The following is a 121,896-nucleotide window of genomic DNA, read 5'->3' on the forward strand; positions in this document are numbered from 1 at the left end:
CGGCACCAGGGAGGTGGAGACAGGAGTGATATGGATGGGCAGAGAGAGGAACATAAGGTGGGAGGAGACAGGAACTCAGGGCTTTCAATCTGAACATTCAGATTGAGGATTTGTTAGAGACATAATCTTTCCCCCTTCAGTATAAGGATTTGGTAGAGGTAAAAGTCTCTTTTTTAGTGACTGGCTTCTTTATGTTCCTGTTCTTTCTACATTTACCTCAATATCTGACTCTGGGTTTTTATTTTATTTTTTTATTGAAAATTTCCACTTCCCTCCCCTCCCCTCACTCCCCATCCCCCGCCCTCTCCTTTGGGTTTTTATTATTAAGACAATTAGAATTTGTGCCACATGGTGACCTATATTAACTTGCATAAAGAACAGTTCTGTTAAAATAGTTCAAGAACAGGTAATTACAAAAAGAATACTAGACAGTCCTTAACATTTCCATTCTAATTTGGCTTTACAGTTCTCTTAAGCACAGTAATTTATAAACTTTTTGAACGGATTCTGTCCAGTGCAAGTGTGGCAAACACGGCTGTAGCAGGCCTTGTCCTTCTCTGCTTTAGCTAAACAAACCTGTTAGATTACATCCCCAAGGCTAGCAGCAAGGCCTGTTCCCGTAATGGATACTTTCCTATGCCACAATCCTTCCTGAGGATGAGGACAGAAGTCCAGCAGGCTAAAGGCCCGTTTGGTTCACCTGATTGACATGCCCAATCCAAATACTCTACTGCAGCCTAGCCAATTCTAACACAGACTTCCCTTTTCCTCTTCTGAACATGACACGCGCAGACCATTGCTGCTGTTTATCTGCGCTTTAACTCTATTTCCCACTAAATAAAGGATTTCTGAGAAAACAGGTGTTTGGGTGTGGTCTGTGGGAAATCCGTGGGCAGGAGGAAGCCCCTGCTGTGTGCACACACGTGGATGGGGTTTTCAGGGTGGAGTGTGCCCTGCATTTATAACCCTGCAAGGTGGTTTCTCCCCCTCTTTCCTCATTGACTGAGTAATCAGGAGGCTGCAGGCTCACACATCATCTGCAATTGACATGGGATGTTTTCCCAGTGCAAACCATAGGTGGGTTTATCTCCACATTTTATGTCCTGATGCTTTGAAGTGTTCTCTGGTGCATGACCTTCTTACCTGTGCAGGTTGTTACACAGGTGTGACTGTTAATAGTTTTCTGCTCTTTTTCTTTGTTAATGATTGTGAGGATAGAGAATGTGGTTCAGCTGTTGAGAGTGTTACCTGCCTTCAGTTCCAGTCTTGTTTGAGTTCATGTCCTGACTTCCTTCAGTGATGAACAGCAATGTGGAAGTGTGAGCCAGACAAACCCTTTCTCCCCATCCTTCTCAACCCAAAAAATTCTGGACTCCTTGAAGCAGGCACCCAGGTCTCTGGAGTTCAAGGCCATTCTGGTCTACTGAGCAAGTTCCAGGATTGGCTCCAAAAAGACACAGTAACCCTGTTTAACAAAAGAAAACAAAACAATACAAAATCTACCCAAAAAGAGTCTGCATAAAAAGGGGGGTTTGGGGAGTTGAAGGACCACTGAGAAGGCTCGATAGGTAAAATCTCTACCTGATGACCTGAGCGATCCAGTGAACTCCTGAAAGTTGTCCTCTGACCTCCACACGTGAACTGTGGCGTGTGTGCACCCACAATCTCAAACACACACAATAATAAAAGTAAAATTAAATAATGAAGACGAAACAACAAAGCATTTGCTGTGATGGATGCTTCACCAGGAGGGAGAGAGGGCGAACCACAGATGGGACAGACCCAGTTTGGAAGGGAGAGTTAGCTACCCAATAACTGGGTAACCACAGGCTCCAGGGCCTCTTCTGGTTGCTGCAGTACCAGGTATGAAGACACCATGTGTAGGGAAAACCATCCACATCAAATAATAAAATTTAAAACACCAACTTTATTCAACAGAAACAGCGAAAGGAGAAAATAAAATTAAACAGTATAAGTACACTGTACAGTTAAGCCTGAAATCTGGTATCTTGACCCCCTAAGACAGGGTCTAACTACTGCAAACACCAGGTCATTCAGAGCCTAGGAGGCCATGCCTATAGTGGACAAGAGCTCTGACTAGTCACCCAGGACACCCGATACAGAACACCCACCTAACATAAACCTAGTCCTCACCTTCACTGAACAGTCAGCTGGGCCCAGCTAAACTCCTGCTGTAACATGCCAGACATCCCTATGAGGTCACAAAGCCTCTAGACTGTCCCAGATGCGCCCCTAAAATTCTGGACCAACCGTTCCCCTGAGGCTCAGAACAGGCAATCACTGGCTCTTCATATTCCCAGGGATCTGGTGCAATGGGGGCTGCCTAAGGATCAGTGCCTCCGATATTCTGGAGTCAAAAAGAAGGATCAGGAGAGGAAGCTCAAAGGTCCCTCAGCTTCTGAATATCTTTGACAAGCAGCCTCTCCCCTGGCTCCCTGGTCCAGACCTCTGGGGTGTCACTCTGCCAGGGCAGGTAGGAGTGCACCTTGAAGCCTCCCTTCCGCAGGGTGCAGTCAGCAGGCACCAGCTCTATCCCCAGCCATGAGGACTCCAGGATGCTCAGCCTCCAGCGGTTCAGGGTCTGCTTTTGAGGTCCAGTCTCTAGGTGGGCCAGCAAATAGGCATCAGGGTCCAGCAACACCTGCCAGCGATTGACTTGGGTCATCACGACCCATAAAGGAGTCATTGACAGCAAGTAGCAGACGGTACCAGAGCCAGACAACACCAAGTTGAAATCCAGTTTTCTCAACCACGTTTCTACTACCTTTTCCATTGGCCAAAGGGGGCTCAACTCTAACAATACAGCTTGCTCAGGAGATGGGTCCACACTGAAAATATCCCACAAGGACAGAGTGGGGATGGTGCACTGGTGGGGGCAGGGACAGAAGTTACCTAATTTCCAGCGAAGGGCCTGCATCCACTCATCAATCTCAGCGCCGGGGTCCAGGGGTACAGCTTCCTCAGGTTCCAGCTCTGTCCCTACAGAGCCTGGACTCGGAGAGCCAGAACTTGATTGGTCACTGACGGCATCAGACATATGTCCTTGACCTTCTGCACAGATTTGCCCTGACCGCTCCTCTGGCCTAGATTCTTCCTTGGGTTGAGATTCATCTTCAGGCTTAGACTTTTCCTCTGGCTTGAATCCTGACTCTGAGAGCGCCTGGGACTCATCCTGTATCGGTTCCTCTTCCCAGTAAACCATCTCCAGCAATATTCTATTAGTATGGAAAGCTGCCTTGTAGCAAGCAAAGCAGGTCTTCATCTCTTCTCCGTGGACAAGCTGGTATAGCCATTCCGCATAGAGGCGGGACATGCCCTTGGCCCCACGGCGAACGTTGACTAGGGGACACATGGCAAAAAACTACCTGCAGCTGATGGTCCAGAGAGAGGAAGACTTGATTGATGTTCTCAGGATCTGGAGACCGCTTGATGCTAGGGAGAGGCGGGAAAAGCCGAGAATAGGAGAAACGGGAGAAAATGGGGTGCAGTATGGGCTGTAGGGTAGTGTGGGCTCTGGGGTATTATTGGTGGGAGAACTTGGTGCCAATTCAATGGCTCCCTCCTTGGAGAAGTGAACAGTCTTGTGATTCCAGAAACTTCTCCAGATTCACACTTGCTGTAATGTCTGGCGCCCCCTGGAGGCTGACTGCTGAGCTCACTGAAGGGAGGAGAGCTGGGGTCAGGTGCCCTGGTTCTCACTGTTCACTTGAACGGATTGGGGAAGCATTTAACCACAGACCCAGGTACAGCAGCTTCCTCTGGGCTCCTGACCACAACCTCACACATGGGCATGGCCAGCCAATGAAGGAGGCCCACCCAGACCAATATCTACCCTCTCCATGCAGGCCATCCCATCAATCCAGTTCCCACCACCCCTCAGCCCCTTCCCTTCCTGCCTTCCTGGCTGAGCTTCCAGTCAGCCTACCAATGGACACTGACTGAACCAAGGCTCGCCCCACTACAGCACCAGGACCTAATAAAGGGCCAACACCCATGATGCTCGAGTTATTTACTTGTCTTCCTCGAGCCCCAAAATGCAGGAAGCTAAGGCACTGAGTCACCCTGGTCTCCTCTCCCCAGGTGTGCATATGTTGTGGCGCCCGCTCACAGGACGCATGCGCTGCCTCCCAGCTCGCACCCAAGTGTCCCTCTGCCTCCTGTAGGCAGCCTTGAGGTGCCCTATGTCCCTGGGTCACTGTTCCTTTGAGGCACACGAAGGCCTGAGCCTGCGGCTTCCCTTGTTTGGAAAAGAGGATTCCTTCTTCCCCATCTCTTTAAGAAAAGTTCTTGAAAACTTGTGAAACTGCTCACTGGACCCTCAACTGAGTTTTAAATACATTCCCCCTCCCCCCCCCCAGGTCTTTTCTTTCTTAAACAACCTTTGAAGGGATTTTTCTGGAGTTTATTTGTAATTCTTTTGGGACTTCTAGAAAAATCAGACAGAGAATACAGGATTCCCAGTGGCCTTTCTCTTGAGTTTGCCCTTCACTGGCATCTCTTTGTTTAAATCTGGGAGCAGCACTCTGGGTGTCTTCACTGCAAGCAGGTGCTCACTGTCTAGTCTGGACATCCCCAGGTTAGGTACAGGTATCATGACATGCCCCCATCAGCACAGGGCCTGTGGGACCAGGTCACTGTCCCTACATTTGTCCATTGGCACTCTGTCCTCCCCAGGTCCTAGAATCACTGACATGGCCTCTGCAACTGTTTTTCCCTATCCAAAATGTCACATGCTGACCTCAAGCAACAAGAAACTATCTCAGTTTCCTTCCTTGGGAACATACAGTTAGGTTTCCCAGGTGCCCTGAGGCAGTAGGAAGCAAGGTTCACCTCAGGGTTCAGTAATACTCCGTTAACTGGATATACCTCTGTTTATCCACTCACCTCCTGAAGAATACCGTGCTGCTCTCTGGGAGTTTGACAAGGAAAGCTGCTATGTTCAGTTGTGAGCTTGACAGATACCTGGAACTCTTCACAGGCCCTGTGTGGTCTTCTCTCCTCCTCCTTGCCCCTCTCCCTTATCAACCTTGTGTCTGTGAGCTCTTGAACTGCTCAGCTGTCTCCTCTTCAGCTTCAACTGGCCAGCTGTCTCTCCTTGGTCTTGCCTTTGGGCCTTACTGTTCAACTGTCAACATTTTGGGATTTGAATGAGTCAATGTCCCCATATTATTGTGTATTTGAACACTTAATTCCCAGTGGGGCCGCTTTGGGAACGTTTAGGGGGATGCATGCTTACTGTAGGAAGTGTGTCACTGGCAGTAGCCTTTGAAGCTTTATGAGTTCTTAACCCCAACTTATTCCAGTTTGCTCTCTCATCTTTAGGTTTGTAGCTAGAGATGTATCTCTCGCCTTCCTGTTCATCCTGTCCCCTACCCCCAACCCGTTGCCTTCTCCTCTGTCAATTTGGTCTATAAGAGAAAACAATTTTTTTTCTACTGTGAGTACTTTTGGTCATAATAATTCATCTCAGCAACCAAAAAGAAGTTTACATACCACTGCTCCCATGCCCCCACTTCTGGGCTGCTTTCCTCATGTTAACAGCTCAGCCCGCACTACTAAAGTAGATAAGAAACGATCACTCCCCAGGTGCTTGAAAAGCTGGGAGATGACTCAGTTGGTAAAGCATTTGATTTGCACCCATTGGTCCCCAAAACCCATGCAAAAAAAATCCTGAGCATGGTGGCAAGTGCTTGTAATGCCAACACTGTGGCGCGGAGGGCAAAGACAGAAGGATCTCTGGGGTTCATGTCTGCAGGAATCAGCAAGATCCATGTTCAGTAAGAGACCCTATGTCAAACCAGACCATGGAGAATGATGAAGACACCTGATGTTGTCTTCTGGCATCCGATCACATATGTGAACACACACCCTTGAACATGCAAACATACATAAACATACAGATAAAATAAAGAAATTTAAAAGCTGGACGTGGCAGTACATGCTTTTTAGTTCCAGCATTTGGGAGTCAAATCTTGGTCTCTGTTTCTTTGAAACAAGGCTGGTCTACATTGCAAGTTCAAGGTCAACCAGGGCTAGACAGTGAGACCCTATCTCCGAGAGAAGGAGAGGGAGAGAGAGAGAGAGAAAGAGAGAGAGAGAGAGAGAGAGAGCTTTTATTGGCCCCAATCCTACAATACCAAAAGAGGCACACAGCATGTATCCCCCCAACTCCTTAAATAAGCCTGAACAAACCTGTTTATTTAGCCAGAGAAGCAGTGTTTGGTATCTCAGTTGTTGCTTCCCATGCTAATGAAAGTATTTGTTTCAACCAATCATAGTGCGTCTCACACGCAAATGAGGGTTTGTTTTAGCCAATCATGTCTTTGTCTTTTGGCACCAATCACATCACAGCAGTCTCTCTGCTAGACCATCAGAGGAAGTGCTTCTCTTCTGGCTTGAGCAGAAATGGCTACAGGGTCATGGAGAGTTCACCAGGGCTCCTGAGAGCAAAGAGTCCCCTACAGGTTGTTGGAACCACCCTTGCTAGAGCGCCACCTAGAGGAGCCAGGCTGCCCTCTATGATCCACACAGCGTGTTCAAGGCATTTATGCTGTCACAAGTGTAGTTGGCTGGCTACTTGACTGAGAGTCCTTTTGCTCAAAACAGTCAGAATCCAATAGCTACATATTATGGAAGAAATTGCCTACTCCATCCCCAACATGTTCATTTATTTAAGGAAAATAAGCACCCCAGGCAGAGCTTACAGTAAAAGTCTTGATGAGCCTGCCACTAACACTAACTTTTAAAAGGTTTTTAACAATGTTTAACACCTTGCTGAGTCCTTCAGGGAGAGGTAGAGCCTCCATATCTGTCTTGGAACTTTAATTTCCTTTATATTCTATTAATTCTTAGATTTCTTTTGCTTTCTTTCTTTCTTTTGTCTTTGAATAAACTCTATGTGCCCTAGGCTGGCTTCCAATACACTGTGTGCACCTTGAATTCCTGATCCTCTTGCTCCATGTCTTGAGTCTTGGTATCACACACAAACACCATCATGTTCGGGTATTTAGTGCTGGGGATGAACCCAGGGCTCTGTGTACACTAGACAGGCGTTCTACCAGCTATGCTACATTCCCAGCCCCTCGTTCTTAGATGCTTTTGTTGACTTGCCTCTTGTCTTAGTCTGCCTGGCTATAATAATAAAATGTAAAGGCTGAGCAGCTTAAAGACCAGAGATGCATTTTGTTACTGCTCTGCTGGTGGGGGACCAAGGTCAGGGTGCTCTGAGACAGACCCGAGGTCCCTGCCTCCCCTGGGGCACTGGGGAGGATTAAACACTAGTGAACATTGGTCAATACTACTAAGTTTGTTCACCAGTAATAAAATTGTTAGCTATGTTTCGAGCTTTTTCTAAGTGTTTGGCATGACATCTGATTATAAATGCTTTCTATAAGTAGCTTAAGTTGCCAAGAAGAACAGAAATTTGAGAGAAACCTCCCTTGGTCATGCAGGCTTGACTGGGTTCTTGACTAGAAACCTGACTGGAACAAACTCCTGTCAGCCTGGCTGTTGTAGACAAGGTCACTCTGAGGACAGATCAGCTGCTGCAGAGGACCTCCACAATACCAGCTGAAGACATGATCCAGTCACAGCATCGCCAGAACTGGCACTAGTCTGGGAAAGCCATGCCTCAGCTAGACAAGCTTCTGTGTCCATTCTATGCTGCTGAATCTGTTTTAACGTTTTAGGGTGATAGAAACACTACCACTTGATTCGATGTTCCAGAGATGGCATGGGACTGATCAAAACAGAGTTTTTTTATTTAAAACCTTTGCCATACCCCTCCTTCCCATACAATCAGTCCATGCTGCTTACTTTTCAAGTCAGGTAGGAGACAGTTCCTGTGCTGTCCCTGATGGTTTAAGGCAAGTGTTGGTGTACAGTATTGAGGGAAAAATCTCCCCAGTGGAAGTATTGTGACTCTGAGGGGAAAGATTTCCCCAGTGGAAGTGTTGCGGCTCAGAGGGGAAAATCTATCCTGGCTGTGAGGAGCCACAGGGTCGCACTGCACAACAAACCTCACTCAAGAGATTTATTGGGAAAGACACAGATGGTGGCTGCCTGTGCTCCACAGAGAGGCAGCAGGCATCTGAGCAGGAGGCAAGTTTTATATGAAGGGTTTCTCAGGGCAGAGTTTTGCAGGGTGGAGATTTCCACAGTGGGGATTCGTAGGATTTCGAGTTCTGAGATTGGTGGGTTTTGATAGCTTTTGAAACCCTAAAGTGGGATTGTACATTTACCCTACAGGAAGACCCAACAAGTCCAACAGTGCTACTCTTCAGGAATATTTGGGAGTGTTCATGTGTCACCTGGTCTTCATTGCTTTCTTCTAAACTTGATCTGGTCAGACTTCATGGGGGAAATTCGGACTTGCTGATAAGTCCCTTTGCTATGCTCATGTGTGTGGTAGACAGAGATTGATCCTTCTTCATTTCGGTGGGTGTGATAAAATTCACTAACAAGAGGAAACTTTGGGGACAAGAAGTTTAATTTGGCTAACAATTCGAGGTCACACACGATAGTTTTTTCTTTTTTTAGAAATAAAAGCAGAACTTCAATCCTCTAGTCACATTGCACCCATAGTCAAAATTGAAGACAATTAAAGTGGCATTCCTTGCTTACAGCTAGCTTTCAGCACTTTGATACAGCTGGAGGCTCCCTGCCTTGGCAGTGATACATTAATGGGTCTGTGGGTCCTTCAGACATTCACCAGTCTGACCATTAACACATTGTAACAAAGAAGAAGCTTTTCTAATATACTGTCTCCAGCTGCATCCTGAAATGTAGCTCCCAGCCGTATAAATCAGGGGTTTATAAAGTCAAAGAACATCACGTTACATTTATTTACAGGGGAGTAGTAGGTCATCTTGAATAAAACAAGTTTTTTTTTTTTTACGGAAGCATAATCATCAGTTAACCTCATGATGTGATATTTTGTTTAAGATCTAACAAATAATGCATGACTGAGGATCAGAGTGGGGAGCGAGCCACACTAGTGGGCTATAGAGGCCAGGCAGTAGTGGCTCACACCTTTAATTTCAGCACTCTGGAGTCAGAGGCAGATGGATCTCTGTGAGTTCAAGGGTGCTTGCTCTGCTCTACAGAAGATTGAATCTGTCTGAAAGAGAAACAGAGTGACACTTTTGAGCCCAGCACTTGGTTTCACATGACTTTAATCCCAGCACCAGGGAGGTGGAGACAGGAGTGAATATGGATGGGCAGAGAGAGGAATATAAGGTGGGAGGAAACAGGAACTCAGGGCTTTCAGTCTGAACATTCAGTTTGAGGTTCCCTAGAGACAGAATCTTTCCCCCTTCAGTGTGAGGATTTGGTAGAGGTAAAAGTCTCTTTAGTGACTGATTATTATGTTCCTGTTCTTTCTACATTTACCTCAATATCTGACTCTGGGTTTTTATTATTAAGACAATTAGAAATTGTGCTACATAGTGACCTATATTAACTTGCACAAACAACCGTTTTGTTAAAATTATATAAGACCAGGCAATTAAATAAAGGATACTGTCCAGTCCTTTACATCTCAAGTCCAATTTGACTTTATAGTTCCTATAAGCACCAACGTTTTTACATGTTTTGAATGGATTCTGTCCAGTGCAAGCGTGGCAAACATGGCTGTAGCAGGCCTTGTCCTTTTTGCTTTCCCTCTGCCTTGCTAAACAAACCTGTTAGATTATATCCCCGAGGCTAGCAGCAAGGCCTGTTCCCGTACTGGATACTTTCCTATGTCAGAGTTCTTCCTGAGGATGAGGACAGAAGTCCAGCAGGCTAAAGGCCCGTTTGGTTCACCTGATTGACATGCCCAATCCAAATACTCCACTACATCCTAGCCATTCTAACACAGACTTCCCTTTTCCTCTTCTGAACATGACACGCGCGGACCATTGCTGCTGTTTTTCTGCCTGAGTCAGAGAGCAGCGCTTTAACTCTATTTCCCACTAAATAAAGGATTTCTGTGGAACAGGTGTTTGAGTGTAGTCTGTGAGAAATTCGTGGGCAGGAGAAAGCCCCTGCTGTGGACACATTAGGGTGGGGTTTTCAGGGTGGAGTGTGATCTGCATTTATAACCCTGCAAGGTGGTTTCTCCCCCTCTTTCCTCATTGGCTGAGTAATCAGGAGGCTGCAGGCTCACACATCATCTGCAATTGACATGGGATGTTTTCCCAGTGCAAACCATAGATGGGTTTATCTCCACATTTTATGTCCTGAAGCTTTGAAGTGTTCTCTGGTGCATGACCTTTTTACCTGTGCAGGTTGTTACACAGGTGTGACTGTTAATAGTTTCCTGTTCTTTTGTTAATGATTGTGAGGATAGAGAATGTGGTTCAGCTGTTGAGAGTGTTGCCTGACTCCAGTTCCAGTCGTGTTTGAGTTCCTGTCCTGACTTTCTTCAGTGATGAAAAGCAATGTGGAAGTGTGAGACAAACAAACCCTTTCTCCCAATAACAATTCCCTCCCTCCCCCAAATATTGCTGACTGCTTGAGGTGGGCACCCGGGTCTCTGTGAGTTCAAGGCCATTCTGGTCTACAGAGTAAGTTTCAGGATTGGCTCCAAAGAGACACAGATAATCCCTGTTTAACAAAAGAAAACAAAACAAAATAAATCTCCCCAAAAGCGTCTGCACCCAAAAACGGGTTAAGGACCAATGAGATGGCTTGATAGGTAAAATCTCTTCCTGATGACCTGAGTGATCATTCCTGGAAGAAGCCGGTGTACTCCTGAAAGTTGTCATTTGTCCTCCACACATGTACAGTGTTGTATGTGAACCTACGTTCTCAAACACACACAACGATAAAAGTAAAATTACATAATGAAGACAAAACAACAACAAAGTGTTTGCTGTGATTGATTGCTTTACAGAGAGAGAGAGAGAGAGAGAGAGAGAGAGAGAGAGAGAGAGAGGATGAATCACCACAGATGGAACAGACCGAGTTTGGGAGGGAGAGTTAGCTACCCACAGACCACAGGCTCCAGACCACTGAAGCCAACACCAAGGCTGCCGCCTCCTTACTGTGCTGTGTTTTTTATTCCGCAGTGTGATGCTCTCTCTACAAGAATGAGCATCAGACCCTGTGTGTCAAGAATTAAGACCCCTGAAGACAAGGAAGAAAAGAGACACTCAAAGTTAGGTAAAGAGCAATGCTTGAGGTGGGTAATAGCAAACACCTATAATCCCCGAAATCAGGACCCCAATGCAGGATGATCTTAAGTTTGAGCCTACCTGCCTAGACTACAGAGTAACCGTGTTTCAAAGAGAGAAAAAAAATAAAGCAAAGAAAACTCATAGTCAGATCCTATCATGAGGTTAACTGATCAACAAGATTCCTCCAGGATTAGGACCTTTCTATCTTTAATAACTAAAACACTTAAATCAGCAGGTTATGCCAGAGACACCCAGAGATCTGCAGAATTTTCTAGATGGGCCACGCACAGGCAGAAGACAATGGGCACTCAGTGTCCATGGATGAGGTCCATGGGCACCTTGTCCCCTTGTGTGTCCTTCCCTCTATGCATAGCATGCCCACGCTGAGGTCTCACTAGCACTGTCTCACGGTCTCACACGAGCAGATCAGACATGGGGAACGCTACACAGATCCCTGCCAACCTCTAGGGCAGATACTTGTGTCAATCAGTGACACACAGCTCTTCCACACGGGCTCCCGCTGGTTATGAAGGCTGTGACTGGGGATACATTCTCCTCACGTGACTCAGAGGGATCAGAACCCACTGTGCCCCATCCCCAGCTTCGTAGGACTGAAAGCCCTCAAACCCTGAAGCCAGAAGTGGGGAAGGACGTTTCTCCATCAAACCCACTGTGGAAATCTGCACGGGGCATCCATTAAACACTGAGAACTGGGGCTAGAAAGATGGCTTAGCAGGTAAGAGCACTCCTTACTCTTCTAGAGGTCCCACCTCTGATTCCCAGCACCCACAGTGTTCAAAACCCTCAGTAAGCCAGGCGGTGGTGGCACACGCCTTTAATACCAGCACTAGGGAGGCAGAGGCAGGTGGATCTCTGTGAGTTCGTGGCCAGCCTGGTCTACAAGAGCTAGTTCCAGGACAGAAACCAAAAGCTGCAGAGAAACCCTGTCTCGAAAAAAAAAAAAAAAAAAAAAAAAAAAAAAAAAAAAAAAAAACCCTCAGTAACTCCAGCCTCAGGAGATCTGACGCCCCCTTCTGGCTGCTGCAGTTCCAAGTATAAGGACACCATGTCAAGAGAAAACCATCCACATCAAATAATAAAATTTAAAACACCAACTTTATTCAACAGAAACAGTGAAAAGGTCATGAATAAAATCAAAGAGCATAAATACTCTGTATGGTAAACCCTGAAACCCAATATCATGACCCCCTAAGACAGGATCTAACTACTGCAAAGCCAGGTCACCCAGGACCTCAGAGAGCATGCACATAGTGGACAAGACTGTGACTGCTCACTCAGGACACCCAATACAGAACACCCCACCTACACCTAGTCCTCACCTTCCAAACACTGAACAGTCAGCTGAGCCCAGCTAAACTCCTGGTGTAAACATGCCAGACTTCCCACTGAGGTCCCGAAGGTCCTAGACTGTCCAAGATGCTCCCCTAAAATTCTGGACCAACCGTTCCCCTGCCGCTCAGAACTGGCAATCACTAAATCTTCATATTCCCTGTGGTACTGGGCCAATAAGGGCTTCCTATGTATCATTGCCTCAGATATTTGGGATTCAAAAAGAAGGCTTAGAAAAGCAAGTGCAAATTTTCTTCAGAAATCGAATATGTTTGACAAACAGCCTCTCCCCTGGCTCCCTGCCCCAGTCCTTTAGGGTGTCACTCTGCCAGGGCAGGTAGGAGTGCACCTTGAAACCTTTCTTCCGCAGGGTGCAGTCGGCAGGCACCAGCTCCAACCCCAGTTCTGAGGACTCCAACATGCCGAGCTTCCAGCGGTTCATGTCCTGCTTTTGTGGTCCAGTCTCTAGGTAGAACACCACCAAGGCATCAGCGTTCAGCATCATCTGCCAGCGGTTTACCTGGGTCCTCACTACCCATAAAGGATTCATTGACACCAAGTACCAGCCGGTATCGGAGCCACACAACACCAAGAAGAAATTCTGTTTTTTCAAACAGGATTCTACCAGCTTGTTCGTGGGCCAGATGTGGCTCAACTCCAACAATAGAGGTTCGCTACGATGTGGGTCCACATTGAAAATATCCCAGAAGGACAGAGGGGGGATGATGCACTGGTGGGGGCAGGGAGAGAACCTACCTAATTTCCAGGGATAGGCCCAATACCTGTCATAATCCTCAGGGCATGGGTCCAGTAGTACAGCTTCCTCAGGCTGCAGCTCGGTCCCTATAGAGCCTGGGGTCAGGATGCCAGAATTAGTGACGTGCACTGTAATATGAAACTTATTTTGTTGGCCCTGTGCACAGCTTTGTCCTAACCAGTCCTCCACCTGAGATTCTTCCCCTGAATCAGATTTTTCCTCCGGCTGAGATTCTTCCTTTGGATCAGATTCATTTGCTGACTGAGATTTTTCCTGCAACTCAGATTCTTCCTCCGGCTGGGATTCTTCCTCCGGCTGGGATTCTTCCTCTGGCTCAGAGTCTTCCTCTGGCTGAGACTTTTCTTCCAGCTCAGAGTCTTCCTCTAGTGAGGCTCCCGACCCCGATAGTTCCATGTTCTCATCTTCCCACGGTTCTTCTTCCCAGTATTCCATCTCCAGCAATCTTCTATTTTCCAGGAAAGCTGCCTTGAAGCAGGCAAAGCAGATCTTCATCTGGTCTCCATGGACAAGCTGGTATAGCCATTCCGCATAGAGGCAGGGCATGCCCTTGGACCCATAGTGAACATTGACTGGGGGACACATGACCAAAAATCCTGCCTGTAGCTGATTGTACAGAGAGAGGAAGACTTGATTGATGGTCTCAGGATCTGGAGACCGTGTGATGCTGGGGTCAGTAGGAAACGGCCGAGAATAGAAGAACCAAGAAAAATGGGGTTCGCTTGGGATCTAGGGTATTTTGGGCTCAAAGCTATGGGAAAGTAGTGCGAAACCTTGGTGCCATTTCAATGAATACCCCCTTGAGGAAGTGGACAGACTTGAGATTCTATTAACTTCTCCAGCTTCATCCTTGCTCTAATGTCTGGTGAGCTAGAAAGGAAAAGAAAAAAATGAGTCTTTGGGTCCCCTGGGGGCTGACTGCTGAGCTCACTTAAGTGGGGGAGGGAGAGCTGGGGCCAGGTGCCCTAGTTCTCACCTTGAACAGATTGGGGAACCCCTTAACCACAGACCTAGGTACAGCAGCTTCCTCAGGTTTCATGACCCCAACCTCACACATGGGTGCGGCCACCCAATGAAGGTGGCCCACCCAGACCAATATCCACCCTCTGAGTGCAGGTGATCCCACCCACCAGTGCCAGCCACTGAGTCACCCTGCTCCCCTCACCCCAGGTGTGCATGTGGTCTGGCACCCCCTGACAGTATGCATGCACTGATTCCTTGCTTGCATCCAAGTGTCCCTCTGCCTCCTGTAGGCACCACTGAGGTCACTGTTCCTTCAAGGCACACGAATACCTGCGCTCGCGGCTTATCTTGTTTGGATAAGAGGATTCCTTCTTCCCTGTCTCTTTAGCAAATGTTCTTTAATACTCGTGAAACTGCTGACTTGGCCCTTGACTGAGTTTTAAACATATTTACCCCCTCTCTTGTGTCTTTTCATATTAAACAACTTTTGAAGGAATTCTTTCTGGATATTTGTAAGGGTTTTGGGACTCCTAGAATAATGAGGCAAAGGATACGGGGATCCCTTTGTCCTTTCTTCTGAGTTCGCCCTTCCCTGAGATCTGTTTGTTTAAATCTGGGAGCAGCACTCTGGGTGTCTTCACTGCAAGCAGGTGCCCACTGTCTACTCTGGACATCCCCAAGGTTAGGACATGGGGATGATGACATTCCCCTGCCACCGCAGGTCCATGGCACCATTTCACTGTCTCTACATGTGGCCCTTGGCACTCTCTTATTACCATGAACTAGAATCACTGACATGCATTCTGCAATGTTTTGTCCTATCCAGAATGTCACATGCTGGCCTCAAGCAACAAGAAACTATCTCAGTTTCCTTCCTTGGGAACAAACAGCGAGGATTCCCAGGTGACCTGTTGCAGTAGGAAGCAAGGTTCACCTCAGAGTTCAGTAATACTCCCTTAACTAGATATACCTCTGTTTATCCACTCACCTCCTGAAGAATACCGTGCTGCTCTCTGGGAGTTTGACAAGGAAAGCTGCTATGTTCATTTGTGAGCTTGACAGATACCTGGAACTCTTCACAGGCCCGGTGTGGTCTTCTCTCCTTCTCCTTGCCCCTCTCCCTTATCAACCTTGTGTCTGTGAGCTCTTGAACTGCTCAGCTGTCTCCTCTTCAGCTTCAACTAGCCAGCTGTCTCTCCTTGGTCTTGTCTTTGGGCCTTACTGTTCAACTGTCAACACCTGTGGGGTTGGGTTGATCCATGCCCCCGTATTATTGTGTATTTAAACACTTAATTCCCAGTGGGGCTGCTTTGGGGATGCATGCTTACTGTAGGAAGTGTGTCACTGGCGGTGGCCTTTGAGAATTTAAGAGTTCTTCACCCCACCTGCTTCCAGTTTGCTCTCTCATCTTCATGTTTGTAGCTGGAGATGTTTTCTCTCACCTTTCTGTTCTGCCTTCCCCTCAGATGTCTTCTCCTCTGTCAATGTGGTTTGTGTACACTCACTGCCGCTGAGATGGTTTTCAGTTTTTAGGATGAGAGAAACACTTCCACCTCATTCATTGTTCCAGAGAAGACATAGGACAGATAAAAACAGAGTTCTTTATTTAAAACCTTTACCATTCCCTCCTTCCCGCATAACCAGCCTGTGTTGCTTACCTTGTCCTTCCCATTGCCTTCTGCCTGTTCTCTCTGACTGTGCGTGGCCCATCTAGAAATTTCTGCAGTTCCCTGGGTGTCCCTGGCATACCTGGTGATTTAAGTGGTCAGTTATCAATGATAGAAAGGTCCTAATCCTAGAGGAATCTTGTTGACCAGTTAACCTCATGATAGGATCCGACTATGAGTTTCCTTTGTTTTATTGTTTTGTTTTTTTCTCTTTGAAACAAGGTTACTCTGTAGTCTAGGCAGGTAGGCTCAAACTTAAGATCCTCCTGCATTGGGGTCCTGATTTCGGGGATTACAGGTGTTTGCTATTACCCACCTCAAGCATTGCTCTTTAACTAACTTTGAGTGTCTCTTTTCTTCCTTGTCTTCATTGGTCTTAATTCTTGACACACAGGGTCTGATGCTCATTCTTGGAGAAAGGACATCACACTGCTGAATAAAGAACACAGCACAGCTACAAGAGCTAGTGCCAGGATAGGCTCCAAGGCTACAGAGAAACCCTGTCTCAAAAAAACCAAAAACCATTAAAAAAAAAAAAAAAGAACACAGCACAGTAAGGAGGCGGCAGCTTAGTTTTGGCTTCATTGGCCTGGATCTTGTGGTCCGTGTGTAGCTAAGTGTCCCTTCCCAACTCGGTCTGTTCTGTGTGTGGTTCGTCCTCTCTCCCTCCTGGTGAAGCATCCAGAACAACACGCAGGTTGCTGTTGTTTTGTTTTCATTATTTAATTTGACTTTTATTGTGTGTGTTTGAGATTGTGGGTGCACACACGCCATGGTACACATGTAGAGGTCAGAGGACAACTTTCAGGAGACCAGTCTTCTTCCAGGTATGATCACTTAGGTCATCAGTAAGAAATTTTACCTATCAAGCCTTCTCATTTGTCCTTAAACCTTGTTTTTGTGTAAAACCTTTTTGGGGGAGGTTTTGTTTTGTTTCGTTTCTTTTGTTAGACGGGGTTCTCTGTGTCTCTTTGGAACTTGCTCTGCAGACCAGGATAGCCTTAAACTCACAGAGACCCTGGAGCCCGCCTCTAGCAGTCAACAATTGTTTAGGGGAGAAGGTTGGGGAGAAAGGGTTTGTCTGGCTCACACTTCCACATCACTGAAGGAAGTCAGGACAGGAACTCAAACACGGCTGGAACTGGAGGCAGGCAACACTCTCAAAAGCTGAACCACCTCTCTAGCCTCACAATCATTAACAAAGAAAAAGAACAGAAAACTATTAACAGTCACACATGTGTAACAACCTGCACAGGTAAGAAGGTCATGCACCAGAGAACACTTCAAAGCATCAGGACATAAAATGTGGAGATAAACCCACCTATGGTTTGCACTGGGAAAACATCCCATGTCAATTGCAGATGATGTGTGAGCCTGCAGCCTCCTGATTACTCAGCCAATGAGGAAAGAGGGGAAGAAACCACCTTGCAGGGTTATAAATGCAGGGCACACTCCACTCCCAACACCCCACCCACGTATGTGCACAAGCAGGGGCTTCCTCCTGCCCATGGATTTCTCACAGACCACGCTCAAACACCTTTTTTCTCAGAAATCCTTTATTTAGCGGGAAATAGAGTTAAAGCGCAGAAAAACAGCAGCAATGGTCTGCGCGTGTCATGTTCAGAAGAGGAAAAGGGAAGTCTGTGTTAGAATTGGCTAGGCTGCAGTAGAGTATTTGGATTGGGCATGTCAATCAGGTGAACCAAACGGGCCTTTAGCCTGCTGGACTTCTGTCCTCATCCTCAGGAAGAACTCTGTCATAGGAAAGTATCCAGTACGGGAACAAGCCTTGCTGCTAGCCTTGGGGATGTAATCTAACAGGTTTGTTTAGCTAGCAGAGGGAAAGCAGAGAAGGACAAGGCCTGCTACAGCCGTGTTTGCCATGCTTGCACTGGACAGAATCCGTTCAAAAAGTTTATAATATCCTGTGCTTAAGAGAACTGTAAAGCCAAATTAGAATGGAAATGTTAAGGACTATCCAGTATTCTTTTTGTAATTACCTGTTCTTGAACTATTCTAACAGAACTGTTGTTTATGCAAGTTAATATAGGTCACCATGTGGCACAAATTCTAATTGTCTTAATAATAAAAACCCAGAGTCAGATATTGTGGTAAATGCAGAAAGAACAGGAACATAAAGAAGCCAGTCACTAAAGAGACTTTTACCTCTACCAAATCCTTATACTGAAGGGGGAAAGATTATGTCTCTAACAAATCCTCAAACTGAATGTTCAGACTGAAAGCCCTGAGTTCCTGTCTCCTCCCACCTTATGTTCCTCTCTCTGCCCATCCATAACACTCCTGTCTCCACCTCCCTGGTGCTGGGATTAAAGTCATGTGAAATCAAGTGCTGGGCTCAAAAGTGTCACTCTGTTTCTCTTTCAGACAGATTCCATCTCGTGTAGAGCAGAGCAAGCACCCTTGAACTCACAGAGATCCATCTGCCTCTGACTCCAGAGTGCTGAAATTAAAGGTGTGAGCCACTACTGCCTGGCCTCTATAGCGCACTAGTGTGGCTAGCTCCCCACTCTGATCCTCAGTCATGCATTATTTGTTAGATCTTAAACAAAATATCACATCATGAGGTTAACTGCCGACTTTGCTTCCATAAACAAAAGCTTGTATTACTCAAGATGACATTCGGCTTATCTGTAAATAAATGTAACGTGATGTTCTTTGACTTTATAAACCCCTGATTTATACGGCTGGGAGCTACATTTCAGGATGCAGCTGGAGACAGTATATGAAGAAAAGCTTCTTCTTTGTTACAATGTGTTAATGGTCAGACTGGTGAATGTCTGAAGGACCCACAGACCCATTAATGTATCACATCCAAGGCATGGAGCCTCCAGCTGTATCAAAGTGCAGAAAGTTAGCCATAAGCAAGGAATACCACTTTAATTATCTTTACTTTAGAATATGGGTGTAATATGACAAGCTCCTTGAGTTACGGCCTTTATTTCTTAAAATAGAAAACAAAAAACTATAGTGAGTGACCTGGAATTGTAAGCCAAATAAACCTCTTATTCCCAAAGTTTCCTTTTGTTAGTATATTTTATCACAACCACAGAAATGAAGATGGACCATCCTCTGTCTACCCACACATGAGCACAGCAAAGGAATTTATCAGCAAGTCAGGAGTTCCCCCATGAAAGTCTGACCAGAACAACCTTAGAAGAAAGCAAAGAAGACCAGGTGACACATGAACACCCACTAATAGTCCTGAAGAGAAACGCTATTGGACTTGTTGGGTCTTATTGGAAGGTAAAAGGTTCAACCCAAATTCTGGATTTGAAAAGCTACCAAACCCACCGATCCCAGAACTCAAAATACTTCCAATCCCCACCATGGAAATCCTATCCTGGAAAACCCTGCCCTGAGAAACCCTTTATATAACCTGCCTCCTGCTCAGATGCCTGCTGCTTCTCTGTGGAGCACAGGCAGCCACCATCTGTGTCTTTCCCAATAAATCTCTTGAGTGAGGTTTGTTGTGCAGTGCGACCCTGTGGCTCCTCACAGCCAGGATAGATTTCCCCTCAGAGCCGCAACACTTCCACTGGGGAGATTTTCCCCTCAATACTGTACACCAACACTTGCCTTAAACCATGAGGGACAGCACAGGAACTGTCTCCTACCTGACTTGAAGAGTCAGCAACACAACCTGGTTATATGAGAAGGAGGGGTATGACAGAGGTTTGAAATAAAGAACTCTGATTTTCTCAGTCCCATGCCTTCTGCGGGACATGGATGAAGTGGTAGTTCCTTCTCACCCTAAAGAGATGAAAACAATTTCAGCGGCATTGAGTGGACACAGAAGCTTGTCTAGCTGAGGCATGGCTTTCCCAGACTAGTGCCAGTTCTGGCGATGCTGTGACTGGATCATGTCTTCAGCTGGTATTGTGGAGGTCCTCTGCAGCAGCTGATCTGTCCTCAGAGTGACCTTGTCTACAACAGCCAGGCTGACAGGAGGGTGGGACAGTCAGGTTTCCTGTCAAGAACCCAATCAAGCCTGCATGACCAGGAGAGGTTTCTCTCAAATTTCTGCTCTTCTTGTCAACTTAATCTACTTGTATAAAGCATTTAGTATCCAATATCATAACAAACATTAGTTAAGCTCCACGCATAGCTAACAATTTTATTACTAGTGAACAATCTTAGTAGTATTGGCCAATATTTGCTAGTGTTTAATCCTCCCCAGTGCCCCAGGGGAGGCATCTCTCTTCTTTAAGCTTGCTAGCCTTGAAATTTAATTCTTACAGCTAGACAAACTAAGACAATAGGCAAATCAACAAAAGCATCTAAGAACGAGGGGCTGGGAATGTAGCTTAGCTGGTAGAATGCTTGTCTAGTGTGCACAGAGCCCTGGGTTCATCCCCAGCACTAAATACCCGAACATGATGGTGTTTGTGTGTGATACCAAGACTCAAGACAAAGAGGCAAAGCATCAGGAATTCAAGGTGCACACAGTGAATCGGAAGCCAGCCTAGGGCACATAGAGTTCATCTCAAAGCCAAAAGAAAGAAAGCAAAAGAAATCTAAGAATTAATAGAATATAAAGGAAATTAAAGTTCCAAGACAGATATGGAGGCTCCACCTCTCCCTGAAGGACTCAGTGAGGTGTTAAACATTGTTAAAACCTTTTCAAAGTTAGTGTTAATGCCAGGCTCATCAAGACCTTACTGTGGGGCTGGAGAGATGGCTCAGCGGTTAAGAGCATTGCCTGCTCTTCCAAAGGTCCTGAGTTCAATTCCTGGCAACCACATGGTGGCTCACAACCATCTGTAATGAGGTCTGGTGCCCTCTTCTGGCCTGTAGGCATACCCACAGACAGAATATTGTGTACATAATAAATAAATAAATATCAAGACCTTACTGTAAGCTCTGCCTGGGGTGCTTATTTTCCTGTAAATAAATAAACATGTTGGGGCTAGAGCAGACAATTGTATTTAGTAATATTCAGCTGGTGGATTCTGACTGCTTTGAGCATAATGACTGTCAGTCAAGTAGCCAGCCAACTACACTTATAACTGCAGAATTCCCTTGAAAACGTTGCCATGGATCATAGAGGGCAGCCTGGCTCCTCTAGGTGGCGCTGTAGCAAGGGTTGTTCTTAGAATTTGTAGGCCACTCTTGGGTCTCAGGAGCTCTGGTGAAATCTCCATGACCCTGTAACTATTTTTTCTCAGGCCAGAGGAGAAGCACTTCCTCTGATGGTCTAGCAGAGAGACTGCTGGGATATGATTAGTGCCAAAGACAAAGACATGATTGGCTAAAACAAACCCTCATTTGTATGTGAGGTGCACTATGATTGGTTGAAATACAACCTTTCATTAGCATTTGAGGCAAGCTGTGATTAATTGAAACACCCCTTCTGGCTAAATAAATAGGTTGTTCAGGCTTATTTAAAGCATAGGGGGATACCTACTGTATGCCTCTTTTGATATTGCAGAATTGGGGGCAGTAAAAGGCGCTCCTCTCTCTCTCTCCCTCTCTGTGGTAGAATCTCACTATCTAGCCATGGTTGACCTGGAACTTGCAACTTGCAATTTAGACCAGCCTTGTCTCAAAGAAACATAGACCCAGATATGACTCCCTAATTCTGGTACTAAAGTTATGTACTTCCAAGTCTAGCTTTTAAATTTCATTATTTTATGTGTTTGTTTATGTATGTCTGTTCACATTTATGAAGGGATGCCAGAAGCCAACATCAGGTGTCTTCACCATTCTCCACGGTCTAGTTTGACATAGGGTCTCTTTCTGAACATGGAACTTTGCCCTCTGCCCCACAGTGTTGGAATTACAAGCACTTGGAAGAACACTCAAGACTTTCTTTTCTGTATGGGTTCTGGGGATCAATGGTTGCAAAGCAATTGCTTTATCAACTGAGTCACTCTCCAGCTTTTTGAAAGACCTTGCAAATGACCCTTTCTTATCTACTTTGGTAGTGCAGGCTGAGTTGGTAATAAGGGAAATGCAACCTAAAAGTAGAGCATGCAGCAGTGGTATGTTAACTTCTTATTTGTTGCTGAGATGAAATATCATGACCAATGTAATCCACAAAAGAAAAAAATTATTTTCTCTTATAGAACAAATTGATAGACGAGAAGGCAATGGGGGAGGGGAGGAGGTGGGCAGAACAAAAGGCAAGAGAACACATCACCAGCTACAAACATGGAGATGAGAGAGCAAACTGGAAGCAGGTGGGGTGAAGAACTCTCAAAGTCTCAAAGGCCACCACCAGTGACACACTTCCTACAGTAAGCATGCATCCCCAAAGCAGCCCCACTGGGAATTAAGAGTTTAAATACACAATAATACGGGGGCATGGATCAACCCAACCCCACAGGTGTTGGCAGTTGAACAGTAAGACCCAAAGACAAGACCAAGGAGAGACAGCTGGCTAGTTGAAGCTGAAGAGGAGACAGCTGAGCAGTTCAAGAGCTCACAGACACAAGGTTGATAAGGGAGAGGGGCGAGGAGGAGGAGAGAAGACCACACAGGGCCTGTGAAGAGTTCCAGGTATCTGTCAAGCTCACAACTGAACATAGCCGCTTTCCTTGTCAAACTCGCAGAAAGCAGCACGGTATTCTTCAGGAAGTGAGTAGATACACAGAAGTATATCCAGTTAATGGAGTATTATGGAACCCTGGAGTGAAACTTGCTTCCTGCTACCCCGGGGAAAGCTAGCTGTATGTTCCCAAGGGACGAAACTGAGATAGTTTCTTGTTGCTTGTGACCAGCATGTGACATTCTGGATAGGGCAAACATTGCAGAATGCATGTCAGTGATTCTAGTTCATGGTAATAACAGAGTGCCAAGGGCCACATGTAGAGACAGTGAAATGGTGCCATGGACCTGTGGTGGCAGGTGCATGTCATCATCCCCATGTCCTAACCTGGGCAATGTCCAGAGTAGACAGTGGGCACCTGCTTGCAGTGAAGACACCCACAGTGCTGCTCCCAGATTTAAACAAACAGATCTCAGGGAAGAGCAAACTCAAGAGAGAGGACAATGGGATCCCCGTATTCTCTCCCTGATTTTTCATGGAATCCCAAAACCCTTACTAATAAACTCCAAAAAGAATTTCTTCAAGAGTTGTTTAAGAAAGAAAAGACCCGGAGAGGGGGAAATATGTTTAAAACTCAGTCAAGTGCCAAGTTAACAGTTTCACCTGTATTGAAGAATTTTTTCTAAAGAGACAGGGAAGAAGGATCCTCTTATCCAAACAAGAGAAGCCACAGGTCCAGGTCTTCATGTCCCTCGAAGGGACAGTGACCCAGGGACATAGGGCACCCAAAGGCTGCCTAGAGGAGGCAGAGGGACTCTTGGGTGTGAGCAGGGAAGCAGCACATGCGGCCTGTGAGTGGGCACCAGGCCACATTGGTGCCTTGGGAGAGGAGACCTGGGTGACTCAGTGCCTTAGCTTCCTGCATTTTGGGGCTCAAGGAAGACATGTAAATGAGCTGGAGCATTATGGGTATTGGCCCTTTATGAGGTCCTGGTGTTGTGGTGGGGCAAGCCTTCAGTCAGTCAGTGTCAATTAGTAGGCTGACTGGGAGCTGAGCCAGGAAGCCAAGGAAGGGAAGGGCTGAAGGCATGGTGAGTGGGGACTGGTTGTGTGGGATCGCCTGCACCGAGAGGGTGGATATTGTTCTGGGTTGGCCTCCTTCACTGGGTGGCCGCACCCACGTGTGAAGTTGGGGGTCATGAGCCCTGAGGAAGCTGCTGTACCTGGGTCTGTGGTTAAGCAGTTCTCCAATCTGTTCAAGGTGAACAGTGAGATCCAGGGGACCGGACCCCAGCTCTCCTCCCTTCTGGGATCTCAGCATCCTGCTCAGCAGGGGGCACCAAGCCTCATTCTTTCTTTGCCTTTCTAGCCTTTCAGACATTGGAGCAAGTGTGAAGCTGGAGAAGTTTCTGGAATCTCAAGACTGTCCACTTCTCCAAGGAGGGAGCCATTGAATTGGCACCCAGGTCTCGCACTACTTCCCCATAGCTTGGAGCCCAAACTCCCGAGACCCCCTACTGCACCCCATTTTCTCCTGTTTCTCCTGTTCTCAGCTTTTCCCACCTGACCCTAGCATCACATGGTCTCCAGAGACTGAAGCCATCAATCAAGTCTTCCTCTTTCTGTCCATCAGCTACAGGCAGGCTGTTTGATCATGTGTCCCCCATTCAACGTAGGCCGTAGGGTCAAGGGCATGTCCTGCCTCTATGTGGAATGGCTATACCAGCTTGTCCACAGAGACCAGATGAAGATCTGCTTTGCTTGCTTCAAGGCAGCTTTCCATACTAATAGAATATTGCTGCAGATGGAATACTTGGAAGGGCTACCATGGCAGGATAAGCCCCAGGAACTCTCAGAGTCAGGATTAAAGCCAGAGGAGGAATCTCAGCCTGAAGAAGAATCTCAGCCCAAGGAAGAATCTGGGCCAGAGGAGTGGTCAGGGCAAATCTGTGCAGAAGATCAAGAACATATGTCTGATTCCATCAGTGACTATTCAAGTCATGGCTTTCTGACTCCAGGCTCTGTAGGGTCAGATCTGGAGCCTGAGGAAGCTGTACCCCTGGACCCAGGCCCCGAGGATACTGACTGGAATCAACCCCTTCCCTGGAGATTAGGTAGCTTCTATCCCTGCCCCCACCAGTGCATTATCCCCCCTCTGTCCTTGTGGGATGTTTTCAATGTGGACCCATATCCTGAGCAACCTGTGTTGTTGGAGTTGAGCCCCCTCTGGCCCATGCGCAACGTAGTAGGAACATGGTTGGAAAACCTGGATTACAACTTGGTGTTGTGTGGCTGTGGTACTGTCTGCTACTTGCTGTCAATGATTCCTTTATGGGCTGTGAGAACCCAGGTCAATCGCTGGCAGGTGTTGCTGGACACGAAAGCCATGATGCAGGCCCACCTGGAGACTGGACCTCAAAAGATGGACCTGAGCCGCTGGAGACTGAGCATCCTAAAGTACTCAAGGATGGGGTTAGAGCTGGAGCCTGCTGACTGCACCCTGCGGAAGGGCGGCTTCAAGGTGCACTCCTATCTGCCCTGGCACAGGGACATCCCAGAGGAATGGAGCAGGAAGCCAGAAGAGATATTGTTTGTCAATAATATTGAGATTATGTGTTACCTGAGAGCTTCCTCTCCTGAGCCTTCTTTTTGAACCCCCAATATCTGAGGCACTGATACTTAGGCACCCCCATTGCCCCAGATCCCTGGGAATATGAAGATTCAGTGATTGCCATTTCTGAGTGGCAGGGGAACGGTTGGTCCAGAATTTTAGGGGAGCATCTGAAATAGTCTAGGGGCTTTGGGACTTCAGAGGGAAGTCTGGCATGTTACAGCAGGAGTTTAGCTGGGCCCAGCTGACTGTTCAGTGTTTGGAAGGTGAGGACTAGCTATATGTGTAGGTGGGGTGTTCCGTATTGGGTGTCCTGAGTGACTAGTTAGAGTCTTGTTCACTATATGCATGTCCTCTGAGGCCCTGGATGACCTGGTGTGTGCAATAGTCAGATCTAAGGATGTCATGAGACAGGGTTTCAGGGTACACTGTACAGAGTATTTATACTGTTTGCTTTTATTTGCCCCTTTTGCTGCTTCTCTTAATAAAGTTGGTGTTTTAAATTTTATTATTTCATGTGGATGGTTTTTCCTTCACATGGTGTCCTTATACCTGGTACTCCAGCATCCAGAGAGGGCGTCAGATCTCTTGAGGCTGGAGTCACTGAGGGTTTTGAACACTGTAGGTGCTGGGAATCAGAGGTGGGACCTGTAGAAGAGTAAGGAGTGCTCTTACCTGCTAAGCCATCTTTCTAGCCCCAGTTCTCAGTGTTTAATGGATGCCCCGTGCAGATTTCCACAGTGGGTTTGATGGAGAAACGTCCTTCCCCACTTCTGGCTTCAGGGTTTGAGGGCTTTCAGTCCTACGAAGCTGGGGATGGGGCACAGTGGGTTCTGATCCCTCTGAGTCACGTGAGGAGAATGTATCCCCAGTCACAGCCTTCATAACCAGCGGGAGCCCGTGTGGAAGAGCTGTGTGTCACTGATTGACACAAGTATCTGCCCTAGAGGTTGGCAGGGATCTGTGTAGCGTTCCCCATGTCTGATCTGCTCGTGTGAGACCGTGAGACAGTGCTAGTGAGACCTCAGGGTGGGCATGCTATGCATAGAGGGAAGGACACACAAGGGGACAAGGTGCCCATGGACCTCATCCATGGACTCTGAGTGCCCATTGTCTTCTGCCTGTGCGTGGCCCATCTAGAAATTTCTGCAGATCTCTGGGTGGCCCTGGCATAACCTGCTGATTTAAGTGGTTTAGTTATTAATGATAGGAAGATTCTAATCTGGAGGAAACTTGCTGATTAGTTAACAACATGATAGGATCTGACTATGAGTTTTCTTTGCTTTATTTTTTTCTCTCTCTTTGAAACACGGTTACTCTGTAGTCTAGGCAGGTAGGCTCAAACTTAAGATCCTCCTGCATTGGGGTCCTGATTTCGGGGATTACAGGTGTTTGCTATTACCCACCTCAAGCATTGCTCTTTACCTAACTTTGAGTGTCTCTTTTCTTCCTTGTCTTCTGGAGTCTTAATTCTTGACACACAGGGTCTGATGCTCATTCTTGTAGAGAGGGCATCACACTGCAGTATAAAAAACACAGCACAGTAAGGAGGCGGCAGCCTTGGTGTTGGCTTCAGAGGTCTGGAGCCTGTGGTCTGTGGGTAGCTAACTCTCCCTCCCAAACCAAACTCGGTCTGTTCCATCTGTGGTGATTCATTCTCTCTCTCTCTCTCTCTCTCTCTCTCTCTCTCTCTCTTTCTCTCTCTCTCTCTCTCTCTCTCTCTCTCTCTCTCTAGGAAGAAATCAATCACAGCAAACACTCTGTTGTTGTTTTGTCTTCATTATGTAATTTTACTTTTATCGTTGTGTGTGTTTGAGAACGTGGGTTCACATACAACACAGTACACGTGTGCAGGCCAAATGACAAATTTCAGGAGTACACCGGCTTCTTTCAGGAATGATCGCTCAGGTCATCAGAAAGAGATTTTACCTATCAAGCCATCTCATGGGTCCTTAACCCGTTTGTGGGTGCAGACCCTTTTGGGGGGAGGTTTAATTTTGTTTTGTTTTCTTTTGTTACACAGGGTTTCTCTGTGTCTCTTTGGAGCCCATCCTAATACTTGCTCTGTAGACCAGGATGACCTTGAACTCAGAGAGACCCGGTGCCTGCCTCAAGCAGTCAACAATATTTGGGGGCAGGGGTGGGTATTGAGAGAAATGGTTTGTTTGTCTCACACTTCTACATTGCTGCTCATAACTGAAGGAAGTCAGGACAGGAACTCAAACAAGACTGGAACTGAAGGCAGGTAACACTCTCAATAGCTGAACCACCTCTCTAGCCTCACAATCATTAACAAAGGAACAGAACAGAAAACTATTAATAGTCACACCTGTGTAACAACCTGCACAGGTAAGAAGGTCATGCACCAGAGAACACTTCAAAGCATCAGGACATAAAATGTGGAGATAAACCCACCTATGGTTTGCACTGGGAAAACATCCCATGTCAATTGCAGATGATGTGTGAGCCTGCAGCCTCCTGATTACTCAGCCAATGAGGAAAGAGGGGGAGAAACCACCTTGCAGGGTTATAAATGCAGATCACACTCCACCCTGAAAACCCCATCCACGTGTGTGCACACAGCAGGGGCTTCTTCCTGCCACGGATTTTCCACAGACCACACCCAAACACCTGTTCTCTCAGAAATCCTTTATTTAGTGGGAAAGAAAAGTTAAAGCGGCTGCTCTCTGACTCAGGCAGAAAATCAGCAGCAATGGCCTGCCCATGTCTCTTAAGAAGAGGAAAAAGGCAGTTTGTGTTAGAATGGCTAGGATGCAGTAGGATATTTGGTTTGGGCATTTAATTAGGCGAACCAAAGGGGCCTTTAGCTTGCTGGACTTCTGTCCTCATCCTCAGGAAGAACTCTGACATAGGAAAGTATCCATGTACGGGAACAGGCCTTGCTGCTAGCCTTGGGGATGTAATCTAACAGGTTTGTTTAGCAAGGCAGAGGGAAAGCAAGAAGGACAAGGCCTGCTACAGCTGTGCTTGCCATGCTGGCACTGAACAGAATCTGTTCAAAAAGTTTAAAATTACTGTGCCTAAGAGAACTATAAAACCAAATGGGAGCCAGGCGGTGGTGGCAGCGCACGCCTTTAATCCCAGCACTCGGGAGGCAGAGGCAGGCGGATCTCTGTGAGTTCGAGGCCAGCCTGGTCTAGAAGAGCTAGTTCCAGGACAGGAACCAAAAAAGCTACAGAGAAACCCTGTCTCAAAAATAAAAAAAAAAATAATATAAAAACAAATGGGACTCTCATATTTTAAGGACTGTTCAGTATCCGTTTTGTAATACCTGGTCTTGAACAATTTTAACAAAACTATTACTTATGCAAGTTAATATAGGTCACCATATATCACAAATTCTAATTGTCTTAATAGTAAAAACCCAGAGTCAGATATTGAGGTAAATGCAGAAAGAACAGGAACATAAAAATCAGTCAATAAAGAGTCTTTTATCTCTACCAAATCCTCACTAAAAAAGGGGGAAAGATTATATCTCTAACAAATACTCAAACTGAATGTTCAGACTGAAAGCCCTGAGTTTCTGTCTCCTCCCAACTTATATTCCTGTCTTTGCCCATCCACATCACTCCTGTATCCACCTCCCTGGTGCTGGGATTAAAGTCATGTGAAACCAAGTGCTGGGCTCAAAAGTGTCACTCTGTTTCTCTTTCAGACAGATTCAGTCTTGTGTAGAGCAGAGCAAGCACCCTTGAACTCACAGAGATCCATCTGCCTCTGATTCCAGAGTGCTGAAATTAAAGGTATGAGCCACTACTGCCTGGCCTCTATAGCCCACTAGTGTGGCTAGCTCCCCACTCTGATCATCAGGCATGCATTATTTGTTAGATCTTAAACAAAATATCACATCATCAGTTTAACTGCTGATTTTGTTGCTGTAACCAAAAGCTTGTTTTGCTCAAGATGACCTTCTGCTCACCTGTAAATAAATAAACTTTATTCTCTTTTCCTTTATGAACCCCTGGCTTATGGGGCTGGGAGCTACATTTGAGTATAGACCTGGAGCCAGTATATGAAGCAAAAGCTTCTTCTTTGTTACAGTGTGTTAATGGTCAAACTGGTGAATGTCTGAAGGACCCACAGACCCATTCATGTATCACTTCCAAGGCAGAGAGCTTCCCGCTGTGTCAAAGTGGAGTAAGCTAGCTGTAAGCAAGGAATGCCACATTAATTTTCCTCCCTTTTGACTATGGGTGCAATGTGACGAGAGGATCGAGGTTCTGCCTTTATTTAGTAAAAAAGAAAGAAAGAAAGAAAGAAAGAAACTATAGTGTGTGACCTCAAATTGTAAGCCAAATAAACGTCTCATCCCCAAAGTTTCCTTTTGTTAGTGAATTTTATCACAACCACAGAAATGAAGATGGACCATCCTCTCTCTACCCATACATGAGCTTAGCAAAGGGACTTATCAGCAAGTCAGGACTTCCCTCATGAAAGTCTGACCAGAACAAGTTGAGAAGAAAGCAATGAAGACCAGGTGACACATGAACACTCACAAATATTCCTGAAGAGAAGCACTGATGGACTTGTTGGGTCTTCCTGTAGGGTAAAGGTCCAATCGCACTTCAGGGTTTCAAATGCTATCAAACCCACCAATCTCAGAATTCAAAATCCTACGAATCCCCACTGTGGAAATCTCCACCCTCCAAAACCCTGCCCTGATAAACCCTTCATATAAAACTTGCCTCCTGCTCAGATGCCTGCTGCTTCTCTGTGGAGCACAGGCAGCCACCATCTGTGTCTTTCCCAATAAATCTCTTGAGTGAGGTTTGTTGTGCAGTGCGACCCTGTGGCTCCTCACAGCCAGGATAGATTTCCCCTCAGAGCCGCAGCACTTCCACTGGGGAAATCTTTCTCCTCAATACTGTACACCAACACTCGCCTGAACCATGAGGGACAGCACAGGAACTGTCTCCTACCTGACTTGAAGAGTCAGCAACACAACCTGGTTATATGGGAAGGAGGGGTATGGCAGAGGTTTAAAATAAAGAACTCTGATTTTCTCAGTCCCATGCCTTCTGCGGGGCATGGATGAAGTGGTAGTTCTTTCTCAGCCTAAAGAGATGAAAACAATTTCAGCGGCATTGAGTGGACACAGAAGCTTGTCTAGCTGAGGTGTGGCTTTCCCAAACAAGTGCAGGCTCTGGCAGTGCTGTGACTGGATCATGTCTTCAGCTGGTATTGTGGAGGTCCTCTGCAGCAGCTGATCTGTCCTCAGAGTGAACTTGTCTACAAATGCTGAAAATGTAGCTTAGCTGGTAGAATGCTTGTCTAGTGTGCACAGAGCCCTGGGTTCGTCCCCAGCACTAAATAATTGGGAAAGATGTTGTGTGTGTGTGTGTGTGTGTGTGTGTGTGTGTGTGTTTGTGTGATGCCAAGACTTAAGACATGGAGGCAAAGCATCAGGAATTCCAGGTACACAGAGTGTATTGGAAGCCTGACTAGGGCACATAGAGTTCATCTAAAAATAAAAAAAAAGAAAGCAAAATTAATCTAAGAATTAATAGAGTATAGAGCAAATTGAAGGTTCCAAGACAGATACGGGGAATCCACCTCTCCCTGAAAGCTCAGCAAGGTGTTAAACATTGTTAAAACCCTTTAAAAGTTACTGTTAATGGCAGGCTCACCAAGACCTTTACTGTAAGCCTGCCTGGGGTGCTTATTTTCCTGTAAATAAATGAACATGTGGGGATGGAGCAGGCAATTTCATTCCATAATGTGCAACTATTGGATTCTGACTGTTTTGAGCAAAAGGACTCTAAGTCATGTAGCCAGCCAACTACACTTGTGACAGCATAAATGCCTTCAACACGCTGTGTGGATCATAGAGGGCAGCCTGGCTCCTCTAGGTGGCGCTCTAGCAAGGGTGGTTCCAACAACTTGTAGGGGACTCTTTGCTCTCAGGAGCCCTGGTGAACTCTTATAAGCATTGGAGACAAGCTGTGGTTAATCTAAACCCCCTACTCTGGCTAAATAAACAGGATGTTCAGACATATATAAAGAGTTGGTGGGATAACCTGCTGTGTGCCTCTTTTGATATTGCAGTATTGGGGCCAGAAAAAGAAAAGGCTGCTCTCTCTCTCTCTCTCTCTCTCTCTCTCTCTCTCTCTCTCTCTCTAAGATAGGGTCTCACTATCTAGACCTGGAATTTGCAATGTAGACCTGCCTTGACTCAAAGAAATAGAGACCCAGATATGACAGCCAAATGCTGGAACTAAAGGCATGTACTGCCATGTCCAGCTTTTATATTTTTTGATATGTATGTTTGTATGTTCAAGTGTGTGTTCACATATATGAAGGGATACCAGAAACCAACATCAGGTATCTTTATCATTCTCCATGGTCTGGTTTGACACAGGGTCTCTTTCTGAACATGCATCTTGCTGATTCCAACAGACATGAACCGTAGAGATCCTTCTGTCTTTGCCCTCTGCCCCACAGTGTTGAGATTAAAAGCACTTTCCACCACACTCAGGATATTTTTTTTGCATGGTTGCTGGGGACCAATGGGTGCAAATCAAATGCTTTACCAACTGAGCCATCTCCCAGCTTTTCAAAGCATCTTGCGAGTGATTCTTTCATATCTACTTTAGTAGTGCGGGCTGAGTTGGTAACATGAGGAAAGCAGCCCAGAAGTGGGGACATGGGAGCAGTGGTATGTAAACTTCTTTTTGGTTGCTGAGATGAAATATCATGACCAATGTAACTCACAGTAAGAAAAAAAAGATTTTCTCTTATAGACAAAAATGACAGAAGAGAAACACACAGGGGCAAGGCAGGATGAACAGAAAGGGAGAGAAACATCTCCAGCTACAAACATGAAGATGAGAGAGCAAACTGGAAGCAGGTGGCGTTAAGAACTCTCAAAATCTCAAGGGCCACTGCCAGTAACATACATCCTCTAGTAAACCTGCAACCCCATAAACATCCCCAAAGCAGCCCCACCAACTGGGAATCAAGTGTTCAAATACACAATAATACGGGAGACATGATCATTCAAATCCCACAGGTGTTGGCAGTTGAACAGTAAGACCCAAAGACAAGACCAAGGAGAGACAGCTGGCCAGTTGAAGCTGAAGAGGAGACAGCTGAGCAGTTCAAGAGCTCACAGACACAAGGTTGATAAGGGAGAGGGGCGAGGAGGAGGAGAGAAGACCACACAGGGCCGGTGAAGAGTTCCAGGTATCTGTCAAGCTCACAACTGAACATAGCCGCTTTCCTTGTCAAACTCCCAGAGAGCAGCACGGTATTCTTCAGGAGGTGAGTGGATAAACAGAGGTCTATCCAGTTAATGGAGTATTATGGAACCCTGGAGTGAAACTTGCTTCCTGCTGCCCAGGGGAAAGCTAGCTGTATGTTCCCAAGGGACGAAACTGAGATAGTTTCTTGTTGCTTGAGGCCAGCATGTGACATTCTGGATAGGACAAAACATTGCAGAATGCATGTCAGTGATTCTAGTTCATGGTAATAACAGAGTGCCAAGGGCCACATGTAGAGACAGTGAAATGGTGCCATGGACCTGTCGTGGCAGGGGAATGTCATCATACACATGTCCTAACCTTGGGGATGTCCAGAGTAGACAGTGGGCACCTGCTTGCAGTGAAGACACCCGGAGTGCTGCTCCCAGATTTAAACAAACAGATCTCAGGGAAGGGCGAACTCAGAAGAAAGGACAAAGGGACCCCTGTATCCTTTGCCTCGTTATTCTAGGAGTCCCAAAACCCTTACAAATATCCAGAAAGAATTCCTCAAAAGTTGTTTAATATGAAAAGACACAGAGAGGGGGTAAATATGGTTAAAACTCAGTCAAGGGCCAAGTCAGCAGTTTCACGAGTATTAAAGAACATTTGCTAAAGAGACAGGGAAGAAGGAATCTTCTTATCCAAACAAGGTGAGCTGCGAGCCCAGGTATTCGTGTGCCTTGAAAGAACAGTGACCCAGGGACACAGGCACCTCAATGGTGCCTACAGGAGGCAGAGGGACACTTGGATGCAAGCAAGGAATCAGTGCATGCATACTGTCAGGGGGTGCCAGACCACATGCACACCTGGGGTGAGGGGAGCAGGGTGACTCAGTGGCTGGCACTGGTGGGTGGGATCACCTGCACTCAGAGGGTGGATATTGGTCTGGGTGGGCCACCTTCATTGGGTGGCCGCACCCATGTGTGAGGTTGGGGTCATGAAACCTGAGGAAGCTGCTGTACCTAGGTCTGTGGTTAAGGGGTTCCCCAATCTGTTCAAGGTGAGAACTAGGGCACCTGGCCCCAGCTCTCTCTCCCCCCCCTTCAGTGAGCTCAGCAGTCAGCCCCCAGGGGACCCAAAGACTCATTTTTTTCTTTTCCTTTCTAGCTCACCAGACATTAGAGCAAGGATGAAGCTGGAGAAGTTAATAGAATCTCAAGTCTGTCCACTTCCTCAAGGGGGTATTCATTGAAATGGCACCCAGGTTTCGCACTACTTTCCCATAGCTTTGAGCCCAAAATACCCTAGACCCCAACTGCACCCCATTTTTTTGGTTCTTCTATTCTCGGCCGTTTCCTACTGACCCCAGCATCACACGGTCTCCAGATCCTGAGACCATCAATCAAGTCTTCCTCTCTCTGTACAATCAGCTACAGGCAGGATTTTTGGTCATGTGTCCCCCAGTCAATGTTCGCTATGGGTCCAAGGGCATGCCCTGCCTCTATGCGGAATGGCTATACCAGCTTGTCCACGGAGACCAGATGAAGATCTGCTTTGCTTGCTTCAAGGCAGCTTTCCTGGAAAATAGAAGATTGCTGGAGATGGAACACTGGGTAGAAGAACCGTGGGAAGATGAGAACATGGAACTATCGGGGTCGGGAGCCTCACCAGAGGAAGACTCTGAGCTGGAAGAAAAGTCTCAGCCAGAGGAAGACTCTGAGCCGGAGGAAGAATCCCAGCCGGAGGAAGAATCCCAGCCGGAGGAAGAATCCCAGCTGGAGGAAGAATCTCAGCTGGAGGAAGAATCTGAGTTGCAGGAAAAATCTCAGCCAGCAAATGAATCTGATCCAAAGGAAGAATCTCAGCCGGAGGAAAAATCTGATTCAGGGGAAGAATCTCAGGTGGAGGACTGGTTAGGGGAAAGCTGGGCAGAGGGCCAAGAAAATAAGTTTCATATTACAGTGGACGTCACTAATCCTGACATCCTGACCCCAGGCTCTATAGGGACCGAGCTGCAGCCTGAGGAAGCTGTACTACTGGACCCACGCCCTGAGGATTATGACATGTATTGGGCCTATCCCTGGAAATTAGGTAGGTTCTCTCCCTGCCCCCACCAGTGCATCATCCCCCCTCTGTCCTTCTGGGATATTTTCAATACGGACCTACATTCTGACGAACCTCTATTGTTGGAGTTGAGCCACATCTGGCCCACGAACAAGCTGGTAGAATCCTGTTTGAAAAAACAGAATTTCTTCTTGGTGTTGTGTGGCTCCGATACCGGCTGGTACTTGGTGTCAATGAATCCTTTATGGGTAGTGAGGACCCAGGTAAACCGCTGGCAGATGATGCTGAACGCTGATGCCTTGGTGGTGTTCTACCTAGAGGCTGGACCACAAAAGCAGGACATGAACCGCTGGAAGCTCGGCATGTTGGAATCCTCAGAACTGGGGTTGGAGCTGGTGCCTGCCGACTGCACCCTGCGGAAGAAAGGTTTCAAGGTGCACTCCTACCTGCCCTGGCAGAGTGACACCCTAAAGGACTGGGGCAGGGAGCCAGGGGAGAGGCTGTTTGTCAAACATATTCGTTTTCTGAAAAACTATTGAACTTCCTCTTCTGAGCCTTCTTTTTGAATCCCGAATATTGAGGCACTGATACTTAAGCAGCTCCTATTGCCCCACATCCACAGGGAATACAAAGAGCAAAAGGGTGCCAGTTCTGAGCGGCAGGGGAACGGTTGGTCCAGAATTTTAGGGGAGCATCTTGGACAGTCTAGGACCTTCGGGACCTCAGAGGGAAGTCTGGCATGTTTACACCAGGAGTTTAGCTGGGCTCAGCTGACTGTTCAGTGTTTGGAAGGTGAGCATTAGCTATATGTGCAGGTGGGGTGTTCTGTATTGGGTGTCCTGAGTGAGTAGTCAGAGTCTTGTCCACTATATGCATGTCCTCTGAGGTCCTGGGTCACCTGCTATGTGCTGTAGTTATTTCCTGTCTTAGGGGGTCATGATATTGGGTTTCAGGGTTTACCATACAGAGTATTTATGCTCTTTGATTTTATTCATGACCTTTTCACTGTTTCTGTTGAATAAAGTTGGTGTTTTAAATTTTATTATTTGATGTGGATGGTTTTCTCTTGACATGGTGTCCTTATACTTGGAACTGCAGCAGCCAGAAGGGGGCGTCAGATCTCCTGAGGCTGGAGTTACTGAGGGTTTTGAACACTGTGGGTGCTGGGAATCAGAGGTGGGACCTCTAGAAGAGTAAGGAGTGCTCTTACCTGCTAAGCCATCTTTCTAGCCCCAGTTCTCAGTGTTTAATGGATGCCCCGTGCAGATTTCCACAGTGGGTTTGATGGAGAAACGTCCTTCCCCACTTCTGGCTTCAGGGTTTGAGGGCTTTCAGTCCTACGAAGCTGGGGATGGGGCACAGTGGGTTCTGATCCCTCTGAGTCACGTGAGGAGAATGTATCCCCAGTCACAGCCTTCATAACCAGCGGGAGCCCGTGTGGAAGAGCTGTGTGTCACTGATTGACACAAGTATCTGCCCTAGAGGTTGGCAGGGATCTGTGTAGCGTTCCCCATGTCTGATCTGCTCGTGTGAGACCGTGAGACAGTGCTAGTGAGACCTCAGGGTGGGCATGCTATGCATAGAGGGAAGGACACACAAGGGGACAAGGTGCCCATGGACCTCATCCATGGACTCTGAGTGCCCATTGTCTTCTGCCTGTGCGTGGCCCATCTAGAAATTTCTGCATATCTGCGTGGCCCTGGCATACCTGGTGATTTAAGTGGTTTAGTTATTAATGAAAGTAAGATTCTAATCCTGGAGGAATCTTGCTGATTAGTTAACAACATGATAGGATCCAACTATGAGTTTTCTTTGCTTTATTTTTTTTCTCTCTTTGAAACAAGGTTACTCTGTAGTCTAGGCAGGTAGGCTCAAACTCAAGATCCTCCTGCATTGGGGTCCTGATTTCGGGGATTACAGGTGTTTGCTATTACCCACGTCAAGCATTGCTCTTTAACTAACTTTGAGTGTCTCTTTTCTTCCTTGTCTTCAGGGGTCTTAATTCTTGACAACAGGGTCTGATGCTCATTCTTGGAGAGAGAGCATCACACTGCGGTATAAAAAACACAGCACAGTATGGAAGCGGCAACCTTGGTGTTGGCTTCAGTGGTCTGGAGCCTGTGGTCTGTGGGTAGCTAACTCTTCCTCCCAAACTTGGTCTGTTCCATCTGTGGTGATTCATCCTATCTCTCTCTTTCTCTCTCTCTCTCTCTCTCTCTCTCTCTCTCTCTCTTCTCTCTCTCTCTCTCTCTCTTCTTCTCTCTCTCTCGGGAAAGCAATCAATCACAGCAAACACTTTGTTGTTGTTTTGTCTTCATTATGTAATTTTACTTTTATCGTTGTGTGTGTTTGAGAACGTGGGTTCACATACAACACAGTACACGTGTGCAGGCCAAATGACAAATTTCAGGAGTCCACCGGCTTCTTCCAGGAATGATCGCTCAGGTCATCAGAAAGAGATTTTACCTATCAAGCCATCTCATTGGTCCTTAACCGGTTTTGGGGTGCAGACCCTTTTGGGGGGAGGTTTAATTTTGTTTTGTTTTCTTTTGTTACACAGGGTTTCTCTGTGTCTCTTTGGAGCCCATCCTAATACTTGCTCTGTAGACCAGGATGACCTTGAACTCAGAGAGACCCGGGTGCCTGCCTCAAGCAGTCAACAATATTTGGGGGCAGGGGTGGGTATTGAGAGAAATGATTTGTTTGTCTCACACTTCCACATTGCTGCTCATAACTGAAGGAAGTCAGGACTGGAATTCAAACAAGACTGGAACTGAAGGCAGGTAACACTCTCAATAGCTGAACCACCTCTCTAGCCTCACAATCATTAACAAAGAAAAAGAACAGAAAACTATTAACAGTCACACCTGTGTAACAACCTGCACAGGTAAGAAGGTCATGCACCAGAGAACACTTCAAAGCATCAGGACATAAAATGTGGAGATAAACCCACCTATGGTTTGCACTGGGAAAACACCCTTGTCAATTGCAGATGATGTGTGAGCCTGCAGCCTCCTGATTACTCAGCCAATGAGGAAAGAGGGGAAGAAACCACCTTGCAGGGTTATAAATGCAGGGCACACTCCACCCTGAAAACCCCATCCACGTGTGTGCACACAACAGGGGCTTCCTCCTGCCACGGATTTCCCACAGACCACACCCAAACACCTGTTTTCTCAGAAATCCTTTATTTAGTGGGAAAGAAAAGTTAAAGCGGCTGCTCTCTGACTCAGGCAGAAAATCAGCAGCAATGGCCTGCCCATGTCTCTTAAGAAGAGGAAAAAGGCAGTTTGTGTTAGAATGGCTAGGATGCAGTAGGATATTTGGTTTGGGCATTTAATTAGGCGAACCAAAGGAGCCTTTAGCTTGCTGGACTTCTGTCCTCATCCTCAGGAAGGATTGTGGCATAGGAAAGTATCCATGTACGGGAACAGGCCTTGCTGCTAGCCTTGGGGATGTAATCTAACAGGTTTGTTTAGCAAGGCAGAGGGAAAGCAAGAAGGACAAGGCCTGCTACAGCTGTGCTTGCCATGCTGGCACTGAACAGAATCTGTTCAAAAAGTTTAAAATTACTGTGCCTAAGAGAACTACAAAACCAAATGGGAGCCAGGCGGTGGTGGCAGCGCACGCCTTTAATCCCAGCACTCGGGAGGCAGAGGCAGGCGGATCTCTGTGAGTTCGAGGCCAGCCTGGTCTAGAAGAGCTAGTTCCAGGACAGGAACCAAAAAAGCTACAGAGAAACCCTGTCTCAAAAATAAAAAAAAAATAAAATAACAAATGGGACTCTCATATTTTAAGGACTGTTCAGTATCCGTTTTGTAATACCTGGTCTTGAACAATTTTAACAAAACTATTACTTATGCAAGTTAATATAGGTCACCATATATCACAATTTCTAATTGTCTTAATAATAAAAATCCAGAGTCAGATATTGAGGTAAATGCAGAAAGAACAGGAACATAAAAATCAGTCAATAAAGAGTCTTTTATCTCTACCAAATCCTCACTATAAAAGGGGGAAAGATTATATCTCTAACAAATACTCAAATTGAATGTTCAGACTGAAAGCCCTGAGTTTCTGTCTCCTCCCAACTTATATTCCTGTCTTTGCCCATCCACATCACTCCTGTATCCACCTCCCTGGTGCTGGGATTAAAGTCATGTGAAACCAAATGCTGGGCTCAAAAGTGTCACTCTGTTTCTCTTTCAGACAGATTCAATCTTGTGTAGAGCAGAGCAAGCACCCTTGAACTCACAGAGATCCATCTGCCTCTGATTCCAGAGTGCTGAAATTAAAGGTATGAGCCACTACTGCCTGGCCTCTATAGCCCACTAGTGTGGCTAGCTCCCCACTCTGATCATCAGGCATGCATTATTTGTTAGATCTTAAACAAAATATCACATCATCAGTTTAACTGCTGATTTTGTTGCTGTAACCAAAAGCTTGTTTTGCTCAAGATGACCTTCTGCTCACCTGTAAATAAATAAACTTTATTCTCTTTTCCTTTATGAACCCCTGGCTTATGGGGCTGGGAGCTACATTTGAGTATAGACCTGGAGCCAGTATATGAAGCAAAAGCTTCTTCTTTGTTACAGTGTGTTAATGGTCAAACTGGTGAATGTCTGAAGGACCCACAGACCCATTCATGTATCACTTCCAAGGCAGAGAGCTTCCCGCTGTGTCAAAGTGGAGTAAGCTAGCTGTAAGCAAGGAATGCCACATTAATTCTCCTCCCTTTTGACTATGGGTGCAATGTGACGAGAGGATCGAGGTTCTGCCTTTATTGAGTAAAAAAGAAAGAAAGAAAGAAAGAAACTATAGTGTGTGACCTCAAATTGTAAGCCAAATAAACCTCTCGTCCCCAAAGTTTCCTTTTGTTAGTGAATTTTATCACAACCACAGAAATGAAGATGGACCATCCTCTGTCTACCCATACATGAGCTTAGCAAAGGGACTTATCAGCAAGTCAGGAGTTCCCTCATGAAAGTCTGACCAGAACAAGTTGAGAAGAAAGCAATGAAGACCAGGTGACACGTGAACACTCACAAATATTCCTGAAGAGAAGCACTGTTGGACTTGTTGGGTCTTCCTGTAGGGTAAAGGTCCAATCGCACTTCAGGGTTTCAAATGCTATCAAACCCACCAATCTCAGAATTCAAAATCCTACGAATCCCCACTGTGGAAATCTCCACCCTGCAAAACCCTGCCCTGAGAAACCCTTCATATAAAACTTGCCTCCTGCTCAGATGCCTGCTGCTTCTCTGTGGAGCACAGGCAGCCACCATCTGTGTCTTTCCCAATAAATCTCTTGAGTGAGGTTTGTTGTGCAGTGCGACCCTGTGGCTCCTCACAGCCAGGATAGATTTCCCCTCAGAGCCGCAGCACTTCCACTGGGGAAATCTTTCCCCTCAATACTGTACACCAACACTCGCCTGAACCATGAGGGACAGCACAGGAACTGTCTCCTACCTGACTTGAAGAGTCAGCAACACAACCTGGTTATATGGGAAGGAGGGGTATGGCAGAGGTTTGAAATAAAGAACTCTGATTTTCTCAGTCCCATGCCTTCTGCGGGACAGGGATCAAGTGGTAGTTCCTTCTCACCCTAAAGAGATGAAAACAATTTCAGCGGCATTGAGTGGACACAGAAGCTTGTCTAGCTGAGGTGTTGCTTTCCCAGACTAGTGCAGGCTCTGGCAGTGCTGTGACTGCATCATGTCTTCAGCTGGTGTTGTGGAGGTCCTCTGCAGCAGCTGATCTGTCCTCAGAGTGACCTTGTCTACAACAGAGTGACAGGAGGTGGGACAGTCAGGTTGCTGAGATAATATATCATGACCAATGTAATGCAGAAAAGAAAAAAATTATTTTCTCTTATATACCAAATTGTTAGACGAGAAGGCAATGTGGGAGGGGAGGAGGTGGGCAGAACAAAAAGCAAGAGAACACATCACCAGCTACAAACATGAAGATGAGAGAGCCAACTGGAAGCAGGTGGGGTGAAGAACTCTTAAAGTCTCAAAGGCCACCACCAGTGACACACTTCCTACAGTAAGCATGCATCCCCAAAGCAGCCCCACTGGGAATTAAGAGTTTAAATACACAATAATACGGGGGCATGGATCAACCCAACCCCACAGGTGTTGACAGTTGAACAGTAAGGCCCAAAGACAAGACCAAGGAGAGACAGCTGGCTAGTTGAAGCTGAAGAGGAGACAGCTGAGCAGTTCAAGAGCTCACAGACACAAGGTTGATAAGGGAGAGGGGCGAGGAGGAGGAGAGAAGACCACACAGGGCCGGTGAAGAGTTCCAGGTATCTGTCAAGCTCACAACTGAACATAGCCGCTTTCCTTGTCAAACTCCCAGAGAGCAGCACGGTATTCTTCAGGAGGTGAGTGGATAAACAGAGGTATATCCAGTTAATGGAGTATTATGGAACCCTGGAGTGAAACTTGCTTTCTGCTGCCCCACGGCAACTGGAAAACCTAGCTGTGTGTTCCGAAGGAAGGAAACTGAGATAGTTTCTTGTTGCTTGAGGCCAGCATGTGATATTTTGGATAGGGCAAAACAGTTGCAGAGGGCATGTCAGTGATTCTAGGGCCTGGGGAAGACAGAGTGCCAGAGACTGAACTGGTCCCGCTGGCCCTGTGGTGTCGGGGGCTTGTCATCACCCCCGTGTCCTAACCTGGAGGATGTCCAGAGTAGACTGTGGGCACATTTTTGAGATTTTAACACCCACAGTGCTGCTCCCAGATTTAAACAAATATTCAGTGATTGTTCCGCTCAGGATGGAGGCCACTGGAAAACTTCTCTCTTCTGGTTGGCTTTTCCCTGTGTCCCGGACTCCTCTACAAATAAACTTCAGACAGAATTCTTTCAAGAGTTGTTTAAGAAAGAAAAGACCCAAGCCGGGCAGTGGTGGCCCATGCCTTTAATCCCAGCACTTGGGAGGCAGAGTCAGGCGGATCTCTGTGAGTTCGAGACCAAGCCTGGTCTACAAGAGCTAGTTCCAGGACAGGCTCCAAAACCACAGAGAAACCCTGTCTTGAAAAACCAAAAAAAAAAAAAAAAAAAAAAAAAAAGAAAGAAAGAAAGAAAGAAAAGACCCAGAGAGGGGAAAATGTGTTTAAAACGCAGTTGAGGGCCGAGTGGGCAGCTTCACAAGTTTTAAAGAACTTTTACTAAAAATACGGAGAAGTGGGAACCCTCTTTTTCAAACAAGATAAGCCGCAGGCTCAATCTCAGGCCTTCGTGTCTCCTAAAGTGAGAGTGATTCAGGGACATAGGGCACCTTGGGTGCAAACAGGCCAGCAGTGCATGCATCCCATGAGGGCTGCCAGGCCGCAAGTACATCTCGGGGCCAGGGTGATTGAGCCCCTTAGCTTTCTACATTTTGGGGTTCATGGGAGATATGTAAATAAGTTAGAGCATCATGGATATTGGCCCTTTATAAGGCCCTGGTGCTGTGACGGAGGAGCCTTGCTGGGATAGGCATCCATTAGCAGGTTTACTGGGAGTTCAGGCAGGCAGGCGAGGATGGGAAGGGGCTGAGAGGGTGGCTGGGACAGATTGGGTGGGTGAAGAGGGTCTGGGTCTGCGTGGGAGCGCATTGGGCAGGGGATCCAGGTTTAGTCTTCCCCTTCCCGGCCTCCTCCAGTTGGGAGCCTGGCCATGAGTCCCAAGGAAGCTGCTGAGCCTGGGACTATGGTGAGGGAGCCTCAGTCTGCTCAAGGCGAGCAGTGCACCTTGGGGAACCTCAGCCCCAGCCCTCCTCCCCTCGGTGGTCTCAGCAGCCTGCACAGCAGGGGGCGCCAAGCCTCATTTTCTTTCCCTTTCAAGCTCCCCAGACATTGGAGCAAGTGTGAAGGTGGAGAAGTTTCTGGAATCTCACGTCTGTCCACTTCTCCAAGAGGGTATCCATTGCATTGGCACCCAGTTTTCTCACCACCACCCCATAGCCTGGAGCCCAAAGTACCTGAGACCCCCTACTGCACCCCATTTTCTCCCATTTCTCCCATTCTCGGCTCTTCCCGTCTGTCCCTAGCATCACGTGGTCTCCAGATCCTGAGACCATCGATCAAGTCTTCCTCTTTCTATCCAATCAGCTACAGGCAGGCTTCTTGGCCATGTGTCCCCCAGTCAACGTTCGCCATGGGACCAGGGACATGCCCAGCCTCTTTGTGTCCTGGCTATACCACCTTGTCCACGGAGACCAAATGAAGATCTGCTTTGCTTGCTTCAAGGAAGCTTTCCTGGTATTTAGAAGAATGTTGGAGACAGGAGATTGGGACGAGGAAGAGTTGGGCAATGCGTTTGTAGAACTCTCAGAGGAAGGATCTGATCCGGATGCATGGCTGGGGTTGGAGCTCACTGGGTTCCAGAGCTACGGGTATTTGCCACAGACCGTCACTGAGCATGTGGGGCCTGGATTCCCAGTATCAGCCCCTGTATGGCCGGCACCCCAGCCTGTGCCTACTGATCTGCGGCCTGAGGAAGCTGTACCCCTGGATCTGGGCCCCGAGATTGATGACTGGACCCAGGCGCTTCCCTTGAGATTAGGCGTCTTTTCTTCCTGCCTCCACCGGCTGCGCATCATCCCTCCTCTGTCCTGGTGTGATATTGTCGATTTCAACCCATATCCTGGGCAACCTGTATTGTTGGAGTTGAGCCCCATCTGGCCCATGCAGTTGCTAGTAGACAGCTTGCTGGAACACCTGAAGTTTGTCACTGTGTTGGGTAACTTCGATGGCATCTGCTACTTGCTGACAATGCGTCCTTGCTGGGCTGTGAGGACCCAGGTTCATCGCTGGCAGATGTTGCTGGACCCTGGTGAGCTGAGGAAGGCCTATCTACAGAATGAACCTAAACAGCCGGATCTGTACCGCTGGAGGCTGAGCGTTTTGGAGTCCTCAGAGCTGGGGGTAGAGCTGGTGCCTGCTGCCTGCAGCCTGCGAAAGGGGGGCTTCAAGGTGCACTCTTACCTGCCCTGGGAGAGTGACACCCCAGACGACTGGAGCACGGATCCAGGGGAGAGGCTTTTTATCAAATATATGGAGCCTCAAAGGGACCTGAGTTACAGCTTGCACCGTCACTTCATTGATAACTTCATCTCCTGATCCTTCCTTCCTGACTCCCAAATAACTCAGGCACTGATCCTTAGGCAGCCCCCATTGCCCCAGGTCCCCAGGGAATATGAAGAGCCAGAGGTTGCCTGTTATGAGCCGCAGGGAACGGTTGGTCCAGAATTTTAGGGGCGCATCTGGAAGAGCCTAGGGGCTTCGGGACCTCAGAGGGAAGTCTGGCATGTTTCAGCAGGAGTTTAGCTGGGCCCAGCTGACTGTTCAGTGTTTGGAAGGTGAGGACTAGCTATATGTGTAGGTGGGGTGTTTTGTATCTGGTGTCCTGAGTGACTAGTCACAGTCTTGTCCACTCTGTGCATGTCCTCTGAGGTGACCTTGCGTGTGCTGTAGTTAGATCCTGTCTTAGGGGTCATGAGACCGGGTTCCAGGGCTAACTGTATGGAGTATTTATGCTGTTTGCTTTTATTTGCCTCTTTCGCTGTCTCTGTTAATAAAGTTGGTGTTTTAAATTTTATTATTTGACGTGGATGGTTTTCCCTACACATGGTGTCCTCATACCTGGTACTGCAGCAGCCAGAAGAGGCCCTGGATCCTGTGGTTACCCAGTTATTGGGTAGCTAACTCTCCCTTCCAAACTGGGTCTGTCCCATCTGTGGTTCGCCCTCTCTCCCTCCTGGTGAAGCATCCATCACAGCAAACACTTTGTTGTTTCGTCTTCATTATTTAATTTTACTTTTATTATTGTGTGGGTTTGAGATGTGGGTGCACACACGCCACGGTTCACGTGTGGAGGTCAGAGGACAACTTTCAGGAGTTGACTGTCTTCTTCCAGGAATGGCCACTCAGTCTGAACGCTGGTGGCGCACGCCTTTAATCCCAGCACTCGGGAGGCAGAGGCAGGCGGATCTCTGTGAGTTCGAGGCCAGCCTGGTCTACAAGAGCTAGTTCTGGGGCAGGCTCCAAAGCTACAGAGAAACCCTGTCTTGAGAAACCAAACAAAAAAAAAAAATGGCCACTCAGGTCATCTGCAAGAGATTTTACCTATCAAACCATCTCTGTAGTATTTAAACCCTTTGGTATGTGGGTCTTTTTTTTTTTTTTGCTTTGTTTTGTTTTGTTTTGTTTTTGTTTTCTGATAAGGGTTTCTCTGTGTCACTTTGGAGCCTGTCCTGGAACTCGCTCTGCAGACCAGGCTGGCCTCGAACTCACAGATCTGCCTGCCTCTGCCTCCCGAGTACTGGGTTTAGATGTGTGCACCACCACCAGGTTGTGCAGGCCTTTTTAAATCAAAAGAAATGTATTCACTGATTGATTTGTATGTGACTGTGTGCACACCAAGTCCAGAAGAAGATGTCAGATGTTCTCTGTCTCTGTGCCTATATCTGAGGCAGGGTCTCTAGTACACCTGGATCTTGTGTTTTTCTCTTCCCAGCTGGAGCCTGCAAGTGGCAGGTATCCTCTTATATCTCTCTACCTCCCTCAGAACTTAAGATGCTCCCATGCTTTAAACACCTGGATTGCTGCATGGGTTCTAGGATTCAAATCCCAGCCCTTATAATTGCACAGACAGCTGAACCGTCTCTCCAGCCTCCCAGGCTTTAAAAAAATTTGATTACAGTTATTTATTGTGGGGGTGTGTAGGGGTATGGATGTGAGTGTGTCACACCACAGCATGCATTTAAATTGAGGTGACATTACACACCAAAATTATTTGAAATGAAAAAATCAACGGCACTTGACATGTAGGATTATTTTCTCCTTCCTTTCACTACATGGGTCTATGGGATTGGCCTCAGGCCATCAGTCTTGGCGGAAGTGCCTTTCCCCACTGAGCCATTTCACTGGCCCTTCCCAGGCTTCTTTTTGAGATAATTCCACCACAGCGTGATATTCTAGGGAGTGGGGTGCATCATAAGGAGAGGCAGTCCAAGGAGCTCACCATCTCTGTTTAGTGAACCTGTGCTACATTCTCAGTTCCTCTCATCTAAAAATGAGGAAAAAGCATCTGATCTAGCATAGACTAAGAAAGAATTACACACAGGTGTATTGGTGCTCTTAGCAACATTGTTCACAGTAGTAAAAATTAAAAGCTAAATTTCCAGCAAGCCATGAGCAGATACATTGTGGCAATCCGTACATGGTAACAAAATGGCATCGCGGGTGCCTCCTGGCAGCATAAATGGACCTCGAAAGCATCATGCTGAGGGAAAGGGCTGTGAGCAGAGCACAGACTGTGTGGCTATGTTCATGAAAGATGTTCAGAGTAGACCAGTCCCTTCAGGACAGCAGGCGGCCACTAGAGTCTGGGAGGGATGGCTGAGTGGGTATAGGGCAGCTCCTAGAGCTCTGGAAATGTTCTGGAATCAGGTGGGGGAGGGGCTGTGCACACTGTGAACTCATTAAGTGCCATTTAATTTTTCATATCCAATCACTTTGTCGTGTGAATGTCACCTCAAGTTCATCAAATGTTGCAGTTCACAGGTGCTGGCCCAGAGAAGGGATCACCACCCTTTTCTCAGAGCACCTGGGTAGAAAATCATGTCTATTGCCTGTGGAAATGCTTCCACAATCCTATGGCTCCTGCGTTTGAAGCTGTACCAACATCACTCTGCATTTACAGCTTGCCAGGCTCCTGAAGACGGTTGTTCCAAACAATGAAAAACTTTCTGTCGTTGACTTGACTCCAACAATTCCCTGAAACGTTGGCTCTCCTGCTAGTGTCATTTCATAGATGATCTAACCCACAGCCTGACTCTGGTGGGCATGTTTTCCTGGAAATGGAATGGAGGAGCCGTGGGAAACAGCTAAGGTGTGCAGCGGAGGGTGTAGAGCCTGTCAGAGTGACACATGAACTCTTGTCAGTGGAGGGAGAAGAAAATGTATAAATTGACAAGTGCATTATGGTGTCATTTATGATAATGTTTCAATGTAGCATCATTAACTATACACTGAAAAGCCACACATGGTCAAAGACCAAAACATCTTGGGAGTTGCTCCAGTCTTAGAGAAACAGTGCCTGGGGGGGGGGGGGCGGCGGGGAAGGAAGATGGGAACACGGAGGAGAGAGGGGTGTTCCTAATTACATATCAATATGAAATAGCTATCAAGAAGGACCGTCATTTTGTGATTTAGGTGGAGACGGTGTCTTTTAATCACTTATGCATGAAAAACAATGGTGGTGATCACATTGACAATGGCAGTGCTGGTGGCAAAGTTGGTGACGGTGACGATCATGGTGGTGGCAGTGGTGGAGATGCTGATGATGGTGGTCGTGGTGGTGAGAATAGGAAGATGGGGGAGATCTCCCAGGAGGGAAGCTAGAGGAACAAGGGTCCCACCTCTTAGACCAGGCTCCTCGGTTGGTTTCAGGGTCAGTGGGAGGTCGGGGCAGTCCCACTGCAGCTAGACATGGAAGAGTGGATGCTCCTGTCCTACTTATCACTCGGGAAGGAGAGAATGGCCATGCTGAGAGGAGAGAGGTTTCTGAAGTTGTATGGATCACAGATCGGGGTTGTTCCTACGTATTGTGAGGAGATGCAGCTTTGGTGTTCTTCTTGCAAGAAAATTTGGCCTTCTGCTCTCCCTCCGCCTTTGCCACGCCCAGAAAGTCTCCCCATGTTCACCATCTCCTCACCCAGGACACTAGGTATTTGTGGATCCTGAACTGGGACCTTTTTTCCAAAAGTCACTCAGCCTTTTGGGACCAGAAGACAGCAGTGTTCAGACCCCATGGTCTCTCTCTGCAGCAGGAGGCCCCTGAGGCTGATTCTCAGGGAAACTAGGGTATTAGATATTTCTCTTTGCCGCTGTTTTCAGCTTTCAATAGCGTGGGGATTCCCGGTCAGGAACAGGTCTGCATTCAGCCCACCTGCCAGTTTTAGAGCTTCCGTCTCTTGGGATCACTGGGACGTCTGAGGCTGTTCACTAATCAGTGGCCCCTCTCCTCAGCTGCAGACTGGTACAAATTTTAATTGATTTCATTGTGGTCATCGTCTCTCCAGCTGGGTCTCAGAGCTGAGGGGAATGAGGCCCAGAGGCAGGAAACTGCAGTGCCAGAGACTGGAAGTAGGGGAAATTATTCTCTGTACCAAAAGACGCACCTCCTGGAGATGTGGAGTGGTGGCAGGCTATGGGGTGCTCGAGCAGTGGGGGCAGGGAGGTGAATGAATCCCCCGCTGTGGCTGTATCAAGGTGTAGCCACAGCACCCTGGGAGGCATCCCAGCCTCTGATGTGGGTGGGCCTCAAAAGCCATCTCTGCACTGAATACTTTGGTTCCCTGGGTCTGCCCAGGATGTCAGGGGCACATCAAAACCTAGCTTGTCTCACTCTCAGCCTGCTCGTACCTTTCCCAATGTTTCCCATGAGAAATTGCTGCTCTTGTAGACCAGAAGGGTAGAGAGAAGGACCGCTGGCCTTTCAGCACCTAGTGGTATACTTATAAAGCATTGGGCTTCTTTAATAAGTTGAAAAGCCCCTGTATGCGGGCTGGATGTGCACCCAAGAAAGAGATCCCCCCCAAACTGGTTCCTACCCATAAAGCCTCATTTTTTTTTTTTGCAGAGTGTGGTAATGCAATTAGAAATGAGTTCTTTCAGAGAAATTATCGTTCTCAGACATAATGAAGCCATTATGTGCAGAGCACAGCTTTAGAAGTCACATTTAGAGAAAGTGCAGGCGGCGCGATCGCAGCGTATGATTTAATGGCCCATGAAGTGACTTGCAGATAGGTAGGATGCTTCTTCTCAGAGCACAATAGATGTGGGTACTGTGGGAAGCATTTGCCTTTGGACAGCCCAGGTCTGTGTGAGCACTTGAGCCCCTGTGGACTCTCAAGTTCCCCCTGTGCCCCTGAGAAGGGTTCTCAGATGACCTCCCATTTCTAGCTCTGAGCTTTCCCTTCGAACCCCTTGCTTGTGCCCTCACCTCTGCTAACCATTCTTGGGATGACCCAGCAACTCTATTGTCCACGGAGTTTGTCCAGCATCCACATTAGATAGGCATTGGTCCTTCAGAAAATGGTGTTGCCGTGTGGCTTGGGGCTCTGTAGGATCAAGGACTGCTGGGATTCAGCTCGGTGGAGGGCTTTCCTAGCTGTACTAGAAGGGGAAATGATGTCAAACAACAAGGGCTCATAGCTGCTGCTAGAAGTGCAGAGAACCAAGAAACAACTGTGACCATCCTTGGTCATTCATGTGTCTGGCCTGTAGACATCCATATATCTGGGCTTACTGACCTGGACAGCTTCCCCTAGGTAAACCATTGGCTTCTAGAGGCCTTTCTCCATAGCCTGAGCTCACATTGGTTGAATAGATCGAGGCTCTGGTTCCGCTGTAAGGAGAGTGAAGATATGACTTCTCACCACTCCCTGTTATTTGAGGCCTTCCCAGCTTCCAGGGGTCCCTCTCTACCTATGGCACAGACACAGTTGAAAGTGGGGCCCAGTGGCCCTATACCCCAGAGAGATGCCTACTGCAGTCTGGGGTCCAGTCTCCAGCAGCACAGGAGTTTGTGACTGCCTTTTTCCCTAAACCCCCTCAAATAGAAAAGTCTAACTTGGCTGACTCCGTGGATTCCCATCAAACACTCTTGATGGTTTCCTTCTTTGTTCGTTATCTTCTTTATTCTCTCTCCTATATCATGTTGTTTTACAGCTTTTCTACCCCAATAGAATCTCCTAGACAGTACAAGAGTCAAAACAGCTGCCTTCCATTTTTCAAGTGAATGATTATAGGTAAAAATGTGTTTTTCATCTCACTCACATGATTAAACATTTTATTTATAACTGGTGAAAAACAAGTTATTCCGAAAACCAACATATATTTATAATCAAGCAACTTCTTATACATTAACCTTGTGTCAAGTAAGGTGTTCTTGTCAGGTCTTTTACTAGCAGGCTGCCTTTTGCAGTTTCAAAGGAAGGGCCAATTACTTTATTACTTATTTTGAAAGGTAATCTTATATGGAATAATAAAGGAATCACAAACCTAAACTTTTATATATGAAAAAGAATCAGTCAGCTGTACTTTAAATCTTTAGGGTGCTCGATGGCACTGTGTTCGAGATCTTGCAGGGGCTTCTGGAGATCCAGCATCTCACCGAGAAGAGCCTGCGACTGCGTCTGCAGAACGACCACCGAGTGCTCAGGCAGACCCTAAGGCAGAAGCATCTGGAAACTCAGCAGACCTGCCGGCCCCACAACTTGCCCATGCTCCAGGCAACCCAGCAGCAGAGCATCGAATCCGGGAGGAGCCGCAGACAATGGACCGTAAGATTGTCCTGGAACTGGACCGGAAGATCGCCGACCAGCAGAGCACTCTGGAGAAGGCAGCAGTAGTTGGTTTCTACGTGACCACGAATCCTTAGGAGCTGTTGCTGCAGATGAACCTATTGGAACTCATCAGGAAGCTGCAGCAGAGGGGCTGCCAAGTGGGGAAGGCAGCCCAGTGACCAAGTGAGGGGCAAGGGTCCCTACTGTCCTTCATTGCCTAGGATGACTGGCGGATGCCTAGTGACCGCCTTGTTACTGGTGCCAGAACGCTTCATGGAGCAACTGACTGCTCAGCAGCCAACAGGTGTGATCTTTGGTGAGGAGACGCTGATGAGGCAGAGACTGCATCTGCTACCATCCTCCTTCCAGGTGTGGGGAGGGGTCCAAGCAGCAGGAATGGCATCGTGTGAAGTCTCCATGACTGACTGTTGAGTGGGACTGTCGGTTCTAGCGCCTTCCCTTTGGGTATACCCACATTCCCTCCAGGCTTGGTTTTGCCTTGTTCCGGTGTGGCCTAGAAAAATAAAGACCCCACCACATGGTTTGTGTCCATGCTAGCTAGGATCCTTTCCTAGTGGCTCTGGCCATGGTGGAACCAGCAAAGTAGTAGCCACTATGTGGCAGTGGCTTTCTGGGAACCTTCATCCAACAACAGATGGAAACAGAGGCAGAGACCCACATCGGAGTAACTTTGTTATTTTCAAAGCTTTGTTTCAGCTGTGATGCACTCCGAGACCTGTGAACACATCTCCCAACATTAAGGATTAAAAGAATTTAAACCAGCTGGGCTATTGGGACTCAATTGTTAGTCATCAACTTGAGTCACAATCCATTGCAGCTCTGTAGGTGAGACTCACAGACCCTGGCTGTAAACAACCCTTGTATTTATTTTCATTCATCAAAACTCTCTATAAGCTATTGTTGTTGTTGTTGTTGTTATGATTAAATTAGACAGTATAGCTTGCAGGGGTCATCTTGACAATACAAAGATAAAAAATGTCCAGTAGAATGGGGTATTTCCAAGAGATAAACACACTATAACACAGGCAGTGGAGATCACACATCCACTCACAGCATGCTAGATACCAGAGAAAGAGCCGCAGCAAACATGTAAAGGCACAGCAGAAGCAAAAGACATTCCAGGGTCTGTAGACTCTTGACCTTGCCTAAACGAGACTGACCCATGAGAGGATTCGCTTCTGGTGGACTGACTCCTGGAACTTCAATTACAGCTCGCTGTTCCTCTGGCATGGCCAGCGGCAGTTGCCCACCAGAAGGCTTTCTCGCTCTCCTGGCTGGAAGTACAGATCCTGAGGTGGGAACCAGGATTTAAAGTGATGTGGGAATCAGACTGCTTGGTGTACAGGGTGGGACAGAAGAGGAGAGACTTGAACCAGAGGAGTGTGAGCAAAGGGAATGAGGCCGGGGGACCACCCTGAGGCCTCATTCAAGCCTCCTCAGTCAAGGTCTTCTTTCAGACCCCAATTGTGTGGGAGGTTCTTCTGCTTTTATTGGTTAATGAATAAAGAACTGGCTTGGCCTATAGCATGGGAGGAGGAAGGTGGAGTCAAAGAGACACCATGGAGCCGCCAGAGACAGATGCTGGAAATTTTACACAGTAAGCCACAGCCATGTGGCAATACACAAATAATACAAATGGGTTAAATTAATATGTAAGAGTTAGCCAATAAGAAGCTAGAGTTAATGGGCCAAGCAGTGATTTAATTAATACAATTTCTGTGATTATTTCGGGACTGGGCAGCTGGATCAAACAAGCGACTCCCCCCTCCTACACCCCACATCTGAGCTCCGCATAGGAAGCGGAACCCCACAGAGTAATGTCTGTGCATTGTGTTCTATGATGGTCTGGTTCCCATCTTTATCAGCTGGGGTTAGCCACTCCACAGGATGCCTTTAACAGGACCTCCACCACAGATAAGGGTAGACTGGAGAGTGGCTCCCTACAGCCCAAGTTTGTTGATATGGTCTCTCCCAGAAGACTGAGCCCCAGAGAATGTGGAAGCAACCACATCATTCAATGTCAGCAACGGGAAGACTACAGGGTTGCTACCCAAACCTAGGCACCTGTCTACTTTGAGAATGACTGATTAATCATGGTCCCACGGTTGTCCCCCTATTCATACTCACGGCTCTTTACAGTAACTCATAAATCTTCGAGCCTCGCTCTGACACTGGTGGTTAAATGAGGTGTGGAGAGAATGAGCCCCCCAGCATACACAGAGATCCTTCCGTGTAGCAGAAAGGCAAAGTCAGGAAGCCGAATGGCAGTGCGCTGCTTTTCTGGGATCAGCGCCCGGCCAACCCCTCTGTGGCAGCGACCTCGGCCCAGGTCCGGCGCCCATCTCCGCGGAGGAACCCTCCCGAGGGCCTGCGCGGCCGGTTATTAATACCCGGACCGGCACATTCCCAGCTGGCAGGGGGACAGGTGGCTGCTGCAGCTCAGGAGCCGGCGTGGTGTGGAACTCTCGGGAGGCGGGAGACCCACACCGCACCGTGTGCCCCGCGCCGCCCCGCCTGGAGAGCGCTCGGGGACAGACATTCCTTCCGCGCGAGTGACATTAGCCAACCTGCGCTCGCGGTGATGGCCACTGGGTCTCGAGTGTCTGAGTGACTGGACGCGGGCGCCTCTCTTAAGCCCCGGGCTGGGAGGCAACCGATGGCTTCGTGACAGACAGAGGTGAGCACACGGTTGCGGGCTGCACAACCCCAGGTGCATGAACCTGGGCGCGCGGGGCGTCCGCCAACCCCGAACCCAGCTTGCACTTCTCTATCCCGGAGGGCGCGGCCCGCCGGAGTCCCCGGAGTGCCAGGGAGCGCCTGTGTGCTACTCGGGGTTTGGTGGGTCTCACGGCAACGCACGCATTGGAAAGTTTCGCCCTCCCTGGACCGGTGACTGGAGGGGCAGTCGTGGCTTCTGCTTCTTTCGGCCTTCCTAGCTGGGCAGGAGGACCTCCGCGTCTCTGGGGCTGACCTGTGAGGTGAGACAGCAATGGGGAAAGGGCTTCGGAGCAGACGAAACTAGTAGCTGCAGGTGTGGAGACCATGTCTCCTCATCCTAGACCTGCCTGATTCTTCCGCTTTGGCTGAGGGGAAAGAGCACTTCTAGAAGCCATTTCTAGGCCTGGATGTTGGGGAGGCCTGTGCAACTCTGGGTCTTCTCTATCTGCTTCCTCTCAGAAAGTTCACCCTTTAGGTCCACCCTCTAGGCCTTTCTTTTTCTTGTGAGGTCAACCTAACCGAGCAAGAGCCCCAAGATACTTATACAATAAATATAAGAAGCTTAGAGGGGTTTTTGTTTTGGTTGGTTTGGTTTTCTGAGTCAGGGTTTCTCTGTAAAACCTCTTTTGAGCCCTGGTTGTCCTGGAACTTGAAACTCGCACTGTAGACCAGGCTGACCTCAAACTCAGGGATCTGCCTGCCTCTGCCTCCAGAATGCTGGGAATAAAGGTGTACGCAGCCACCCCTGGTTGGAGCTTAGAGTTTTTTGGGTTGGGGGGGGGTTGTTTGTTTGTTTTACATGTTTACCTGTGTGAGGTCCACTGATGGCAGGGAATGTGCATACCTAGCTCCAGGGACTTCCAGTGTCTCTCTCTCTCTCTCTCTCTCTCTCTCTCTCTCTCTCTCTCTAACACACACACACACAGACTGCTTTGACCTCCTGTAACCGTGACCTTCTCCGTTAATGAACTTATCTCAGAGGGAGCCACATTTAAGCTCCTGCTTGCTACTGTCCTTCAGAACCCTGTCTCACCCAGACTGCAGTGCTAGGCTTTTCCGTTTCTGTGGGTCATTTATAAGGAAGTTTGGCTTTATTCTATTGCTGCTGCTATTTATGGTCATTTGGGTTGTTTCAAACTCATTAGACATGAAGTTGCTGTTCTTTGGAGTGTCAGTGGGATCACTGGTGACATGGAACGCACCTGTTTCGCTTCGTTGGAGAGCCAAACTTTTCCGAGGCTGCTGTAGCATTTCACGGTCTCAACTGGAGTCCCTGAGGATTCTAGTTATAACCCCCATAACTCAACAACAGGTGCGCTGATCTTTCTGGACATAGGCATGTAACGAGTGTTTTTCTGCCCGGCCAGTCAGCTCCCAAATAATGACACAGAGACTTATTATTAACTATGAAAGCTCGGCCTTAGCTTAGGTTTGCTCCTAAGTTCTAATAACTTAAATTAACCCATTTATATTAATCTATGTTCTATCACGTGGTGTTACCTCTCTTCCAGCTTGTGCCTCCTGTTTCCTCTCCGTGTCTCCTGGCTACTCCCATGTACCTAAATTCCTCCTCCTCTCCCTTTCTCTCCCTATAGATCCTGCCTGTACCTCCTGCCTCTGTTGGCCGTTCAGCTTTTCTTTACACCAATCACAGCAACCCACCTTCACACACTGTGCAAACATCCCACAACACAGGCACGCTGTGTGTGTGTGTACATGCGTGTGTATTTCTTAGAGTTTCTTTGTGGTTTTGATTTGCATTTCTCTGACGGTAACAAGCTATGCAGAACATCTTTTCCTTAGCTTGTGGCCTTTGGGGTATTTTCTTTAGACATTCCTGCTCAGTTTGCCTCCCCACAGCCCATCCCACAAATAGCTAATCACTCTTTTCTCTATGGTTTACAGTTCTCACGTGTATACCGTTCACTGGTCCATTGATCTGATGTATATTTTATCATCTCACCTTTACTTACTTCATGAAGCTCTTCATTTTGATGAAATTTGGGGTTTTGTGTTTGTTAAAGACATTTCTATTGATGTGTACGAATGTTTTTGCTTGAATATATGTATGTACTACACATGTGTACCTGGTGCCTGAGGAGTTCAGAGGAAAGTGTCAGATCCCCTGGAGCTGGAATGACAGATGGCTATTAGTGGCTGTGGCAGTGTGAATGAAAATGGCCCCATTTATGAGGTCTCAGGGAGTGACACTATTGGAAGTGTACCACTGGGGTGGGTTATGAGGTCTCGGAAGCTCAAGCCAGGCCTAGTTTACCATTCTCTTCCTGCTGCCTGCAGATCCAGATGTAGACCTCTCAGCTATCTCCCCATCCCTGCACCACGTCTGCCTGCATGCTACCATGCTTCCCGCCATGACGATAATGGACTAAGCCTCTGGACTGTAATCTAGCCCCAGTTAAATGTTAGCGACTTTTCGCAGCAATAGAACCCTAACTAAGACAGTGGCCATGTGGGTGCTGGGAGAGAGGGGAGGCTGTACTACAAAAAAATAAAATAAAATAAGTGGGCATGGTGGCACACGTAGGAGGCAGAAGCAGGTAGATCTTTGTGAGTTCAAGGCCATTTTGATATTCTGACCTGCATAGTTCCGGGCCAGCCACAGCTGCATAGTGAGTCTTTGTTTTAAAATAAAACCATTTTCTGGGGGGTGATAAGATGGTTCCGTGGGTGAGGGTGCTTGCCTCCAAGACCAAGTTAGAGCCTAAAGACCAACCTGTATGGAAAAGAAGAAAAGAATCAATCCCAAAGGTTGTTCTAACCTCCACATGAACACTGTGGCATTCATACACAGACACATACACTCACACGTGCACACACGCACTCACACATGCACACACACACTCACACTCGCACATATGCACACACACTCACACATGCACACACACTCACACATGCACACACACACTCACACATGCACACACACACTCACACATGCACACACACGCACACACACTCACACACGCACACACACTCACACATGCACACACACACTCACACACACTCACACATGCACACACGCACCCACACATGCACACACACATGCACACACCCACTCACACATGCATACACACATGCACACACGCACTCACACATGCACACACGCACTCACACATGCACACACACTCACACATGCACACACACTCACACATGCACACACACACATGCACACGCACTCACACATGCACACGCACTCACACACGCACACGCACTCACACATGCACACACACTCACACATGCACACGCACTCACACATGCACACACACTCACACATGTACTCACACATGCACACGCACTCACACATGCACACACGTACTCACATGCACACACGTACTCACACATGCACACACACATACACACACTCACACACACATGCACACACACACGCACTCACACATGCACACACGTACTCACACATGCACACCAAATAAGACTGCAATTTAAACAATTTTTTAGAAAAAAGAAATATTTTCCTGCCGTGGATCCTAATATTTTCTTCCACAGGTTGTTTTGATTGACTGCCCTCCATCACGGCGTGTGTAATGTGAGCCAGGGATCCAGGCACATTTTCTTCATATGATAAATGAAAATCCAAAAGCCTTTACCCACTTTTCTATTGGAATGTTTAAGCTCAGTAGACATTACTTCTGTGGCGGGAAGAAACCCCTTTAAAGCATACAAGTGACATAAAATGGAAAACGGGACTCTTGGGTTTCAGAGCAAGAACTTAGGACGCTTGTCTCTGCCAACTGCTGACCTCTGCTTTGCTGTGACCAGCTTTTCAGAAACAGAAAGGCCTTACATTTGCATTGGGGTAGACTGGCACACTACTGGGGAGTATCCTGGGGGTAGACAGTGGGTCCCAATGGCTATAGGGTCGCCTGTGTAGCTGGGGAGACGACACAAAGGGGGTTCTTCTGAGGGTTCCAACAGGAGACAGGACTTGGTGAGCCCTCGTCTCTTTTCAGAGGGGCAGTGACTGTGTCCCTTGTAGAGGCTGCTAGGGCATGGAAGTGATGATCTTGCACATTTGACAATAATCTTCTCCCACAGGACGCGTTTTCCACAGGCCCTCCTCTCTGAGCAGTGGGACTCCCACCAGAAGCCCAGTGTGAGGACAGAGATGGCGCTGAGCCTGGAGTCTACAACCAATTTCCCCACACTGACCATGTCAGAAACTGTGTCTGAGTTGCCTGGCGGCCCCAATGTGTCCCTCAACAGTTCCTGGACTAGCCCAACAGATCGCAGCTCCCTGCAAGACCTGGTGGCCACGGGTGCCATTGGGGCAGTGCTCTCAGCCATGGGTGTGGTGGGCATCGTGGGAAACGTGTACACCCTGGTGGTCATGTGCCGTTTCCTGCACGCCTCAGCCTCCATGTATGTCTATGTGGTCAACCTGGCACTGGCCGACTTGCTGTACCTGATGAGCATCCCCTTCATCGTAGCCACCTACATAACAAAGGACTGGCACTTTGGAGATGCGGGCTGCCGTGTTCTCTTTAGCCTGGACTTTCTCACCATGCACGCCAGCATCTTCACTCTGACCATAATGAGCAGCGAGCGCTACGCAGCGGTGCTGAGACCTCTGGACACGGTGCAGCGCTCCAAGGGTTACCGTAAGCTGCTGGCACTGGGCACCTGGTTGCTGGCACTGCTGCTGACCTTACCCGTGATGCTTGCCATCCGGCTGGTTCACAGAGGCCCCAAGAGCCTTTGCCTGCCGTCCTGGGGCCCTCGTGCCCACCGTATTTACCTGACGCTTCTCTTCGGGACCAGCATTGTGGGGCCCGGCCTGGTCATTGGGCTGCTCTATGTCCGCCTGGCCAGGGCTTACTGGCTATCTCAGCAAGCCTCTTTCAAGCAGACGCGGCGGCTGCCAAACCCCAGGGTGCTCTACCTCATCTTTGGCATCGTCCTCCTCTTCTGGGCCTGCTTCCTACCCTTCTGGCTGTGGCAGCTGCTGGCCCAGTACCACGAGGCCATGCCACTGGCACCCCAGACTGCACGCATTGTCAACTACCTGACCACTTGCCTCACTTACGGCAACAGCTGCGTCAATCCCTTCCTTTATACACTGCTCACCAAGAACTATCGTGAGTACCTGCGTGGCCGCCAGCGAGCACTGGGTAGTAGCAGTTGCCGTGGCCCAGGGAGTGCTGGCAGTTTCCTGCCCAGCCGAGTCCACCTCCAGCAGAATTCCGGCCGCTCGGTGTCCTCCAGCAGCCAGCAGACCACAGAGACCCTCATGCTGTCCCCAGTTCCCCCTAGTGGGGCCTTCGTCTAAACGTGCAAGGACCCAAAGCCAGGCCACCGAGAAGCCCGTCCCAGAATCCCCTACTCAAACCTAACCATCTTGTTCGTCCTTCTCAGCTGTCTTCCGGAAAGTTCCCTGTTTTTTCTTCATTGTTGCTCACTCCCGCTCCGTCAGCACCTTTCCCGCAGTGGCAGCGCCAACCCGTGCCTCCTTCAAACCTGTCTCTCAGAGTCTTCAGACCCTGCGGCCCAGACCCGCTTTCTGTAGACCCTGGTGAACTGAGTCATCTAAAGCCTACTTACCCAGAGCAGCTACTGCCAGACCGTGAACCAGATCTGTAGAAAACCCTTCCGGCCTTAAGGACCCCCCTCTACTGGTTGGTGAGGGCCCTGCAGCCAAGATCTACTCTCTCCCTCCCCTAGCACGTCCCAAGGTAGCTTCTTGTCTCCATAAGCACAAGGAACAATAAACCCTGTACTCTGCAGTCTGCCCTGCCTCTGTGCTGGGGTTGGAAGTTGGGATGGGGGTGGTCCTGGCCTCAGGGGATCCCCAGTGTGAAGCACCTGAGCGTTTAGTGAGGGCACGCCTGCTTTCCAAGCCTTTGCCTGTGAATGGGAGGCCTCCCCTTTATTTAAAGTGGAAAGGAGGGCGGATAATGGAGAGGTTTACAAGAGGCTGGGGGTGGGGCATGGGTAGACCCGGAGGAGAAACTGCCCAGCTAGCAGTGAAGCTCAAGTACACAAAGGAAGCCCTGCAGGCTACAGTTCTTGGATGAGATAGTCAAAACCCAAAAGTGACTCACAGTGACACCAATAAGGCCCTGGCTTCACTGCTCCTGGACAAACTGTTTCCTTGCCCCAAGTACCATCTTCAGGACATCCTTTGTTGGCTGGCCATTTCTCTTGCCATGACCAGACCACACCTGTCCACCCACTTCAGGGTGATCATCAGAGGCTGTTGTACCTTTCTCTTGCTGAAGGTCGGGTGCACTTTTGTGGCAGGATTTGGAGTGCGGGTCTCTGGAGTGATACAATGTTCCAGATGTAGAGTCTCTGGAGCGATACAATGTTCCAGATGTAGATTCTCTGGAGTGATACAGTGTTCCAGATGTAGATTCTCTGGAGTGATACAGTGTTCCAGATGTAGATTCTGGTGGCTGGCCACAGGGAATATAGCTCAGTATCAGAAAACTTGCTTAGCCTGTGAGAGGCCTCAGCTCTGCAAAACCAGAAACTGACTAGAGAATCACTTGAGGATGTGGGCAGTGGGACCAAGCATCCTAACCCAGCTGAGACCCCTGTCCTGTGCTGCCCCTCTCCTTTACCCCAAACCTTACTGCATCTCTGATGCCGGGCTTCAGCTTTAGAAAGCCCCTTTTCTTGATAAAGTCCAATTCCAGTTCTTGTCTCAAAGAACTCAGAGCTGGGTCCAAGTTTGTTCCACCCTTACTTGACACTCATTTCTATTGTGGCCTCATCCTCTTTCCAGGCCCCCCATTTCTCTGAGAGGCTTCCTCCTTCTCCAGAGTTCAGATGATCCAGTGCCCACTTAGGGCACTGTGACCAGAGTCAGCACACAACTGAAGGGGTGGATACCATCCCCAGAAAGGACCACACCTCTCCTCCCCTCAGAGACTGCTCTACAGTACAGGATGGGGTGGCCATGAACTGCAAAAGCTTGAGCAATGGGGAGTATAGCTTCATCCCCAGAGCTGATATCAGAGGGGAAACCTAGTGAGGTCTTTAAGAGTGTGTGTCCTCACCCAGAGGGACCTGATATATCCTAAATGTCCCTACCGTCCTGACAGGAACAAAGTCCTAAAGCTGGAGCTTCTAAAAGACCACTTGTAATAAGAACCACTGTCCTGGGAAAACTTGGATGAATAACCAGTATCTCTGTGACAATCACTATCCTAGAGTCTTGGTATCTGCTAGATCTGGCCTCGGGGCCTCTCTGGGCCAGCACTGACAGAGGTTGGTACCAGAATAATGATAATGAGTACTTACATGTGAACATGCACATATGTGCGCACACACACAAGTACACACACATGCGCACACGCACACACAAACCCATGCACGTGAACACACATATGTACACGCACGCATGCACATACACATGCATGCACACGCGCCTACAAAAACACGCACACACACGCACGTACACTACCCACATAGAACAAATGCAGCAGGTTCACACCACAAACATGTATCCCACCACACATTCCACATCACACACAACAAACACGTAAGACATTTACCTCACACATTCACCCCAATACGCATACCATATCAAACACAACACATACATATATGCACATGCTACAGACACAACATACAATGTACACAAAACACAGCATATACAAACACACACTAGACACATTCAGCACACTCTGCCATCTGACAGAGATGCTGCCTCTGACAAGCTGACAATGGGGGTAACATGTCAGCTTCCAACATGAGTGATTCCAAACCTAGCTTCCAAGTCTCTCTGTGTCTCTGGGACTCAAGAGAGGTGAGGCTGGTGGGGTTGGGCATGACCACCATCACAGAGTCACACCTTGGCTGTCTTCCTTTGGCCCACAGCTGCAGAGGTAGGCCTATAGATGGCCTGCCTGCCCTCTAGTCTAGCTGGAAGTTGGAGCTGCCCTCCACTGAGACCTTCCTGTCACACCCAGCACAAACAGAAAGCTCTGCTGGAGAATTCCTATTCAGGGAAAGTTACAGTTATAATGGAGAAAGCCTATGCTGCTCTGATGATCCAGGAGAGGACTGGATGAAAGGAGGGAGGGGAAGGGGTCAGGAGAAGTGGAAGGGAGGAGGAGGTGGAGTGGCCACACTCCCAGGCTTGATCTGGCTGTTAATGAGCTGACAGGGTCTCCACCTGAGTCCAGGCGCAGTGGTAGCCAGTGGCTGGGGAGGGGGAACTGTGGGCCTGTGTGATCAATGAACCCACAGAGGCTGGGGGACACAGGGTGATAGATCAAGTTCTCTAGCTTTTAGACTTCATCCACCTAACACTCAAACTCTAGCAAAGAAGAAAAAAGCTGCAATGTCCATGTGATGTAACTGGTGCTTTTTGTCAAGAGTGTTAGAGGAAGGCGGAGCTGGCCTCTGACCGTCCCAGGATGAGTTAGTTGGCTTCTGGGGACACCATGTTCCAGGACAGTGTTCCAGATCATGTGCCCTTGGGATATCAGGTCCACCTACCCTGCCTGGGGCTCTTGCTCTATCCTGCATTAGACCCGGGTGGGAGCCACTGGTGGGTGTTGCCTGGGCAGGAGGTCAAGGCCACTCTTCACCGGTCAGCCTCGCTGTGGATGCCTGTGTCTGGGGCCATGGGACTCAGGTGCAGAGTCAGAAGCACCTGCCTCTGATCTAGACACAATGTGGACGATGACCAGGGGAGCAGAGGCTCCAAAGCCTTTGTGCCGCTTTCCTCCAAGATGCTAAACACCCCGTCACTATAACCTTCCAGTGAGGTAGCCTGGCTCCTATCTGAACCAGGATGGCCCTGGAGACAAGAAGTTTGCCACCAGGCAGGTTACTGTGCCTCTCAGTCAAAGTAAAACTCAGATGGCATTTTAAACATGTGTGTGGTGGTTTGAAAGAAAATAGCCCCCTAGGTTCATAGGAAGTGGCACTATTAAGAGGTGTGGCTTTGTTGGAGTAGGTGTGGCCTTGCTGGAGAAAGAGTGTCACTGTGGGGAGGGGGAGCAGGCTTTAAAGTCTCCTATGCTCAAGCTACACCCAGTGCGGGACACAGTCTCCCCTTCTGCTGCTTGTGGATCAAGATGTAAAACTCTCAGCTCCTTCTCCAGCGCCATGTCTGCCTGCTCACTGCCATGTCCCGCCATGATGACAATGGACTGAACCTCTGAAACTGTAAGCTGCCCCCAATTAAATGTTTTCCTTTATAAGAGTTGCAGTGGCCATGGTGTCTCTTCACGGCAATAGAAACTCTAACTAAGACAGTGTGAAATATAAAATTATAAAAGAATGAAGGAGAAAGTGAGTGCCCATTATCCCTAAAATGGGGAAAAGAAAGATGACTACAGTCTGCACTCTGGAGGCAGAGGCGGTTCAAGGCCAGTGCAGTCTACACAGCAAGTTCCAGGCAGCCAGGGCTACACAGTGAAACCCTAATTTAAAAAAAAAAAAAAAGGAAGGAAGGAAGGAAAGGGAAAGAAAGGAAAGGAAGTAAGTCTGACCCAGAACCAGAGCTCTCCAGCAGAGTGAAAACTCTGGTTATATATAAGTCATTTAGAATTTGAAGCAGGAAAAAAAAATACTAACAGTCAAAATAGAGAGTCTGTGGTTTAAAAAGAAATAACAAAACCAAAATTAAAAAAATTGACCTTTCTCATCAAGAGCCCAGTAGAACTAATTGATAGAAAATTTGCCTAAGAGGCATGAGGGTTCCAAGCCTAACACCACAGAATAATAGGGAGTAGACAGGTGGGTAGATAAAATATACAATGAATATAATCAAGATACAGTGTTTACATGTATGCAACTGTCAAAGAATAAATAAGGGGTAGTCTGTTTTAAAATTCAAATAAATACTTAGAGTCACACAAATGTTTATGACTCTTGCCTGAGCAATCGGAATTTTATCCCTGAAATCCAAATGTCAGACGTGGCTAAGGATTTATGTAGCAAGGACCTAATTTCAGCAGTCGTGGAGTGTTCCACAGCTATGAACTAGGTTGTGGCATGGTATCGTCAAAGAAGAGCAACGTCCTGTGGGGTCAGACAGGGATGAAGCTGTGGTCATGGAGGGAGACCAGAACACAAGATTGTGTAGCACAATCTCAAGCCTCATTTAAAACAAACGGAAGTGCATTTGTGATTGTGTGCACGGGAATCTGGTGTGTGGTTGTATGTGTGTGTGTACCAGTATGCCTGTGTGCACGATTGCATGGTATGTAAATACACATGTGATTGTGCGCATGGGAGTCTGGTGTGTGGTTGTGTGTGGACATGCATGTGTGTGTACAACTATGCCTGTGTGCACGGTTGCATGGTATGTAAATACACATGTGACTGTGCGCATGGGAGTCTGGTGTGTGGTTGTGTGTGGACATGCATGTGTGTGTACAACTATGCCTGTGTGCACGACTGCATGGTATGTAAATACACATGTGATTGTGTGCATGGGAGTCTGGTGTGTGGTTGTATGTGGACATGCATGTGTGTGTACCAGTATGCCTGTGTGCACGACTGCATGGTATGTAAATACACATGCATATATGCAAAACAGAAAGCTTCACAGAAATGCCTTAAATATCAACAGTGTTAGCTGATGATGGAAAACTTTAATTTTGTTTTGTTTTTTATTCTTATGCTTTTTGAAATTTCTCCCAGAGGATACATGCAGCTTTAGATTTGGGATGTTATTTAAGCATTCCTGTGTCAGGCATTTCCACTATCACCCCAAGCCTAGCTGGGCCAGAGCATTTCCAGAATAAAAGAATCCCGTGCCTCCCCAAGTCCTCTAGACTAATACCCCTGTACATTGAGCCATCATCAGCTATGCAATAGGGAGAAGGAAACAGAGTAGGCACAGAGCCTGGGAACTGAAGAGGTCAGAACTGGGGTCCAGGACCCAGGTTCCCCAATCACCAGCAGCCCCCTGCCTTTCGAGGCCCCACTTGGCCTAAGATTTTCCTTTCTCCAGTGTCCACCCCATTATTTAGGTCTGGTCCAGCCCCCTTCTGGCACTGTGCACTGGGTACCGGATTCCCTTTGCTTCGTGAATCTCCAAAGTCACTCACTTTACTGTGTGAGGTGTACAGAGTGAGGGGACATGGGTGAGGAAAATGGAGGTCCCTACGCATTGAAACCAGTCTACCCCAATCAGAGGATGTCAGCAACAGGCTTTTCTGCCTACAATAAACTCCTGGTTCTAACCTGATCATGGTAATATTGTCCTATGAGCATCCCCAGCTCCCTTGTCCCAAAGGCTCAGCTTTCCCCAGTCTCCCAGAGACCGTTCTGCTGTTCACAGTTAGGTTTTGCTAGATCGGTGGTTCTCAACCTTCCTAACACCGTGACCCTTCAACACATACAGTTCCTCAGGTTAGGGTGACCCCCAACTGTAAAGTTATTTCATTGCTACTTTATAACTGTAACTTTGATACTGTTATGAATCATAATGTAAATATTTAATATATGACCCCAAAGGGGCTGTGACCCACAGGTTGAGAACCACTCTTCTAGGCCTTTATAATGAGACCTCAAATGTGCGGCCTTGTGTGTCTGTATCCTATTGGTTCTCAGACGAGTGCATGCTGTACAGTGGCCATTGCTCGCCCTCTGTGGCTTTAAGGAATCTGCCGGTGGATGGACCACAATCTACAGGTAGACACGTGGACTTATACGGTACAGATAACAGATTGTCAGGGGCACCATGATGCTTGGAACCAACAGTGGAGTCGCCACAGGGCCAATGTTCTCGAGAGTAAAAGCCAAGTTACTGTTCTAGTGTTTGGGCCGTGAGCACTCATGGAGAGGCTGGAGCCTTCCTGCTCTCAGCCTTCACCACGGATACAAAGTATTTCCAGTGTGTTTGAGATTTCTGCTTATTGAATGCTGATGGGCGTTCTACTGAACAGACACTGACTAAATGGGTTGTTTTGTAAAAAGCAAAGTTAAATATTGAGAGTTCTAGGAGCAGAAGACTTTGACAAATATGGGACAAGGAGCTCATGGGAGGACCTCAGGAAATCCTGCAGCCAGATGGCCTGGCTGAACTGAGTGCCCATGTGTCCCATGAGAGGGCCACGGGGAAAAGACATATCTGTCCATACCTGATCGTCTGCTCGGCTGTTTCATCCCAGAGCAAAACCAGGGAGCCATGATGGTACCCTGACCAGCTGTGAACCAGGGAGCCATGATGGTACCCTGACAAGCTGTGAACCGGGGAGCCATGATGGTACCCTGACAAGCTGTGAACCGGGGAGCCATGATGGTACCCTGACGGGCTGTGAACCAGGGAGCTGTGATAGTACCCTGACCGGCTGTGAACCAGGGAGCTGTGATAGTACCCTGACCGGCTGTGAACCAGGGAGCCGTGATGCTACCCTGACGGGCTGTGAACCAGGGAGCCGTGATGCTACCCTGACGGGCTGTGAACCAGGGAGCAGTGATGGTACCCTGATGGGCAGAGAACCAGGGAGCCGTGATGGTACCCTGACCGGCTGTGAACCAGGGAGTCGTGATGGTACCCTGATCGGCTGTGAACCAGGAGCCGTGATGGTACCCTGATGGGCTGAGAACCAGGGAGCCGTGATGGTACCCTGATGGGCTGAGAACCAGGGAGTCGTGATGGTACCCTGACCGGCTGTGAACCAGGGAGTCGTGATGGTACCCTGATCGGCTGTGAACCCCACCGTGGAACCATGGGGGTCTGGCATCTCAGAGATGAATGGATGGATTGAGTGAATGCAGGAAGAAAGTTCCTCAGCTAGCAAACTGGGCAGATCAATAGCTTTCCAGGCACGATCCCATTCTCCAGTCACAAGGCTGATCAGTCTTCAAGTAGCTCCATTATTGCTTGAATTTGGCTTCAGAGCCCCTTGCCTCAGGGGTTAATATCACGTCTCCCAGGCTTGATGTCCTTAGAACAGCTCCAAACTGGAGAGAGTGCGAGGTGCCCAGTTGACTGCATTAGTAGGGGTATACCAGTGGAGGGGGTACGTGATGATGTCGTGGGTCAGACCACTCCCACACCTGTGTAAGTCATTCATCCGTGGAAAAGCCACACAGCAAGTTTTCCTGCACTCGTAATCTTTCCAGGAATGAGGTTCTTCGGTAAGTATCATCTACAAGCAGAGTGGATATCAGCTAAAGGGAACCAGAGGGGCTTATGATGATGATGATCCTGCCAGAGCTGTGACATGAGGAAGCCCTGACGTGCAAGGACAGCAGGAGAAACAACTGTCACTGGTCTGTGGAGGCCTTCACTCTTCCTGCCTGGAACCTGCGCCCAGCCAGAGCCAGTGATGGCGTTGCTCTTGCTAGGCCACTGAAAGGGCCAGCAAGGGAGAGGCAGCTAGGAGTTAGGTTCTCAAATCCCTCCTGGAAGGTCCTCAGGAACTAGTTGAGCCTGTCCTGGCACCTCTCCCTGGTATATGCAGGTTTTTCCATTCAAATTCCAGACAGATGACAGATGAACGGAAGCCAGGCTGCTGGAGCCAATGTCAGGCACCTCCAGACTCAGGTCATTCCTAGGCCAGTGAGAATTCCATCCCGTGTGGAGTCAGGGGACCAAGTCCCTCCTGACGAGGATCCCGATTGTCCCTGTCCCCTAAGCTGCCAGGGGTGGGTACACAGGCTGGCAGTGGCCGGAGCCGCAGTATACTGCAGCTTTGTCCTCCTGGAACCACAGATGCTGAAGCTGGGTGGGGTCGATGGTAAGGAAGTACAGGACTTCACAGCTCTCTGCCCACCCTTCCCTACCACAGCCCAGGGGTCACCTTCTGGGGATGTCCCTTCCTCCCCTACCCAGCTCGTTTTGCCTGCAGTTTTCTCAGACTGAACAGATTGGTTGGCTGTCTGCGTCTTTCAGGTTTTACAGTGACCTCAGCTGACCTGATGCTTGGCCATTTTTTCTATTAATTCCTCTTAGCTAAGGAACTAGGGGTTTAAGGGGCACCCAAGCTCTGCAGACAGGGAACAAAGGAGAGGATCTGCAATCAGATGCTAAGTACCAATGGATTCTTGCAGATTCTAGCAAAGACACAGCCCAGAGGCTGTGCTGGTGGGGCTTCCATCTGCCCAGGTGGCCACAAGCCTGGAACATAGCTACGTTAGCTGGCCAGCAGGGACACAGTGAGCCTTTCACAGTTTCTGGCAACTCACAGCGTGATCCAAAGTCCAGATCCTGTGTCTCACTCCCTAAGTATGCATTAGGGTGAGATCAGAGGCACCACAGGTGCCCGGCCGGGGTGGTGCCCTGTGAGCTGGTGGTCAGTGTTGGCTAGTCTATGCCAACAATCCTTGTAGGGCTGTGACCCTGAACAGGGTTGGGCGTGGGGGCCGGTGCGTGAACCAACCTGCATGTAAAGCCTGAAATGTAGACACAGAACAGGACTGTCTGAGCTGAAAGCCTTGAAGAGGGGCCCTGAGGCATGGGGAAAAGGAGACATTCCCAAGCCCACTCTGTGCTTGGCCTCACTGGAAGACAGAGATGAGGATGACTCACTGGTCTGGACCAATACATTGCTAAGACCCCCCCCAACACACACACACACACACTTTGGGTACTTCTAGCCTCCCCTGAGGGTAAAAGGGTTCTATGCCAGTGGGGGTGAAAGGTTAGGCAGGCCTGAGCTGAGGGGCTGGGCACACTGGGGAAAGACAGAATTGGGGCAAGATGCAAGAGGGTCAAGAAGATACAAAGGTAGGCCGGGTGGTGGTGGCGCACGCCATTAATCCCAGCACTCGGGAGGCAGAGGCAGACGGATCTCTGTGAGCTTGAGGCCAGCCTGGTCTATAAAGTGAGTTCCGGGACAGGCTGCAAAGCTACACAGAGAAACCCTGTCTCGGAAAACGAAAAAAAAAAAAAAAAACAAAAACAACAAACAAACAAAAAGGAAAGAAAACAAGCAGCAGCAGCAGCTACAAAGGTGTGTGGACACCTCAGGTACCCATCCCCTTATCCTTCTCAGGCCTTTTAAAGAGTCCATCAGGAGCTGGGCAGTGGTGGCGCACGCCTTTAATCCCAGCACTGGGGAGGCAGAGACGGGCAGATCTCTGTGAGTTCGAGGTTGGCCTGGTCTACAGAGTGAGTTCCAGGACAGCCAGACTTTGTGATCACAGAGAAACCCTGCCTCAAAAACAAACAAAACAAAGAGTCCATCAGCCAGCACTATCTGTTCTTTTTGTTTGTTTTTTGAGGTAGGGTTTCTCTGTGTAGCTTTGGAGCCTGTCCTGGAACTTGCTCTGAGGACCAGACTGGCCTCAAACTCACAGATATTCACCTGGCTCTGGCTCCCAAGGACTGGGATTAAAGGTGTGCTCTGTTCTTATAAAAGGTCAGAGAAGGGAGCATTGAAGGCGCCATTATCTCCCAACATGGCACAGCCAGAGAGATTTCTGTGAGCCCCTGACTGCCTTCTCAAGATTAGGGATTCGGCCCTGAGCACGCCTGTTCTGCCTAATCTAGGCCTCAAGAAGGGTTAATAAACTAGATGGGGCTGAGTGGGAGCCAATGTCCTCTGTGGGGGTGTGCACAGGCCACGGACCCTTCCCGGAACCCATGTCCTCTGCGGGGGTGGTGCACAGGCCACGGACCCTTCCTGGAACCCATGTCCTCTGCGGGGGTGGTGCACAGGCCACGGACCCTTCCCGGAACCCATGTCCTCTGCGGGGGTGGTGCACAGGCCACGGACCCTTCCTGGAACCCATGTCCTCTGCGGGGGTGGTGCACAGGCCACGGACCCTTCCCGGAACCCATGTTCTCTATGGGGGTGGTGCACAGGCCACGGACCCTTTCCGGAACCCATGTCCTCTATGGGGGTGGTGCACAGGCCACGGACCCTTCCCGGAACCCATGTCCTCTGCGGGGGTGGTGCACAGGCCACGGACCCTTCCCGGAACCCATGTTCTCTATGGGGGTGGTGCACAGGCCACGGACCCTTCCCGGAACCCATGTTCTCTATGGGGGTGGTGCACAGGCCACGGACCCTTCCCGGAACCCATGTTCTCTATGGGGGTGGTGCACAGGCCACGGACCCTTCCCGGAACCCATGTTCTCTATGGGGGTGGTGCACAGGCCACGGACCCTTCCCGGAACCCATGTTCTCTATGGGGGTGGTGCACAGGCCATGGACCCTTCCCGGAACCCATGTTCTCTATGGGGGTGGTGCACAGGCCACAGACCCTTCCCGGAACCCATGTCCTCTATGGTGGTGGTGCACAGGCCACGGACCCTTTCCGGAACCCATGTTCTCTATGGGGGTGGTGCACAGGCCACGGACCCTTCCCGGAACCCATGTTCTCTATGGGGGTGGTGCACAGGCCACGGACCCTTCCCTGCATGCGTGGGCCACGGTGCACACATACGGGTGCAGATACCAAACAAGATTGATCACAGTACAGAAGGGCAGCTGGAAGCCCCGAGGGAACAAGCACTGCTTTCTCCCAGTTGGTGCAGACAGGAAGGAAGTAAAAGCACAGAGAAGATGCTCAGGTTAAGACCCACGGAAAGCCAGGCATGGTGGTGCATGCCTTTATTTCCAGCACCGGGGAGGCAGAGACAGGCAGACCTTTCTAAGTTAGAGGTCAGGCTAGTTTACTTGCAAAGTTGCACACACCAGTCAGAGCTACACGAGGAGACACTATCTGGGGTGTGGGGGAGACAGACAGAGACAGAGATCCATGGGGAGACCTGAAGGTCTGGCACACGGCAACTCACAGGGATGAAAACAGACATTCAAGAAATGGACGAAACCCTGATATTTACAGTGTCGGGTGTCCCGAGAGAGACTGCTAAGATGGGACTGGATTGCAATTTATCAGAGCGCCTCTGGGAAAGTGTATCCGGGTCTCTCTTCTGTTTGATGTCAACCCACTGTTTCTAACGTGTTTGTCTTGCTGCTTTGAACTTGGGCTGATGTTTTCCCAGGTTATCTGGAAAGCAATGTGTCAACTGAGCACATGAACCATGAATAAGCTCTGGCTGTCTCTTTGCTTACCGCCTGCCTCAGGGCTAGGAGCACTGAAGAGGTGGGACATTGAAGAGGCTCCACAGAGGTTGGTGGGACCTAGATTGAGGCTGCATGGAGGCTGGATGGAAGCTGTGTGGGACTCACAGACTGTGTGTGAGGGTCTGGGGTTAGAGTCAGTGTGAACAGAGCTTTCCCGGGTACCCTGCCCACACCTCAGCTTTCAGGGCAGCCCCAAGTGCCTGCCTCCCAGACCCGGCTTCCTTTTCAGAAGTCCAGTGCTATCCCTGGAGATTTGCCAGGTGGGACCCACGCAGTCTCTGATCTCCATTGCAGTGACAGGCAAAAATGTCTACCATTCTGTCCACATGAGCTAGACCCCCAGGACAGACAATGAGTGGAGCCTCGTGACTGTGAGTGCAGCCTCAGCTGAGGCTGATACTACCACACAGGTATCATATAAGATGGCCAGCTCTTGCCATATCCATAGAACTCTCAACTCCTACTCCCTGGGTCTGTCCAGGCTTGACACAAGAGGAGGATACCAGCCTAGTGAATGAAGGTCCTTTATAAGCTCCACGCCCTGGCTTCCGTGTGACATGTCTTTGGCAATGTTTCAATGACAAGAGCTAAAAGGAAAGGATTATGGAATCTCCTTAGCATTGTCTAGAAGGGGCTCACACAGACTTGCCTGTGGAGTCTGAACTGGGTTTGTACTTGCTCTGAAGAAACCTGTCAGGTGGTAGTTTAACACAGGCTGGACCCATGTCTAGGTTGTCACCTCATACTGGAAGTCCAGATGACACTTTCTCAAATGCCCATGGCTGTCCTCAACTACTAGAACCTGCAGGATCACCCTTGTTCCAATCCCAAACCCCTGCCTATTGCTCACACCTGACCCCAGCTTTAGTCCCAGCTGAGGAGGAATGTTAATTGGCCATGTGATCTTTCTGGAAACTTCTGGAACTTCATTAAGGCCCCTGGTCTATTCCCACTCAAGTACTGCTTTTCGTGCTGTGTCTGGCTGGTTTGGGATAAGACGGCCAGACCTCTTCACCAAGTAAGTACTGCCTAAGACTCCAAAGGCCGCAGAGACTCTCAGTTATGACTATGGAGGAAGCCCTGCAGCCCATGGAATGCCTGTCTTAACCACAGCCAGAAATTCAAGGGCCAGAGCCACGAGATGAGAACTTCAGGGAGGCTGGGTACCACATCTCTGACTGGACGGGCCCACGAAGCAACAGCCTGGCAAGGTTAGCCTCATCCACCAGCTAGAGTTTGACTGCTCCCCTGTGACCGTCTCAAGGGGACCAACAGGGGGCAGCAGAGGCCTCAGCACTCAGAGCACTGCCTTATCCAAGGTACAACCTGCTAGAACAAAGGCTCCCTCTGCATGTGGGGATGAGCAGGGGCATCCTGCTCTCTAACAGGTGGGACAATGCAGACCCAGGCTCCTCTACTGGAGCTCCTCAGACCTTCATTGGCATGACATCTGCTCATTCCCAGGGTCTAGAAGCCCCGGCCCCCACACCTTTTTTTTTTTTTTTTTTTTTTTATCATGTTGCAGGGCAATATAAAGGCCTGGATTCCTGAGCTGTCTTGGGCCACCACTGAAGGCAATATGGGCTGTGGGAGTGATCTCAACATCAGGGTGACCTGCCTCTGGGGTGCACGGCCATGCTGCCTGGACAGAAGAGGGTTGCCCCACTGCTTTTCCCAGGATGCTATGTCAAGATGGCCGGATGAGTCTGATTCTTGGGGACATTCTTGGGACTCTGTTTATGTGAGTGCAGGGGGAGGGGTCAGCCCTTCTCTTGGGGATGTGGCTTCAGGGAGCAACTGTGGCCCATGCTTGACCTGGCAGAAACTGGGCTCCCCCATGGCATTTCTGTTCCCAGTTCCTCTGACTGTTGTGGATGGGGAAACAGATGGCACCAGAATGAAGAGACAAGCACACTGTGCCTCACTGGGCAGGGAGTCCTGAGAGCCAAGCACAAGGATGCTGAAACCCTCCTTGGCAGGGACACACTTGGACTTGTACTGCTGGTGACAGACAGGGCCCAGCACAGCAAGGCTGGATGTAGGCTGGTTCTCAGGTGTAGACTTAGTCACTGGGGCATTCAATGTCCATCTCCTCCTCAAATGCACAGAATTATCCTTCAGCCAAGAAACTTCTCCAGTTCCCAGAGACACCAACTGCTGGAGCCTTCTCCCAAGTGTCACCATTTCTGTTCCTATGTCTCCTCCTTTTTGTCTAGTCTTTCCCAGAACTGACTACCTTCCGTGGGCTATGTGGGCTAGGGCAAGATGTCCAGCTCCACACACAGGTAGGTGTTTCTTCCCTACGTGGGAACCCCTCCTGAGGAGTGAGGCCTGCAAGCCATGGTGAGCGACCCACACACTCAGAGCTATCAGGTGAGAGGCTCCTTCCTTGATTTACTCACAGATGAGAAGATTAACACATCAACAAATCAAAACTCAGGCTAACTCATAAGGCACTCTGTGCAGCAGCAATGGGCTGAAATGGGAGGTGAGCAGGCAGGCACTCAACCTGGCTGAGGAGTGCCTTCATTGACGGGGCTGTGTCCCAGCACCAGGGTTGCACAGACAGGCTTCTAGACACGGTCCTCGGGACCCAACGCAGCTCGTCACGTGAGCACTGGATCCTCGATGCCGTGGTCAGGGTTGCAGGTGAAAGCAATGGTGATGGCATAGCGGGTGCCCCAGAGGACCTTCTCCACCCGGTGCAGGTTCTCAGAGCCTGAGGTAAAGAAGGAGACTCGGCCTGGAGGGAGAGGAAAGAGGGGTGACCACTTGCAGGATGAACACAACAGCACCGGACAAGGTGGTGACGCCCCGACCCTCAACTGCTGTTACAAAAGCCGAAGGACATAGAGAACTAAAGCAGCAGCCATATCAGCTCAGAATTTAACATCCAGGGAAAATAAAGTTTAAAAAATAATGAGAGGCGCCAGGTACAGTGTCTGTTCTGCATCCATGAGGACCTGGGCTCATCCTCAGCACCACTGAGGGGGATAAAGAAAATTAGAACACTCTCAGGAACATTACTACAGCCTCCACGACACAGGTTGAAGGGAGATGCTCCCAGCCAGAAAACAGGATCCAGAAAAGGGTGGAAAATACTGGAAGGAGTGAGCAGGTGGTGTGGTGTGGAAGGAAACCCTACTGCTAATTCCCAAGAAAGGGAATAAATCATTTAAGGGGGAGGGGGAGGATAACTTAATAAGACACTATGGTGTTGGTTTATCATATAGCTGAGTAAAATATATGGAAATGAAAACACAGAAGTTACAGGAAAACTTATAGGTGGAAGTGGGTCAGCAAAGCATCTTGGTATTGGCTTTAATTACTCCACAGATTCAATGTAACTCAGAACAAAATTTCTGCAGAAATTAGCAAGTAGACTCTAAAATTCATTTAGAAATGAAGCCAAAAAAAATTGACAGCAAAAAAAACTTTTAAAATGAAGACTAAGGGCTAATGCCACCTGTTTTCCAGATTAGAAAGCTACAGTGGTTGAGACTCTGTGTCAGTCACAGAGGGTCGTTTTGCTCGGTGGACAGAACACAGCACCCACAGCCAGCAGCATATGGATGTGGTCTTTGGATCTGTGACAAAAGCTTCAAGGGTCACTTGATGGGTAAGATGTCTCTTCAACAAATGATGTTGAAACCGCTGGAAACCCATATACAACAAGTGAACACTGGCCCCTACCTCACACCATACACCAATATTATTTCAGCATGGATCAGAGCTTTAATATAAAAGCCATGAAGTCTCTACAAATAAACACAGAAAAAAATCCTATAATCTTAGGGTGGCAAATATTTCTTAGGCATTAAACTATGAACACTAGAAAAAAAAACAGTAAGTTGGACTGCTTGAGAACTTTGGCTTTGATTTCCTTCAAGAGATGAGGAAACAAAGCCAGGTGTGCGGCACACAGCTGTAATCCCAGCCACTGGTAATAATGGCAGAGGGTCAAGAGTTCAAGACCTACCTCATGAGACCATCTCAAAACAAAACAAAAAACAGACGGGGTGGGAAGAAGAGAGAGACAGCGAGACAGAGAAAGGTGTGAGCCAGGGAGACGGTGCATGGGGAGTGCATGGCTGCAGGCACACGGCCACAGCATCGCCCTTCCACAGGCTTGACTCCTGTCCCCTAACTGACAGGTGACTTGGGGACAGCCAGCGGATATAAAGAGGCTCAGCTTGCAGGATCCAACCCCGCACAGCGAACAGATTATCTCCACAGCTGCAGACTGCAGCTCACTGCTTTGTGAGGGCACACTACTCAGTGTCACCTGACCTTCCTCACTGCTGGCAGACTCTCAAGACACCCCAGATGAAGGTGGTAATGCTGATACAGGCAGTGCAGGCTTCAGGCTTCATTTAATTTTAATGAACTCTGACAGCTCAACAGTCCATGTCTCTGAAATGACAGCTAAGTCTGAGGGGCCTCGGAGTCACAAAGGGTAGGACCCTTACAGTGGAATCAAAACGTCAGCCCCAGAGCAGAGACAAGGACAGACTGACAAGAACAACCAGCACGATGATGAATAGGGATACCCCAGTTCTCAGAATGGGATTGCATGACACCCACTATCCCTAGGAAGACTGCCTGATGGCCACCTACTTCCTTAAAGCAGGACTGAACATGGCGACTGAAAAACCAAATCATAAAGTATCCCGAATGTCTCCTCATGTCCTCATAGTCCCTGAGTGACAGGTGACCAATCCCGAATGTCTCCTCATGTCCTCATAGTCCCTGAGTGACAGGTGACCAATCCCGAATGTCTCTTCATGTCCTCATAGTCCCTGAGTGACAGGTGACCAATCCCAAATGTCTCCTCATGTCCTCATAGTCCCTGAGTGACAGGTGACCAATCCCCAATGTCTCCTCATGTCCTCATAGTCCCTGAGTGACAGGTGACCAATCCCGAATGTCTCCCCATGTCCTCATAGTCCCTGAGCGACAGGTGACCAGAGCTTTGCTGGCTTTCAGTTCAGAGTGCTTGGGACCCCTAAAGGGTGACCTGGGGTTGCAGCACAGGGTGGGGACAAATTAATGCTTGACTGACCACACCTTACCTATTTCAGAGAAAGGACTGATGGCAGTCTTTGCTGACCTGGGCTGGGGGCCCCACCACAGTCTAGGCAGCTGCATGATTTACAGTAGGGCCCGGGGCAGGCTAGAGAGTTCCATGGGTTGGGGACATCAGCTATGCTCTTCTTACTAACATGCAATAAAACCCTGGTCACTAAGGCTCAGTGAGTCCCTGGTCAGAAGGCCCCAAGTGTGTGTCTCATGGGCGGCCAGAGCTGGGATTTGAGGTGACTGGCAGGAACCTTGCCTGGCTCCCCAGGACTCTTCCCTTGAAGAGTTATAACTCATAATGAGTCTCATAATGAGCTTCGGGCGTGTGTGAATGGCTTTAATAGTTCTGAGTGCCAGGCTGAGCCGAGGCCAAAGCAGATACAAGGAAAGGAACAATGCACCCAGGGATGGCCATTGTCATGACTCTAGGAAGCTCATTATGAAACTAGATATTTGTTCTTTCTATAGTTTATGTTTTGACAAGGCTTCTAAGAGGCAGTGCTGGGTGTACACTCACAGGAGTGATGCTGGCAGTGTGCCTAATGCCGTACTTACCCTAGTCAGTGAAACCAGAGGTTGGCACAGTCCGTCAGCCTTTACACCCATCTAGGGAACAGGCTGGGTCCTGACCACCAGACAGCCCTAGACAGGACCCGGGGGGTCTCAAAACAGGTCCCTCCCTGTTCCCCTTCAGGAGACCTAAATGGTAAAGTGATGTCTTGTGGTGGTTTCAATGAGTATGGGCTCATAGATTCGAATGCCTGGTCACCAGGAAGAGGCACTGTTTGAAAGGATTAGGAGATGTGGCCTTTTGGGAGTGGGTGTGGCCTTTTGGGAGTAGGTGTGGACTTGTTGGAGGAAGTGTGTCACTGGGGGTGGGCTCTGAGATTTCAAGAGCCCAAGCCAGGCCCAGTGCTCTCTCTTCCTGCTGCCTGAGGATCCAGATGTAGAACTCTCAGCAACTTCTCCAGCACCGTGTCTGCCTGTATGCCACCACGTTCCCTGCCGTGATGACAATGGACTACTTGTTGAAACTGTAAGTGAGCCCCAGTTAAATAATTTCCTTTATAAGAGCTGCTGTGGTCATGGTGTCTCTTTATAGCAACATACAGTGACTAGGACACGGTGTCTCTTCATAGCAACATACAGTACCTGTCCTCACAGCTATCAAGCTCCATGAGGCTCTCATGCCAGTCTCTTCAGCTCCAATCTGCAGGGTGACCATGGCAATGCCATACCCATCCTGTTCAGTCTCCGTGGTGCAGACTCCTGTACCATCTGAAGAGCAGCACTGTCTCCTGAACACACCCTTCACTCAGTCTGGGGCCTGGCCTGGTGTAGCCATTCTGTCCTCAGGCCATCAATAGAGGCTCACACCACACTGCGTGAATCCCTGAGCCCCAGCTGCCTCTAGGATGTAGACATGGCCTGCCCCATGCTCAGTGCCAACCAAAAGGGAAAACAGTGACCTTTAATTTCCCATTCTGCTTTTTGGTTTAAAAGCCAGTTTCAAAGGCTGGAGAGATGGCACATCCGTTAAGAGCATAAATTATTCTTGCAGAGAGCAGAGAACCCAAGTTCAGTACCCAGCACGAAGGTCAGGCAGCTTACAACTGCCTGTTACTCTATTCAGAGAATCTGATGCCCTCTTCTGGCCTCTACAGGCACTGCATTCATGTGCACAAACCCACACTCACACACACATAAACACAACTTTTTTTTGGTTTTTCGAGACAAGGTTTCTCTGTAGCTTTGGAGCCTGTCCTGGAACTAGCTCTGTAGACCAGGCTGGCCTCGAACTCAGAGATCTGCCTGCCTCCCAAGTGCTGGGATTAAAGGCATGCACTTCCACCACCCAGCCCTGGACTCCGTTTCTACATCCTACTCAGACCTAGGTTCAGTTCCTACCTCCCCACTAGCACCTGGACTCAGGCTCTCCAGGGACATTGTCTGCTCCCTGGGGAGAACCATGTAGCATGCATGGTGCTGGGGACTCTGGGTCTTCAGGCCACCAGGGAGATGAGCTCTGAGGCAGGCCCCACAATGGTATGTAGGACACCATGTCTAACACTGCATTTACTCTTTCTTGTTTTCCTATCTTTATTTTGAAGAGCTAGGGATTACAGGGCCTCATGCATAACCACTCACCACTGTGATGCTCCTCAGCCAGCATCGCCTAATCTTAAATTGTTAGGTCCCTTCAAAAGAGGTATTGAGCAGTCAGGAGGCAGAGGCAGGCAGATCTCTGTGAGTTCAAAGCCAGCTTGGTCTACAAAGTGAGTTCTGAAACAGCCAGGACTGTTACATAGAGAAACCCTGTCTTAAAAAATAGTAAGAAAAAAAAAAGGTATCGAGAATGCAACAGAGTCTGAGGAGATCCTACCCACCAGTGTGATCCCCTAGGAGCCCAGCCCTGCCAGTCACATCAGCGTGATCCCCTAGGAGCCCAGCCCTGCCAATCACACCAGTGTGATCCCCTAGGAGCCCAGCCCTGCCAATCACACCAGTGTGATCCCCTAGGAGCCCAGCCCTGCCAGTCACACACAGTGACGCTGGACAGCTGAGTAATAAAGCTGGCCTCTCGGTGTTATGACTGGCATGTAGACTTGGACAAACCCAGGGCCAAACCCAAAAGATGTAGAGTAGGTGTTCTACAAATGTAGTATTGCCTGGAATGAAGCCCAGCTCACCCATAATGTGTGTGGTGTGTGTGTGTGTGTGTGTGTATGCGTGTATGTGTATGTGTGTGTGTGTATGTGTATGCGTGTATGTGTATGTGTGTGTGTATATGTGTGTGTGTATGTGTGTGTGCGTGTGTGTGTATGCGTGTGTATATGTGTGTGTGCGTGTGTGTATATATGTGTGTGTATGTGTGTGCGCGTGTATGTATATGCATGTGTATATATATATGTGTATGTGTACATGTATATGTGTGTGTAAATGTGTGTGCATGTGTATGCGCGTGTGTATGTGTGTGTATGTGTATGCGTGTGTATGTGTATATGTGTGTATGTGTATGCGTGTGTGTATGTGTGTGTGCTTATGAACATCTACAAATGTTCTAAAGCTGAGCTACAGACCTGTATCCCATACCCTAGGACAACCCACCAGCCTGTGTCCTACCAGCTCTGGGCTCCACCGTCTTGTTGGACCCTTCCTCCATGAACACAAAGCGCCCTCCGCCGAAGTCCTCTGAATAATCCGATAGGTAGAGCAGTGAGGTGTAGTCAAAAGAGCCATAGGTCACCTGCAGGGTGAAGCAGAATAGGTCAGACTTCTCGATTCTTATGGGGGAATGGGGCTCTTCTTAAAAAATTGTATTATTATTTATGTGTATGTGTCTGTGTATGCCATGTGTGTTAAGGTGTCCAAGGAAGCCAAGAGAGAGTATCAGATTCCCTTGGAGATCAAGTTATGAGCCGTTGTGAGTCATGCAATATGGACCCCCTCTACAGGATCAGCAAGCGCTCTTCACCTTTGGGCTGTCTCTCCAGCCCCAGAAATGAGGCTCCAGCCCAGTTATGTTCCCGCAAAGCTGCATGAAGGGGTGGGGAGCACAAAACAGAAGTTGGTGCAAACTGACTCCTACCCTGAGCATAGCAATGTGAAGTGTACTGTCTAGAAAAAAACATGTCAATTGTGATCAACTGTGGAGCCGTCCCAAATTTTATGTAAATTAAGATAACATGCTCACCCTGCTGTGTGGCCATCCCTACCTTCTCTCCTGGCCTATCTTCCCATACTGGACATCTGTCACACTGACCCTTAATTCCCAACCTGGTCCCTGGCACCCACCGGTCTACCTTCTCTTTGAAAATGTGGCATCTTGGGAAACCTTCCGAGAGACTCAGACAATTGTTAATGCGTGAGTAGCATGCTCCACTGGGTGCAGGAGCAAGTTTGCCCATGCTCTTCTATGATCCAGACATTCCTGGAACACGCAGAGTACATAACATCACCCTGGGGACTTGGTGAGTGATGCGAGTCTTGAGGAGGAGATGGTAATGCTGACTGAGCAGGATCGTGGGCAGAGAGGAGCCTTTCCCATCACTCATTAGTGCTAGGTTCCAATTCAAATATGGTGAGTTGATGAATTTCCTGAGGCCTGCAGCTTTCTCCATAGAAGAAGGTGACACCACCCCCAGAATACGGAGGCTTGTACCCAAGACCCTCGCAGGACCAGTGCTGTGGGCAGGAAGAACTTCCCTTCTGTTCCATACAGTTCTACTGCACCACTGGACAGAGACCCATCTGGAGCCAGTTGTGTACCCCCGGAATTCCTGTGATGGTTTAGTACAACTGGTCACTTCCTCCTGCCCTACTGCTCCTGCATACACCCCTACAAGAGTCCCACCCCAGTTCTTACCCGGGTTTTGCTCTGGAGATACCCTAGAACAGAGCAACTGGATATAGAAAACCTTCAGCAGAACCAATACTTAATAATGTATCAGAAAATTTGTTTTACATCAAAGTGACATGAGCATGGAAAACCCTGCTACAGCAAAAACATAAAATGGAAATTTATTTAATGGGAAGCACGGAGTAAGCTGAGCACGGTGATCCATGCCTGTAATCACGGCTCTTGGGAGGTAGAGGAGGAAGGATCAAGAGTTCAAAGTCATCCTCAATTGCATTTGAGTCTGAAGCCAGCCTGTATTACATGAGACGCTGCCTCAAACAAAACAAAATAAAACACACAGAAAGGAGGGTTTGGGGAGAAGGGGAATGATAACATTTGCTATGCCACTGAATAAAACGTGACAACAGTTATAAGGAGAATATTTCTTACTTTTAAATATAACAGATGAAAATGCGAATATTAACCCACAAGTGGCTGCTGCTAGTAAGAAGGGGGCCGGAAAGCACAGTGGTTAATAGACACTTCTGGGCCAGTGAGATGGCTCAATGGGTAGCAGAGCTTCAGGGCAAGCCTGGGGCTTGGGCTCCACCCCCTGAGCCCATGAAAACGTGGAAGAAAATTAACCTCACAAAGTTGTCCTCTGACCTCCACGCATATGTCCACACACATATGTCATGTACATGTACACACACATGGACACACAATAATGATAATAAATATTTCAAAACATTATTTAAAGGATGTTTCAGAATCTGAATATCTAGTTTCATTAGAAACAACAAAAAGGATAGGATGACCCAGTGGGTGAAGTCTGAATTCAATCCCTGGAACTGTATAAGGGTAAAAGGAAAGAGCCAATGATATAGGATTCCCCTCTGCATGCTTTGAATATGTTTTATTATCATTGGTTAATAAAGAAGCTGCTTCTGCCTATAGTAGGGCAGGATATAGCCAGACTGGAAGAGCTACAGAGAGAGAGTAGGCGGAGTCAGAGAGACACAATGTAGCTGCTGAAGGAGACAGACACCAGAACCTTATCTGGTAAGCCACAGCCTCATGGCAATTCACAGATTAATATAAATGGGTTAATTCAAGATGTAAGAGCTAGCTAGAAATATGTCTGAGTCATTGGCCCAACAGTATTGTAATTGTGTACAGTGTCTGTGTGACTCTTTTGGGTCTGAGAGGCCGAGAAACAAAAGAGCAGTCTCCAGTTACAAACCAACTCTACAAAGTTTTCTTCTGAATTCTGCACGTTCACCATGGTAAGCCAAGCCCAGTAATAATAAATTAAATTACATTTTAAGGAAAGACAGCACTACAGGTGTAGAACTGTGGCTGGCAGGGTTCTGTGGATGGGACCAGTAACTTCGAGATCAAGTTTGCCATCAATTGCTTAACAGAAAAGAAAAAGCCTTTAAAAAAATATGATTCCTAGAAATGACAAAACAGGGTATTTCATGCATTTTTTTTTATATAAAAGTATTTGGAGATGTCAGGTGGTGGTAGCCCACTCCTTTCATCTCAGCCCTCAGGAAGTAAAGGTAGGTGAACCTCTGAGTTCAAGGTCAGAGAATTGGTCCACAAAGCAAGTTCCAGACTACACAGAGAAACCGTCTTGAAAAACAAACAGCAACATAAAACAACAACAACAATAAAAGAAGATAATTGGCCATGGCTGTTGTGTTGATTTGTCCAATATTCTTGTCTTCTTATATTCTTTACACTTTTGATACATTGGCTACATTATATTCTTTACACTTTTGAACCTTGTAGGCTACATTGCTATTCAAACAGCCAAACTTAAAACGAGGCACACCGACTAGAAGTCATGTGACCATGGTGCACAGCAGAACGCTGTGGCAGTCACTCAAATTTCCAACCCGTTCTGTTCCACTGAAGCATTTTCCCCCAGTACAGTGTCTCGCTATGTGGCTCTGACTGTCCTGGAACCCACTGTGTACCAAGCTGACCAAAGCAAACATCTAATTAGAAACACAAGCCTCAGATGCTGCTCTGGTTCCCAGACAGACAGAACTTAGTCATGGGCCACGGGGATCTTGGAAGACTTTAAGACAGTGCAGTAACCACAATCCACCAGGCAGAGACAGAAACTTCACAGCCCAGCAGAAACTGAGGGGAGCCAGGCATGCTGGTGCTAGCCTGCGATTTCACTCCAGAGGTGGAGGAAGCACCATTGAGAAGCAAGTTTAAGGCTAGCCTGAACTACACAAAGACACAATCTCAAAACAAGCAGAATTCTTCAGTCTGAAAGCCACAGTGCATTGGATCTCATCTGATGGGAACAGGTGGTTTGTGTAGGCCTAGGGCAGAGGATTAGAGTACACCTGGAGGGCAGAGAACTAGGGAAGTGGAGCCTTGGGGACATGCCTAAAGTTCTGGGATTCTCTCACCACGTCCCATGAAAAGAAAAGAAAGGTTAGTGCAGAAAAACCTACCTAAAGAAATAATGGCCACAAACTCTCCAAATGCAATAACTAAGCTCACACTCTACCACGAGCAGTAACCAAGCACCAGGAAAACCATTTTAAAGCTTTCCAAACTTTGAAAACTGCACATAGAGGGTCCGAGAGGCGCTCAGGGGTAAGTGAGTGTGCCTGCTGCTCTTGCTAGGACCTGAGTCTGGCTTCTAGCGGCACTCACACTGGGCAACCTACAGCTTCGAGTAATAATACCCCCAGGGGATCTGAAGCCATAACCATCTGTAACTCCCATTCCAGGGGATCTAATGCCCTTTCCTGACCTTCATGGGCATCAGGCATGTATGTGATACACATACACACATGGAAGCAAAACACTCATACACATAAACAACAATAACAACAACAAAACCCCACAAAAACAAAAAAAATGCACATAGAGAAACATCATTGAGAGACAGGGATATAGCTCGTTGGGACAGAGCTTTCCTAGAATGCTTTAGGTCCTGGACTCCATCCAAGCACCAAAAAATAAAATAAGAAAAATAAGAAAAAGTTGGCCAGGTGTGGCGATGCAGGTCTTTAATTCCAGCACTTGGGGGGCAGAGGCAGGAAAATCTCTGTGGGTTCAAGGCCAGCATGGTCTATAGAGTGAGTTCTAAGCTAACCAATGGGCCATGAAGAGAGAGAGAGAGAGAGAGAGAGAGAGAGAGAGAAGCTGAGCGGTGGTGGCACATGTCTTTAATCCCAGCACTCAGGAGGCAGAGACAGGCTGATCTCTGTGAGTTTGAAGCCAGTCTGGTAAGTTTCAGGACAGTTAGAACTGTTACACAAAGAAACCCTGTCTCAAAACAAAAACAAAACAAAAAGAGGAGAAAAAGATTGTATACAGGTTTTCTTAGGCTGGTTATGGTTGGTTCAGGAACTGGATGAACAAACTGCAGATGGGAAAGTTGCAACTGTATCAGAGAGGGTCACAGGTAGAGAAGGTCGTGTTGGACAGAGAGGGTCACAGGTAGAGAAGGTCGTGTTGGACAGAGAGGGTCACAGGTAGAGACGGCGTGTTGGACAGAGAGGGTCACAGGTAGAGACGGCGTGTTGGACAGAGAGGGTCACAGGTAGAGACGGCGTGTTGGACAGAGAGGGTCACAGGTAGAGATGGCGTGTTGGACAGACATAAACAGGAGCACAGTAGTCACAGCTATGCCCAGGCTGGAAGAACACACCAGAAGAGGTATTACTCTAGCAGCTAAGCTCTAAAGGACAGACTTCACTGCAGGATCAGAAGTCTCCTCACTTTGTCAGCTCTATACTGGTGCCTGGAAGCTATACTCACTCAAGGGCCCCCCAGTCCATATTTCATGAAATAGTAAGTATGTCCAAGCTCCTGCAAGAGGCACACCAGTGGGCCCCTCATGTAGATGTGATTTGGGGAGAAAGGATGGGGTCTTAGAAAGCTCTGGGCTCTGACCATTGCTGCTGGGCCTACACAAGGCACTGAGACAGAGCTCCAGAGTTTCCTCAGAGACCTAAGCCAGGTATGACAGCCATTTCTGAGTAGCTACTTGGAGGAGCCTCAGAACACACTGCAGACGGCAGATGCTACAAGAAGTGTTCAGTGTCCTGTATTGCAGGCAAGCGTCTGCCACATTCAAAGCTGTTTTCAAGTGATGTCAGAGAGAACACTCACAAATCAACATCTAGTTAATAAAGTTATGGGCCACAAAGATGTGATGTGTGATGTGCACAGAATTTCAATCACATTAGAACACTTTCCAGCCTGCTGAATGATTCAATTAGCAAATCTGGAGTAGGAGAGAAGAAGAATGAGATCCCAAGGGCCAGCCGCAAGCACTGAGTCACCACCACCCTCCCACGCCATCCTCAATTCCCCACTGCCTGCGTCCTGAGTTTAAGGACAGAATCAAGTGATTGATCAGCCCTGTTGGCACTGTGAGAACAGGAGCCTAGGGAAGAACAAAAGGCCAATACCTCCTGAGCAAGTCTAAAGCCTGCTCTCTGTGCGGCTTCTGTGCCCATCAGTCACCATAACAATGGTCATCTCCTAACAGGGATGGGAATGTTCAGGAGTGAGCAGCAGGCCCTCAATGATGGGCAGGCCAGTGAGGGACAAAGGGAGGAAAAAAAGGAAAAAAAAAAACTGGGATGGAAGGAAGACGTCCTGTGGGGGTATAGAGACCTGGGCCAGAGCAGTAACAAAAGGGGGCCTCTGCTCACACGATCCAATCAGAAAGGTTGTACATGAATTTGCCGACACGTATAGAACAAGGACACAGCAAGGCCCATGTTGCTCCCCGGCAGCCACACCAGCTGTCCCAGCCCTCGACACCCACCTAACTTAGACTGCACCCTAGAAGCCCGGAAGGAGAGGTCTGAAATAGTGCACATCAATATTGCAGAGCAGTGCCTAGAATTCTAGTCACAGATAAGAGAAGGAATCCGCTTCCCAAATGCTTACCTTGTCCACGTGGGCATGCCAATACTCATCGTGAGCTGTCTGGGCCTCTGTGCTATTTATCCGGGAGAAGAATGTGGGCTTCGTCAGAAACAAGGAGGACGCACGGATGCCGAAAGCTTTGGCAATGGTGAGCTGGACCTTCTGCCGCACGTCCCTGCACAGGACACAACGGATCAGTCTGATACTTCCGGAAGTCTTACCGTTTTAAATGTTTTATAGAGTGGAACCGATTGGGATATTCTTTTCACTTTTCCTCCCAATTGCAAATCTTCGCTTAACTCCTCAACCAAACAAGAATATAGCAGACCTTCGGATAAAATCAATATTTAGTGTTTTCCACTTTTAATTCTCTTGTATATTATCTACAGGTAGCAACGTCTGGATGGGGCATTCATGTGCCTGGCAAAGACCTTCATGCTTGCTGTGGCGGTAGTCACCGTGATTGTCACCCAGAAACACAGTTTCCTGTCCCACTGTGCTGGCTGTCTAGGAGTTCACAGTTGTCCAGGTTCTATGTATGGCATAGAAAGTGCTCTCCCTGCTCTCTGTGGTAAGAAGGTCTGTGTCCACGATGATCAAGGAGAACATATTACTCAACTTTGTTTTCCTGTCACATTAGGTATTTTTGTAGTTGTTGTTGTTTTGAAGGGGTTGGTTTTGTGGTGGTTGTTTCTGTTTTGTTTTTGGATTTTTGAGACAGAGTTTCACTGTGCAGACCTGGCCATCCTGGAACTCACTCTGTAGACCAGGCTGGCCTCAAACCCAGAGATCTGCCTGCTGCTGCCCCGAGTGCTGGGGTAAAGGCGTGCCCCATATTTTGTGTGTCTTCTAAACTGTGGAACTTACAATGTCAACGAATCACAGACACTTCCCATTTAAGTCAGTGTGTGCACACTTGGAATAAACAAAGAACAAAATAAACCAGTGAGGGCTAGGAGCACACCTGGCCAGCTGGACACAGTCATGGGCTGTGGCCCAAGTCTTGAGAGTATCACAGAGTGGAGCTATGCGCAGGGCGCAACCCTTGAAAGTCGCTGCAAAGCTCCTGATGGCTCCATTCCACCTGCAACAGTAGACTTAAAGAATTATACACGGCCGGTGGTGGTGGCGTACACCTTTAATCCCAGCACTCGGGAGGCAGAGGCAGGCGGATCTCTGTGAGTTCGACACCAGCCTGGTCTACAAGAGCTAGTTCCAGAACAGGCTCCAAAGCCACAGAGAAACCCTGTCTCCAAAGACAAAAACAAACAAACAAAAGAAGGATACATGTATTGTGAATTAAGTGACAACTTGCTGTTGCCACTGCCAGGTGTGCAGAGTTAGTCCAGGCCCTCACCTGCTCTCTGGACCAGAACCTAAGCTTTGTTCAGGAACTGTTTCCCTGGGGTAATGCTTCCAGGCAACATGGCTGGTGATGAGATGATATTGATCATCAGAGATGGGTGAGCAGAGGGCTACAAAGGGCAGCAGAAGCTTGGTGCTCTGACGGCATGTGCAGTGTTCAACACATGTGCTGATTCAACACAACCGAGTAGGCGATAAAATTCAACACACACACACTCATACATGGTTATGGGTAAAACCTGGAATTCTGAACAAGGTCAGAGTGCGGTACCAGTGCCCTTTTTGGTGAATGATGTCATGCTGCAGTTAGGAAACATTAGTAACAGGACTAACTAAATAGAACGTGTATATAATCTCCCTGAACTATTTCCTATGCTGTAAGACATTCTTTTAAAAATAATTTTATTTATTTTTATCTCATGTGTACCAGTGTTTTTGCCTGCATGTATATCTGTGTGAGGGTGTCGAATCCTCTGGAACTAGAGTTACAGACAGTTGTGAGTTGTCATATGGATTCTGAGAATTGAAACTGGATCCTGCTGTGAAACAATCTTTGTACACTGTAAATGTGTATTATTCTTATTGAGTAATAAAGATCTGACTGGCCTGCAGCTGGGGAGGAGAGATTGGGCAGGAGAGCCAGACTAGAAGAATTCTAGGAAGAAGCAGGGCAGAGTCAGAGGAGTCTCATCAGGGGACACAGAGGGAGCAAGATATGCTGAAGGACAGGTAAAGCCTCAAGCTACGTGGCAATACATAGATTAATAGAAATGAGTTGATTTAAGTTGTAAGAGCAAGTGAGTAATAAGCCTGAGCTACCAGCCAAGCATTTATAATTAATATTGAGTCTCCATGTCAGTTATTTGGGAACTGGCAGACAGGAAAGAAAAGTCCACCTACAGGGACCTCTGGAAGAGCAACCAGTTCTCTTAATCGCTAAGTCAACTCTCCAGTCCCCTGTAATACACACTTTAATAACCTTCCAAAGATTTAATTTAAAAAAATTCCCTAGATAGGTGTAAGGCCCACAGGTCTACCCCTCCTCCCAGGGTTCATACTGAGGACAGCTTGCAGTTTCTGGAAAAACATCTTGTTTGCTCCTGTGCTCGCTCTGCCCACCCTGGTGGTTAGCTACAGGGGAGTTGTTTACTCTGCTTGAGCTGGTAATTTCCCACCTGCCTAGGGGATTTCCACTGTGCAGCAGTTAGGTATATAAGGCTTTCTCTAAGCTTGAATAAGTGGCATTCTGCATTCTGTCTTCACGAATGACCCATGTCTCTTGTGTTCTTTAATCTCCAGCCCCTTGCCCGACTCGTGAACTGTCCCATAGTGCAGGCGCTACAGGCGGAGGCCCACAGCGAGATGGGGAAGTAGGAACCCCAGAGAGATGGCCCTCGGAAGGCTGGCCAGCAGGTGAGATATTGATGGTGAGGGTTAATTGAAGATGGGTGCTGGTAATTTTGTTCAAGTATTGACTGACCAATTGAAGTTCTTTTAACGAAGCAAGGAACTGCTATTAAAACTAAGTCACCACAAGAGTTCGTTAAGACAGTTTTATAGTTTAGTCCCTGGTTTCCACAAGCTAGGGACTTTAATATTCCTGATTGGGAGCAGGTAAAGGCTGATCTTCAAAAAGCTAAAGAGCGAGGGCCAGAAGAATCCCCTACAGCAACATTTCACTATGGTGCCTAGTCAGAGATGCTCTTCTCAGTGATGATGTCAAAGTGAAAGAGCAATTAGAGAATTTGGCCAAAACCTTTGAGGAGATTCAGGGTGAAGAATCTGTGAACTCAATTAAGAGCTTTGAGGAGGGGGAAGTTAAAAGTACTAAAAGGGATACAGAAGAGGAAGAAGAGACTTTAGAAAGGGAGATTGTACTGTTAAAAAAGAGGTTGGAAGAAGAAGGAAGGAAGCAGACAGAGATGTCTCCATGAGACCCCCACAGCAGAATCCATTCCTTGACACTTCAAATCCTTCTGCTGCTACCTCCATTGCTGCTACCCCTACTGACTTAGAGGTGGAAATCCGAGAAATCCAAGATACACTAAATAATCTAAGTAGAGAGGGGCAAATTTATCCTGTCATGGGGATTATTGATCGGCAAGGACAGCGGATCAGGCAGCATAACCCTCTGGCCTTTAAGGACATTAAGCAACTACAGGAAGCAGTTATGGCCCATGGGACTCATGCCCCCTTCACTGCGGCTTTAATGGAACCCTTTGTGGAACTCAACCTTACGCCCAGGGAATCAGATGGGCACTGGCAAAGAATCCCCCGTTTCTGATGCCAGTGGAACTGGGTAGCCCTGTGTGGCCCTGTCTTATCTATCAGTTTCAGCCCAGGTAAACCTGCTGTGCCTTTGGATACCACCCAAAACAACATCACGGGGATTTGGATTCTAACTGGAGTCCTGTGTTTCAGAAAATTAAAAACCTCAGGAGCCTGCCTAACGATTTCAGTTCCATTGCTGTAAGCGGTTGCCTCGCACTCAGCAATGCTCCCATTGCTGATTTTGGTCCTGATGCCACCAGTGCCTCCGTGGTAGGTCTCAGGAAACCCTACTTAGCAAAACATTGTCCTTTCCGCGCGGGGGTTTGTGTCAGGCCCCTTTCTTTTTTGTTGTTTGATCATCCTGCTAATATTTCTGGAAGTTTAAGCTGTCCTGAGGTTTGTCAACTGAGGAGTTGCTGGGGTGGTCTGAGCGCCGGGGATCCACGATGATCGGCTCATCCTGCATCGAGCAAGAAGAGGTTTCAGCGTTACAGCAGCCTTAGTGGCGGCCATTGCTGTGGCTGTCACAGCGGCTACGGCTAGCACGGTGGACACCTTATCGGGGCAGGTCGCAAGGGCCTTGGACGCTCAAAACGATATTAATAGCCATATTCACAAAGGAACACTCTGGGAAGCTCACATGCTATCCTGTTCCCCTTCATTTCATTACAAACTTAACAGACACAGGGAAAATGCTTAATGCTGCTATTCACGGACCCTGGAGTGCACAATTTCTTAACCTTATGCACAAATTGGCTCATGAGATTATTCTAGTTAATAATACCAGGGTTCCCCCCACCAGCGCTGAGACCTTACTTAAGGGGCTCCAACTTGTGGGCAGACTCAGTAAGGATTGAGCAGGCACAGCCTCCTGGGCGTGCTTATGTGGCTGGGAGCCTTCATCATCTTCATGTTTTTACGGCACCAGAGCCAGAGGCAAGCTCAGGTCAATTTCTCCACTCGGCAAATACTCTTGCTATTGCCCCGGAGGATCCTTCAGTGTAAATCTGGCTGAACATGATGGAGGGTGACTAGTGAGCCAATGACGGGAAAGGTCTTTGGGGGGCTGCCCCAACCTAAGACAGGAAATGTGTTTTGACCTGGATGCTTTCCCAAGACGGGTAAGGGGTGTTGCCTGACATCCAATGCCACCCATGACAGGCCTAGTCATGTGATTTATAAAAAGAGGGACCTGTAGGGCCGACAGGTCTACCCCTCCTCCCAGGGTTCATACTGAGGACAGCTTGCAGTTTCTGGAAAAACCATCGTGTTTGTTCCTGTGCTCGCTCTGCCCACCCTGGTGGTTAGCTACAGGGGAGTTGTTTGCTCTGTCTTGAGCTGGTAATTTCCCACCTGCCTGGGGCATTTTCACTGTACAGCAGTTAGGTATAGAAGGCTTTCTCTAAGCTTGGATAAATGGCATTCTGCATTCTGTCTTCACGAATGACCCACGTCTCTTGTGTTCTTTAATCTCCAGCCTTGCCCGAATCACGAACTGTCGCCTCTGGTTGAGGACAGAGCAAGAATCATGTGGCAGGTGCTGGGCTGAGACCAACAGCAAGACGTGTCTGCTATAGGACCAAGAAGGCTTAGAAAGTATTAGTGAGCTGCCCATCTACCCAGAGACAAGCTGAGCTTGGTCTACATCCACAGGTCTCGATCCCTCACACAGGAGCCATTGCCCTGGCCTGATGTGACGGGACATCAGAGAGCCAATCTCAGCCCACTGGAGTGATATTTCATTTGTATTTTAATAAATAAAGCTTGCCTGAAGATCAGAGAGTAAAACAGCCCCACTGGTCTGTCTTACAGACCAGGCAGTGGTGACACACACCTTTAATACCAGTAGCCACACTAGTTTGCCACAGAAACATGGCGGTAGTAGTACATGCCTTTAATCCCTCCCTAGAGAGGAATATAAAACAGGAGGAGACAGCTCTCACACAGTCTCATTCTGAGATTCCTGGAGGCAGGATCGCCATTTCAGACTGAGGCAGAGGTAAGAGCCAGTGGCTGGCTGTTTTGTTTTTCTGTCCTTCAGGTTGAACCCCAATTTCTGCCTCTGGGTTTTTATTGATCGTGTTACAGCTCACTTTGCATCTCTGGGCCCACTCATCCCTTCTCACACTTCATCTTCCTTACCTATATAACTGGAAGTCCTCCTCAGAGAAGATATTTTGTACTTTATCCCCAAAGTATCTGTGAAATAATAAATAACATTAGCAGATATAGCATGTTACTAAAGCATGCCTTAAAAACAAACAAACAAACAAAAACCCAGGGTCTCACTCTGTAGCTCAGGCTGATCTTCAACTTGGGGTAACCCTCCTGCTTCAGATGTCAGGAATAAACTACCACACCCAGTTTTCTTGTTTCCTTCAATCAGACTTTCATAGCTAATCAGCAAGTCTCCAAAAGCAGGGCTGTCACAGCACAAGAGTTACTCCCTTTCTACAGTAACCACCGTGTTATGGAGAAGGATGGAGAGGAAGGATGGAAAGGAAGGATGGAGAGGAAGGACGGAGAGGAAGGAAGGAGAGGAAGGACGGAGAGGAAGGAAGGAGAGGAAGGATGGAGAGGAAGGAAGGAGAGGAAGGACGGAGAGGAAGGAAGGAGAGGAAGGACGGAGAGGAAGGACGGAGAGGAAGGAAGGAGATGAAGGACGGAGAGGAAGGAAGGAGATGAAGGACGGAGAGGAAGGAAGGAGATGAAGGACGGAGAGGAAGGACGGAGAGGAAGGAAGGAGAAGAAGGAAGGAGAGGAAGGAAGGAGAGCAAGGACGGAGAGGAAGGATGGAGAGCAAGGATGGAGAGCAAGGACGGAGAGGAAAGAAGGAGAGGAAGGACGGAGAGGAAGGATGGAGAGGAAAGATGGAGAGGAAGGATCGGGCTATCACAGCATGAGAGTTACTCTCTTTCTACAGTAACTACCGTGTTATGGAGAAGGAGAGGAAGGATGGAGAGAGAGCAAGGATGGAGAGGAAGGATCGGGCTATCACAGCATGGGAGTTATTCTCTTTCTACAGTAACCACGGTGTTACGGAGAAGGAAGGGGACAGAAAGTGAGAAGGATGGAGAGGAAGAAAGGAAAATTGAGGGAGGAAGGGAAGTCGGCAGAAAGGAAGAAAGGAAGGGAATGGTGACAATGAGGCCAAGAACTCTCCTAGCCCTTGAAGAACTCGTGGCTTCCTGAGACCCATGCAGCCACCAAGCGCCCACCTGCTCCCTACTTCTGGCACTTCCTCCAGCCTCTCACCTGTACAGGTTCACAAAATGTTTCCCAACAGACAGGGCCCCAGAGTGCAAGTCCAGGATAGATGCCTGAAAAAGACGTGTGTGTGTGTGTGTGTAAAACAAGTGATGGTCACTTTAACAGCCAAAGTGGAGCCCCGTTACCACCCTACCTCTGGCTTCTTAAAAACCTTGCCTTGTGCACTGTCTGCCTGGACAAAGGTGTCTCTCTCTGCTGTCCAAAAGGGAAACCACATTGTCCCCTAACACTTTCAGAAACAGTCCCCGGACACACTTCCTAGACACATCTGGGAATGCTCACGGTGAGTCCCAGCATTGACTACTGCTTTCCTTCCCTCCACTAGGTCTGTCCACGTGTGAAGTGGGCAGTGTGACTAGTTTCTGCACACATGTGCACTTCTGCATGGACACCAACTACGCCCATCTGTGATTCCTCTCTGCTCTCTGCCAGCCCATCCCGGACACCTGAGGCTCCACTTTCTGTAGGAGTCTAGCCGTGTCCTGTTGAGATGGAGGAATGGCAAACAGACCCTGTGATAGGCTTCTTTCCTTTAGCGTAACTCATGCTGTTTAGCCCAGCTCAGCACTGAGGCTGTCGCTCCGCAAGGATGTGTCAAACCTGCTGGTCTATCCGTGATGCCTTGGATTTTTCTGTACACGCTGGCTACATGCATGTGGACATGTTCTGGGGGCTCCCAGTAAAACATGTTATATGGAACTACACATCGCTAACTTTTAAGGACCTGCTAAAATGTTTTCTGACCCTGACCGCCCACCTTTGAGTCTTTTCCTACATCCCAGGAGGAAAGCATGGACTATTTTACCCCATGCATGCAGTAGTAACAGACACCAGGCCCCTTCCCTTACTCTCACAATTACTTAGCTAAGGTGTGGACACAATGTGGGCTTACTCAGTATTTACTGAACTTAACGGTATCAGGGAATGCTGAAGGAGTAGGAGAAAGGTAACTCTGACAGTCTTTTAGCAAATATCTCCCTGAACCAAACTGAACAACATAAAAGGGATTCTACTTCCAGAACTCTAAAGAAAGAGCCATGGGTGAAGTCCAGCAATCACAGAAATACTTTGAAATTGGAGCAAAGTCTGACAGCCAACCTTCCCAAAGGCAGGGTCTCTGCAGACTTGCTTTGGGCCGATTACAGACTGCAGCACAAAGCAGTTGTCAAGATTCACAGGGAAAGGAACTCACCCTCAGCTATTTCCTCACACCAAGTAGAGACCAAGTGAGAATCCACACCACCACCAAGGTCCCAGTGGCCACCACCCAGCTGACCATTTACAGACGTGCGGCTAGCCCAGTTCATTCCTATGGCTGTACCAACATTTACAGACGTGCGGCTAGCCCAGTTCATTCCTATGGCTGTACCAACATTTACAGACGTGCAGCTAGCCCAGTTCATTCCTATGGCTGTACCAACATTTACAGACGTGCGGCTAGCCCAGTTCATTCTCCCACCTCTGAGGCCAGAAGTCTAGAATCAAGATGGGTCGGAGGCACTCCTTGGTTTGTGGCCTAAGCTCTAGGGCATGGTCCTTCCTTGTCCTAAAGCATCTGTGGCCCCTGGCCTTCTTTGGTTTATGGCCACATCAGCCCGCTTCCCACCTCCACGCACCCACATGTAGGCTTCCTCCTTTCTTTGGCTGTCTCTTATATAGACACCTTGTCCTTGGTCTTGAGGCCCCTGAGAGGGACTTTCCCTCAATTACAGCTCCAAAACCCCCATTTCCAAATTACATCCCAGGTTCCCCGTGGGCACACCAACCTGTTCACTGTGTGATCTCCTGTTGTGAAAAGGACGGCAGGCCTCCGCTGGTCTGCTGCAGGAGACCCGTCTAAGCATCATGGAGGCTTGGCCTTTCCCAGCAGCCACCTGGCCACCAGGCTTCTGACCTCCCCTTTTCCCACCCCTCCCCCATCCTCCCTGTCCCTACCCAGAGTGTCTAAAGTGCCAGTGCTGAAGCCAGGCAGCCTATGACAGCCTGAAGAGATGGCCATGTGTGACTTAACACATACTCTTCCCAGAGGGATATATTTTATGCCCACCAGGCAGAAGGAACCCCAACCACTATCTGAGAAACACCATGGACAGATCAGCTCATGTCTGAGGTGGGGAACAGAGGGGACCCTGTGCAGCCAATACTTTTTCCTTCCCTTCCAAGGAGAGAAAACTTAAAATGTATCAAAAAAAAAAAATGGGAACAGGAATCATGGCAACTCACCCCTCCATCTGATCCACCTAGGGAGAGTCCCTTCTCTGCTATTCTGTGGGGGATAAAACTTTAAATCAGAATTTAGTTGACAGCATTGTCCATAAAGTATCTAGGCAAAACATCAATCAGTATAATAGTGCCTTGTTTATAGGCTCTGCATGTTTAACATTTATGACACAAACAAACTCGAAACTGTAACTTTCTAAGCTGAGGATACATCATCCTCTCGCTACTGACACACAGCCTGCTTAAAAACCACTGGCCTAATTCCTCACCATAGAAGGTGCTGCTTAGTTTATCTGTGACCTGACAGCTCCCAGGTCAATGGAGATTTGGTAGTCACAGCTCAGACTGTAAAAGAACCACGCCAGCCCAGAGAGGCCAACCCTCCTGAAGAGCATCTTTGACAAGGCCACCCAGGAGCACTCGGCTCTCAGTAAAACACTGTAATCCTCAAGTATGACAGAGATACAGGATGAGGGTGGGGAGAAGGAAAGAGAGGACAGGCTCCTTGCTGGGCATCGTAGCAGGACCAGCATGAGGAATGAGGATGGAGGAGAAAGGGACTCAAGGTCCAAATGAAGGGTCGCATGTTGAATCTGACAGCTGGTCAGAAAACCTAATCTTTCTTCTTTTTTTTTTTTAATTTTTATTTATTTATTATGTATACAACATTCTGCCTCCTTGTATGCCCACACGCCAGAGGAGGGCACCAGATCTCATTACAGATGGTTGTGAGCTACCATGTGGTTTCTGGGAATTGAACTCAGGACCTCTGGAAGAGCAGCCAGTGCTCTTACCCTCTGAGCCATCTCTCCAGCCCCCCATAAGATCTTGTTTTTAAAACCCCCACAAGGAAAACTCCAGCACCAGCTGCTTCTGAGATAGCATTCATGAACCACAGAGGGATGAAATGCTATCCAGTGGTTGTCAGCTGAGGCTGGAGGAGGCCGTGTTTTCACAGAAGAGTAAGCTCCGTGGAGGGGAGGCTCAATCAGCAGAAACATTGCAAATGCCACAGCATTTCCTCCAAGGAAGGAGGAAATAGGAAACCTGCCCTTTGACCCCCAAAACCCTCGAGGATGATCCACAGAACCATGAGACTCTCGACTCTGTTGCTGCCCGGGCTCACTCCCCACTTTCTGCTATACCCATGTATGCCCTGGACAAAGTGCAGAGATGCGTGAGTACCTGCGAATCTGCTCCGCCTCCTCCCTGGTGATTACCATGTCAGTGACACCTCTGCCACACTTCCTGGGGGTGCAGCCTGGAGGATGAGAATTAAGAAGAAATGCTGACTACCAAAGCCGCTGCCCCAAGATGACGGCTGAGCTGGCAAGACCCTCCACTGTGACTAGGGGGCAAGTTTGGCTAATACACCTAGTTAAAAGTCAACTTCAGAAAAACAGTGGTAACTTTTCACCAGAACTGTGCCCTGTGCACAGTCTTAGAGCTCACATCTCCCTCCTGGTAGGTGTCCTGGGTTTCTCACAGACCCACACTGATAGGCTGATCCTAAACACCAGTCGCTGCCCCCAAACCTGGGAAAACAAGGAAACCTCCAAACATTGCACTGACATCTCTGTTTTCTTTGTCTTGTTAGAAACATGGTCTCACTATGTAGTTCATGCTGCCTCAGCCCCCTGAGTTCTGAGATTACAGGCCTATACTAGCCCACTAACAGTTTGGCAACATTCCTTATCTTGCTTGCTGGTTTGAGCACTCTTAAATACCCCCTGGAAAGTTCTGGCACAGCCCAAGCTGAACCTGTCATTCTGGTCACTATGCTTCTCCAGGACCACAGCACCCGCCTACCACGCTCATCTCTGTATCTCCTTCCACCTCGGGGTCATGCAGACACTGAGAGGAAGGAAGTCAGAAGCAGCTGAGACGGGGAGAGTGTGATGGGGCTCGCGGCCGTGGGGAGATGGACAGGATGGAGTGAACTGTGTAATGTTCTTACTGATGAGATGGGACTGTAAACTCATGGGGTCCTACTGCAAGATATGCTAACTCTGGATGGGAAGCTGCCATTTATTGTGTGTGTGTGTGCCCGCATGCATGCGTGTGTGTGTTATAAATTAAGATGTTTGAATGAAAAAGTCCTAGGACAGAGCATCCAACACAACAGAAGCATGCTTATTTTACTGACTGCTGAAGGAGAAAGTCATGCACCCTTTCTCCTTGACCACCCAGTCCACAGAGCACTCCCGGGCCGTCTCCCATGCCACTGTGTGCTGAATTCTTGTGCATCACAACAGTGCCCCCTAGTGGAAGAACATAGGTTCTTTTCTTCATTCAAGTCCAAAACATTACTTTGAGTAAAAAATAAACCATTCTATTGTGGAATATCAGTTTAAAATGTGCTACATTTGTTTATGCTGTGGAATATTTATTTTTTTATTTTTTTATTTTTTTTTTTGGTTTTTCGAGACAGGGTTTCTCTGTAGCTTTGGAGCCTGTCCTGGAACTCCCTTGGTAGACCAGGCTGGCCTCGAACTCACAGAGATCTGCCTGTCTCTGCCTCCCAAGTGCTGGGATTACAGGAGTGCGCCACCACCGCCCGGTTGGAATATTTATTTAAGGATGCAAAGATGTGTTCCATTCTTTTATGTTGCATTTGCTTAACTCTGTAAAGCTGTGCTACTTTGCCTGTCTAAAACACCTGATTGTTCTAATAAAGAGCTGAATGGTCAATAGCTAGGCAGAAGGATAGGCGGGGCTGGCAGGCAGAGAAAATAAGTAAGAGAAGAAAGGAAGAGCAGAGAGCAGGAAAAGGAGAAGGAGAGGACGCCGCCAGGGGTCAGTCATCTAGCACACAGCCAGCCACAGAGTAAGAAGAAAGCAAGGTATATAAAATAGAGAAAGGTAAAAGCCCAGGGGCATAATGTAGAAGAGAATTGTTTAAGTTAAGAAAAGCTAACTAGAAATAAGCCAAGTTAAGGCCAGGCATTCATAAGTAAGAACAAGTCTCCATGTATTTATTTGGGAGATGGGTGGTGGGCCCCCAAAGAGCAAAGAGAAAAAAACAGACAACTATACCATTCTTATGGCTTGTTTAGAGCCAGGTCCTGCTGCAGAACAATCCTTCCATACACTGTAAATTGCACTGTTATTTGTTCAATAAAGAAGCCGACTAGCCAATACCTAAAAAGGATAAGGTCAGACAGGAAAACCATACCAAGGACACTGGGAAGAAAAGGGGCGGAGCCAGAGGAGTTGCCAGGAGATGCTCCAAAACAAGTTGGAGGATAGGTAAAGCCACAAGTCACATGGCAATATGCAGAATAATAGAAATGGGTTGATTTAAGCTGTAAGAGTTAGCTAGTAACAAGCCTAAACTATTGGCCAAGTATTTAAAATTAATATTGAGTCTTCATGTGGGTTATTTGGGAACTGGGGGGGGGGGTAGGGGGAGTCTGCCTACAAGACCCAAAAGCTACAATGTATCTGGAGGGTACAAAGCATTCAGGAAAGCAGCAGTCCAAGAAGGCCTGCACCCCATGGGATCCATCAGGCCCAGAGGTGTGTGTTCCCCAGGGTGCTGACTGTCCTCACCGGGCTCTGTGGCCCTGACTCTGTGGTTCCTTCTCTATTGCCCCAGGGCTCCATTCTGTAACCAGCTGGCTGCTCCTTCCTGCCTCAACCAGGGCCATAGGTGGAGCTTCAGACCTGTGACCTGGGATGACATTCTTCCCATCACACTTTCTGGGCATTCCTTACCAGCACCTTGGTCTCTCACGTGTCATCCTCATCTTTCTGGAACTCTTTTTTACATTTATTTATTATTATAAGTTATTAGTTATTATTATTACATTTATTATATAGAGGTCAGAGTTGGTTCTCCTTACTCTTGATTCTCTTCCACCATGTGGGTTCAGGATATTGAACTGCGGCCATACGACTTGGTATTATGTACTTTTAACTGCCAAGCCATCTTGCTGACCCTTTCTCACCCTGGTAATCCTGTTACTTCTCTGCACACCGCCCCTGGGCACAGAAGCTTGCTGAGATGCTGTCTACACCAGAGTGCACCGGAGGCTGACCCTGAACCCTCTTTACTCTCCAACCCAGTGTTGGGAAGGGAAAATTCGTCTCTGCCCAAATATACCATTTTTCAACCGATTCCAGTTGTAGCAAAAAGCGATGTTGAATTTCATTTCTGTCCCTTTGACCTTGTGTATATCTGTGTGTATGTGACTGCAGGTACCTGCAGAAGAAGGAAGGGCTGAATCTCCTGAAGGTGGAGTTACAGGTAGTTGAGCTGTCTGTCAAAGGTGCTAGGAACTGAACTCAGGTCCTCAAGTTTTCTTAAACATGAGCCATCTCCACCATACACTCTTTTTTCTTTTCTTTCTTTCTTTTCTTTTCTTTTTTTTTTCTTTTTTTTTGGTTTGATTTTTTGAGGTTTCTCCTGGCTGTCCTGGACAAGGCTGGCTTTGAACTCACAGAGATCCACCTGTCTCTGCCCATCAAGTGCTGGGATTAAAGGTGTGCAACACCACCACCCAGCTTGTTTTTCCCGACCTGTCACTCTTTATTAAGAAACCTGTGGCACATACCTTCAAATCTTCGGTGACCATCATAGTCCTCCGAGCAGGGAACCTCAATGAACCTGCCCTCTAGGACCTCACCACAACGGGCCAAGACTTCAGCCACATCATCATTGGTCCCCAGACTACTCCAGAGCAGGAATGTGATGAGAGCAAGGCCAACTCCGAGGGCCACAGTCCTCAGCCATGTCCTCTGTGACTCCTGAGGCAACCGCTCCTTCTTGGTGCTGAGAACAGAAAACACAACCATTGGATGCAGCTATCTCAGTAAGCGTGCCGATCAAAACCACAGGATGTTCACACCGGATACCACCAGCCGTGGGCTGGGCCTACACTGACCTCTGATCAAAGTGGATGGACCCCTATCAATCTTGAGATATTGCAGGGACCCATGGGCTGATTATGAAGTAGGTAGTGGGAAACAGGACTATCCACCTCGGTCTACAATCCACCCAGCTGATCAGGGTGCTCATCAGACCTCACCACGCCCCTCACCCGAGGTTCCGCCCCTCAGAGGAGCTTCCCAGGTAGTATGCGGCCTTGTCTCCTCTGATCAGACAGGGCTGAGCACGTGCTTCAATGGACAAAAAACGTGGGTTGACCACGGACACTTCCTGCCCAGCCCACAGAGTTCCCATCTGGAGGATTGCCACGATCTCTACTCTCCTGCATCTCTGCTTGATTGCCCCACCCCAAGCACGTGTCTCTACAAGAATACATGTACACTTGAACCAACTTGCACGAATCGAATCCACTTAACTCGAATCATAAATCTGGGGCCAGAAAAACAGCACAAAAGAATATCAGAAATGATGTATAAGTTGATGCCCCTATGACCCAGTTCTGCGTGGTCTGTGTCTCTACAGATCTCTGTGTATAACTGGGATATATGCGTAGTGCTGTTCAGGAAAGGTCTGACGGGCCATAGGTCTTGAAATACACGCCGAGTTGTCGAGAGCTAGGTCCCTGTCCTCAAAGGCTCCATCCTTTGGATTCAGGTATAGGTTTGTCAGAAGCCCACAAGGTCAGTTTCGGGCAGGTGAAGTGTGAAAGGCCGGGATGAGGTAACCGGCAAACATGTGGGGAGATGGGACACACAGCAGAAGGGAGTCATAAAGGCCCAGAAATACCCACTCGTGAGAGAAACCTGCTCACTCAAACCCACTTCAAGGATGAAGCTCCCTGTTGGCAGGGTCTGCAGAACTCCTTGGTGGGCAGCCACGCGGACATCCCACCGTGGGATATTTGCAGCAGAATACTCCAGACCACACGCTCTAAGTCACGCCCGCCTGATCACACTGCAATAGGGCTGGACCCATCCCACACCACGCCGGCTTGCCATGACCACGCCCACTCCTGTCACGCCCACCTCCCGCCAGGCTCCGCCCCCGGAATAACCACGCCCACACGCCGCCAGTCAGGCCCGCTCGCTATCGCACGCGGCCTCCCGACGTCCTCTCTACCTGTTCGCGCGCCGGCGCTCGGCTGCACTACTTCCCTCGGGAACTTTGGGTGGTCCCCTCCGCTGAGGCGCCATTGGGCCGGGCCGCCGCGGAGCCAGGAGGGACACGAGAGCCGCTAAACCCGGGGCAACAGCCGCGACAGCGAGCGCGAGGCGGACGCGGTGCGGGGACGCGGGAGCGACGCGCTCGGCCCTCGGCCGGCTCGCGGCCAGACGTGAGCAATCGGAGGCCGAGTGGGGGAGGGCGTGGCCTTCTCGGCCCTGGGCGCCACTGCTTGGGGCGCCTTTGGAGGTCCGCGACCCCTCGGAGCGGTGCCGCGCAGTGCTGAGGCTCCGGAGTGGGTGAGTCAAGCCCGCAGCCGGACGGTGGGCTGTACCAGGATGGCCTGTCTCCCACGGCCGCCAACCTCTTCCCTCAAAGCGGCACTGAGAATCCGGTCAGGGACTTTGAACTGCCAGTCCTGCCTCTTGGACAAGTATTTCCTGGCTGCGAGTGGGCGGGGCGGGTCCCCTAAGGCTTTGAGTCCTTGCACAGGACCAGCAGGTGAAATCGTGGAACTGAATGCATCATCTCCTTTATAATCCTTTGTGGTTTTGTAAAAGATATACAACTGTTTCTTTAAGTTCCTGGCAGCTTCAGTATCATCCAGAAATTAATTTTAATGCAAACCACACTTAGCTCCGGCATGTGTAAAGCTTATTCCCTTTTCAAATTATTATTATCCCCAGGGCTTCTGGCATAGGGAGAAAGTGCTGTACCATGGAGCTAGCCACACTTCCTATCCTGCCCCCAAATTATCATTGCCTTATGTTTTCAGTACTAGGAATTGAACCTAAGGCCTTATGCATGCTGGACAAGTGTTGTGTCACTAAACTATATCCCCGGGCTTTGTTTTACTTATTAATATGGAGACAGGGTCTCATTAAGTTGCCAAGGCCAACTTTGACTTTCCTTTATAGCCCAGGCAAGCCTTAAACTTCCATTGTTCCCTCCTCGGGTGGGGGTGAAGTGGGAAAGGTGTTACAGGTGTTTGCCACTGCTGGGCTTGCAGAGTTTTTTGGTTGCTATAAATCATAATTATCTCACAAGGAAATCAATGGTTTTCTATTTGGGGGCAATACACAAATACTGTATTTGAATACGGGGATAAACTTTTCGGTTTATTTTCATATTAGTAAAATGAGTTTCCTCTGGTGTAGTAGAGCAAACTTGGCTGTTATCAGAACTGAAAAAGAAAGGGGGAGGGGCTGCCTCTGCTCCTGAGTTGTAACTTGAGCTCTGTCCACCAGGAAGAAGTCCCACATGAAGATTCTGCTATAGTAGTTAACAAAAAAAAAAAAAAAAATACCAACATGTCGTGTGCCACGCCGTTTAAGATGAGATTCGTTCATTTGGACCTTAAAGGAGCACCTCCGAAGGTTTCGTACCTCTCTGAGGTAAGGACTCCATTTGCCTCCAGATAAGCACCTTTTCCTCTGTGGCAGTGGGCACTGTGACATAACCGTGGGGACCCTGGATCAGGCAGGGCGGCGACATAGCATAGATTTTTCTTTTCCTCCCATTGCCCCTCAAAACCAGACAGAACAACCAGGATGGCACAAAGAACAGAAGAAACCACGATGTCTTTGTTGGGACTGAACTGTATCCACCAGAAAGAGAAATTCAAGTCTTAACACTTAGTGCCTGTTTAGTGATCTGACCCGAAAACAGTCCATAGAGAGTTGGCCAGTTAAGATGAGGTCCTACTTGATTTCTATGAGTCTGAATAAAAAAGGTGGATTAAGGGGCTGGAGAGATGACTCTGTGTTTGAGAGCACTGGCTGCTCATGCAGAGGACCCAGGTTCAATTCCCAGCACCCACATGGAAGCTCATTCCTGCCTGTAATTCCAGTTTCAGAGTATCCCACACCCTCACACAGATAGACATGCAGGCAAGACTCTAATACACATGAAATAACAAAATAAAAAAAGACACATGCAGGCCAAATACCAACACACATAAAAATTAAATGAATAAATAAATAAGAGTTACTTTTTAAAAAGGTGAATTGTGTGTGAGGTATATGTTTTGGAGAAGCACACTGTACACTTACCCATGTGTGTGCATGGGGAGATCATAGGTCAACAACAGCTGGTTTCCTCTATCACTGTATTTTTGGGGGGCGGGGACAGGATCTCTCACTGAACCTGGAACTCACCATTTCAGATAAACCCCATAATCTTCCTGTCTCTACCCTGCCAGTGCTGGGGTTACAGGCATACACCCCCATACCTGGCTTTTACATAAGTGTTAGGGATCTAAACTCAGGTAGAAGCGGAGGTTTTAGATGCGGGGAAGAGGAAAAGACATGTAAGAAGGACACCTGTGACAACAGAAGAAGAGATGGTAACGATAGTCACAGATCAGTGAACATGAAGGGTAGTTTTAACTACAGTAAGAGACAAGAAGGATGTCCTGCTATTTCCTGGCCTCCAGAACTATGAGAGAAAATTCCTGTTATTTGAAGCTATTTCATGTGTGATCAGTTCTTACAACCGTCCTCTAATACAAATATATTCTTCAGCATGAACATAGTAGCACTTATCTGTAATCCCAGTACTGGAGAAGTAGAGGCAGGAGCTTCCGGAGATCAAGGCCAGCATTGATCCTGAACTACATGAGACATTGTCTCAAAAAAGGTGGTGCTTGGCAGTGGTAGTAAAGACCTTTAATCTCAGCACTCGGGAGGCAGAGGCAGGAGGATCTCTGTGAGTTCGAGGCCAGCCTGGTCTACAAGAGCTAGTTCCAGGACAGGCTGCAAAGCTACAGAGAAACCCTGTCTTGAAAAAAAAAAAAGGAAAGGAAAGGAAAGGAAGGAAGGGAAAGAAAGGGAGGAAGAAAGCAAGCAAGCAAGGTGGCTCAGGACAGAGCAGATCCTAGCACTTAGGAGGTGGAGACAGGAAGGTCAGTTCAAGGTCATCCTCAGCTACTAGTGATTTTGAGGCCAGGTTTTACGACACGAGAGCCCCTGTTTCAACTCATATCAAACCCCTCCTACTGAAAAGGGGAGAGGAAGGAACAAGGAGATCTCTGACTTAGTGATCCTCCTGGCAAGCCAGCTGCAGTGACTCGGGCAGTGCCCCCCGGGAAGAAGGTCCATGGAGGTCTGGCCATGGCATCTGGCCGGTGCCATTTTGGAAATAGTCTTGCCCAGAAAATGAAGCCTGGCTTTTAAAGACATGGTCAGCGACATGACTCAGTGGATAAAGTCCCTTGCTACTAAACCTGACAACCTGAATGTGATCCCTAGGCCCCACAGCTGGAAGGAGAGAACTGACTCCTGCAAGGTGTCCTCTGACTGTACCTAGGGTCTGGTGTGTGTCCCCATACATACATACATATATATCCACACACACATAAACAAATGCAAGATTTTTAACTTGACTGTAGCTAACGACCAGCTTCAGGAAAATGGAATGTAGATATGCTAAGGGACATTTGAAAATGCAGTCAGACACAGAACAAATGTTGGTGATTTTTAGCAAATAAATTTGAAATTAAAACACAGTATTTGTTATCAGTGAGAGGCTGATACAGGAAGAGGCAAGTGTGGGCTTCATAGTTCTAGGCCAGCCTGGAGTGCAGTATGATACCCTGTCTCAAAATAACGTCATATAAGTAGGAAGCAAAGACAGTCAGATCTCTGTGAGTTCCAGGACAGCCAGCACTGTTTCACAGACAGACGCTGTCTTGAAAAACCAAAAATCTGCTCAAGGGGCTAGTGAGTCCTGCCAACCTGATGACCCTTTATAAAGGAAGAAGAAAACCATATCCCCAATTCTCTGATCTTCACATAGGCACTGTGCCCCCCCCCCTTAAATGAATATCAGTTCCCATCCCTCTCCAGAACTTAGAAAGGAAAAAGGTGCACATTCAGCTAAGTCCTTCGTTGTTCAGATTGCCACTTTTAACCCGTTTCTCTCCAGGTGTTTCCCCTATTCCACGCACTCGGTGCAAATGGTCTTCTCATTGAGTATGAAGACATGTTTCCCTATGAGGGCCGCCTGATGCTGCTGCGGGCCAAGCATGCCTACAGGTATCAGCTAGCAGAGGGTGCCCAGGGGGCGTGAGGGCCTCCAAAAAGGGTGGCTTGTTCAGAACTGTGGGTGGGTTATTGGAGTCTAATAGCTTACATTCCTTTTCTGACTTTCTAAGCATATGTCTTTATTTATATGTTGATTACAAAATTAAAACATGTAGCCTGGTGTGGTGGCTGACACCTGTGTTCCCAGCACTTGGGAGGCTGAGATAGGATGATTGTTGAAAGTCAAAGGTCAGCTTTGGCTGCAGAGTGAAATCCTGTCTCAAAAACAAAGCTGGCAAGGCAGTGGTGGTGTAGCATGTAATCGCAATGCTTGGAAGGCAGAGGCAGGTGGATCTCTGTGAGTTTGAGGCCAGCTGGAACTACAAATTGAGTTCCCAGATAGCCAGGGTTTTTACACAGAGAAAAAACAAACAAACAAAATGGTGGTATACAGGCAAAACACTCATATCAAAAAAAATGTATTTAAGTAAAGCATTGAGCGCCTGGAGGGATGTCTTTGTGTTTAGGGGCAGTTCTGCTTTTACAGACGACCTGGGTTTGGTTCCCAGGGCTCATGTCCTGGCTCACAACCACTTGTAACTCCAGGGAATCCAGTGTTCTCTTCTAACTTCCTCAGGTTCCCACAGGCACATGGCACACACAGAACGGGAGCACACACACACATGCAGGGAGTAGTTTTTAAGTAAAACATACACATTAAAGATGGTCAAGAAGCATTTAAAAGAACACCTGCTCTGACTCTATGGGGAGAGTAAGAAGTCATGGGGCAGCTGGAACTGGGCTGCTTTTAAGGCCACAATTGGATTTTTTTCTCATGTGTTTATGTGTCTGTCTCGTGTGTGTGTGTGTTGTGTTTGCATTCACGTGTGTACGGGTGGATGTGTGCAAGTACATGTGGAGGCCTGACATCCCAAGACTTTATCACTCTCCACCTTATTTGTTGAAGCAGCATCTTTGGTTGAATCCAGAACACACCATTTTGGCTAATCTGGCAAGCCAGCTTGCTCTGGGATTGCCTGTCTGTGCCTTCTGAGCACTGGGATTACAGATGGACCACCATGCTCACCCAGCACTTACCTGGGTCCAGGGATCTGAACTCTAGTTCTCTTGCTTATGCAACAGGCATTTCAACCACTGGGTGATCTCCCCAGCTTCTCACAGTTTGATTTGAACCTTGGAATGAATAGGCAGGTGGGAAAATACTAAGCCTCTTATAGAAATCAAGATTAAGGGGGCTGGAGAGATGGCTCAGCAGTTAAGAGCATTGCCTGCTCTTCCAAAGGTCCTGAGTTCAATTCCCAGCAACCACATAGTGGCTCACAACCATCTGTAATGAGATCTGATGCCCTCTTCTGGCCTGCAGGCAGACACACAAACAGAATATTGTATATATAATAAATAAATATATAAAAAAAAGATTAAAACAACTTTGCAATGTCATTTTAGTTACTGAATTGGTGAAGCCGGGGATGTAACTCAGTGGTTACTGAGTGCTGGCCTAGCATACACAAGGTATTGGGTTTGATCCCAAGCAGAGGGTCGGGGGGTGTAGATGTGGTCATTGCTGATTCTTTAGTTAGGCATGGAATAACTGCCTATGCTAGTCTCGAATGGCCCAGGCAGGAACATGGACTGCCATCCTGTTTCAAAAAGTCCCAAACAAACCAAAGGCCATGTTCTGTGGCTGCGGAAAGTGACCACCACGCTCAAGGGCAGTATGGCTCTGGGTGTCCAGTTCCCCAGTGCACCTGCACATGGTGTAGGTTTGCCTGCTCGCTGTGCTTTGCTGTGTTCCAAACAGTGAATATTTGTTTGTCTTTCAGAGTAAAATAAAATTGGGGTGAGGGGGCTGAAGGGACCCTTTCTTAGGTTAAGGCTATATAAAAGCAGGTAAGTAGTTAATTTTACTCCTGGGCCAGTCTGTCAACCCCTGTTGTGCAGGATGACCCTGTGACCAGTCCATAGAAGATGCAAAGGGGCGGGGAAGGACTGACTGGACTGACACAGGCCTCTGTGCTCTTATCACTCCAGCCCCTCTGAAGTTGCGGAGATCCTGCGCCTGGCCAAGCTCAATGAGCTGGAAGTGGTTCCCTTGGTGCAGACATTTGGACACATGGAGGTGAGCAGGAGGAGTGAAATTACTGGTGTGGGTGTGGGTTTCAGAGATTGGGCTTGGGCTCCAGTGTGAGGCAGCAGGACCTAACAGGATAGGCATAGGCATGCTGCCTGAGCCCCTCTTCTCAGCAGCACCAGCCTGTCAGCAGCCAGAGAGCACACTCTTGGTCAGGGCAGCTCTGGAAGGAAGGAAGGAGGGAGGGAGGGAGGGAGGGAGGGAGGGAAGGAGGGAGGAGGGAGGGAGGGAGGAAGGAGGGAGGAAGGAGGGAGGGAGGAAGGAGGGAGGGAGGGAGGAAGGAAGCCTTGCGTTTTCTGCTTGTGTCTTTTTACCAGTGTTCAAAATTATTTCTCACATGTAAGACAACTGAGAAGCAAACCTGGTGTTGATTTAATGACTTAGAGGATGCAGTTGCAGTCATTCCTCTACAATAAAATTTAAAAAGACAAAAGGACTGGAGGGGTTGGAGCTGTTAAGACCATTGGCTGCTCCTCCAGAGAACCCAGGTTTGATCCCAGCACGCACAGGTTGCTCAAAACTGCCTGTGACTCCAGTTCTAAGGGATCTAATGCCCTATTTCTGGCCTCATAGGCACTAGACATACATGGTGCACAGACCCCTAACCCTAACAAGCAAAACACCCATGTAAGTAAAAAGAAGCTAGAGATACTAGTAAGTCATCTAGTAAAGTAACTTATTTAGCACATGCAAAGCCTTGCGTTAAATAAAGACCCAACACCATGGAGACTTAGAAGGAGGAGGGAGGAAGGAGGGGGGAAAAGGGAGAGGGAGGCAAACAGGGAAGGGAGAAGGGAAGAGGCTGCTGAGGAACCAGCTAGAGGGTTTAGAACCCAGCTCAAGCACAGTTAGAGGCCACTGCCCCGCAGGCTCTCAAGCTGTCTCAGCTGCAGCCATCTGGAAGAGACAGGAGTCACCTTTGCAGGCCACCCAGCTGGCCCTCAGGCACACTGTCAGTTAAGCAACATAAGCTTGTAACTCTTGCCAGGGACATCATGGGGACCAGGGTCCTTAAGCACCAGCTCCCCCCCCCCTTGTCTCTCCATAGTTTGTGCTAAAGCATGCAGCATTTGCACACCTCCGTGAAGTGGCTCTCTTCCCCAACACCCTGAACCCTCATGAGGCTGAGTCGCTAGCACTGGTAAAAGATATGGTTGACCAGATCATGGGGCTGCACAGGGGTGCCCGGTGGCTCCACATTGGCTGTGATGAGGTGAGTACCTTCGCTTTCAAGGTCTGCAGCCTCTTTTCTTCAGACACCTTGTCCCCTGTCATGGCTTCTTTCTTTTCTGTCTTTTTTTTTTTGTATTTATTTATTTACTTATTTATTTTATGTGTATGGATATTTTGCCTGCATATATGTCTGTGTACCATGTCTGTGTGTGCCTGGTGCCCTCAGGGGCCAGAAGAGGGTGTCAGGATTGCCTGGGACTGCAGATGGCTATGAGCCACCCTGTGGGTGTTGGGAATCAAAGCTGGGTCCTCTGGAAGAGCTTCCAGTACTCTGAGCAATCTCTCCAGCCCCCTCTTTGTTTTCTTTTGGTTTAATTTAATTTAAAAATTTTTGAGATACAGTTTCATTACATTATCTAGGCTGGTTTGAACTTTTGATGCTTCTGCCTCAACCTGCCAAACACTAGAATTACAGGCATGTGCCACTGTGCCAGGAACTATGGATTCTTTTAAATAGAGAAATAGTCCAAACACTAAAGAATAAAGGCCGGGATTGCCAAGGAGATAACCCTAATTAGGGACCTGTCCTAGATGACCTCTCTGGAGAGGAGTGTCACCTGGCATAGGCAGTCCTACACAGAGCCCAAGTAAGGACCGCACATACAGATGTCACTACTGTCCAGAGGGACAGACTTCTTTACTTCCTCCTCCTCCTCCTGCCGTGAACAAATCCATGCCCTTTCAGACTGTTCTAGCAAAAGAAATGCAGTTTGAGGTGTTGAGAGGAGAAAGTGTTGTTATGTTTGGATCTTGTTCCCCTGGTGTCTCTGTGGTGTGTCCTCCTACCTAGCCTGCCCAGTGGCTAGTCTCTACCCCTTCTCATCTGGCCAGATTCCAGATGTGGGCAGTGCTGGAGGAGCTCTGAGACAAAGACCACAGCCTGGGTTTGTAGGCGGTGAACTCTGAGATTTCCTCCCCACGTCCCATCCCCGCCACGAGACAGGGTTTCTCTGTAGCTTTGGAGCCTGTCCTGGAACTTGCTGTAGACCATGCTGGCCTCAAATTTACAGAGATCCTCCTGTCTCTGGCCTCCCCAGTGCTGGGATTAAAGGCATGCGCCACCATAACCCGGCTGAGATTTCCTCTTTTAAAAGAAAATTAGAGCTGGACATGGTGGCTGACACCTATAATCCTAGCACTTGGAGGCTAGGGCAAGAGAATTGCCACAAATTTGAGACCAGCCTGGGCTACACAGCTTGGGCTGTGGTATCTCAAAATAAATCTGAAAGTAAGATTTGAGGATACACACTTGAAACCCAGCGCCTTACAGCATTGAATTACAAGCCAGCCTGGGATACAGGAAATCCTGCCTCCAAAAAGAAGAGGAGGGGGACTCGAGCACTACTGCTCTTCCAGAGGACCTGGGTTCGATTCCCAGCACCCACATGGCAGCTCACAACTTGTGTAAGTTTAGTTTCAGGGGATCTGACATCCTTGCACAGACATACATGCAGGCGAAACACCAATGCACACCAAATAAAAAACAAAAAGAGGAAAAGGAGCAAAATACAGTCCATAATCTGTGTGTGAAGCCCTGTCTCAGAAAAAAAAAATATGTCTGTACATTTCACAGATGGAATCACACCACATGTTGCCTTCTGTGTCTGGCTTTTTCATTCCCATTGTTAGTGCAGGACAAGTCCCATCAGCATCATCACATGTGCCAGGAATAGCCATGGCGCAGTGGGACACATCCATCCACTCTTCACTGAAGTAATAGGGTGACCTGAGCAGAGCTGCTGTGAACCCAAGAGTGAATCTTCCTTTAGAGACCAGGGAAGCTGAGCTCCTTCTTAGTCTCCTCTGTCCAAAGGATGGCAGCAGACACAATCCCATCCTGTTTCTTCCTCCTAGGTCTACTACTTGGGCGAGGGGGAGACCTCAAAACAGTGGCTACAGCAGGAACAGAACAGCCCTGCAAAATTGTGTCTGTCCCACATGCAGGCAGTAGCCAGCCATGTGCTGGCACAGCACCCTGGCACAACACCCTTGGTGTGGGATGACATGCTACGGGACATCCCCCAGGAACAGCTGAAAGGTTGGCAGGGCATGGTGGATGGGGGCTTACATGTGGCTGCCCAAGACCTCAAGTCCCAGAGGCCTTGGAAATGAGCTCTTAATGTGTGTGCTCCAGCAAAAATGTGGGGTTTAATCCTCCCTTCAAGTTACTGTGCAGCCTTGCAGGATTGCGGGCCAGAAATTGGTGTGGCTGCCGGCAGGCCCAGAGGGGCCGTGGGACTGTCCAGTGCTTCCAGGGCTTTTGAGAGCCCATGTGTACCCTGTGACCAGCCTTGTAGATGCCAGGGTTAAAAGTTCACACTGTCCCAAAGCTTGGAGATGAGAACTGAAGAGTACCTTCTCCAGCCTGGGAGACAGCGCCTAGATACACCACCTAGTTCCAGCCTGGGAGACAGCACCTAGACACATAACCACCTAGCTCCAGCCTGGGAGACAGCACTTAGACACACCACCTAGCTCCAGCCTGGGAGACAGCGCCTAGACACACCACCTAGCTCCACTGAACCCTGAGACTAGTGTATGTTTTTTTTTAAAAAAAAACATTTTTTATGGTTTATTTAATGTGCATTGGTGTGAAGGTGTCAGATCCCCTGGAACTGGATCTTCAGACAGTTGTGAGCTGCCATGTGGGTGCTGGGAATTGAACCCAGGTCCTTTGGAAGAGCACTCAGTGCTCTTAACTACTGAGCCATTTCTCCAGCCCCGGCTAGTGTATGTTTTACATTAATGGGTTAGAATCAGCTCCTATTAGAGATGTGTTCCAGTTCCCTGAGGCCGCAAAGCCAGCAGCTCGGAGGAGAGTGTAGGAGTCCCTCCTCACAAAAGCAGGCAGCTACGAACACCATTTATAGCTCTGTAAGCTGTACTGAGAACCCACTAGACCTGAGAAGATGTTTGTTTTCCCACTTTAGCATTAAAAGAATATGCCAGAGGTGAGCATGGTGGCACATGACTGTAATCTCAGTACTTAGGAAGGTGAGGCAAGAGGATTGGATTTCAGGGCCAGCCTGGGCAGCAAAGTGAGACCCCTGTATAAAACAGATACGTGTAAGGAGTAGGGGTGTGACCTGAGTGGTCTTTCCCACACTCATGGCCTTGCTCTGTTGACAGCATCTGGGGTGCCTCAACTGGTGGAGCCTGTGCTCTGGGACTATGGAGCTGACCTGGATGTCCACAGCAAAAGTCAGTACAGGTTGCTCCTGGTGCATGTGCCCGCATGATTGTTTCCTAGTCCTCCATGACCCTGTAACATGAACCCTTCAGCCTGGGAATACAGGCTCCTCATTTGGCTGACCAGCATGGAACAGAAGGGCCATGCAAAGCCCCCTGTGCTGGCATGAGATCCCCTGCTGGCTCCAGATCATCCCAGGTTCTTTCCTGAAAAGTTTATTCCCAATGAGTGATAAACCACGGGCCATATGGGAATGGAGTCTCTTCTCTGCTAGGGTAGCAGCTCTGGGCTGCTCTGGTTAGGCTGTGTATCCAGGGCCTCTCTCTGTAAGAGCTGCTCATCGGCTTGTTTTCTTATCTAGTCTTCCTCATGGGAAAGTACCAGGAGTGTGGCTTCCAGAGGCTGTGGGCTGCCAGTGCCTTCAAGGGGGCCACCGGGGCAAGTCAGGCCCTGCCGCCTATTGAGCACCACGTTAGAAACCATGAGCAGTGGCTCCAGGTGGCGGTCAGTGGGCCAGTGGATACTCTGCAAGGAATCATTCTGACTGGCTGGCAGAGGTAAGGTCAGGCTGAGTGTGGAGAACAGTTCCCCTCACCCATGATGGCAGCCTGTCAATGTTGGCCTTGCCCTTCATGCTCTTCATTCCCTCGTGGCTGAGGAAACACTGAAGTGCTCAGAACCACAAGCACGCGGCCCTCTAGTCTCTGTGGTTTCCATGTTCCATGAATGATACCGCATGTCTCACGTAGCACAGCATGAAGATTAGTTCTGGTTCTTTTAGGATGTCACACCCTTTGAAAAATAGAATGAACCCTGTCTTTGGTTCTGGCCAAATCCTAGCATCAGGTTCCAACCTTTGAGCTGGACCAGTCGAAGCTGGCAATTTTGCTAGAAGAGCTGGAAAGGTGTCCCATGGAGCCTTCACAGGTTCCAAAATGTGACTACAGAGCAGAGTTCTCAGCCAGGTGAGGCTGTCTAGTGTGCTTGTAAGAGCTGCTCATGGGGCTGGAGAGATGGCTCAGAGGTTAAGAGCATTGCCTGCTCTTCCAAAGGTCCTGAGTTCAATTCCCAGCAACCACATGGGGACTCACAGTCATCTGTGATGGGGGTCTGGTGCCCTCTGCTGGCCTGCGGGCATACAGGCAGACAGGATATTGTATACATAATAAATAAATAAAAATATTAAAAAAAAAAAAAGAGCTGCTCATGGCTTCAGTCCATGTCTACTGCTTGGCTTCAGAAACAGTTCTAGATGGCTCATGAAGACTTATCAAGCATTTGCCATTCCAGTAGAGTGCACTAGGGTGTGAGTTAAACCAAGACTCACACAGAGTGAAGCCTTTCTATGCCTTGCATAGTGGCTAGTGACTCACAGAGGTAAAGGAAAACAGGGGGCTGATGTGATCTCTGGTCCCTGGCTCTTTGATCAGCCTTCACCTGTCACACTCGAGGAACATCTCTCTACCCCTTACAGCTAAAGAAATTGAGACCGGAAGGTTCTCTGCCTAGCACCAGAGGGGTCAGATGACCTGCTGGGCCTTAGGGGAAAGCATGAGGTCGATAGATAGGATGCAGACCACAGAAAAGGGGTAATAAAGACTACAAATGCTCCACCTCAAGTGGACACTGTGGAGTGGACCCAAGTGCTCACGGCCTCTTTCCCCACACAGGCTCCTCCCTAGGGCATCATAAGAAACCTAATGTAAAACCCTAAGCCAGGTAATGGGATACACCAGGCTGCCCACAGTGGGTCTCAGCCTTGGAACCCCTCAAACAGGAGAAAGAGTACCCAGATCATGGCATCTTCATCATGATAAGATGAATTGAGGGCTGTGGTGCTGAATACTCTTCTTCTGGACGTAGGTACGACCACTTCTCTGTGCTGTGTGAGCTGCTTCCTGTGGGAATCCCTTCTCTGGCTGCCTGTCTACAGTCACTTGTGCATGGTATGTCCCGGCCAACAGTTTTAGGTCTCTCGCCTACCCTTAGCTTACAGGAAGTGGGGGGCCAGGTGCTGGTTTCCCTTGACCATTCATTGGCCAGCTCCATCTGGACTGCAGTCCTTTTCAGGGGAAAAAGACTCGTGTTTACAGTCCGTCCACTTGCTTGTCTGCCACTAGTCTGGGATTGCCTACACCCAGATCCTTAGCCTGAGCTGCGGGTAGATAGGAAGTTAGAACGGACATGCCCCACAGACTTAGAAAACCTACGTAAGAAATTCATGCTTCAGGTGCAGATGCAGAAGGTGTCTTTGCTGTATACGTGTCCTGCGATGCAGACTGCTCCCAGTGCTCCCACACCCAGGTGGCCTAAGGAAACAACTGACTGCAGGAGACAGGCACGGGCACTGCTCAGAGCAAGTGTAGGCAGTGGGCCTTGGTGAAGTAAACCATGCCCATTTAAATTATAAGACTGTGTAGGAATTTACAATGCTCAAAGGATGGCCACGTGGACAAGAGAGCTCCCCAAAACATTTAACAACTATGGGGTAGAGGAAAGCTGTAGAAGTGGTCTTATTTTCGCTTTTTTTCTGTCAGTTGTTCATTGTAAATGTCTAGAATGTGCAGAAAGACAAGCAGACAGCCCTCACCAGTACTGAAAAGGCATTGGTGTTAGTGGTGTTGACTTTAGCTCTTCCTGTTTCTGAGGAATGATTGTACTGGGGCCTAGGCCTCCCAACACGAAGAAGGAACTATCTGTCAATGGCTTCCTGACAGCCTCTCGCACTAATCTGGAGGTGTGTCTGCCTTGGTCTCACACCCAGCAGTTTGTTTGAAGTGCTCTAGAGCACTCTGCCCATGACTGACCTGGACACTTGCCGCGTGGACTGTGTGGTGAGGCCACGGGCTCGTGCACACAGTACCTACCGCTACCACCACGCCATTCTTAGTGTGTGGTGAGGCCACGGGCTCATGCACACAGTACTTACCGCTACCACCACACCATTCTTAGTGTGTAGTGAGGCCAAGGGCTTGTGCACACAGTACCACTACCACACCATTCTTGGTGTGTAGTGAGGCCTCGGGCTCGTGCACACAATGCTGCTACCATACCATTCTGGGTTCCACCCCGATCTTAAACAAATATCTCTCACATGCTCAATGAAAAAGCAGCCAGCGAGCCTGGCTGGGGTCCCCTGAGTTGCTGTGCCTTTTCACCCATAGCACCCAAAGGTCAGGAGGCCTCTCTGACCTCTTCTGCCTGTGGATGGTTTCAGGAGGCTTTGCTGAGGATGTTAAGCTGAAAGTGGAGCACTTCCTTGGGGTTTCAAGCCTGGAAATAATGGATACTGTGAGGTAATCCCATCCCCTACCTGACATGCCCCACCCCTCCCTCCTCTGGGGAACACCCATCTCAGTGTGACTCTCTGGCAGTGAGGGAGCTGGCTCCTTCCCTGGCAGTGACATCCATGCCCTCGTCACACAAGTCAGCCTCCACCTGCGTAGCTCTGTGGACACACTTCTGGAAAGGAACAGGTAAGCGACTCCATCTTCTCCCGGCATTGTTCTTTACAAAGGTTTTCCTAAAGTTTCCCCACAGTTAACTCTTACCCACTGCTGGCTCACTAACTGTCAGGATTTGCTCTAGGTATGTCACTGGCTGGTTCAGCCCCTACCACCGCAGGCGGAAGCTTATTCACCCGGTTATGATCCAGCACATACAGCCAGAGGCACTCAGGTAGCCAGCGTCATCACATCCTCCCAAGTGCTCAGGGAATATCCTGTCCCTTTATGAATACCCACAGTAGCCATGGTTGTGGTTATCAGTGTTAAGGCAAGAGAGTTCCCCAGATACTGCTGCTGTGGATCCTGGATGAACTGATAGGTCACCGCTGCCTATCAATTCATTAACACTGCCTGCTCATTAACACTGCCCCTAACATTGCAAGAAGCTAAGTGGTTCCTGGCCTGAGACACATCATCAGCCACTCAGATGGACCCAAGACTCATTTTTGGAATCAGGCCACATATGGTCCCTGGTGGCCCTGTAACTCTCTGGTGCAACCTAGCTGAGCACCCTGTGGCTGGAACCTCTCCTAGTTCAGGACTCTAAGCTAGGGTAATACACTTGTGCTGAGTCCAGTGTGCTGCCAGCAGCAGGAGCCATTCATGCCAGGCATGGTACTGCTAAAATACAACCAGTCATTTATTTCGTCCCAGTGGTAAACTGAGGCATGGAACAGTACTGGCTCTGGGGGCTGAGGACATTGTTTAGTTATGTAAACTTGAGCTTTAGCAGGAATTCTCATCAAGTCGAGCTCACAGTTGTTGTTGCCTGCAGCCTTCTGAGCAGATGGAGCAACCTTGTGCAGCAGCTGGAGGCAGCCCTGCAGCTGGCCTTCTACCCAGACACCATAGAGGAGTGGCTGGAGGAGAACGTGCTTCCAAGTATGCAGCGACTGCAGGGTCTGCTGCAGGACCTGGGTGAGGCGGCTGCCCCACTGCCACTGCTACCACCCCCCAGCTCATGCTGGGACACGGGTCAGAACCCCTGAGGGGCTGGGGTCCTCTTTATCAGCCTGGACAACACCAAGATTCCTGCCTCGGTGCCCAGCCACGTGGGGCCTGTGATCTTCCTGCTGAACCCTGGACACCTGTGTAGACAGGCTCCCAAACTGTAAATAGTACCTTAGGCAAAGCAGAACCCAGAAAAAGGCACATGGAGCCTCATTTGCAATTTGCATGTAGAGCTTTATTATGAAATAAAAAAAGACAGTAGAAGCAGAAGTCCCACTTACAGAAACTTGAATCAGCTTTTTGCCACCACCCTGGCTCATAGAGGGCTTCGTTCCTTCACCCAAGAATGAGTCCCAGCACTGGGAAATAGAGGAAAGGGATAGGACAGCACCCGAGAGACAGACTCCTCCCTTGTCTAAAGTACCTTAAGAGCCTGTAGGTGACAAGTCAGAACCCACTGGCTATGTTTCGCACTTCATTTGCGAAGAAAAAAAATTGTCCAATTTGACCATTGAAAAAACTCATTCTGCCAGGCAATGTTGGCACACACCTTTAATCCCAGTACTTGGGAGGCAGAGGCAGGCAGATCTTTGCGAGTTCAAAGCCAGTCTGGTCTACAGAGCAAGTACCAGGACAGCCAGGGCAACACAGAAACCCTGTCTCGTAAAACAAAACAAAAGCTTACTTTGACATGTTCAACCATATTCCCCAAGTCAGAACTGATAGCAGTCACTTCAAAAAGACCTGTTGAAGGTTCTGGCGTAACTATTCCTGTCCAGCCCAGTACAGTGGCCTCAAGGCTGCCTTGACTTCTTTGTTTATAACTCCTCGTTTTCCCAGTTCTACCTGGCCAGGCATAGGCACGCAGCTTTGGGGGTTGTGTGTAGACCAGAGGTCCACAGCTTTCAGGCCTGGAAGCCAAGCTTCCCGGCAACTTAGTGAACACTGTACTTGTGGGGGACTTGAGTCCCTCAGAGAGAACTAGAAGAGCATAGAAGGCCATCAGGGGCTGGAACAGCTTCTGTTAGAAGAGGCCGTGCCCAGGCTGGCCTTCAACTTTCTTCCTGCCTCACTTTGTAGGGATATGTATCACGTGCCTGTCTTCCCCAGGTCTTTCCAAGGCTTGGGAGGCTAAGACTCAGTTTTTGTAAAGGAGCTCCTAGTTCTCAAAGGCTGCAGAAAACCAGAAGAGGTGGCCTTTCCTCCACTGGCAGCTTCTTCCCAGTTTGGGTTGGGAGAGCCTTCTGTTCCTAACAGTGGTGCTCCAACACTGCTGGGCTCTCAGCAGTCCAGGCAGGAACGGGGCAGTCTGCAGCACTCCGACTTCTCTGAGAGTTCTGCAGCCAGGCTGCCTTCAGGGAAACCCCTGACCACCAAGAATGTCCATCTTGAGGGGGGCTGGTCCAGGAGAGGAGACATCAGGATTTATAGCACAAGTCGGCACCACTGTGCACAGGAGTGGGTCCTCCTTACATGCATGTGGGTCCTCCTTACATGCATGTGGGTGTCTCAACCTCACTATGAAGTGTGGGGCCTTGACTACATAGCCTGGGGTGGCAGGCCTCTTCAAGGCAGACACTAGGCCTGTGCTGACCTTGGATGCCCTTGGGTGAGCTTATCCACACCAGGCTGTGACCTAAGCCAGAGCTGTAGTCTGTCTCTGGAGAAGGCACTCATTTCTGATTTGCTGCCCTCCTCTGGATGTAGCACCCATCTCCCGCATTCTGATAGATGCAGCCTTTCTGGGTTGTGGAAGATGTCCAGCCCATGGTTCTGCAAAGCGTAGAAGCATAAACAAGCGAAAGGCAGGTGGTCCACACAAGATCTGCCTGCACCCTCATAACGGGCAAGTCAGTTGGAGACATGTCAGAAATGGGTGGCATTTACCAGCAGCTGCTCCACGCTGTCAGCTTTGGTCACCAGGGCCATCGGCTTCACTGTCGCTGCTCTGTGACCGTTCTGAGGGGCTCTCCAGGCGGTGCAACTCCAAGAAGCTGGTGATGAGTTTGGCAATGGCTTCCACATCACTAGGCCAGCATCAAGAAAGCAGGTCACAGGTCACCGTGGAAAAAATGCAGTCCCATAACACACCACAAAGACCCACACTGATCCCCTACCATACACCTACAACAACCCCAGGTGTCGGAATCTCTGGCCTCGGCCCACTCTTCACAGCCCTCAACCCTGTTTTGTTGCCTGCCCTACAGATGCCCACAGCAAAGCTGCACCTAAGTACACACATCCCTCCTGCTGCCCCATATTCCTGTCTACAAACAGCGTCTCCCCTGCCGCCCCGGGAAACACCACGGGATGCCCAGTCTTACTCTGTGCCACCCTTACCTGCGTCGGCCCATGACTGCACTCTGAGTAAGGGGGTGGGAAAAGCCTGTCGCGAACCGGAGCACCACAGTGTAGCCCCTCCCAAAGTAACGGACCTTCTCCTCCTCCACATTCACATCCTGGATGTCTCTCAGCAGGACCACCACTGGGGAAGGAAGGATTTACAGATGGGCAGTCGTCCATATGCTCCCCCTGTGCCATAGGACAGCCTGCCTCAGGATGTCCCGCTCTTAACAGGAGTGACATCAGTGACAAAGGCGTTTGCTAGTCCTTATTCTGGACTCTGGGTCCAGAATAATTTTTCTTTTAGACTGGGTTTCTCTGTAACTTTGAAGCCTGTCCTGGAACTCACTCCGTAGACCAGGCTGGCCTTGAACTCAAGAAGATCCACCTGCCTCTGCCTCCCACCACTGCCAGGCCCCGGAATAATTTCTGGATAAGAACACACCCAGGAGACTCATCACTCATGCAGTGTTAGACAGAAGCTGGCTGTCCTGGGAAATCCTACAGAAGAGATCGCTAAACCCAAGCTGCCATCTTCATGCTACCCCTTTTTGCCTGATTTTACCTATCTGGTTCCAGTGGGGTGGCCCTGCCATTCCCTTGCACAGGAAAACCGTTACCTAACTAATGCATGGCTGATACTACTTTCCCCAGAGCCACTGGGAAACCTATCTCATCCCACTGCGACAGTGACACGGGGCTGACCCCGTGGCTTGCTGCCTGTGAGGACAGGCGCTCAGATGTGCCGGGAAAGTTCAGCCAGTGCACTAACCCACATCCCCACAATGCTCTGGCCTCCATTGGCTGTTTACTGCCACATCTGAATGCCACATCCGGCTGTGTACCGCCAGCACTCCATATAAGTTAGAGGCCTGAGGTCCTTGGGGCCTGACTCCCAGTGTTAAACGCCTACTCTGAGGGTCCTGTGGGATGCACAATGGCTGGGCTGAATACACAGGGAAGAGACCTACTATGAAGTAATCTATGTTGCTTCATAGGCTTAGCTCACAAGCCCAGAAGCTCAAGGGCTAGAGGTTTCCTCTGACCACATCCTCTCTCCAGGGCTCATATAGCTGACAGGAATCGTGTCCAGGACTCGGACCTGAGAGAGGCCAAATGGTTCCTGAAGAACAGGATGACTCCCTGCTGGTCCGCCTGGTGACCCACCCCTACTGCCCTCACCCAACCGTATGCAGGGCGGGGTACGTGTAAGCCAGGATATGTCGGGAGCCCATCATTCCCTGAGCAGGTGAACCATCCAGACCAACTCCCCACTCTTACCTTGGTCATGGCCTGCTCTGAGAAGAGTCAGCAGCTTCTTGTAGAGACTGAATGTCTTTAAGATGACCTTCCCAGTGCTCTTGTTGAAAATGGCTTCCTGCAAACCAATATATGCTGACCACACAGAACCCCAGGAAGAGGGCCAAGCTGATGCTGAGGCGTCCTCCCCACTCACACCAGCACAGATTCAAGGTGCCCATTGGAAGCCCAACCCCCAAAGCCTCCAGGGCTTTCTTCCAGGGTCAGCTTCTGTGTCTGACCTCTTGTACTCCTGTGGGTGAGGGGCACATGAGAAAAGGAGATGGAATTCTCCTTGCATGAAACCAAGACCAGGCTGGGTATCTGCTCAGTGGTAGAACACTTGCCCAGCACACGTGAGGACCTAACTTCATCCCTTAGTACCGGGTAAATAAAAGAACAAAAGGACAGGCTGGCAATAATGCAGAAATCCAGCCAAGGCCAAGGGTAGGGGACTTCCCCAGAGGCAACCTGACTTTTCCCAGACTCAGGTTCTGCTGATTCCTTTTAACTATCTTGGGCCTGCAGTGAGGTCCTGGATGGTCAGAGGAAGCCCTCAACCCTTGAACTTCAGAGCCTGGGAGCTGGTCCAAATGTGAGTTAGCTGCATGTTCTCACAGGTCCCTGCCCTGTGCAGCCAGTCCAGCCCAGGGACTATGCAGACTTGTTACAACTCCAGAAAAAGGAACTTCTGTGAGTTGAGTGTGGTGCTTCATGCCTGTCAAGAGGCTGAGGCAGTAGGCTTACTTTTGAATTTGAGGCAAGTCTACAAAAAAAAAAAAACACAGAACCTTGGTGAAAACAGTTATGAGTAGCTTCTAGAAGAGTCCAGGGGTATTACAAGCAAAGCCAAGGGCTGACTCCAGGTAACCCAGTGCTGGGACAGACGCTTCCAAATGGCAAGGGAGCTACTGTGCCATCTTACCTCCCAGTCCTCCAAGTTCTGTACAGCTACAAACAGGCAGCCTGTGACATAGAAGAGCTTCCAGCCCAGACTATCTGCAAGCAGACATCGTACATCAGCCCATTAGCTAAAGGAGCCAAGGTCCATGGGGTCCTACCAGCCCAGTCTTCCCTTCCTTTAGCGCAGGTTAGAGGCTTAGTCAACTGTGCTTCTCTGCCTGCCTGGGTTGCTGGAGACATAGGCATCCCAGACTCTGCCTGAGTCCATCTAGGAGATAGGTAGATCTATCCAGCCTTGGCATAGAGCGCGGGGCACATAATTCCTCCCTGTGGCATGGCGGCAGGCAAACGCCAAACAACTTTCTAACAGGAAGAAATTCAAGATGCAAAACATTGGCTGTGGTCATCCCTCAAGGCAAGGCAGAGGCCACTCCAAAGGCCACACACACCAGGACTGCTCACTTGTGTGTGTGTGTGTGTGTGTGTGTGTGTGTGTTCCCATTTCCAAGTACAAGGAAACTGAAGAGGGTAGCATACTTTACCTCCACTGTAATAGGCAGCAGCCAGGCCAGTGGATAATATTCCTGTAGAGAGAAAAGGATTATCTTGTTAACTACAGCTCCCAATAAGCAGGCCTGTCTCACGGCAGGACAGATTGTTCAGGGGCAGCGGGTACCTAGTGCAGGGTTGGTGACACAGACAAGGGACTGGAGAGATGGCTCAGTGGTTAGGAGCATTGGCTGCTCTTTCAGAGGTCCTGAGTTTAATTCCCAGCACCCACATGGTGGCTCACAACCATCTATAATCGCATCTGATGCTGTCTTCCAACATGCAGGAAAACATTTAGATAGAATACTTATATACATAAAATAAATAAATCGTTAAAAAATAAAGGGACTGGAAAGGTAGCTTATTGGTTAAGAATATAGACTATTTTTCCAGAGGACCCCAGTTCTCAGCACTGTTGTAGGATATTTTATCACACTGTGTGAAGATGTTTAATACAATCCTGAATAGCCAATAGCTAGGCAGGAGAGAATAGGCGGGACTTCTGGGTAGTGAAAGGAACTTGGGATGAATCTAGACACTCGCCAGCAAAGGACCAAGTAGGACATGCAGAATGGAGGAGAGTAAAAAGGCCACGTGGCAGAATATAGATTAGCATGAGCAGATTAAGTTATAAGAGCTAGCTGTGGACAAGCCTAAGCAAAAAGCCAAACTTTCACAATAAGTTTCCATCTTGTTATTTGTGAGCTGGAGGTCCAAAGAAAAGTCCAACAACATTGGTGCCTGTACCCATGTCAGGCCACTCACAACCTCGTGTAGCTTCAGCTCCAAGGAGCTAATGCTCTTTTGGACTCCACAGGCACCTAAATGTACCTGCATAGACCCATACATAGATATACATACACACAATTAAAAAATAAAAACAGGACATGCGACCCATGGCATTCACCAGACTTGTCAGCTACCCAATGAAAATGCAAGTGACAGATGTAGGTATCGCCCACATGTGATGAGGAATGAAGATAAGACTACATACAGAATTGTAATACAACACAGAGCACAACATGCAGAGCCTTCACAAATCATAAGGACAGACTACAGAGACGCTGCTGCTGAAGCCACAGCCAGTGCCTCACCTCCAACTCTGCACAGCCTAGCCCACACAAGTGCAGCTGTCCCTGAGATGCAAGAGACTTCTGATAGGCAGTGATGGGGAGAGAGTCCAGGAGGCTAAGCACACTTAACGAAGGGGAAGGAAACAGGGAAAAGGAGAAATGTGAACCCATGATCACCTGTCAATGGAAGAAAAACTAGTGACCTCAAGAAAGCAGATAGGTTGTGGCGCTCGCCTTTAATCCCAGCACTGGAGAGGCAGAGACAGGCAGATTTCTGTGAGTTTGAGGCCAGCCTGGTCTACATAGCGAGTTCCAGGACCGGCTCCAATGCTACCCAGAGAAACCCTGTCTCGAAAAGTGAGAGAGAGAGAGAGAGAGAGAGAGAGAGAGAGCGAGCGCACTGATAGGCTGGAATACATCTCAGTGTTAAGAGAGCTTGCCCAGCATGCAAGGGGACCCTGCATGTCCTCTGAAAGGCACACCAAGGTTAATGCAACATGCTCTATCAGGTCTTGTATTGAGAAGAACTTCTAATAAAATACAAAGAGACTGTTTATATCACTTTTAAGATTTGAGTTGGGAAACATTGGGAAGCCTTACCGACCAGCAGGGACCAAGACCGGATGCCTGGAGCCCTCTTCAGATGGAGGCGGGTGCTGGTTCGTGTCTCCACCTGCATGTACATCCCTGGAACCTGGGCTTCACTTCACAGCAGACTCGGCTGGGAAAGACACACAGCACCTCACCCACTCTTACAGGCGGCCAGGGGAAAGTCCACAGCAGACCCTAAACTCCTTTCTCCATGAAACCATCTCAGCCCACACTTATGTATGGGCACAGGGACTCCACAGCCCAGAAAGTGAGGCCTGGTCTCACTTCCAAACCACAGTCCCATCTGAGAATTCTTTCCTTGACTGAACCCTCGTTTTGAAATTATGCTGTTAGCCCCCAGCAGCTCTCAGGCTTCCGGCACCTTAACTGAGTCTTCCAGAAACACCTCTTCCTACCAAGAAGGGGAACTGAAAGTGCCAGTGTCTAAGTTTCTACTATCATACTAACAATGGCCCAAATGCATCCGAATTAATGGGACGCTGTGGCCAAGACCCCTGGAGACAACACCCCAAACCCCAGTTGTGAGTGGCTCCTTGGATACTCGGGTGCTATCAAGCTTCGTACCCCACCTACATCCTCAAGAATCCTAGTTAGCCGCACAACTCGCCTCCCTCTGGCCTCAGTTACCAACAAGTTCCACAAGCGGCCCGTTCCGCTCGCTCCTCCTCCGGAGTGCACACGCCTGATTTGCTCAACCTGCCCTGTGCCCAATTCAGGTCCGCAAGCAATGACCCGCGCAGGGCACGAACATGAAAACGGGAAGCACAGCCGATGGGAACCAGAACGCCTCGGGACACACACTTGCGCGGGAACCGAGGGGTGCGTACCGAATTAGCGGAAGAGGACTAGGGAACCGTCACTCGAACTTCCGGACTTCTGTCCCGCGGACTTCCGGGCTAAGAACCGGGTAGGGACTTCCTAGGGGTGGAGACTGATTATGCATTTCAGAGTTGTGTCTCGGTTTGGGCACTCATGGGGCGGGACCTTGTGCAGGAGGGCGGGCCGGTCACAGGGCGCCTGAATTTAACCTGGGGCCTGCAAAGAATGGCGTCACTCCTGGCGGTGTCCGAGCAGCGCGTGGGTGTTGTCGTAGGAGCCTGAAGATTGGATCGAAATTCATTCATATTTTGTTGTGGTCCGAGGGTCCGAATCAACCC

At 48.6% G+C, this 121,896-nt stretch overlaps 9 protein-coding genes and 1 pseudogene across 18 annotated transcripts; 6 read left to right on the plus strand and 4 right to left on the minus strand.

Moving 5' to 3' along the window:
* Positions 1-2,401: 2,401 nt before the first annotated feature.
* LOC121444582 (testis-expressed protein 19.2-like) lies at positions 2,402-3,373 on the minus strand. The gene is made up of 2 exons (XM_041646415.1): positions 3,171-3,373; positions 2,402-3,104 (listed from the first exon to the last, which is right to left on the minus strand). Exons 1-2 carry the CDS (start codon positions 3,371-3,373, stop codon positions 2,402-2,404), a joined length of 906 nt encoding a protein of 301 aa, XP_041502349.1.
* A 9,374-nt stretch (positions 3,374-12,747) lies between these two features.
* On the minus strand, positions 12,748-13,890 carry LOC121444600 (testis-expressed protein 19.1-like). Its single transcript, XM_041646460.1, has one exon. The coding sequence runs from the start codon at positions 13,888-13,890 to the stop codon at positions 12,748-12,750; it is 1,143 nt and encodes a 380-aa protein (XP_041502394.1).
* Positions 13,891-24,097: 10,207 nt separating this feature from the next.
* Positions 24,098-25,096, plus strand: LOC121444601 (testis-expressed protein 19.2-like). Its single transcript, XM_041646461.1, has one exon. The coding sequence runs from the start codon at positions 24,098-24,100 to the stop codon at positions 25,094-25,096; it is 999 nt and encodes a 332-aa protein (XP_041502395.1).
* Positions 25,097-33,707: 8,611 nt separating this feature from the next.
* LOC121444602 (testis-expressed protein 19.2-like) lies at positions 33,708-34,859 on the plus strand. Its single transcript, XM_041646462.1, has one exon. It carries the CDS (start codon positions 33,708-33,710, stop codon positions 34,857-34,859), a length of 1,152 nt encoding a protein of 383 aa, XP_041502396.1.
* Positions 34,860-40,435: 5,576 nt separating this feature from the next.
* Positions 40,436-49,845, plus strand: LOC121444604 (annotated as a pseudogene).
* Positions 42,444-43,433, plus strand: LOC121444579 (testis-expressed protein 19.2-like). The gene has a single exon (XM_041646412.1). The coding sequence runs from the start codon at positions 42,444-42,446 to the stop codon at positions 43,431-43,433; it is 990 nt and encodes a 329-aa protein (XP_041502346.1).
* A 6,701-nt stretch (positions 49,846-56,546) lies between the features above and the next one.
* Positions 56,547-57,707, plus strand: LOC121444580 (urotensin-2 receptor-like). Its single transcript, XM_041646413.1, has one exon. The coding sequence runs from the start codon at positions 56,547-56,549 to the stop codon at positions 57,705-57,707; it is 1,161 nt and encodes a 386-aa protein (XP_041502347.1).
* Positions 57,708-71,767: 14,060 nt separating this feature from the next.
* LOC121444618 (2-oxoglutarate and iron-dependent oxygenase domain-containing protein 3) lies at positions 71,768-98,996 on the minus strand. 2 transcript variants are annotated; one of them, XM_041646495.1, is made up of 9 exons: positions 98,865-98,996; positions 97,411-97,628; positions 94,040-94,115; positions 92,858-92,900; positions 90,620-90,684; positions 89,507-89,563; positions 83,750-83,903; positions 77,593-77,716; positions 71,768-72,133 (listed from the first exon to the last, which is right to left on the minus strand). In XM_041646495.1, the coding sequence occupies exons 1-9, from the start codon at positions 98,936-98,938 to the stop codon at positions 71,997-71,999; spliced, it is 948 nt and encodes a 315-aa protein (XP_041502429.1). In that variant the 5' UTR covers positions 98,939-98,996; the 3' UTR covers positions 71,768-71,996. The 2 variants fall into 2 exon arrangements, with proteins under 2 accessions (XP_041502429.1, XP_041502428.1); XM_041646494.1 differs by having other exon boundaries at positions 92,858-92,915.
* A 71-nt stretch (positions 98,997-99,067) lies between these two features.
* Positions 99,068-114,231, plus strand: LOC121444617 (hexosaminidase D). 4 transcript variants are annotated; one of them, XM_041646489.1, is made up of 13 exons: positions 99,068-99,205; positions 100,154-100,300; positions 102,831-102,940; positions 104,981-105,068; positions 106,129-106,293; positions 108,168-108,351; positions 109,443-109,514; positions 109,865-110,060; positions 111,367-111,449; positions 112,721-112,799; positions 112,878-112,979; positions 113,092-113,181; positions 113,785-114,231. In XM_041646489.1, the coding sequence occupies exons 2-13, from the start codon at positions 100,217-100,219 to the stop codon at positions 113,996-113,998; spliced, it is 1,467 nt and encodes a 488-aa protein (XP_041502423.1). In that variant the 5' UTR covers positions 99,068-99,205; positions 100,154-100,216; the 3' UTR covers positions 113,999-114,231. The 4 variants fall into 4 exon arrangements, with proteins under 4 accessions (XP_041502423.1, XP_041502426.1, XP_041502424.1 ...); XM_041646492.1 differs by having other exon boundaries at positions 108,258-108,351; XM_041646490.1 differs by lacking the exon at positions 109,443-109,514.
* On the minus strand, positions 114,180-121,595 carry LOC121444619 (cytochrome b-245 chaperone 1-like). 6 transcript variants are annotated; one of them, XM_041646501.1, is made up of 8 exons: positions 121,347-121,547; positions 120,728-120,848; positions 119,048-119,089; positions 118,528-118,601; positions 117,585-117,681; positions 116,301-116,445; positions 115,848-115,987; positions 115,642-115,733 (listed from the first exon to the last, which is right to left on the minus strand). In XM_041646501.1, the coding sequence occupies exons 2-7, from the start codon at positions 120,810-120,812 to the stop codon at positions 115,867-115,869; spliced, it is 564 nt and encodes a 187-aa protein (XP_041502435.1). In that variant the 5' UTR covers positions 120,813-120,848; positions 121,347-121,547; the 3' UTR covers positions 115,642-115,733; positions 115,848-115,866. The 6 variants fall into 6 exon arrangements, with proteins under 6 accessions (XP_041502432.1, XP_041502431.1, XP_041502430.1 ...); XM_041646498.1 differs by lacking the exons at positions 116,301-116,445; positions 121,347-121,547 and adding an exon at positions 121,567-121,595 and having other exon boundaries at positions 114,180-115,733; XM_041646497.1 differs by lacking the exon at positions 116,301-116,445 and having other exon boundaries at positions 114,180-115,733; positions 121,367-121,547.
* Positions 121,596-121,896: the final 301 nt, after the last annotated feature.

Source organism: Microtus oregoni, unplaced genomic scaffold, assembly GCF_018167655.1.
Source record: "Microtus oregoni isolate MIOR12 unplaced genomic scaffold, Mior012 000134F_ref0000037, whole genome shotgun sequence".
NCBI classification, from domain to species: domain Eukaryota; kingdom Metazoa; phylum Chordata; class Mammalia; order Rodentia; family Cricetidae; genus Microtus; species Microtus oregoni.

Excerpts from the sequence above, each read along its gene's own strand:
- LOC121444602 (XM_041646462.1), top strand. The coding sequence starts at position 33,708 with ATGTGTCCCCCAGTCAATGTTCGCTATGGGTCCAAGGGCATGCCCTGC.
- LOC121444619 (XM_041646498.1), bottom strand. The coding sequence starts at position 120,812 with ATGTACATGCAGGTGGAGACACGAACCAGCACCCGCCTCCATCTGAAG. Across the intron at positions 119,090-120,727 it reads GTCTTGGTCCCTGCTGGTCG|GAATATTATCCACTGGCCTG; the intron begins GTAAGGCTTCCC and ends TTCTCTCTACAG. Across the intron at positions 115,988-117,584 it reads CAGAGCAGGCCATGACCAAG|TGATGTGGAAGCCATTGCCA; the intron begins GTAAGAGTGGGG and ends ATGCTGGCCTAG.
- LOC121444601 (XM_041646461.1), top strand. The coding sequence starts at position 24,098 with ATGTGTCCCCCATTCAACGTAGGCCGTAGGGTCAAGGGCATGTCCTGC.
- LOC121444617 (XM_041646489.1), top strand. The coding sequence starts at position 100,217 with ATGTCGTGTGCCACGCCGTTTAAGATGAGATTCGTTCATTTGGACCTT. Across the intron at positions 111,450-112,720 it reads TCTACAGTCACTTGTGCATG|GAGGCTTTGCTGAGGATGTT; the intron begins GTATGTCCCGGC and ends GGATGGTTTCAG. Across the intron at positions 113,182-113,784 it reads ATACAGCCAGAGGCACTCAG|CCTTCTGAGCAGATGGAGCA; the intron begins GTAGCCAGCGTC and ends TGTTGCCTGCAG.
- LOC121444580 (XM_041646413.1), top strand. The coding sequence starts at position 56,547 with ATGGCGCTGAGCCTGGAGTCTACAACCAATTTCCCCACACTGACCATG.
- LOC121444600 (XM_041646460.1), bottom strand. The coding sequence starts at position 13,890 with ATGTGTCCCCCAGTCAATGTTCACTATGGGTCCAAGGGCATGCCCTGC.
- LOC121444618 (XM_041646494.1), bottom strand. The coding sequence starts at position 98,938 with ATGGCGCCTCAGCGGAGGGGACCACCCAAAGTTCCCGAGGGAAGTAGT. Across the intron at positions 97,629-98,864 it reads GAGCGCCGGCGCGCGAACAG|CACCAAGAAGGAGCGGTTGC; the intron begins GTAGAGAGGACG and ends TTCTGTTCTCAG. Across the intron at positions 94,116-97,410 it reads TGGTCACCGAAGATTTGAAG|GCTGCACCCCCAGGAAGTGT; the intron begins GTATGTGCCACA and ends CTCATCCTCCAG.
- LOC121444582 (XM_041646415.1), bottom strand. The coding sequence starts at position 3,373 with ATGTGTCCCCTAGTCAACGTTCGCCGTGGGGCCAAGGGCATGTCCCGC. Across the intron at positions 3,105-3,170 it reads GAGTCCCAGGCGCTCTCAGA|GCCAGAGGAGCGGTCAGGGC; the intron begins GTCAGGATTCAA and ends GGAAGAATCTAG.
- LOC121444579 (XM_041646412.1), top strand. The coding sequence starts at position 42,444 with ATGTGTCCCCCAGTCAACGTTCGCCATGGGACCAGGGACATGCCCAGC.